General features: G+C 46.0%; 3 protein-coding genes and 2 long non-coding RNA genes across 15 annotated transcripts; 2 read left to right on the forward strand and 3 right to left on the reverse strand.

Annotated features, from left to right (window-relative positions):
* The first annotated feature begins 3,702 nt into the window (after positions 1-3,702).
* PPP2CA (protein phosphatase 2 catalytic subunit alpha) lies at positions 3,703-20,982 on the forward strand. Its single transcript, XM_029997877.2, has 7 exons — positions 3,703-4,064; positions 16,762-16,971; positions 17,485-17,658; positions 17,848-17,937; positions 18,388-18,549; positions 19,337-19,455; positions 20,241-20,982. Exons 1-7 carry the CDS (start codon positions 3,963-3,965, stop codon positions 20,311-20,313), a joined length of 930 nt encoding a protein of 309 aa, XP_029853737.1. The 5' UTR covers positions 3,703-3,962; the 3' UTR covers positions 20,314-20,982.
* A 156-nt stretch (positions 20,983-21,138) lies between these two features.
* On the reverse strand, positions 21,139-31,919 carry LOC115334094. Of its 3 annotated transcripts, XR_005931113.1 has the most exons (5): positions 31,541-31,919; positions 29,870-30,056; positions 27,249-27,341; positions 21,789-22,011; positions 21,139-21,239 (listed from the first exon to the last, which is right to left on the reverse strand). It is a non-coding gene; the product is annotated as an uncharacterized LOC115334094 (long non-coding RNA). The 3 variants fall into 3 exon arrangements; XR_003921034.2 differs by lacking the exon at positions 27,249-27,341; XR_003921035.2 differs by lacking the exons at positions 21,139-21,239; positions 21,789-22,011 and adding an exon at positions 23,324-23,735.
* Positions 31,920-32,119: 200 nt separating this feature from the next.
* Positions 32,120-41,965, forward strand: SKP1 (S-phase kinase associated protein 1). Of its 2 annotated transcripts, none has more exons than XM_029997879.1 (6): positions 32,120-32,228; positions 35,025-35,121; positions 37,621-37,694; positions 38,923-39,066; positions 39,776-39,916; positions 40,687-41,965. In XM_029997879.1, exons 2-6 carry the CDS (start codon positions 35,025-35,027, stop codon positions 40,720-40,722), a joined length of 492 nt encoding a protein of 163 aa, XP_029853739.1. In that variant the 5' UTR covers positions 32,120-32,228; the 3' UTR covers positions 40,723-41,965. The 2 variants fall into 2 exon arrangements, with proteins under 2 accessions (XP_029853739.1, XP_029853738.2); XM_029997878.2 differs by lacking the exon at positions 32,120-32,228 and adding an exon at positions 33,046-33,700.
* A 1,809-nt stretch (positions 41,966-43,774) lies between these two features.
* On the reverse strand, positions 43,775-119,190 carry TCF7 (transcription factor 7). 8 transcript variants are annotated; one of them, XM_041119304.1, is made up of 12 exons: positions 118,586-119,190; positions 118,421-118,487; positions 117,903-118,009; positions 67,798-67,930; positions 64,548-64,638; positions 60,850-60,936; positions 58,747-58,857; positions 58,313-58,475; positions 58,006-58,113; positions 54,007-54,055; positions 51,833-51,905; positions 43,775-47,613 (listed from the first exon to the last, which is right to left on the reverse strand). In XM_041119304.1, the coding sequence occupies exons 1-12, from the start codon at positions 118,787-118,789 to the stop codon at positions 47,310-47,312; spliced, it is 1,497 nt and encodes a 498-aa protein (XP_040975238.1). In that variant the 5' UTR covers positions 118,790-119,190; the 3' UTR covers positions 43,775-47,309. The 8 variants fall into 8 exon arrangements, with proteins under 8 accessions (XP_040975238.1, XP_040975241.1, XP_040975237.1 ...); XM_041119307.1 differs by having other exon boundaries at positions 43,775-47,476; positions 117,903-118,012; positions 118,586-119,189; XM_041119303.1 differs by having other exon boundaries at positions 117,903-118,012; positions 118,586-119,189.
* LOC121232522 lies at positions 52,051-54,000 on the reverse strand. Its single transcript, XR_005931114.1, has 2 exons — positions 53,185-54,000; positions 52,051-53,149 (listed from the first exon to the last, which is right to left on the reverse strand). It is a non-coding gene; the product is annotated as an uncharacterized LOC121232522 (long non-coding RNA).
* Positions 119,191-142,707: the final 23,517 nt, after the last annotated feature.

Genomic DNA, 142,707 nt, shown 5'->3' on the forward strand with positions numbered 1-142,707 from the left:
ATTAACTGATAATTTAGAACTAGTAACGTATTCAGAGAGAGGTAAGTGTGAAGAAAACTAATTTGCGTGTTCCTTACTACACAGTACTTAATCAACACTACATTCACATAGTTGTACGATGCCCAGCAATATAAATCTGCATTGTTTAAACGCTGACTGATATGTCTTATACTACAGTGGAAATGTTGGTGTTACTGCAGTAACAACTGATTATTGTAATTGCTAACACACACATCAATGAGTTTGAGATTCATTTCAGACCGTTAGAGAATTAGTTGGCACTATAGGTGGTTTTGCAAAAAAGCTGAATAACCTACCAACTCAGTGTGTGTAAACATTAAGTGCAGTCAGCTTGAATAGTTAACCTTTTTAAAGAATGCCATACATACAAAAAACACTTGTCTCTGACTCAAGTGCTAGGATTGTGTACAGCAGTATAGACTGCCCTTGACTCATCACGGCAGCCACACCCCGTCGATCTCCTTAGTTACAAACCACACACACAAAAGCCTGGCATATATTCACATACTAAATACGAAGTATTATTACTGCTGTCTCACAATTCACAGTTTAATCTTACTGTATATCTGAAGTACTGACAAACCCCCAACTTATGCAACACAGCAGGTATTCTTTCATTATTTTGATCTCCTTTGAAGGCTCAGATAATTATCTAAGAAAGAGGAGAAAAGCAACCATGATTCTCTAAACTATTGATTATGACTCTCAAGAAGGAGGGAGGAACAAGATCTGACTTCTGATCCACAAATAGACTATTTGAAACAATATGAGGATAAAATACAGAGCTAATGCTTGGGATGGAGATGGAAACCAAAACTTTCCCCTTTTCTGCAAGTGTCCAGATAACTGAATCCTGAATTTCCTGTGCCAAGTCTCTCCTAGTCAATGGCACAGCTTCAGCTGCAAGCAGGGAGTGCTGAATCACCTATCCCTTCCAAAGTGGGGTTTGTTCTGGCAGTTAAGAGCTATGACTGTCTTTTCAAACAAAAAGGGTTCCTTTCTTAGGCAAGCACTTTAACACTACACTCCTGTGAACCAATGGTGGGTTTGGGAACCATCACACTTGCTCTGAAGACAGCAGCGATTTTTATTGCAAACTGTAAGGAGCCCTGTCTAATCCACACTAGCTGTGCTTTCCCCACACCTATCAGATAAAACATCACAGGACTTTGGTTGTAATTTCATAAGCAAATAAGCCAGGTTAAGTTTCCTGCTGCTGAGGAGGTTTTATTTCTCCTCTCTCGCTCCTATCTTTCCTATTCCAGAAACACAAGATGGGTGCAGGCAATGCAGTCCTGCCCCGTTTTGTGCACCAGGATCGGTACCCAGCACACCCTCTTTTTCAGCTGGATCAGCTGTCTGCCACAGAGAGCCCAAGAGTTACAGGTGATAACCAAGGCCCTGCCTTCAGCTGAAGGCTGGACCAGATGATCTCCACAGCTCCCTTCCCACCTGGCCCCTGCTGTGATCCTGACCCTGTGGATCCCTTCCCATGCCAGCTCACACCATTTGTACACCCATACAAAGTACTGGACAATGGTACAGATGCAGCAAAAACCACTTTTTCAAGTAGAGCAGGTTTTTTTGAACGCTCATTTTTTGCTGAACAGAGGGGGAATAATATTGAGAGGGGACTGCTATTGGTGCCATCTTCCTATCAGCCTAATGTGACCATCATCCAAGAGCACAGAACACCTTGTTCTGGATCATAGTTAGACTCTGACAAGGTGCTGAAGCACTTGTTTCTCTTGAGATTGAGGCATATAGTAGCAAAATTGTAGGTTCAGATTTTTCTGAGTGTTGTGGAAAATAAGTAAAAAAATAACACTAATTAGTTATTTTTTTGTAGAGAGGAACATAATTAACCATAAAACCGACACCAGGAGGAGTTCAAAGATGTAATCTACTCGAGTTTTGCCAAGAATTTCACTATCTGTATGGAAAACAGAGCTAAATGTGGTCTTAAAACATCTGACTATGCCAGAAGGTCAAGTTATTAAAGAAAATAAACTTTAGCTTGACAAGTTACACAAAAGATGATGTTATTGCGTCATGTTCTTTGCATTTATTTGTTCAAGATTATTTTGGGAGTATTAAGGAAGATGTGCTACACAGTAAATTCCTGAAACCTATCATTTTTCAACGAACAACACTTTTCCTTCTACAACTTAAGTACAAAACTAAGAACATCTGAAGATGCAAATCTATGTAAAAAGTGCAAAAACATTCTGGAAGAAAAAGGAAACACCTGAGTTAGGTCATTCAAACCAACTAATGTCTACTAGGAGAGTAAGACACCAAGAAACCGAGACTGACCTTTGAAAGCAAACATTCTCTCCCCCTTGCTCACTATGTAATTGTTAACGTGCTTCAATAGCAGGCAAAGAATTTAACAATTTAGACTCTGTACTAGGCAAACCCTGACCAAAACAATTAATGCCTATTAACTAGGAAAAGTCCTTGTTGATGATTTCAACAGGGTACATTTTGTCCAAATTTTGACCCATTTAAGGGAAATAATATTTTTTTTTACTGATCATTTCATGTCTTTTGCAAGTTATTTAAGGGAAATCTTGCATTGACTGATACCTCGATGCAAATTGCAATAAAATACGTAATCCATCACAGATCAGACGCATGTTTCCTTCATTCCTTTTTATTGCACCTTATTTGTCTCCACCTTAGTGACACCTTTTCCCTTAGGTAGAAAACCAAGTGTCAGAGTACACTAAGGTAACTGAGGTCCACCATTAGCTTCCTATATTTTGCTGAAAGCTTACACTGTGCCTCACTTATTCCTTCTCTCTTAAAAGGTCATAATAAACCCAAGACTTCCAAGAACTCTTTCAGTGTAAGTTGTTTTGAAGAAAAGAAATGCAACACAGCCTTTTTAATCCAAGCACTACACAGTGGTACAAGAGAGATAATATTTAACGCTCATGCTGGAGCTGAAGAGATTTCTTTCTAAGTACCTAACGCCAGCAAGTTCTCTCCGCTTCCTTCTTCCCAGAGGGACAGGAATCGTCCTCAGGACTACAGGGAGAAGCACAGACACTGCGAAGCCGGAGGAAGCGATCACAACCTCTCCCAGCCCCCCCCAGCAGACATACGGCAGGCCGGGCGCCCTGTCCAGTCCGTGTCCCCCTGAGGAGCCGCCGCTCGGCACACCGGGGACAGGCCGGCCGCAGCAGCCCCCTCACAGCAGCGCCCATCGCTCCCGCCTCAGGGCTGCGGGCGGGGCTGCGCCGCCCCCCTCAAGCAGAACCCCACCAAGGACAGCACCGGCCCTCAGCGCTCAACGGCACCGCTAGTCGCACGCACCACAGGCCCGGCGGGCTGCCAAGGCGGATGGGACGGGGACCGGGACGCCGCGCCTCACACACCGGGTGGGCGGGAAAGACCCTTCCCGGCGGCACCCCCCCCCCCCCTCCCACGCATGCGCCGACAGTTCCTCACCCGTAGAGCGCAAGCGCCGCCCCCGCCGCTTTGTGCCGCGCGGGGCTGCGCAGGCGCAGACGCGTCTCGACTCCGTCCCGCCGCCGCCGCCGATCGTCCTGCCGGTCGGGCTGGTCCCGGTCGGCCCGGGCTAGCGCGCACGCGCGGTCCCGCCCAGAGGCTGCGCATGCGCTCTTGCCTCTCATGGCCTCTCCCTCCCCCTCCCCGTAGTGGAAGCCGAGGCGGTGACGTCAGGAGCGGCGGCCATTACACGGTCTGGTGCGAGGTGAGCGGGCGGCAGAGCTGCAGCAGCGGAGAGCCCGGCGCCGGCCTCTCCCTCCTCCCCCCTCCCCCGCCCCGTTCCTCCGCCTCTTCTCCCGACTCGTTAGCGCTCCGGGCCGCTTCCGCACCCGCCGCCTGTCTCGTCCTGCCGCCGCTGGGAGCGCGGATCGCAGGGGGCCTCCGGGGGTGGTGCGGCAGCAGCCGGTGAGGAGGGGGAGAGCGGGATGGAGGAGAAGGTCTTCACCAAGGAGCTCGACCAGTGGGTGGAGCAGCTCAACGAGTGCAAGCAGCTCTCCGAGGGGCAGGTGAAGAGCCTCTGCGAGAAGGTGAGGGGCGGCGAGCGGGCGGCGGCGGGGTCGCTCCCCGCCGGTGGGTGAGGGGCTGCGGGGAGGCGGGGGGGGGGGGGGGGGGGGGGGGACAGCGACCGGGTCGCTGCCGGGGCGGGGGGGGGCGGCGGCCGGTGAGGGAGCCCGCGGGGTCGGGGCGGTCGGTCGGCGGGAAGGCGAGCGGCCGGGGAGCCGGGGAAGGCGCTGCCGGGCGGGGGAGGCGCCTCTCCGGCGGGTAGGCGGGGGGGTCCGCGGGCGGGACGCGGGAAGAGGCGTCGGGGCGAGCGGGACGCTTGGCCGGGGCCTCTCGGGCGGCTCCGCGGGGCTGGGCTGGCGCCCGAGCCGCCGGCGGGGGTAGAGGGCCGGGCGATCCGCGGCCCCTCCGCGGGCGGATCCGCGCCCCCTCTCGCTGCGCTGGAACCTGGCTCCGCCTCCCGCCTTTTCATCGCCTCCTAAAATGGCGCCGCTGCCGGGATTCTCGGGAGAGACCCCCCGAACGGGGCCGCCATCCCGGGGGGGGGGGGGGGGGGGCCGGCCGGGCGGCTCTGCACCGGCCCCGGGCCTTCCACGCTGCCCTTTCCCCTTCCTCGGGCCCCGCTTGGCGCGACCGGCCTCGGCTGGGCGTAGCGGGGGGGGAGCCGTGCCCGCGGCCGGGTGGCGGCTGCCGGTCGGTCCGGCCGTCGTGTACGGAGGGTCACGCGTGAAGCGACGCGACGTACTGTCATGATACGGTCAAAATTTTAAAGCAGCCCTAAAAGTGTAAGTTATTACAACGGAAATAAAAGCTTATGGTAATCGGTTGATAATTGCACGGGGTAAAGAGCTGCTGCTTGAAGGTAACAGCTTTGATTTTTTTTTTTTTTTTTTGTGATAAGCACAGACGCATTTATAACTAATTGAAGGGTAGATTAGCTTTGGGACTTTGGTTTCTCTGAATAAGAGTCTGGGTTTTGTGACATTCACAGAACGCGGAGTTGAGATCCCATATAGCTGTTTATTTTTATGGTGGCAGATGGAAAATGTCGAGACGTGGATGTTAGAGTACTGTGTTGATTGAGTATTTATAGTTTAGAAAGCTCTTAAAATCAGCCCAGGATAGATTGCATTTTGGAAAATCAAGGAAAAATTTGTTCTAGTAGCATCCAGCTGCATTTTCCAGTTGGATTCTAATTCTGGGTGTAACTTAATAGCTGAGCAAGTTTTTTTAGTTACTGAAGGTTTTATGTATTCCTACGTTTCTAGACCGAAGGAAGTAATATTTGTGGACTGTTTGGGAACTGGAACTTAAGGAATATGGGAAGCTACTGATGTATTGGGTTCTAAAGAAGCCTGCGTACCTGCCACAAGACGTAATTAGAATATTTTAAATTTGGCATCATGCCTCCAAATACTACACCGTGTTGTTTTGGAAGCACATTGTTTCCAGAGGACTGTCTATGAACTTATTAAAAGAACTTGCAGTGTTTTTGGCCAGACGGGTTCTTGCCCAAGTACAAATTTTAGTTCGCTAGTATGCCAGCAACTTAAAATTGTTACCATTTGATACAGTTTGTGTGTTTTAAATTGTGTTGCAAGCAAGTGGCAATGTCACTGCCTGACTATTTTTCACGTGTGTCTCTAATGACAGCCGTCCAGCTTCTTCCTTGTATTGCTTTGTTGGAGAGGCAAGTATTCCACTTGATGTCATTTATAAACTGATGCTGGTACAGGGTCCTGAATACTGCATAAGCGGGTGTGTTTTGTAGGGTTGTATGGTAATTTGCAGGAGCATGAGGAATATACAAAAAGCGTTCAGTTTACTGGGGGTTTTCAATAGGTGAGGAGTAGGCATACCATTAGAAATTCCTTACAGAAAATACTGTAGTCCCAGTCATCATTGTTGCGCAAGACGACATTTTCATTTTTTCCCAGTGAAGAATGGAAATGAGCTGTATTTCTGGATAAATGCGTAACGCCTGTCACCAAAATAATGGCAGATAAAAGGAAAGGTCACAGAAAGTTGTGTGTCCAACTGGTGTGTTTTGAGATGAGAGACCACAAGAATGTGTGAGAAATCTACTTGAAAATTATCATTTAGCAGCAACCTCATGTTGCCTCAAGTTGGGTGGATATGAGCCAGCTCCAAACCAAAGGTAGTATTTCTCCAGGTAGCGTGATACTCTTGTTTGAGCTGAAATTCCCTATCTCTGACTGGTTTGTGGTCAGCACGTTGCAGAGTACAGCCACACGGCTGTTTATGTTCAGGAGAGATGATTTGTCGCTGATAACTACAGGTGGATTTACTGGGACTTCCTGCTAAGAGTAGTTAAGTTTCTACATGGTTGCTGATGCAAGGAATTGGAAGTAGGCCCCCGAAGTCCGAGTTTTCTATCAAGCTGTGTCTGCTCCCTTGAGTGGGAAGCTGTGTTCGTGAAAGCAGGGTGTTAGTTGAATTCTGTGCCCTCCTGCTGAGGGACAGTATTTGCTTTAACATGTTTCCATGCTTCCAGCACTAACTCTCAGAAACTTTGCTGAGTTGTGCTTCATGTTTTGATTGTCCTAAGTAGTTTTGGGGCTGTAATCACACCCGAAGGTTATTTTTTTTCCATGAATAGCTTAATGTGTTAAGGACAGTGTCAAATATAGCTACAGTTCCAAAGGACAGATAAAGACCCTGCTAGGTGTAAACTGTCATTCTTCACCGCATTCAATTGTAGCTAGGGCTAGTTAAAATAAACAAATAAATAGATAAAAAAATCTTTTTGAGGGCTTTTCCCCCATAACACTATTTGATTGGATGATCTTCCCAACTGGTATTTCTTGATCTGCTGGGACTTCGTGTGTGCAGACTGGTGCCTGTCTAATAAGAATAAGCCTAAGGGCTCTGTTGTATTTCAGTATTGATAGCTAAAGAACATAACAGCTGTTTACAAACATGATAATTAAGTGTGGCCATTGCTGCATCCCAGTTAATTTCTTAGTGTATCTTGTATTGTGCCTGGTTACCTGGGTGATGGTGGTGGTGGTAACTGGGCAGAAATGTCTTCTAAGTCTAGGTATAATTGTAACCATGAATAATACATAAAACTTTCACAGATGATTTGAAAAAATATGAACCTCTGAGTGGCAGTTAAGTTATTCTAGGCTTAATATGTGCTATGAACTTTATGTTACATCAGTTGTGTGACTAATTGTGAGTGCTTTGCTTAAGGATTTGATAAGTGCAAGTTTTGAAGAAGCGGTCAAAACGTACACCATATAGTCACTGTTACGTATCAGCAGTGTTTGTCCTTTTAACACTGTATTGTTTATTGAGTGTTGTCTGTGAACAGAGGAGAAAGGAAGTCCTTTACTGCCAGGTGAGGGTTTTTCCACTGGTTATTTTGAATGAAAGAATGCTGTTTTGGAGGACTGTTCTTTTCCATACTTTGTGAGGATAGAGGGAAATGGTCTTGTCTCCTCACTGTGGTGTATAAATGCCCTTTATCAGAGGAGATGGGGGTGTGGTACGTTGCTCAGGAAGGTGGGATGACAGTCTAAAAATGCGCAAAGGAATCAGTTGAATTTGTGGATAGAGTCTCCATTGGTTATTTCAGAAGGTATCTAGTGCAGGTGGAGGCGGAGGTATCGGTGTCTCTCCCTTGGAAATACTAGTCTGTAATTAAGCAGGTTGGAACTTGGCACCCAGTTTTTAGCAAAAGACGACAATTCGGTCATTGGGTTCTCTACCCGTGTACTTGAATTACTAGTAAAATACCTCTGAATAGACAGTGCTGCTATCCAAAATTTTTTAAACTAAGTGTAGGGCTGATTCTGGTAAAGGCATTCAAGAAACCTTGATTCAAGCCTTGTGTCCTGCAGCTTTTGATCTGTAACAATGATCTTGGTTACATTTGCTTTTTGATTTGTCACCAGTGCTAATTTTCATAGTATAAATATGTTTCTGGGCCATACTGTTCTCTGGTATGTACCTTGTTAATGGTGTATTTTTCTAATTTTTTTTCCTGTTGCAGAACTTCTGCCTTTGTTTAACACCAGATCTTCCAAGTTAGGTTTTGTGAGACTGATTGCAGATGAGAACTAACCAAACATGCATGTACCCACTGCAGCTGTGTGAGCTACTTGAACTTGTTCAGCTTATGTTAAGTGCCTTAGTTCTGGGGGGGCAGTACGTTGCTGATGAAGCTTTCTTTTGGGTCAAAAAACCCCCTGCAGTCAAAGTTCATTTCGTCTAATGCATAGGACTGGCAAGCTTTGTGGATCTCAATCCTGTGTTTTAAGCTATTACTGCCCTGAGATGTCTGCCCCACTTCTTTTTTTGGTCAGAGAGAGGCACACGTTCCCTTCTGCCTCCTCTGCTGTTTGGGAGTTACCTTTCTAGCTGATTATTTTTGTCCAGAAGTGAATTCTTTTAAACTGTCCCTAGCTGCGTTTGCCAGGGCTTTTCCATTAGCTAGCTTTTGCATTCCCATATCTTATCAAGTAACCATCACAGGTAACTATTCTTCAAACAAGGATGATTGTAAAAATGAATGTTCCTGTCTGAACTTGCTGTAAATCGACTGAAAACCTGTCCTGACAGAATTCCCAGCTACTGAGAGTTTCCCTGTGGTGGGCTGTGTATTGGACAAGTTCTGTGTCCCTCCAGCCCTACGCCTGGCAGAAGAACGTGGGTCTGGAAGGCACAGCATTTCTGTTCTTTCTCGCTACTGCATTGGCTTCTGGATTCACTAACAAGAAAACCCTTGAACTACTGCCAATGGCGGGAGGGCTTTCTTCAGTGGTTCCAGGGGCTGCAGGATGCCAGAAGATGGTTTAGGGCTCCTTTGCTGCTGCTTTGTTGAACATACCCATGGATCAAGCCATTGATGGGCATGTATAGTTATGCCTTCCGCCTCTGAAGAGTTACAGGTGTATTGTGGAAAGCTTTTTGTGACATTTTAATAATTGTATTTCATATGATTTTGGAACACTTTCACAAAAAAAGATCCTTTCACTCCCAGTGTTCTGTGGGGGGGTTTTTTGTGATGGTTGGTAATATAAAATGGAAATTGTCTCTTTACACAAAAGGCATTTGAAGTGTCAACCTTGCCAGCTTTCTCACCTAGTCCTGATTATACTTACAACATTTTGATGTGCGTGTGAGAATTTAGTCTTGTGAATTTAGTCTTGTATGTGCCAATTCTTGTAGCATCAGCAGCTTTCTAATTTTTTTCAGTTCTAGGAAATTCTGTAAAATTGAGTTGTGCTGGCAGTTAGGTGTAGGTTTTTTTGTTGTTTTTTTTTTTTTTAATTACAACATTAGTTCTGATCTAATAGGAGTGAAAGATATTTTTGCGTTGCTTTAGAAGTTATTTTGGGCATAGCTTAAGATAACAGAAGCAAGCACTCGTAAGTCAGAGCAAGTTCCTGTTTGAGTTCTACCAGTTCAAGGCTCAGGACATGGATGAGACTGTAGATTGATGTCCTCTTCCAAGTCTACCTGTGGTGAGGCTGTTGCCTCCTCAGATCTGATGACAGTGCTGCTCTGTGATTGCTCCCTAGCCATTTTCAGTTAGTCATCTGGGTTGCCTTAAACAGTGTAATAACCTAACCTGTCTGGCTCTGTCTGGCAGGAGTTAAGGAGGCCTTGTACAAATGGCTGTGCAAAGGGAATCAAAGGAGCGGTGATTGCATTTCCATCCTTGCTTAGGGACCCTTAAACACTACACCTGTATTCAGTAACACAGTTGTTGCCCTCAGTTCCTTTTCTTTAGGTAGTATGTTAAGCTGGAAAAAGTCTGTTCCTGGCTAAAGAATAAATACTGGAGATCAGTTGCTCAGTAGTCATGTCTCCAATATTTTTGCTGGGTGTATTGAAAATACTTCCAATATAGGTGTTGCATGCTTGCTAGTTGGTTTTGAAGTACATTTCTTGAGTTTTGACACGTGTCTACACCATCCTCCAGTTGGTATCCTGACTGTACCTTTAACGTGACCGGGCCTAGCTGTGGTTGGAGTTCGTTGAGCAAAAGAGTTGAAAACCTTTTATTACATGAAGCTGGATTTGTGGATATCAGGCGCAACTAGTTTGGGAGTAGCTTTAGCGTATTTCTTTTTTTAACAATTTGAATGATACAAAATGAATACAGCTTGTTCTAGAGATAGGAGTGAAGGCCACCTCTGTGTTAAGTGGTCAGCTTCCTGCATTACTACTGTTGTGTTTCTTGCAACTCCATGTAGAGAGGAAGACATCTGTGTTTCCTGAGATCTTTGGCCTCCTATATTTTTAAAAAATATTTTTCTAGGCTTTGTTTTTCTTTTAATTCAGTGTGAAAGACACTAAGATCTTTTGTATGAAGCATAAAGATGACACTGAGTTCTTTCAGAGCAGCCCCTTCCTATCCTCGTTTTCCAACTGGTCTTGTCGACTACTGGTACTTAAATAGCAGTTCCCCTTTCCTTCCCCCAAATCTGCCTCTGAGGGAAAGAACACTCCTTTCAGTTACGCTGAGTATGTAAGACTGCTAATGATTTTTTCAAATTGAAGTGTTGAGGGGACTACCAAGGCTGCAAATGGTGTCAGTCATTAGTTTGTAATACAAAGGAATAATAGAGGGTTATTTGGCAAAAATTTACTGCCTGCATGCTTTCTTGTAGACCACCTAGAATTTACAGGAGAAAAAGGAAGGTGGTTGTCTCATACTCTTCCATGCAGTACTGGCATTAGGATTGATCTTTTGATTGGCTAACATCTTGTGTTTAACTGGTCTCTCTTCTAACCAAACAGAAATTGCAAAGGGAGTAAGGGAGCAGTTGTTGCTGAGTTGTGGAGCAGTGAAGACGGGTACTTCGCTGTGTGTTGTGGAATACAAAGCTGATTGGATTTTATGCTTTTTTGGTTAATTGATTGCCTGTTCTTGTTCACTGACAAACAATCATTGATACATAAGCTACTAAACTTTCATTTTGCAAACTTTGAATTAAAATAAATTGAGTTAATTTGTTAGTTCTATTTGCCCTATCCCAAGAAAATTAAGGGCTACAAATGTAGTGACCACATTGTGACACACATGTTCTCAGGAGCTGCACTGTGACTCTTTGACCAGGCATGCCTTGTTTTGTTTTGCTGAGTTCTAAACTTCCAGTATCGCTGGTAGTGAAGGAGGTTAGAAACGGAGGTATAGATGCTAGTCACAAAACCAGAGAGAAAGCAGATAGGTTATCTTCTGTTTCAGTCCTGGGAAAAGAGTATTTTGCTGCTGTGGCTGCTTCTATGTGGATGGAAATCCTAGTTTTACTTACTTTGGAATGCTAAATAGTTAAATGCCAACGGGGAGCTTGGTATTTTAATTTTGTTCCTACTTATACATTCACATTGAACTCCTTAGTGGATTCCGAAGTTCAGCATAAATCAGTTTCCCATTTGTGTCGTATGTAATCTGACTGCTGGCATACCTTCTTCACAGAAGGGTGATATTGGAGGCCTCGTTTCTCTTAGTTTTGTTTAAAATGTCAACAGTGAATGAAAATAGCTTTCTCTCTAAAAATGGTGAGCCCATCTTTTGTCTGAACATGTTCCCTTTCCTCTGCAAGTAAGGGGTAGGGGGAAACCCTTACATTGAAGGAAACAAATGCATTCACTGTGCAGAAGACTTGCTGACTGTAATGGATGACTTTGCTTGGAACTGGAATCTCTTCCAGGCCACGATGTTTGGCCAGCTAAAACCAGTATTCATCCCAATTAGCTGGTCATTGTGCCTTTAGTCACATCCTGTGCATCTTGACGACAGGAAATTATGGGTGTGGTTGAAGTCTTCGATCACATAAAAATATCTTTATGGTAACTACAAATACCTTTTTTTTTTTTCCTTGGTTACAGTGGATGCTTCTCAACACACACTTTACTAGACAACATGGTGGGTTGCAGGTGTGAATTCTGCTCTGCCAAGAATGACACATTACCGTCTGCAACCATGACTTCGGAGCTATGTTGTCTAATTAAAATAATGGTTGTATTTCCTTTACTGAGTTAGCGGTAATCTTTTGATAAGTGCTTTATAGCACAGGTTTGCTGCTATGCAGCAGTTTCAAGCATTGTTCTACAGTTCTACAAAGCCACAGTAATATTTGTTGTGGGTTTTTTGGTTTTTTGGGGGTTTTATTTGTTGTTGGTTTTTTTTTTATGTGCCCCAAAGTTTTTCAGGGTAGATATTTGGTTTGATTTGAGTTGTCAGAGCTACTGGTATAATGTATGGATCTAAGAAGGGGTAGGAGTAATTGAGAAATATCTGGTGTGTTTTGGAAACACAAAGGAATTTGGGCACAGATGAATTCAGAGGATAATTTAGAAATGGACCACTTCAAATGAATTCTGTGAGGCAAAGCTGATGATCTACTCTGCTCATGAGGGAAACTCACTTGTCCTCAGTGTAGAGCAAGTTGAGAAAGAGAATGGATGGATTATAGCCTTTACGGCACTTGATTCTGAGCCTTATTCTGTGGCATATAGGATAAAAATATATGCAGGGAACAGGGGAAATAGGAGATACCTCCACATACATACAACCCCTGCATCTCATTAAATAAAATTGTGAAGATCTGAAAATCATATGGTAGTAGCTTTAATGGTCATACAGTTTTTTAAATTCTTATCCCTGGCTGTTCATTATAAAATGCAGAGTTTACACTTGGATCTTGCATTGTCTTAAAACAATGAAGCTAATCTTTGTATTTTAAGAACAGTGTTTTGCATAGAAGATGTGCTTTGTAAACAAAGGCAACAAAACAGTGATTTACTGTTCATCTGGCCATTCAGAAGATGTGCAGCAGTCCAGGAATGTTTTAATTCTTAGATACTAGGTTGTGTTTTTATGCAGTGCTACTTGCTTTACAATAAAGTGAAAATTTGGTCTTTTCTTCATGTGTGTTTAAACCAATGTTGGTTTTATTCTTGTCTTTTGGGTGTTTCGATTGTACAAGTTGCCTCTTTCCAGCAAAATGGCTGAGTAAGCCAGTATTTCAGATATCAAGTAGGAATGAGTTCCAGGCACTATGACTAAGCTGAAGTGTATTTGATATATGCATATTGTTTGAACTTTGAGATTGCTTTAAGTAAAATACATGACTTTCCACCTCAGCAATTGTTGTTTATGACAGCATTTTACTTAGTTCTTCTTAGGCTCTCCTTGTGCAACTGTGTCTTATAGCTACAGGTTTTTTCTGCATTAGACTTTATTGGTGCTTGGCTGTAAAATTAGCATTTATGATTTTGAAGTAATGGGTTCTTTTCAGTCTTAATCTGTATCCGTTTGCACTTGATTTTGAAATCTGAGCGTGTGTAGTGCTGAAAAAATAGTTAAGCTGATTTGGAAGTAGGGTCTTATAACTGTAATGTAGTAGGCTGTGGTTATCAAGTTTTTGCTTAAGTTAATTCATCTATTTTAAATTGTAGAATACCACCACAAGTTAAACTTTCTCTGGTGTGGGGTACTTAGGAGGATCGAAGACATACAGAGGTTCAGGCCTGCGTTAAGAATTGTTAAGAACTGAAAAAAGACTGAGAAATAAAAGCACTAATAAGTGATCAAGAAAAATCTGTTTCAGAATTGCATAATTGTTTATCCTGGTGATAGGCAATGAAACCTGGATGTTTCAAAATGTTGATGTCAAAATACTGCAAAGTGTTGCAGTATCATCCTTCGTGGCAATAGGTCACTGGGGTTTTGAAATACAAGGAATCAGGTGTATGTCTCTCTTCCCTAGTTCTCCTTCATCAGGTGGTTTGATCAGGGAGTACTTGGTCTTGTACTGAAGGCTGCTGAAAAATGCTCTACTACTTTCTTTCTGGGGGGAAGTGTAGGAGAGCTGCTGGTGGGAAGTCCCTGTTTGTTCGGGGCGGGGGGGGGAGGATGGACAGGGATAGACAGGGAGGGAGTTGTGTGATATGGCTGAGCAAGTAGCGTCATCGTGGATCTCGGGGAAAGGATCAAGAAAGAGGGAGTAGAACCAGATGAGGTTGCACAGGATGGTGTGTGGTCCAGTACAAAGTCAGGGTCACAGATACTTCAGCGATAGCTTACCTTTGTGAAACTTGAACTGTGAAATTGTAATATTACATGTACTGTTGTCTTACCAACTTGTGTTTTTGTTATGCTACAGTATATTAAAACATTTATTGCTTTACCCTTTTATAGGAATTGATTTAATATGGAAATTTGTGGGATGGTTGATGGACCACTTGTTGGTGGCTTGTTTTCCGGGTGTTATTTTTTCCACTTTCAGCTCTGCTGAAGCTCTTTTGTAGAGGCAAGTATGCTGCTTAAGCAGTTCAGTATATGCCACTATTAATGCTATGGGATGTGATAAGACCGTAAATGGACTAAGCAGTTCATAACACAGTATTTCATGAAACTTGTTTCGGAACATGGAAATACCGAAATCCCTGCACCAGCATTCCTCCACTGCAGGATTTAAATAGAGATTGTTGTTTTGAAAGTTGACCTGGAACAGTCTTTTTCCATCAGAGTAGCTGTCTGACTTACCTACGTGTTTGGTTGTATGCATATCTGAGTGATTTAATATTTCAGAAACTGAGGAAGCAGCAACTCTGTTGCTGAGAACTATGCCATTTTAATCTCCGTCAGCATAAACGTTGCATACCTTTGATGAAAAATGAATGCTGCATTCTTTGTGCAATGCTTCCAGTGCGTTAAGAAAATACGGTGGTAGAAAGCATTCTAATTAAAGAGTAGGGTTTTTATATTGAAGTGCTATAAGCATCTAACGTTCTCTGTCAAAAGGAGAATTAAGATGGCTAATGCTTCTGATTGTAATAGCGTAGTAGAAGAGGCTAAGGCTGTTAAAATACCTTAAAAACATCCGGTGAGTGTCACTGCATTAAAATGAACTTAAGTCAGGCTATCTTAAAATAAATCTACACTTTTAGCATCTACCACAAGCCAGCAATGACCTATCTTTAGTACTAGGCACGGCATGAGTGGAAACTGTCATATGAGATTGACTTTTGATGTAAATATGTCTGCAGAGTGATCTAACTCTGTTGCTCATGCTGTAATATCTAAAGTTCTGTGTTGTTCAGGGTTCTTAACCACAATTGCATTTTTGCATTTCTTTCTAGTGTTGAATGAAATGTTGAATTTCATGATTCTCCATCATTATACTACGTGTTGCTGGCACTTTCCTTGTTTGAAGTGGTGACCGTGGTGGTTAGCCTGGACAATGTGCAGGAACAGTGAGACCACTTTTGGGGGGTGGGAGTGGGAGTATCAGTCACTGTCCAGCTAGTGGCTTCATGAATAAGGTGGAAACTTGGACACAGCAGCATGTTTCTTAATAGCTTGGCTCACTTGAATACCCAGCATCTCATATACTGTTTAGATTTTAACTTCAAATGTTTCTTTCCTAACCTTTTAAAATCTAATACTCTTTCAGATCATGATGAATTTTTTCCAGTGTCTGAGAATACTTCTTTGCTTAGCAGAACCCCCCCAAAAATGAGCATGCTGCTTTTGTTGTCAGGTTAGGTTTGAGAAAGTTAAGAAGAGTGACCTTAAAATGAATGTGGTGTTGCTCTTCCATCTGTCTCTTAAACTGGTGTACGCTTCAGAATATTTTGGATTCAGTGTAGCCTGTGGATAGGTAGTATTTGGTGCCATTTCTGCAAGTCTTATAGACACCTTGGGTTATGAAATAGAATATAGTTTTTATATATTCTCTTGTCATTCTTATTATGAGGTAAAAAAGGGAACCTTTTTGAATAGGAACATTGGTGGTTGAAAGGCATGGAAATCTTTGTAGTTAGTTAACTTGTGAACTTGTTACTATTTATATTTCTAATACCCTCTTGATTTAGAAAATTATTGTGGCACGTGTTTGGTGACTGCTCTGAGAACAAACTGTAACAACTGGCAGTGTGATGGTATGATTAAGGAATTCTTGCGTTATTTCAAAATTACCTTTCTGATGCTATATTTAGCTTGTGCTTCTTCATACAAATTGCCTTTGCAACTTTTATGTACACAATTTTGTGGGAAAAATGGTGATGACAAAGTTGTTTCCCTACTTTGGTTTATAAAGACATAACTTGCTGGTTTTGCTGATACCAGTGGATATTAGTTACGTTCTTGCTTCTGCTTCATGTAGGACTCTCTGCCTTTGCATTCAAAGACGTATGTGTAGATGGGTGGCAAACAGTCTTCTGAAGCAAGACATCGGAAGTGTAGAACTCCTTGGGAGCTTTTGCTAGCTGATACAGCTGTGCTCACCTCCCCGAGGGAGAGTCTCGGTTTTGGCCATGTCTGAGTTCAAGCTTTTGGAGGGTTGGAGATAAGACATTGGTGTGATTTTTAGATTTAATTTTCTCAAATACTTATGAACTTCTTCAGTTCCAGCAGTGATGATCATTGTTTTATGTTTCACAGAACCATTTTTGTAGAAAGTCTGAAGTCTTTCTTATGCTGGAAATTAATTCTGAAATACCCTCCTCAAGGAGGGGAAAAAAACACCAAACCAAATTTCTGCTACTAATACAGGGTTGCATAAAGCAAAATCTTATTTTAAGTAAAGATAAACTCTTCTCTCAAGCGCTTCCAGACAAGGAAGGGACAAGAGTTCATAAAGAGAGCAGCTTGTCAAGAGCTGGAAGTGGTAGAGCATATTTTGAATAAAATGACTGTTCATAGACAAATTCACAATTTATGTGTTTTTTGTTTTATAGGCTAAAGAAATTTTGACAAAAGAATCTAATGTACAAGAAGTGCGATGTCCAGTCACAGTCTGTGGAGATGTCCACGGACAATTTCACGACCTCATGGAACTTTTCAGAATTGGAGGCAAATCACCGGACACAAACTATTTGTTTATGGGGGACTATGTTGACAGAGGCTATTATTCAGTTGAAACAGTCACATTGCTTGTAGCTCTTAAGGTAACTTTTCTTCTCAGCTGTACAATTCTGTATAAAACATATGTAATTACTATCCTGACTACACTTAATATCTATTATGATTTGCACTACATTGGTATTATAGGTACAAAAACTGAAATGTCGGCTGTCTTAGTTTTCTGAGATACTTCTGAAATAAAATCAACGTTCAGATGCAAGCCTGAACTTTTTCTAAAATTAGTGCTGTATTTATTTTTTACTTGCCTAAGTAGCAATATTTAAGAATTTGCTTGGAGAGATCAGCTTAATGCACAGGTATAGTGAAGTCCACTAGTAACAATGAATAAAATTTGTAATTAATTTCAAAAGTATTTGGCAGCTGAAGATTTGAGTGAATTAGCCATTCTTTTCTCAAAGGTTATAATTGAATCTTCATCTTAAAGGGCTTGGTTTTCATTGCTTTATTGACATATGACAGGTGGTGAGGGGTGCAAATTCTGTGGTTTGGGAAGACAGGCGTATTTTGATGTCTCTAAAATAAACTGTTATGTTTAGGTCCGTTACCGTGAACGTATCACAATTCTTCGAGGGAACCATGAAAGCAGGCAAATCACACAAGTATATGGTTTCTATGATGAATGTTTAAGAAAATACGGAAATGCAAATGTTTGGAAATACTTTACAGACCTTTTTGATTACCTGCCTCTAACTGCCTTGGTGGATGGCCAGGTATGTTGATATTGACAAGTTAAATGTTACTAGTTGTAAAGGGAGCTATTAACACTGTATTCTATTAGCTCTCAGCTTTAAAGGAATCTCTTGCAGATTTTCTCCTAGTCATTTATACTAAACAATTATAATTGCACTGATATTTAGTGTAAATGAATGAGATAAACTTCATGTATCTAACTCTTCCAGATTTTCTGTCTACATGGTGGTCTCTCTCCATCGATAGATACACTGGATCACATCAGAGCACTTGATCGCTTGCAGGAAGTTCCCCATGAGGTACTGAAAAATAATTCTCAACTTGTGGGATTCATGATTCAGCATATATTGGGTATTTGAGTACACAGGCCGAAAATGAAATTCAGAACAACTGAGCAATATGAAAGTGCCTGTCTTCCTGTTCTAGTTTTTTGAAGGGAAAGTAAGGGGTGTGTTCTTGCCTGAAGAAACAAACATATTTTAGTGTGACTCGAATCTCAACAGGTATGACTTAATGATCTCAGAGGTGAGAACTACTTCTGTGAAAATTCTTCATTCAGGTTAACTTCTTGGTAGTATTTCAAGTGTTAACTGCATGAGCTGTTGTAGTTGGTAGGCATTTTTTTTTAAGTCTTAAAGAGATGCTGCAACAAATTGTGCAGGGATGGTGTGTGTGCAGGCTTTTTGTGGTTTTGTTTGGTTTTGGTTTTTTGCACTTAGGTTCTGAAACATCTTCTACATCTCTTACAGGGTCCAATGTGTGACTTGCTATGGTCAGATCCAGATGATCGTGGTGGCTGGGGAATCTCTCCTCGAGGTGCAGGTTATACATTTGGACAGGATATTTCAGAAACCTTTAACCATGCTAATGGCCTTACGTTGGTTTCAAGAGCTCATCAGTTGGTAATGGAGGTAAGTGGGATAGTCTGTGTGTTTAAAACTTTTGATTGCATAGTTTGGCCATTAATACCATACTCTGTGTGTCAGGGATATGCATATACTGCTGTGACAAGTGATGATCGAGCTGAGAGTCTTCCAGAAACTCTACTTTGACAGTGTTCATGTGCTACTAAAGGAGTTTCTTAATTTGATAGTGGAGTAACCTTTATTTTGGCTTTTTTTCCTGAAAATTTACAGTAACATCCCAGAACAGACTTCAGCAGTAGATGTGGTATTGCATTTCTGTGTAGATAAAACAATTCTTAAACATAAATGCTGAGTCCCTTGATAAGAAAATGCACACAAATGTGTGCCTTGAAAAAAGAGGTATTTTTATTTTTTACCTTGGATGTGTGTTTTTGTTCTTAGTCTCTAGTTATCCCTGGCAGTTACAATTTTTAAATGTGTGTCTGGATTCTGGTTTTGCTGATTACAGCTGAAGATTCAGAATAGATTGTGTACTTCAGAATTGCTGTTTTAATTTTTAACGCTAACGCAATGGAGAACTCTTGCAGATTTTTTTTTAAATATGCTTAGCTCGTGCTTACTAGTAAGAAGCAACATATGAAGGCCAAAATTCCTTTTTACTTTTTTCTCTCAAGAAGACAAAGATATAGCCTTTATCTTATTTTAAATGACACTACAAATGCCACTTTGGGTTTTGTGCATTAAAAATTCAGTTAGTAGTCAGATGGTTATATGGGGTACAACAAATGAACTTGGACGTCATAATTTTTTTTTTTTTTTTTTTCATCCCCAGGGGTACAACTGGTGCCATGATCGGAACGTAGTAACAATTTTCAGTGCTCCAAACTATTGTTACCGTTGTGGCAACCAGGCTGCAATTATGGAACTTGATGATACTCTAAAATACTCCTTGTAAGTATCTTTAAAAATGAGAATTAAATTGCCCATGATTTTAAGATAGTCACTGTAGCAAGATACCACTTAATTATTGTGTTAAGGTATGGGGTTTTTTTTTTCCCCTATACACTCTTGGGAGGTAAAGTGAGTGTGGAATTGTTGGGTTAGTCGCATCATAAGTCTTAGGCTCAAATATCTGTAACAGTCATTGTTGACATCTTGTCTGTCAGATTAAAGTCAGATGACTCCTTTTTGTTTTGTATAACTGGAGTTCATGAAATACTATAGAGGTATGCGATTTGAGAGTAGGAGTACTCTGTCACATCTGAGGTAATGCCCTCGTGTCAGTTGAGGGCAAGAGTCTTTCAGAATCTTTGAATTCTTCAGATGTTAGGATGTTGGCTTTTTTAATGAGGTTTCTAATTAACTACCTCAGCAGCAACTTTACTAGTAAATGAGGCAAAAGCATTGTGTAAACTGCCCCCTTTGACAAATACTGGAGACTTTAACTTTCTAAATATATACTAATGTTTGACCAGTTTGAGTCTTAAAAGCTAAGATTAATTTCTTTCCAGTCCTTCATAGTAATCATAAGAGGGGTGTAAAATATGGGGGTGATAAATACATACTAATAAAAGGAGTGGAAGAAGTTGAACACTTGTTCTGGAAGACTTTAATCAGTTGAAAAAACTTGAAAAGACTTACCTGTGTTAAAGACCACTGCTACTGTAATTCACATATAAAACATACCTGCATGTAAACTGAACTCTTGCAGTTTCATTAATATCTACGCTTTTCAGTTTGCAGTTTGATCCAGCACCACGTAGAGGTGAACCGCATGTTACTCGTCGCACCCCAGACTACTTCCTGTAAAGAGATTTTAGACCTGTACAGTATTGCCATGAACCATATGTTGACCTAAAGAAAATGGGAAGAGCAACAGTAACTCCAAAGTGTCAGAAAATATTTAACATTCAAACTTGTTTTCACATGGACCAAAAGACGTGCCATATTCAAATACAAAGCCTCTTGTCGTCAACAACTGTGACCACTTTAGAATGAACCAGTTCATTGCATGCTGAAGCAACATTGTTGGTCAAGAAACCAGTTTCTGGCATAGCGCTATTTGTAGTTACTTTTGCTTTCTCTGAGAGACTGCAAATAATAAGATGTAGACATTAACACCTCGTGAATACATTTAACTTTCCATTTAGCTATAGCTTTATTCAGCATGACTGTAGATAAGGGTAGCAGCAAACAATCATTGAAGCTTAAAGAACATTTTTAAAATAAGTACCAAGGCCTCATATTTGTTCTGAAACTGTTTGTTTGTTTTATTTTCAGGGAATACTGTTTAATTTAATTGTATTGATTTTTTTTTTGTCTGCACTCGGTTCCCTTTTCCACTCTTTGCCCTACCATATTGTCCCTTGTAATTGTCCAAGGATAGTGAATTACTTTGAACAGAACTGTTTTTTTCTGTAAAACAATGTTACTGCAGGACAGAGCTGCAGTGTTTTTCATAATAAACTTGTGAACTAAGTATGGAAAAATGTCAAATCCTAATTGCATCTCAGGTCAACTGTGGTTTAATAAAGTAACATGTAGCTGGATGGGTTTTATAAACTTGCATAGAAATTTCCACCTTAAATAACTAAAACTGAGGTGATTGGAGTGTGCTGGAAAACTGACCTTTTGAATTCTGTCCCAGGGAGGTGCCTGGTCATGTGTCGTCATGCAGCTGAGAACAGAGCTTGCTTATTACTGACATGTTGCTCTCTTTCCCTCTCGGTGCTCTACTGAAATATTTGAAAGTGGAAGAATATAGGATCACTTAATTGACTGAGCGTGGCTTTTTTTTTCAAGTGTAAATCTAAGTTTGAGTAATTTACAATGTAGGTGCTAATACTTAAAATCATTTTCTGAAAAACTAAGAATAAAACCAGTTTTCTAAATATTAAAGGAAATAACTTGAAATTTAGTACTATGTGTATTGCCCAAGCTTCCATTCTGAAAAATGGTGGTATGTGTTTTATGTTAACTTCTGTTAAAATATTTCCTTTCTACTAATTTGTTTTGGAATTTGAATCCTGATTTGATTATTTTTTTCAAAACAGAAATTTAAATTTTATGCCTTCTTAAGGCTTGTGCTTGAAACTTACTGGGCATATCTTAAAAAGACACACCTGGGTCTTGTTTTAATAGAGGGTTCTTAATTTTCATGTTGTTTAAGAGACTTTAAATTCCTTGGGCACAATGTAGATTCTGTAACACTATAGAGGATTTTTTTTTTTAACACTGCTTGCTTCTAAGGGAAAGTACAGGAATTTTGCAAATGTCCAACTTACCTGGAGGCCTAGTCCTAGGGAGAGGCCTAGTCTTGCTTTTATGCTGGAGGACCGCTTAATTCTCTTAACTTGCAAAGAAGGTGCTGCATTTCACCGAGCATTACTTCATCCCTTTTCTGAAAGGCTTGAGTGGTTGCTTTTTTCTTCACCAAAAATTCAGACTTGTCCTATAGGTTGGGTTCCAAATGGTTTCTGGAGAGCGCTCAGTCTTCTGCAGTTTGATCTGTTACAGGAAGAAGTGCATACTAAAAATAAGTGCATCTGAAGTGTCTTTTTTTTAGTGTATCAGGAACTTTTGCTTTGATCACTATTAAAAAAACAAAATCCTTTGCTGTAGAGAGTAGTTCACTTTAAATTCCTTTCACTTGCCATTCTCTGTAAATGTTTTTGTAGACAGAACTTTGTGTCTTAATTGACACCATTCCTTCAAGAGTAATGACTTTGCCCTATTTTCTGTTTTCCCTGTTACTTTAATTGGTGTGACTCATCTCCTGCTCTGGGGGGGAGCAGTCAGTCCATTTGTTCAGTTTCTGTATACAAATGCAAGCAGTTGTTAGTAAAAAGTCAATGGAAGACGTTAAAAGTCACTCCAGTTTTTGCACTTTTCCCCCATAACTGCACTGTGAGTGCCTGTTTGAAGACTGCATTGAGAATAATCACGTTGTGAACAAAAAATTGTTACTCTGATGGAGATTGGCCACCAGTGGTACTAACCAGCTAAAAGCAGGTTTGGAAGATTAAAGAGGAGAAAGAAAACTTCAAATATGAATAATTACTGTCTGATCTAGTGGTAGCTGATTGATTAGTTCACCTGCGCAAAACTTCCTTCACTTCAGAGTGTGATGATGCTGAGCATAACTCGGATTTGTACTTCTGCTGGAGATCAGTGTTGATGTTTCCTCCTTCACTACACAGACTGGTGAATTCCATGAAACGTGAACTAGGAGTAGCTGGAAATCCCACAGTGTGGTAGTTCAGTATTTGTTTAAGCAGGATAGTTAAACCCAGTGTTCGGTGAGGAGGGCTGACAGTGGGGTTTACCTTGTCAGAAGGCAGTCATGAATGAAACTTGACACTTCTACAAACTGCTCTAAAAACTTCCCCTTTTTTCTTCTGTTTCCTCAGAATTTGGGTAGTCAGTAGAATCTGTTGTTGGACAGATGGGGGAGGGTTTTGAGCTTTCCGTATTATGTTTACTTAAGCCACACTTAATGATGTCCTATCATTTGGCCATTTCTCTGAATTTGTGTATCAGACTGAAGTCAGCACCATTCCTTTGTGGAGGCCTGTCCTTCTGAACTAAGGGGTCATTAAGTCAAAAACAAGAGGCAAAATTGCACTCCTACCCAAGGAAACATTCAGTAACTTTTGGTTTTGAAAGGAAAAATGAGACCGATTTGAAGTGTATAGATTTGCCAGGTTTTTTCCCCTTCACACTCTTTCTACGCCTTCTGCCGGTTCCCGTGTGCTGCTCTCTTCCCTCCTCCCACGGCCCACTCTCCGCCGATGGCCGAGCTGCGCTGGTGTACCTCTTCCGCAGAGCCCTGCAGAACGGGGCTGGCTGCTGCAGCAGCCCCAGCTCTGTTGGTGACTGACAAGGAGTGCTGCGCGTGTAGGTGGATGTTTTCTCCAAGGTAAACCAGCGCATGTGTTCGTCGGCTCGTGCTCGTGTCAGATTGTTTCCAGCTGCTGACATTTGCATACACGTTCGGTATCCCTGCTTCAAATGCTTGGGCAGCATTACCTATTTTAGAACTTCTGATAATAGCCCGGAAGGATACTTGACGCACAGGCAAGTGAAGAGAGACAGAGCTAGTTACCTTGTTCTTCCCCGTGTGTCTGGTTGATAATGGAATAAATTCTGCTTTGGGGAAAAGGGTGGTGAGTGGACATACTGCTGATGAAAGCTTTGACATTTCATCTGCCTGGTTAGTATCAGAAGTCCATCTGGAAATGTTAGTAGAGAAAAGATTTCTGAGAGTTGCTGATACCTGCCAATCCATGCTTCCGCATTTCACTTTTTTATAGTGGTAAATTTAAACACTGAAAGTCATTTTCATAAAGTAATTGTGCGTTAAGAGCCTGAGACAAAGTCTTTGCTCTGGCAATTTATAAATTCAGCCTGAATCTTAAAGGCAAAGGATTTCCTCATGTATAATACAAAACCAAAACTGTTATGCAAGTGCCAGGTTTATTTTGGGCCTTTTTTTCATAGTTTGGTAAACACATTCCTTTGTTTTTCCCCTCTCATCCCTTCATTTCTGCAGCAATACTGGAGCGCAGTTCCTGCTGTCTGAGGAGCTGTGACCTAAGGAGCAGGAGGGGGCTGAAGGATAAAAGTGCTTGTTCATTTGGGAAAAGTGGTCTGTAAGAAGAGCTAAGTGTGATCAAAGCAGAATTTTGAATTTCAAATTAAATGCTGCTCCAAATTCAATTAATTGAAGGTGTGGCTCCGCTCTCACCACTTCCTTATGCACCTGTCACGCACTCATTTATCACTTACTCTAATTGCTTCTTGTTTTGTCTGTATGCTGAGCGCTCATGGAAACTCAAGATCTGTTTTAGGGGTTTTTGCATAGCTTAAAGCAAAGTTTTACCAAGAGAAATGGCTTTTTAGTATTAAGTGGTTTTTGCAACCATATACATGGTTTATATGAGCTTAGATTTTGGAGCAAAATGTTGGCAAGCAATGGTTTTTGAAGTCCTGTAGAATGTGTAGGGTACCTTCTGTGCACTACAGCAATCGCTACGTGGAGTATTGGTTCTCTGCGAGTTCCAGGAGAAAGTTGGAAACAGGTAAAGTGTTAAGTAAAAATTACGCTGGACTGTGTAGAAATCTTTCAGTACTCGTGAATACACTAAAAAAGCCCTGCAGAGTAAGCAGTTCATGAGTCATCATACTGTGGTTTTTTAAGAAGTTATTTCAGTGCTCTAATTCATTTGGCTCTACTCCTTCTGGATGAGAATAAAGGCAAGCTGCTCTATTGAGCAAGGGACCAGAGTTCTTTGGCATATATACAGGAAAAAAAGGCTGAAGCATCACTTTTGGTTTTAAATTAAGCAGTGCTGCATGTTTCAGCCTTTGAAAACCTGTGCTGTGGCTTAAAAGCTTTATTCTTTAAGATGGGTTGAACTACAGCTCCTGATCTCTTAATTGCTCTACAGTGAACAGAACTGCTTTTGGATGAAGATTTAAACTGATTGCTGCTGGTGTATAAAACATTAAGCACTAATAGTACCTAAATACTGTATATACATAATTAGCCAACATATAAAACCAGGTTGGATATAACAGCTTTTAGAATAGGAGGGCACTGAACCACTGGAACAGGTTAACTGGTAAGGCTGCAGAATAGCTAGTCTTGGAAGTTTTCAGGACTGGGCTAGGAAAAGCCACAGCTGAGCTGGCACTGGGGCTAGTGCTGCTTCAGTGGGGAGAGTGAGGTCCCTTCCAGATGACATTTCTGTGTTTAAAACGGCATCTTAACTCGGTTACGGTATGCAAGACTTGGGATTGGTGGTTATCCTGTTAGCTCGTTCATCAAACTGCTGTGAAGCTGTCAAGACTTTGGTTGTGGTTTGCAAAACATCAGCAAAAAAAAAAAAAAAAAAAAGCGGGGGGATGTTCCAATAGCTTCAAACCAGTATTCGTTCATATTTCCTGACCTTGCCAATGGCTGCGTCATGCTACCTTACGCCGCCCTGGGACTGGCGATGGAAGAGGAGCAGCACGATTAGGGGTGAGTATCCTGGATGAAAACTTGCAGGCAGGTGCTTCTGCTGAGAAGACTGTCTGTTTTGCAGATGCTTATATCATTGCATAGGGTTGTATAAATCCAACTAAACCTTTGCTATTCGGTTTTCTTGTTGACTTCTGTATACATCTTCCTCATCAGATTTCCCCCAAACACAACTGGTTTCGTTGGAGGGGTGTGGTTTTGGCTTTTTTTTTAAATTTTCATTAAATATATAAACTGTTTTCTGGATCATGCTTTTGAAAACAAAAGTGCTTAACTGTCAAAGAGGAGTGTACTGTTTAAACTGATAATTGCGTGATCAATTGGGCTGAAAGGCTTTACCCTGGCTCCCAACTGCCTTTATTTTTCTGGCAGTTTGAAAAAACACCCACCACCACCCTGCCTAACCGTAAAACCTGTTGTGAAAGCCCCTTCTTTATCGGAGCCGTCAGTGCGAGAGTGGCCAGTCACTGCTGCTCTCTTCTGCCTCCTTGTTTTCTAAAGAAAAGGGGGGGCCCTGGAGGAGCTTTGTCTGAGAGGATCCTACAGTGCTCATTCCACGCTTGACCCACTTTGCAGGCAGCTTCGCTCCTTTTCCAGCACCACGTTTGTCCTTGGGGAAGAGGAACGCAGCCCGGCACTGCTGAAGCGGGGACCCCTGCCCAGGAGAGGGGGTGCCGTGGCTCCCTGGGAGCCTGTTCTCCTTTCTTCCCCCTCTCAAAGAAAGGCTGGTGATGGGTTCTGCGTTGTGTCTGGTCGTGAGTCTATCTAGCTTTAGCTCAGCCATCTCAAAATGTTACTGGACTGTCCCTTTTTCCTTGCAATCTCTTTAAAAATGGTTTGAATTAGCCTGACTTCTGAAACAAACAGTATTTATTCCGATTGACTTTGAAACCTCAAAGCAACTGTTCTTTACCGTCTGTGGCACCAGAACCGGTCCAGAATCTGCTTTTTGGACTGTGAACAGCTCCAAGTTTGAAGACTGGTGCCACGCAACCCTTTAGAGCCAGCCCAGTTCACTTACTCACACGCTTGGTTATGAAGGATATTCACGATTTTATACCTTGCCACTGAAAGCCGCTCTTTAGGCCGTTTAAAGCCAGTCTAGTCTTTCACTCAGCACGCAGAGTACAGACGAGCGCACCTATTTGGGGATGAGCCTTGCTGACCGCTCCCCGCCGCCTCCCGTCCCTCGGAGCGAGCCCCGGCGCCACCGCGTGGCTGCGTCCCGCGTGTCCCCGCCGGGACCGTGACCAGTGGGCCGTGAGCCGGCGGGACCGTGACCTGCAGGCCGTGACAGGCAGGACCGTGACTGGCATGCTGTGAGCCGTCGGGACCGCGACCGGCAGGACCGTGACCGGCGTGCCATGAGCCGGCAGGACCGTGACCGGCAGGACCGTGACCGGCGTGCCATGAGCCGGCAGGACCGTGACCGGCAGGACCGTGACCGGCAGAACCGTGACCAGCGTGCCATGAGCCGGCAGGACCGTGACCAGTGGGACTGTGACCAGCAGGGCCGTCAACGGGCAAGGCCATGACTAGCAGGACCGCGACCAGAGTGCCATGACGGGCAGGGCAGCGACTGGTGTGCCGTGGCCAGTGGGCCGTGACTGGCATGCTGTGAACTGCCAGCGTCGTGGAGCCATTTGGCTATTGGGAAGGCTCAGGTACACGCTCTCTGTAATTTGGCAGCCTCAACAGGCTGGAGGTGGGCGATTCTCACCCGGCAGCATCTTGTTCAGCGTGAACACAGCCACAGCAACCACAGGACCCAAGCTTGGCTCCTTCTGAGCAGTCCAAATGGCTTCAAAGGATGCTAGGGCACAACTGGTACAAAAATTGGTCTGTTAAGTACGTGGAGGTGAGGTGAGGATGAGGTTAGGAAGTAGATGCCGCATAATGCGCTTGAGGTAGGTGTGTTTCTATTTTTAATCCCCCCCCCCCCCCCCCCCCATCTTTAGTCTTCTAAACTCTCTTGAATCCCTGTAGTTATGTAAGGGAAATATGACTGTTGTTAGAGGAAGAAACAGAAGCTGAAAAACAAAAAAACAGTTGGTGTCTGCTTGACAGGATTTGGGAATTGAGTTTTGTCAGTCTATCGGTGTTAATTGGACTCTCATCCAACCGGTGGGCTCTGCCACCCACCCTCTTGCGTTGCTGGGCTACAGCTTGGATGAAGAGCGACACCTTCTCAAGGATGCTCCTGTAATACGAGTTTTGATGAAGTGGAAATGCAATAATTAGCTTTTTCCAGAGTTGTACTGAGGACACAAATTTTCCTCTTCTGCTGCTGCACTGTTGCAAGATTGCTTTAAACAACAGTGGCACAGGCCTTTGAGCTCAGCAATGTCTTTCTACCATCCATCTCATGTGAATAATTCTGATGTTTTCTGGTTTTACACTGAACCAGTCAGTTCAATTTTTTTTTAACTTGTTGATGCGGCTACTTGTTTTAAAAAATGTTGCTCATATTTTGGATTCCTGAAAAAAACAGGCGGATTTTTGCAGCAAGTCTCATCCTCCCCTGCACGTAGAGGGGATGTTCCTGTTCAGACTGGATGGTCACACCTCATTTTCCAGCAAACCATACCTGTGTCTCTCTGCTAGAACAGCTGTGCTCTCGAGACCCTCGAGTCCAGCCCTTGCTGGCCGCCCATCCCTGCGGTTCAGGGACTCCAGGCTGAGTTTTGTGAAATTTCCCAACTTGTCGATGGAGCAAAGCTGAGCTCTTTCAAGCCTGGTTCTCATTAGGCTTTGGCAATCCCACGTCACGCTTGTGGTATTGAAAAATAATCAGTGTGTTATCTCCATAGTCTCTAAATTGCCACTGGCAGAAAAAAACCAAACAACCCAGTTTCTCTGTAAAAGTGGAGAATGTGAGGTATTTTGAGGGGTGGGGGGCACAGTAAGTTTTGCCTGACAGAAATAGGAAGAGAATCCAAGGTTGTGGAGCAGATGCAGTGCTGTGTCCGGGAGGCTGCTCTCTAATGTTCGGCATGTTCAAATCCCCTTCCCCCTGCGGCTGCGTCGCTGCTCCACTGGCTTCGCCCGCAGCCCAGGGATGCTGCAAGTATGTAGGTCAGAGCTCTTCTGGATCTGGTAAGCGTTAAATCAGGCTTGCGCTGATCTTGGTTGCTCCAATCTTTTCAGGTATTTGCTTTAGTGTTCAGCTTCCCCCTTCCTCCTCTGGGTTCTCAGTGGTAAAAGGCCCTTAATTGTAATTTATCTGTGGCTGATACATGGTGCCGTTATCTTTACCGCTAAGCGTGGCAATCCTTAGGTTTAGGATTATTTGCATTGCAATGATTACCTATGTGCGTAACAATTGAAATTGGGCCACCCATTTTTTGAAAAATCTTGGTCTTTGCCTTGCAGCTTTAGTGAAGTATGGGTCTTTTGTGTTATTAATACTGACTTACTCGCAGGACTTCAGCTATCGACGCTGCAGCAGCTGCTTTTTCACCACAGATAACAGAAAGCATCTGGACTAGCTGGGGAGGTTCATTGTATGATATGTAGGGCACAGTGGGAGGTGGCCGTTGTGTGATTAGAGTCTATCTGTGACAGCCGTCTGCTGCTTTTTTGGGGTGTGGGGTTTTTGTTGTTTTAACTTCCCCAGACTTCTAATTCAACAGCTAAATTCAAAGTCCATCGTGGACTGAATTATCTCCTTTAGAAAGCTGTAGACAGCTGTATCAAGTATAAAGCTCAACAATAGTATCATTTTGAATTAAATTCATACACAGACCATAATTAAACATGGAACTTAGCTTTCTGCATGTTCCTAGATTTTATTAGACTTGTGTAGAGAGCAAACCCCACCCCCCTCCCCCCTCTGCTGAGCCTGATTTGCAGTCTGAGAGCTTGTGCTCACTGATCACAAGCCAGATCAGAAACCTTGGTCTTTGGCAACATCGGGAAAGGGGATTTAGGATTTGCAGATATGTTTTCCACAGACCGCCTTCTGTCATCGTCTGATCCTCTAAACCAAGGAGTTTTAATATAAAATAAAAAAAGCACATGTAAGGAAAATGAAGGCAGTGGTGTTTCTTTTTTAGTGCAGTGAATGTGGTTCTCAGCATTGGAGTATGAGTTGGAGTGACTGAGGAGGAAAGAGGTAAATGTGATGATGGTACAATCAAAAGGTCACATTAGGCATCGTTTGGAGGCTTTGCACATCTACATATGTTTTATATATATATATATATAAAAAATATGATAATTAGGTCCTAATGAATGGTGAACAAACAGCTTATGTGGTTACTAATACCAGGAACTTTGAGAAACCTCTGTTAGCATCAAAGTCTGCTGTGTAAGCATCACCTGACATCTTTGGATGCTCACCCAGCTGTTACGAAGAGTTCGCTGAAGCGCATGTTCCAGAAGCACACAGTGATTCAGGCTGGACAGGAGCGCTGAGGTCCCCTAGACCACGCTCTGAATTTAGAACCATCTTCAAAGTCAGATCAGGTTGCTCAGAGTCATCTTCAAGTGTGTGCTGTAACTAACAAGCTGCTCGGCATCCTAAAGCCTGTGAAACAAGATTCCCAAGTCAGGCAGTTGTCTCCAACAGTCCTCTGGAATTCATACAGAGACCTATTTAAGTGATATGACCTGATGTAGAATAGTCTTACTGTCACCTGAGTTCTAAGAGGTTCTTCCTGGCTGAGAATCTGTATTTGAGTCTTCCATCTCTCCAGAGAGTCAGCCCTAACCAACAGACTATTTAGTATACTAAATACTTCTAATATTTGCAGTCTCACTGCTTATGTCACTCAGGTAGAAAACTAAGGAACTAAAGAAGACTTGATACTTCTGCCGCTATGCTACTGTCCTGCGCTGTGGACTCTGAAATGAGCAAAGCACCCTTCTGAACTGAGAATTTCTCAATCTCAGGAAAATTCTTTATGTTCGAAGGTTATTTTCTAGCGGGTATGACTGTCATTTGTTCAATAAGGTGTGTGGTGCACAGCCTGGGACCCTCTGGGACCCCAAAGAAAGGGAAAGCTGTGACTTACACTGTACTCGTGCTCTGCAGTGCAATGCTGTTGCAGGTACCAGTCTGCTTACAAGTAGCCTGGCTATGCCTGCACTGAATTGCTGTGAAAACATACTTCATTTCTAAAAACATTTTTAATTAAGATTTGAACTAAAGCAAATTGTCATCATCATGGGTTGTCACTGTGTAAATATCTTACCTACTTAAAAGCCACTTTGCCACGGAGAGCTGATGCAAAACCAGGCTCAACAGCATAGCATGGAATGAGTGCTGTGTGTGACGGCACAACACAGCACCCCGGACACCTCGTGGGTCCTTTGGTGGACTCATACCCTGGTCTGCCTTCCTCACTGAGCAAAAACCTTCAGACCTCTTTTTTTCTGAAAACCTAATGCCTGTCACTATCTAGCACATACTCTTGACCTTGCAGGAGATGTTACCTGCCCTGGGGTACAGCACTCAGGTGGGGTGGTTGTGCTAACGCAGCACCACTTGGGCTGCATTTTGGTGGTTCCTAGCTGCTAGTCTGCTCCTCCGGCCTGGTGGCTCCTTGAGCAGCTGGTGTCTGGAGATGCTTTAATGGGGTCTGGCCGTGGGCAGAGCTGTACCTGCCCAAAATTCCTGGTGGGGTCCAGGGTAGGTGTTCAGTGATTGCTAGTTAGACCTAAATCTGTTTCTAGCACCGTGAACTGTCCTGAGCTCTTGCTCATGTATTGCTACTTGAGGAGAGCAACCTGTTGTCCTAACGATTTGAAATTAGGCGGTTTTTCAGTGTAGTTTTTTAGTTAAAATGTTTTCTGCTGCCTGAGTAGCCACCGAAGGCCGTATTTTGCTGTATTTACATGCGAGACGCTACCACAAACAGAAGCAGCCTTACCCAACTCCTCGCTTCAGGTTCCCCCCTTGGGGGGTACCAGCACCCCCCGGGGCCTCGGGCTTTCTCCCCGTGAAACCCCGCTAGAAAGAAAACACCCAACGTGGGCTTTTTGTGACCAGCCTGCGTTACTCTGAATTACCGTTTTTAAAGCACACACGAAGACAGCCGTGCCCGCGGGCCGGTTGTTTCCCGAGGAGGGCACCGGGCCGGCCTCCAGATACCACAAGGCCGCACCTCCACCCTTCGCCACCCCGGGTGCTTTCCACGGGGGGCGGCGGCACCGGGCTGCACCCAACGTCCTTCCCCGGCCCGGGCTCTCCCCGGCCCGGGGTCTCTCCCCCTCTCAGCACCGGGCCCGGGCCGAGGCCGCGGCGGCCCCTCAGGAGCGCGGGGGGGGGTGTGGGGGGTGTGGAGGGGGCCCCGCAGCCGTTGGCCCGCGCGAGGCGCCCCCGCCCATTGTGCTGCTCCCGGGGGCGACCGCGCCGTTGCCTGAAAGACCCGAACGGCCCCTTCTCCGTTCCCTCCCCTCGTTTCGGCTCCGCTTCTCCCCTGCTCACCCCGCGGAGGAGGTGCGGATCCGTTTCTTTTTTTCCCGTCGGCCGCGCTTTGCGCCGTTTGGGAGCCGGGGGCGGCGTGTTTTGTTCAGGCGTTCGCGGCGGGCAGCCCGGCGGTTGCGAGGCAGCGAGAGGCGGGTCCTTCCCCCGCCCTCCTCCCGTTCCCCTCTTTCCCCCCCGCCATATAAAGCCGCCGCCGCAGTTGGGCCCCGACCGCCGCCGCTGCCGCCAGGTCCCGTCAGCGCCGAGCCCGGACGCCTTCTCCTCTTCACGGTAAGGTCTGCGAGCTCGGCGCGAAGCACCCGGTGCGGTTAGGGTGGGGATAGGCGCTTGAAGTAGGCGGTTGGGCCGCGGGGCCCGCTCGCTGAGGGAAGAAGGCCCGGCCCGGCCTGGAGCGGGCGGAGGGCGGCTGTGGCGGCGGAGCTCCCAGGTCTGGGGAGGATCGCTGAGGGGGGGCGGGCCGAGGTCTGAGCCTTTCATGGGTAATGTGGGGCTGCAATGCCCGCCGGCCCCCCTGGGGGGGAGCGGGCGCCGTCTGCGGGGTCTGGTAAATAAAGCAGAGGCGCTTCCCCCCCGCCTCCCGGCCGCACAGCACCTACGGAGCCGGCCCCCCCACCCCCGGCGGCTGTCAGACTGCTCCAGGGCACCCCCGGTATCTCTCGGTAGCGAGGGGAGCTCTGGAGCGGCAGCGCAAGTAGAACGGCTCAGGTGTGACTTTATGAAATAAATGCGGCGTTAGAGCCAGTGACACGGGGAAGGGGGGGGGGGAGGAGCGGGCACCCATCCGGAATGGCTTCAGGAGGCACGGAGTTCTCTGGTAGGGCTGTTTTAGAGGGCCGAGCTCTGCATTTCAGGCTATACATGCAAATTACCGTTGTAATTCTTGTTTGCTTTTTGACTAGTTCCCAAGCTGTTTTGCTGTTGTCGAATAGAGCTTTTAGGACTGGTCTGCTTAGTCACCCGATTGTGTTGCTATCCAAGGCCCGTCTATTTTCAGAGCTGTATTGCAGTTTGCTAAAAATTACTTGTTTTTTCTTCCAGGAGGCTGAGCTCTGTGGTATAAAAATAATGAAATTTGGATGAAATCCTGATCTGTTATCAGTGATAAGGCAGTAGATTAACTTCATTCCACCTGATTCAGACTCCTAACAATAACCTGAAGGTCTTGACAGAAGTGGGCTTGGGTGATACAAGAGTCTGAATGCAAATATTCATGCAGGGGCTGCACTCGTTAAGGCAGCATCCCTGTCTCTTGTGCAGCATTATGTAATCCCAGACACAAGCACAGAAAAGCTGGCATCTGAAGCTGGGTTTGTTCTTGAGTGTTCTCAGACAATCACTGCAAGAACACATGCATTAAATCTCAAATGTATGCCTAGATCACTTTTTTCAGAGCATTGTTCAAACTACCAACTTGGAATTGTTTTAATCCAAATTTTATTTCCATGGATATGTGTGTATATATATATATATATATTTTTTGTATCTTTGGAACAATCTTGACTGTGACCCTCCAGAACACCCATCTTAATTAGAAGTAGCGCTGTCATATAGGGTTACATTACTGTGTAAACATTAACTAGCTACTCACTCTGCCAAATGGAAATTAAAGCAATGAGGACTTCAAGCTGGTGTGAGCTGCTTAATAACGTGCTTTGGCTGGCCTCCATTGGACTGGGTTTGTTGCAGTACTGTCAGGCTCAGCCATACTGATGAGCTACAGGAGGCATTTGGAAAGGGATAATGTAAGTTTGCTGAAAGTGGTCCAGCTAATTCAATTTTGGTAGTTCAAGTACTAGTGTAAGGAGCTGAAGTACTACTGTAAGGAGCTAGCATGTGTAGCTCTTGGCTTTGGTGGGGGGACAAAATTTCAAAACGAAATGAAATTAATTTGAAATTCTTTGTTCCTAGGGCTTCTTTTTACAGTGCCTTGCAGGCTATATTTACAAATACATGCTTTAGAGATCTTTAAGCGGGTAACTTGAGGGGGAGAAAAAATGAAACTATTGCAATGGTCTGCTGCTAACAAATATTTTGAGTGGTAAAGGAACACATCCTACTAGTTTGTTGAGAACTGATTTATAACATTTATGTGGCCAGGCAGTTATGTTTATCATGTCCTTCAAGTCAGTCGGTTCAAGTGCAGTGATACCCAAACAGACTTCATGTGTAGTTTCAGGCAGAATTTGTAACCTACTAGCTGCTGTATCAAGTGCATTACTTCTGAGTTTGAGTTGTTAAATGTCTGGAAAGATGCATTCTTCTAAAGTTTGATTATTTCTCTGCTAGTGACATCTTTGAAGTCTGCTGCTTCTCTTTATTGTTGGTCTTATCACAGTTTGTTTGAAAAACTTTGTTAAAATGCATAGTCATCTTAGTCTTTCCTAATGTTAACAAAGTGCTGATCTAACTTCCTACTTTGTAAGAGTAGTATTGAGTGCTGAAAGTCTTCCTTTTAGTAGTATATTGCTTTTTAATTTCTTCAGAGAACCAAATGTTTTTCTGAAGGAAAGCCTTTGATCCTGAGTAACCTGGTCTGTCTGACTCTATTTGGAGCAAGGGAGGCTGGACTAGACATGGTCTAGAGGGGTTTCTTCCAACCTCAATTTTGTGATTCTGTTCCAGAGGCTATTGTTTGAAAACTAACTTGAGATCTGACTTCATTTGAGTAGTCAAAGCAAGTAGCAATTGTTTGGATTGTGAAGACAAGTAGTGTTTTGGAAGTGTTGTTGAAAGTTATTTCGAGAGACAGCTAGCTCTAGTGTTGCACTGTAAAAACTATAAGCACTACTGACTAATATATTTTGTGTATTTTTATGCTTTTAAATTAAGAAAAAAGTTATCTTCTCTTAAGTTGGTGTTAGGCTTCTATCAGTCCTTAAGCATGAGGATTAATGAATTTAGGCCTGTTTCAAGCAGTGAATAATCTGAGTGTGCTTTAGGTGGCACTGGGCTATCTGCTGTTGGTAAGAAACAATATAAATAGTAAAGGTAGTGTACATCTCTGAGTCAGCTAAACTTGTAACATCTACTGAATATTGTGTGGAAATAACTGTCCTTCTTTTGTAGATGCCTTCAATTAAACTGCAGAGTTCAGATGGAGAAATCTTTGAAGTTGATGTTGAAATTGCAAAACAGTCTGTAACTATAAAGACTATGCTGGAAGGTAAGAGTATGAAGCCTTGAGAATCACTAGCTGGTGCAGAGATAGCAGTGTGTTCAAGGAATACTCTCCTTGAACAGGAATTGTGACCGAAGGAGGCAAACCAGTACTGTGCTGAAAAAGGATTCCCAGGCCTGTGAAGCAGCTTGCTGTCCTGTGTCAGAACAGCTGGAACAATTGCTGCTGTAGCTGAAACTGTGTTTTGGGTGGATGTGCTCTTGCAAAAAGCTTAAAGTTCAGTCCTCTTGTTAAGAGTGCTTACAGGGAGGCTAGTAAAATACGAACACCCTACTGCCTTGCCTACGGTCTACTTCATTTTTGTAAAAGTTAAGCAAACAGAACATCTAATAATATTAAAACCTAAGTCTATTTAATCATACAAACCAATCTTACAATGTAAATATCTTTCAAGTGGGGTGCAAGATCATAAACCAATGAAATGAAGAAAGAGCTGAAGTGAAACCTATATTGTGAGCTTATGGATGCAGTTAAATTATTTGGGATAAACACTTAGTTCTGATCTCCTGCTGACATAAATTTGAAACAAAAGAACTTGTGGCGGGGGAGGGGAAATCTGCCAGATGGCTAGGATACAGAGCAAACTGTGTCTAATCCCTCTAGTGCAAATCCTCATTGTTTACTGGTGTTTTTTTCCAGTTTTTGGGTGTATTCATGAATTCAGTTAGGAAAAAAAATCTTTCTGTAGATGCAGTTAAAATTATGTTCTTGGGTATAAATCTTTGGTTGTGACACCTTATATGTAAGAACAATAAAAATAGGGTTGAAATACTCCAAGCATTGAACACTTTCATTCTGTTAATAAGATGCTGTTGAACATGACTAGCAACATGAGCAGGACACATAGCAATTGGTTGAATACATTAGGGAGAACAGTTCTCAGTTTTCTCATGCAGAAGCTGTGTCACTGCCTGTGTTTAGTGACAGTCAGGTGTTGATGAAAAGGAAGTTACACATGGTAAGTGTTGTAAGCTAGGCACCATAAACTAGCCTCTTCCTAATCTGGGTGAAAACCAGTCTCCTAGTACAGATGAAATACACTTGCAGTACAGCTGATTAAGCATTGGTTAATAAACAATGTTTTGTGTGTTGGGTGCTGCAGCCGAAAGGGGAAGAGCTGGAAGGCGGGGTTCTGTCGAGTATCATGGGACCACCAATGAAGTATCAATTTTCTGATAAGATGAAATTGCTGTTTTGGAGGTGGTGGGGACAAGTTGAGCAGAGTTGACTAAATGTGAGATACTGCTTGAATTATTTCCCCATGCCAACAATTTTGGACTTGTCACTTCTTACACTAGTGTCTGCCACCGTGTTGAGAGTATACTTTTGAAGTTTACATTAATTGGTGACACATGCTGTACCCTTTAATGTCAGTATTTTAGTTTCTGAATCTATGAAGTTAGTTATTCCAAACAAAAAGTAGTACTAATTAATACCCCACTAATAATAATAGTAGTTGACTTGCCTAAATACAGAAGTACGTGCTATTTTAATTGTGCACAAATTTGATCAGTGGTGATGGTGTGACAGTCATCTGTTCTTAAAAATTGTGTTCCTTGGTGATGTAGAATTGGTTCATCTGTGTATATAATGAGTGAAGGTCTGTGTAGTTGCTCAGTTACGTAACTAATTACAAGATGTTAATCTTTGACAGCTAGGGTGTCATCCAACTGTTAGCATTTGTGTAGTAAAAAAAGCATATTCTCTAATCAAAGATGGCTAATGTGGTATTTGTTCTGTGTATCCAGTCCAAATCGTAATTACATTTTTCTCTCAATTTTTACTTTGATTCCTTAATCATATCAAGGGGACAAAATGACAAACTTTATCCAAATCTGTCTTGAGCATGCTGACAAGCTTTTAAAACAAGGAGTATCAGAAGCATGCTTTATAAATTGTTTTTTATTGAAGGATTTGTGCTGCTGTCTTAGCGTGTGAACTTCTTCAGCTGGTAAGAATCAGTACAAGTCCCTTCAGAGCCCTGGCATCTCTATGGCTGCAGTATTTACTGCTCCTATAGAGGACAAAACATTCTCTACTTACCACAGTAGAATTGAACCCTTATTAAATAATAAATTGAACAGGAGAGCTCAGCTGCAACACTTTGGTTTAACTTGTGGATTGAACTGTTGAAAGTGGTAAAAAACAACATATTTGTCTGATTCTTCAACATACCCTATTCTGAGAACATTGAACTAGCAAGTTCTGCTTAACTGACAGTTTGTTGATGCTCTTATTTGATGAGATAGCCTTATTAGCTACTTAGCCTAAACTTGGTATAACCTAGTATGTATAATGCAGCTGTGGCTCCACAAAGCCTCATTGAAGCTTTCTAAAAGCTTCTGACTTCACCAGTTAGAGATCCTTTGCTACCAATCTGTTCAGCCTCGGTGTTAAAATAGTGGAGAATTGGTGAAGCGGCACTGTTCAGAGAAGAGTAAATGGTGTTGCTTGCCAATTGCTTAGTCATCTTTCCATTTTTAGATTTGGGAATGGATGATGAAGGTGATGATGACCCAGTCCCTCTTCCAAATGTTAATGCAGCTATCTTAAAAAAGGTAAGATGCTGAAAGTGCTAGTGTTGTATGGCAGTAACAAAATGTGAAATGCATGTTGGAGTTGGGTGTTATGAACTATTGTATTAAAGGTACTTTTCATGTGCTAGCTACAAGCTTAACCAATTTGAGGTCCATGAACACAGGCATCTAGGGTATCTTGAGAACTGGGGTGAGGCTGGCAGGCAGATAATGGCAGAAGACCTGCAGGGGTGACCTGGAACAGCAGCTGGAGGCCAGACAGGCTTCCTAAGGTGTTGAAGTGGTGCTGGACATCTGTGCACACTAGTATTTCATGGTATTAAAGCACTGATTTTAATTGGATTCTATGAACTGAGGTGGCTGTTTGAGATCCAAGTGTTAGGAGAAAGGATTAAGGGACGGGCAGTGGTGAGACTAACTGGCAGTAGCCATGCCTGTGTAGCAGTTACAGTGCGTGAGAGACACTGTGTGCACTTGGTATTAAATTCAGTAATAGACCATGATTGCGTTTTGGTCAAGTGAGAAAAGCAAAAAAGTATGTTGCTGTCTTCTAAGATGCTTTTTGCTCTGCAGTAGAAAGTGTTGTGCCAAAATAAGCACTGGACTGTTTTGGGGTAAATACAGGGTTAGGAATTATTTCCTAGTGAACATACACATAAATAACTTCAAACTTGTGAAGTTTCTTGGGTTGGCAAAATGGAACAGGACTTTACTTGCAGTAGATCCCTGCTCCTTTTAATTGTCTGGGTGATGAGATTGCATGTTCTCAAGCTAGGTAGTTTTTTTTAAAAAGCAAAATTTTGCCAGGTGAACTTTGTACTGGGGTGAACATGTCCTGCTGGTAGCTGTTACCACTCTACACTCTTCCCCTACATAGTATTTTGCTTAATAGAAATTATGTTTCTGCAAACAGATTAAACACCGCAAAATGAGGTTTAGGTTTTCTTTGTACAGTCTTATGTGTGTTAGCACAGGGTTGAATAACTTTATAACAGCAGCAGCTGGCTTTTCAGATGGTAAGTAATTAACTAGTGACTGCCTCACATGGGATTCTTGAAGGCTGTTGTACTCCGGGATTGGGGATCAATTGTTCTAAAATGAAAATATGGGGTATTGGAGCATGTTCATACAGGATTCTAATATTAATCTAGAGTAAAAGGTTTATTTCTTCTAAAATGAAGTTAAGTTATAGTTGGGGCCTAATGGGAGAACCATTTGGATAAAACTTTAATATCAAAACCATAATTAGGTGATTCAGTGGTGCACCCATCACAAGGATGATCCACCTCCTCCTGAGGATGATGAGAACAAAGAAAAAAGAACAGATGACATCCCTGTGTGGGATCAAGAATTTCTGAAAGTAGACCAAGGAACGCTTTTTGAACTTATCCTGGTAAGTATGTTCAAGAAGTGTAAAGGCTATGCCTGTGAAGTGTGGTCTGTTAGTACACTTTACAAATAAAGTCTTTTATGCTTCTTGAATAACTTCTTCATTGGTGGGGAGAGGGGTGTGGGAAGGGCAAGTAGTTCTGGCAAATACTGGCTGAAATTGTTGAGGATGTTAGAATGCTTGTTAACCTAATGCTAGGCATTAATCTATACTTGCTTATTTATCAATTAATATACTTTTCTTAATATGGAGTCCTATAGCTGTCTTTATTCTTGTGGCTCTTGAGTCTTAGTTGAGGGCTTATTACTAGAAATGGAGTTCTGAGATCTGGATAGAAATTAATATCTAGCTTTGACTTTTAAAATTTGTACCTCGTATGGTACTGTGAGCCAACATTACTTGTCTTAGCTAGTTAACAGTACTTCAACGCTGAAGATCTTGGATGTTTGGAGGCTTCTGAAAGCTGTTTGTAAAAGGAGGTGCCAGGCGGGGGGGGGGCTGTCTTTCATGGTACAAATGACTTTCCCTTCTGTTTGGTAAGCAAGTTTTAGGTACTGGTGCTTCAAGGCTGTAGCTAGAAGCTTCTCAAAGTGCAGATGATCTGTTTGCAGTTACAGTATTCTACAATTTCAGCGTAAGCGTAACTTTGGGAGTACATCTATAGAGGCGCAATATTGATATGGAGTCTTTAAATTTGGAAACTCTTCTACAGGCTGCAAATTACTTGGACATCAAAGGTTTGCTTGATGTCACATGCAAGACAGTTGCAAACATGATCAAGGGGAAAACTCCAGAAGAAATTCGCAAGACATTCAATATTAAGAATGACTTCACTGAGGAGGAAGAAGCACAGGTACTTGATCTGGGTTTAATTATAATTTAGCTGGTTTTTGTGCTGAATGACTGTGTGGTGCTTCATAATTTAATGTGTGATGCAACTGACTTGTTAACAATAAATGTAAACTAATGCATCGACTCCTCATAATTGGGTTGCTACCAGTGCAAGACCTTTCAGTGCTTGCAGCCCATTACCTGAAAAAGTCAAAACAAATCATACTGACTTCCTAGCTCAAATGTGTGTCTGGTAGGAAAGCATGTAGGATTGTTTGTGGTAGCCTTAGTTTGCTGTTTTGGAGCTGGAGTAAGAATGCCGATGTGTTGTTGCATGTGGCTAGAAAGGTAAGATACTTGGATTCCCTGTCTTTATTGAACTCATCGGTCTTAGAACTTGAAGAACAAACCAACTGCAAAATGCAGAGTTGGGAAAGATCAGAGCAAGATGCCTTGTTTAAATATGAAGGCAGTGAATTGTACACTTTAGTCTGTCCTCAGTGCTACGTCATGAAAGGAGCGATTTAGTTTTAAGCTAGTCCATTTGCTTTACTTGGTGGAAAAAATTGCAGCTTTGATCAAATCTAGGGATGAGAAATAAATTTCTAGGCATATATTGATAAATTGGTCAGTTTGGAAGACTGACTTTCTAATTACAAACCCTGCATGAAAAGTTAAAGCTGCTTCCAAGTTTATGCCTTCCTGCAGTAAGTAATCCTGAATGCTTATGGGAATTACAGCTAACTTTTAGAAGTTCCCTGCAACATATTAATAGTTAAAATGTTCTTTCAGGTACGTAAAGAGAACCAGTGGTGTGAAGAGAAGTGAAGTATTGTGCCTGACACTCGAACACTGTAAGGATTGTTCCAAATACTAGTTGCACTGCTCTGTTCATAATTGTTAATATTAGACAAATGCAGCAGCAAATGAAGTTGTGTTAGCAGGATATTGTTCCCTTTGCATGTGTAGTGTTTTTTTGAGTACAAATTTAAATCTTCTGAGTTTTTACTAGTGTAATTGGATGTCTTTTTACTTTACTCTGCAATGAATAAAACTGAACCAAGTGTGGATTCTGTACGGGAAGTAGCACTTAAGGTTATCATTTTCATTACATTTCTAAGCTGTTCAAGACCAGTTACAGTGCTAAGGATTGACTCCATTGTAAATAAAACCACCTATGACTTCTTCATCCAGAAGAACAAAACACTTGTATTTACAGGGTATTGATAGCTTCAGAAAGAAAAACAAACCAGAATGTGTCTTGGGGAACTAGGTAAAATAAAAGAAGTTACTGGATTTCTTCCAAAAACATTGTGGGGAAAATTAGTGTTACTTAAAGCTATATAACTTTCAAGATGGTTCTTGTCCTGCATTTAAAAAAAAAAAAAAATTGACCACTTTCTTGTCCTGTTAGTCTTGCCTTATAGACTAGTGAAAGATGTGATTTAGAACTAAGCAAGCTCCTGACAGTTAAATTTGAATACTTCAACCATGTCTTGAAGACCTGCCTCTAGCTGGTAGCAGATGAAAAGTGTGTTGCTTTATGCACAGGATGGGTGTGTTTTTTATACATGTTACTTAAAAATGGAATCCAGGTTTGACCAAAAAAATGACTGACATTACCAAAGTTAATATTATTGACCTGTGCATGCCATTAGTGGCTGGTTTTTAGGCAATTTTAAACAACCCTTGTGATGTAGCTCTTTAAAACATGGTTTCATGTGTCCACAGGAAATCTTATGCCTCTGTATGTGATACGTCAGCTTGTAGAGACTTAATTATTGCATACAAAGCTAATGCAATATCAGGCTTAACTTCTTTGGACAAAGCCACTTGCAACTAGTTAAACAGTAACTGGTTTTCTGATTTTTTTTTTTTTTTTTTTTTTTTACAGTTCCCTTATAGGGAGTAGGGGATGGTTGTGTGGTAGATCTTTGAGGTGTGCTCTTAGCTTGTATTGCATTCCATTCTCTGTATAAACCTTAGAGTAGAATGAACCTTAATAAACATACTTATCTCACTTTAAATATCAGTGTTTCACTTCTGAATTAATAAAGGGCTTTTAAACTTTTGTTTGCAAATGGTTCTAGTTATTTGAAACTAGACAACCTTACTGTCACTTATTACTGAGTGTACAAATAATAGCACTGAGGCAGTGGTTAATTGAAATAAACCAGATGTAAGTATTTTGTTAAATGACTAATGCAAGCCACTAGTCAGACCCAGTGGGCAACTTCTCAAATTAAGTCGGAGGTTAAATAGCAAGCAACCCAGTGATGCTGTGAAAAGGCTCAGGCTTCACCAAATAATTCTTGATGGCTTACCAGCTTTTTAGGTAATCTTGCTTTAATGTAGCCATTAATGAAAGCATTCATAACTTGCTCTAAAGCAGCATTCAGACACATGCTTTGGATGCAGCTGCTGCTTGCATCTGCTTATTCATGAGGGTGCTGAGCCTGCCTTTGTGCTGGTGTGTATATTATATGGGCACATTGTAGATATTATATTGTCAGTGGGCATAAAATACCCTGGTGCTAGACTTGGACATTGTGAAGCCTTTCCAGCATCCTGTATTGCAAATAATACACTTCAGTTTAAAATTGCTACTAGAAAGTCTTTTGATGACAATTCTTTCTGTGGCTATAGTTGTAGTTTAATATTCAGCTTATCCTGGATTCTTGGAAGAAATAAATCCATCTGTGTGTGAAGTTAGTGTTCCAGAACATACTAGTTTCATCCTTGGAGTGCTGCGTTGCTGACGTAGAAGCCTAGACTGTAATTGTGTTCAATGGCAGAAGCCTATATAAATTCCTGTAGGTGCTTGTCATCGGACTAGGATCCGTGGTTGTTAGCAGCTGCTGCCTCCTGTGGTGCCTCACTGTGCTGTAGGATGAGGAAGAGCCAAAGACACATAGTTTGTCTTCCTCATTACCTTGCTGCTTTGTTTGCCATACCTGCATAAAACACACCTGTGACCTTGTGGTAAGACTTGCTCATTATTGGAACAGCTTGCCTAAAATGTAACCCTTGGTGGTCAAATGCTGTATTGGTGGAGCTTCAGCAGAAGCTCCAGGGTTGTGCCAGCTGGCTATTGATCCTGATGTGAGTGTGGAGGTACAGCATAGCAGTGTGCAGAAGAAAGGGCTGGTCTGGGTGCTCAAAGCATAGCTTTGACAGATTTTAATATTCTTGGTAGTCCTGGTAGTTAGGGTTCCATACAACTTATTTTCTCTAATTGAAATTCCCCTGTAGTACTGTCTCAGACTTTATTTTGCCTGACTTGTATGTCAGTATGAGAAAACAGCTTTTTTTTCTTTTTTTTTTTTTTTTTTTTTAGATCCCTGGAGGTACACCATCTCAGATGATTATCCACTCTAGTAATATTAGTGCTAGGCTATAGAGAATGACGCTCTTTACGCAGGTACTGAGACAGCTTGGTGTACCGTGCGGCTGCTGCATGGATTCTTCTCTCTAGCTGAACCTGATAGTTGCCTACTGCTGTCATAGACACCAGCTGTGTACTTTGAGATTCCTGAAAGGGGTAGAGACTGTCTGGTTTCCCACTGTTAAATTTTATGTTACTGTTTAACTTGTATGATGCTGCCTTAAACTTTTTTTTTTTTAAAGTGATGGCATGATCAGGATAGCTCTTCTTGGCTAAAGTGATTAAGTGTGGGGGTTGGGAGAGGGAAGGCAAGGTATTGGTAGGGATTGTAGAAGAAGGTATTTTTTCTTAGTCTTGGTTCACTATTTTGGTCTTGCCCATTGAAGACTAGTAGCAATTATTCTAAAAACCATTCATACATACAAATGCTGAAGGGAAAAAAAAAAAAGGCAGGAATCCTCTTGAATTCGAAGAAATAGTTAGTTGAGAGTTTGATAGGATTATAACTTCCAGTGGCCTATTTTGAATAGCCAGTCTGGCAATTACTTTATTTATAAAGCTATAAACATATTTTGAACATAAAAGCCAAAAAATACAAACTCAATGAAGTAAAAAAATTACAACAAATGGTGGATAGTCATTGGACAAATGAAAGTACAGCTGCAAAACATTTATCCCTGCTACATACATACAGTGGTTTTACTTGGTTTAATGAAGTGGTACTTCCATGACTTCTACATTCAAACTGATTTCAGGAATTCAAATATGTATTTCAGAAAGAGCTGAAATTGCTGTAAAAGAACTAAAAAAAATTCTCGTTGCGATAAAAACTTATGGGCAAAGTTTTCCTTCTGTTAAAAAAAGAGTATTAACACAAAATAGTGACGCTTCATGTAGCATTTCTAAAGACACTTTTTTGGTATTAATAGAAGTAACTTTGTTTTGGCATTGGTTATCAGCCATGGGGCACATAAAAGTTGGTCATGCTCACTGTTTTGTCTTGGAAATGGGCAGCTTCAAGTTCTTATCTTGTGTGTTTTGGGGAAGAAAAAAAGAAGATTAAATTTCCTCAGTTACACCAGTATAAACTGACCATGTTAGAGGACGCCAAGCAGATATTTTGAGTTTACACTGTGGTAGCTGAAGCACAGGGTAAGGTCTGGCTATAAACCTGTACGTATAGAGCAGAGCACAGGGTCAGAACAACGCTGTGTCAGAAAATGTAACTGCTCCAGCTCTCTGGCTGTGGAAATGCTTCTGTGCCGTGAATGCATGAGGAAAGGCTCCCGCAGAGGGGGGCAGTAGGTTTCACTAAGGACATTTTGCAGGAATCGGATGGAATAAAAACAATGAGCGGAGGCTGTAATACAGGTGGGCCTTTTGCTGGTCAGTGTGCCCTGAACCAAGGCAGGCATCCACAACACCACGGAGGGGCCAACGTAGCCTTGAAATAAATGGGTGAAAGTCCCGGTGAATTCTGAAATGAATGACGGCTGGTCTGTGTACGCTAGTACTAGTTGGTCCTTGGTCAGGTTACGCAGTTTAATACTGTTCAGGACTTTCCCCTAAATTTCCTCGGGTGTTTATTTAGACACATCTGCTTTTTCTTTTATACCTTTGTTTTGCTGCTAAGTTACATGTTTCATCCAACCACAAAATACCGATCAGGTATTAAGTTATGCCAGCTTTACACCCAGTGTTGAGTTAGTTACACTAGGCCGCTGTGGCTGATTGGTCACCTGTGGTGTTTACAGTAGCTGATACTTCTACAGCACCTTACATCAGAGGGTCTCAGAGTGACAAAAGGTGAGCTGAGACAGAGCTCTTTTTTTTTAAGCAATTTTTTTTTTTTTTTTTTTAATCAAGTGATAAAAAAGAGAGTATGTCAGATCTGGGAAGAGTCTGCTGAGTTCCTCTGTTCAGCACTGGAGCATGTTGTTGTCTAAGCTTGCTAAAATAATTTAAAAACGAGCAGATTGCATATCGATCTAGTGCTATATAATTAACCCTCTGAGTGCAGTAAGTACATGACTAAGTGTACAGTTGGCAGTCGGTTCAGGTAATGCTACTTCTCGAAGGGTTAAAATGATTCTTTCAAACTTTAAAATGACTCTTTTCAAACTTGTCAGGTTTGTGCACGTAGCTTTCATTCAGTGCTTCTGAAGTTACATTTACACAGGAGAGGAATAAACTAATAGGTTTAGATCTTCTAAACTAAAACTGGAATTAAAAAATCTACACTACTATAAGCAAAAGTACCTAAATAAAGGGAATAAATCCAAAGCTGCTCTACAGACTAATCAGGTTTGTTTTTTTTTTTTTTTAATTTTCAATCTTTGAGGCATAAACTTGTTTAAAAAGTTTAGTCCAATGTAAAAAATTAGGGTTTGTGTTTTTGCATTAAGAAAAAAAATATAAAAATATTTTGTACATTATAAAGGTCATCTTAAATTTCTTGCAGTTCTACAATAATATTACTACATAATTTGTATTCAGTACTCTAAAACCTATTCTGTAAAGTAGAAAAAAATAGACCCCCCTCTCCCGCTCTGTGGTGTTATTTTTCTCTTCAGCAATCTAGAATGTATTTCTTTCAAGCAGGAAAAAATCAGCACTGGACTAGATGGTGGTCTCTGTGAGAAGTCTGTAAACCTGAAGTAAACCCAGAACTTGGATTAATTTAGGATTTACGTCGGTTCAGGGAGATCACAATCTGTCCGCAGGTTTTTTTTGTTTATGAAGCTCAAAATGTAAATAAAATACCAGAAACTGGTAAACGTTTTCAAGCTGGAGAGAATACATTAACATTTGGCATCATCACGGGGCTGGAGGGAGGATCTTCTAGAAAAAAGCTAGAATAAGTTTTTTTTGAAAAGTTGCACACCAAATCATGAAAAAAAGGGTTCTGATCTTGCCGAGGGTGCGTACAGACGGACGCCTGGAGCGAAGAGCCGGCTCGTGGGCCGTTCTGCTGCCGGGGAGGAAGGGGGGAGCCGAGCGTGGTGGCAGAGCTCCCACCTCTCCTCCAGCCCCTCCGCTCCGCAGAAGGCGGCTCGTTGGGTCAGCCTGCCCGCCCGCCGCGTAGCTGCAGAGTTAGGTCAAGGCCGTAGTAGCAAAAACTGATTTTTGAGGCTTTGCCCAGCCTATCTGGTGAGATTTCTGGCCGTCCGCGTCTGCGGCGGACGATTCCTAACAGCGAGGGAGACCCTGTACCTGACTGACGCAGCGAGCAATCGACCGTCAGACCCTCCAGCGGCCGGTCCGAGCTCCTTTCGCTGTCCGGTCAGTGCTCCCTTTTCCTCTGCCGTGCTGTACGCTCGCGGAGTGGGACATGTCTGCAGAGAGACCTGTTACCTGTAAACAGTATCTTCCTGTTCTCAAACAAGAAGTTTAAAAAATTCACCTCGTTGGTTTAAGTATTTCCTTTCTCTATTATCTGGTCAGATCAGAAAGCTAGCGTCGCTACATTTAATTTTCAGACATAAGGGCTTTTAAAAAATGCTCCTATTCCAGCTTTTCCAGCTCCATGGTGTAACAGCTACGAGAGATCTGTGAGTGAGTGACTACACTTTAAAGCAGCTCAGAAGGCAGGGAGATGAAGCCAGTGTTAAGATTGATAGCACCTACCATCTACTGCAGCAAGCTGGGGACTTTGTCTCTGCTTTCTGCCATACTTGAAGATAATGCAGTAAAAAAAAAAAATAAAGAAAACCCCCGAACAAACAAAAAAAGCAGCACAGGGCAGGGACAAAAGGCTTGTTTACTCATCAGCACTTTAAATTTTGGCAAGTACTTATTTTTTACCTTTTTTTTGAAATCACTTTTCTATCTTTAACACCCCCCCCCCCAAAAAAAAAAAACCAAATGAGTTTTCCAGCATCCTTAAGTCATCCCGTCGCCTAACTTTGCACGTTTTTACAGTGAGATGGGGAATTTGGACGGGCCTCTGGTCCTTCTCAATGGGCGGCGAAAGCAGGCGGGAGAAAGCGAAGCGCCCAGCGTCCCGGCCAACGCGGCTGGGCGCGCGGGACTATGTCCCCGTGGAGGCCAGGCTGTACGCTGGGGACTCTGTGGGCGCGGAAGGGCACCTGGTGGCGGTCAGTCTGGAGGAGCAGGTGGCGGTTTGGAGGTGAGCGGAGACGGGGAAGGGCTCGGGCTGTTCGCTGTGTGCGGAGTCAGCGGGGGCTGCAAGCTTGTCTGAAGGAAAAGCAGAGGAGATGCATTGGAGTGCGTCCAGAGGAGAGGGAGGGGAGTCTATAGCACTTCCATCGGAAGAAACTGGGCTGGCACAGCGTCCTTCTCCTTGTAAGTACCGAATGCACTTCTTTTTCCTCCTAAGAACAGTGAAGAGAGTTATCTGTGAATAAAGGGCGAGTTCACGGTCACACACCAGACGTAAACCAGCGCTCGGCGCAAACCGGGGCGCGCAGCCAGCTGGGGATTCGCGGCCCTCCACCCCCCCTTCCCCGTTCACCGCGACCCCCGGCCGGGCCCTGCCTTCTCCCCCTTCTCCCCGGCCGGGGTCGGGGTCGGGGTCGGGCGGCGACCCCGGTGGCTGCGGCCCCGCTGCTCTGCGCGGGTGCGCTGCGGCCGCTAGGCGGCGCCATAACAGCGGCCCCGCGGCGCGGCCGCCGGGGCGGGGGGAGAGGCGGGAGCTGGGGGGGGAGCTGCGCGGCCGCGCACAACCGGCGCCGCGGGTGGCGGGTTCGCGTCCCGCGGCCGCCCGGTAGCTGGACACCGGTAGTGGTGCTGCTGAAAAAACGCGCTGCTCTGTCAGCGGAATTCAAATGGAAAGGCTTCGCTCACGAAATGAGGAGAGGAGGTCATAAAAACAAGAATAAAAATAAAAAAAACAGTAATGAAAATAATAACAAAAATCAATGCAATAATAAAAATGAAAATAGTGGTAAAAATCAGTAATAAAAATCAAAATAAGGAGGTCATTTCTCACCAGCCACGCTTCTCTGCTTCTAGGAGGCTGAGTGGGGTGAACGTGCTCTCACCGAGTTCAAGACTAGGACATTCCCCCGCCCCGATGCATAAGCCCGCACCCATCTCCTGCCGAGCACACACAGAGCACACGGGACACGCGTGTGCGCGTGGTGTTACGGGGCAGGTTGGCCGACGTGCCACGGCACGAGGCCACGGTGCCGGCAGGTGCCCAGCAGACGGCTGTGCCCGCTCGGACAGGGAGCGGGGCACACGGCATGGCTGTGGTCAGGAGTGCCAGGTCACGCGCTGTCAGGACACTGCCCTCCACACCGTTTTTGGCTTCTCTGCTCAGGCAATGCAAGTCAACCCAAACTCTTAAGAGCCCATTTCCTAGCACCTTCCTAGACTTGTGCACAGTATCATCTACTTAGCTCTTCTTGCTGCAGCAAAAGCCTCTGACCTCAGCCACCTCTGCATCTCAAATTACTTCACATTCATTCCCACCTCTGACGATGACTCAGTGACACAGCTGAATTGAAAGTGCTCAACAGAGGTTCAGGAAGAAAGTGGCCTGGGACCAGCTGGAGGAAGACATGGTCCGAGGCTGCCTGAGGTCCTGCTTTGGATGTTAGACTAGTCCTGAGCCCTTCAGAAGACCTGCTGGTCTTTGGAGGGTAGATCATCTTTTAAACTGCTATCTAAACTAAGGGAAAAACAGCTCTGACACTTCAGCCTGTGGCTTTTTTGGGCAGGAAATGTTTGCCGTGATCTCTCCCTTAGGAAGCAGAGGGCCAAGTACAAAATGCAACGGGGACAGATGCTGGAGAGAAAGATTAGGCAGAAGGAGGACCTGAATGGACCTGCAACTGTGAGACTCAATTCCACGCTTCCTTTCTGTGGAGCGTGACAAATAGAGCTCATCAGCTGGGGAAAGATTTACTCACAGAAAGGGGTTTTTACAGAAAAGTACCCCCATCGGCAGCAACTCTCCTCCCTAGCCTCTCTCTTCTACCAAGAAGCCCACTGGGACCGAAGACAGCAGCGCCTGGGGAGCAGGGTCCAGCCTCCCTTCATCCCCTGGAGAAGATACTCAGGTTCCCCACTTGTTCGTATGTTATGAGTTGGGGGGCCTCAAAAATACAAGTCTTACATTATCCTTGCTGTAACCGGATTTGGGCACGATTTCTCCACATCCCTTCACAATTCTGCTGTTTAGTATCAAACCCAGGAATATTTAGCCTGAGTTCCAGTTGTCATCTCATACACCCAGATTATTTTAACCACTCCTGGTTATCGAGAGTTAGTCCCTCGCACTGTCTCACACTGTCTTTACATACTCTGTGTTGAGCTGGTTTTCCTTCTCTTCGTGTGACAGATCCCTCATGTCACCTGCTATGGATCCTTGAGCATCTCAGTATAGTTTTAAACAAAAGAGCTCTCAAGATGTCACCTTAATAGTAGCGAGGAAACAATTCCTCTGCTGGAGACAGTATTAATGATTTTACAGCTAAAACAGCTAAAAAGAACATCTTCCTCCCGCCCGGCTCCCTGCCTCGGCTGTCTCATTTGAGGAAAACAGATCAAATGGAGAACTTGCTAATGCGGGCACACACCTTTCTTTGATCTTACTAATGAAAAACTAGACAGTGTTAGAATATGTATTAACTAGTCCAGTATTAAACACGACTTTGCACTGGATGTGAACAAGAGAAGTGCTATTACTGCTGTCAGTGTCATCGTTAGCCGCGGTGACCCAATTAATGCGATATGAAACACGACAGCCCCGCTGAACTGAGTATTTAACTCGGAGGTTATTTTACACGGGCTGTAATTTCCGAGAGCAGACAAGCCCAAGGAGAAGCTGTTTCCCACAGACATCTCTGCAGTAGCTGCAGGATGGAGAGTTTCAATGACCTGTTTAAGAGGATACAAATCTATCCATCGATTCACTGCTTTGACTTAAAGTAACAGGGGAAAAAAAAAAAAAAAAAAAGCAGATCTGATACTACAGATTGCTGATAACGAACCAGTTAGTGAGCCCACGGCTGACCTGGCTATTACACAGCTAAAGGGATTTATCCCTCTCCCTTTAGGAACTACAGCACCCTGGAGCGGTTTGCCCAGGGTGAGGGAGAGGAGGGTGAAAGCTTGGGCAGAACACCCAGTTTTAACCAGTTAACCTCTCCTGTGGAGTGGAAATCCTCCGGGGGAAGTTGCTCTCCGCAGGTGACCAGAGCACATACGACAGGAGCCCTTGAGCCGCCAGGAGCCCTTGAGCCGCCAGGAGCACGTTAGTACGGGGAATTGCAGAACAGCTGTGACTAACCAGGATTGGAGAGGCAAAGGTTAAAAAATAAAAGCATGCCAAGGTCTCCGAGCACTTCAGCAGCCTGTGTTAATCGGGAAGCAGTGCAGAGGAGAAGCTGAATTAAGAGAGTTCAAACGAAGGCAGAGTGAAGTTGGAGGAGCTGCCCGCAGAGCTGCAGCCATGCCCTGCGCCGCGGTACGGGGCTCTCAGCTCGGTGGCATTGCTGCGTGAGTGATAGGGGGTCACGAAAATCCCTCTCTGGACATCCAAGGTAAAGTATTAACGAGACATTAAGGGAGCTCTGTCCAGATTCTTAATCAGCTAAAAAACACCACTTGATGACATTATCCAGCGTGTAACGGCCGAGCAGGGAGGTCTGCTGTTGCGCTGCACCCCGAGGTGCAGGATGCGGCCGCGGGGAGCGGAGCCCACGTTGGGCTCAGCCACAGGGACCTGAGCTCGGGGTGCCAGCAAGGTCAGTGGCCAAGCACCGTCAGGACTCTGCAGGGCTGTGCTTTGGGTAGACTAAGTGATTTTAGTCACTTTAAGCTGCAGTAAGCACATTAAGCAATACTTTACTTCCAGCTTTTGCTAGAGTCCTCAACGCACTGGTATAAAAGCGTGCTATGAACCGTAGACCTCTGTCCAGGCTGGAGCCTCTCTGTGCTTCAGTGCCCGGGTCCAGAAGCCCCCCAAGGAGCTTTTTTCTGCCTGGCTGCATTTGCAGACCCCCTGAGCCAGGCAGCACTCAGTTCACACACTAAGCTTTACTATCGCCTGACCGTGTCCACTCTCCACAAGCCCGAGGCACAGGGCGCATGCAAACTGTCTGGCTGCTTGAGGCTGTCCCACCCCAGCCACGGCGGGTACTGCAAAATTTCAGGGTCAAGAAGCGCTGGATCTTGAAATACATGGTTAGCCCTAGTATAAATAGGAAAAAGAAACCCATTAACTAGTCACTGCTGGCCCTAGGGTGCTATTTATGCAATAGGAAATCTCCAACAGGGGAAAAGAGCCCCACGTGAGGGTCACAGAGGTCTCCACCCTGGAAATAAGCTTTTAAGACCAGGGAAGTCCATCAGCTGAGGAACACGTACAGCATTACACCCAAATTGCCCTGGAGGGGTAAGAAACCCAGGGCGCAGCCTGACCCTTGCAGCTCGGACGACAACTCCTGACGATGCCCGGAGAAAACCCCGTCCCCGCCTGGCTGGAGCAGCCCCCGCCGGCGCTGGGACGGCTGCGGGAGGACGCACGGAGCCGAACCCGCTCGCCCAGGAGCACCCCAGCAGCGAGGAGATGCCGATACACACCTGCACGGGCCGCACCAGTCCGTTTGTTGGTTGAGGCCAAAGCGAGCTCTGCATTTCTTAGGAGAGGCAGGATCTGAACACAGAAGCATGCGTGGCGGAGAATGGGCAAGGCAGAGGCACAAAGAGGAGGAGGAGCAGGAGGAAGAAAAGAGGCAACATCATTTTAGCCACTTTAACACACGACTAACAGACTACAATCCAATTTTTTTGTCTGCAACGGAACGGTGCTGGCACCACCTCTCCTGGAAAAAAGTGATCGTTAGGCAAATATCAGTGATCACTGCTGGCAGCTGGAGAAGAAGGAGGTTTGGGAAACGGCCTCAGCTCTGGCAAATATGGGCAATTACGGGGAAATTCACGGCTCTCAGAATTTCTTAAGTTTGCAAAAGCTGCCAAATCCCAGAGGCGCTGCCTGCCTCCTGTGTCTGCATCCTTACCTGCTCCCTGCCTTTCCAGCAGCAACTAAACGGGGCTGCCAGCGAGCTCAGACTGCGCACGGAAAAGAAGAGGAGGAAAAGTTGCAGAAGCAGGCTGAAAGCAGAGTTAGCACCAAGGAGACCCAGGCCCAGGTTATTCTACTCTGCCCCCCGCCATTCCCCTTCCAGTTTTAATGGAAAAGCTATTCTCCATGGCCTTCCCTAAAATGTTGCAGTTTTACTGTACAATTATGGGACTCATGAAGGTGAAGCCCTGTTTGCTTTCAGGCACGTCGTGTTTTTTCTCTAGTGCTGTAAATGGGATTTGAACAGCACATTTCAGTGCTGGATTCACACTCCCTCTTTCAGCCACCACCAGTGTCTCCTGTTGTGTACGACCAGCAGCTGGTTTTCAATCCATAACAGGTGAAATTATCATTTTTCTATCACACAGACAAGACATATATATGGATATATAAATACATATATATACACTACATATAAGCCTAAAAGCTTATATTCCCCTTATCAGTCTAGACACTGAATGAGATCAACAGTGTTAACTAAACTGAAGGTATTACTGAGGCACAGTCATGGAATTGCTTTTTATGGACAATTCGAAGAGGTCCTCCGATAGCGATTCATTAAATTAATGAGATTATCTGAACTTTATGAATTAACATAGGCTGTGGGACTCTAGTCGCATGGAAGTGTAACCCACAGCAATAACACCAGAGCTGGACTCCAATGTCCTAACCAACAACTGCCCAGATGCAGCCAGCTGTGCACCTTGGGGTCCCCAGCTCAGGTGTGGCAGGTCTTTGTGTGGGTGCGCAAGGCCAGGAGAGCAACAGGCTGACCTGGCACCCTCCCTAGGGAGCATTTCTGGAGGGAGAGAGAACTACTGTTCTGCTTAGAAAGCCAACAGCCTATCACCTGGCTGACTTAATTTCATCCAAAAGTAAATAAAAGCAATGAGCAGTAATGAACTGCTAAGCTGGAGGGTGGGAAAAGCTCTTTGTAAGTCTATAGGCAATCACAGATTGGACGTACTGGAAAAAACAGGTTGTCTAACTTCATGTATACACGATGCCGTAGTGGGCCAGGACAGTCTCTCCATGTTTTATAATGAGTATTTAGCGGTACAAATATTATTTATTCCTGATATGGCAGCAACGCTTCAGAAACCAGCACAGGAATAGCCTTGGATGATAGGAACGTGTGTGTCACCAGCTGAAATCTGTCAAAAGGGCCTCTTCTAATCAACAGCGTGGTGCAGGGAGGCAACTGGTACATACTTTTTAGTTTGACTTTCCTTGAACTCTAGGTTACTTTGAAATAAAAACCAAATCTGGGGTAGTCCCATTGGTGATGTTCAATCCTGTCACTGCATTTAGTCCCACAAGCAATACTGATGCATTTGAGAGGAGTTTTCTTTAATTAATGGTATCTGTAGGGCTGATGGGGACATTCACCCTGGATGTTTTGAACAGATTAAGTTTAGTGATAGTTTATATGAAGTTACGCACTTGCCAAAATCTAATCTTTTCAGTTTTCACACAGTACCCATGTTCTAATTCAAACATGTCTATGAAAAAGTCACAGAAATGTTTTACCACGTCTTAAAAAAAAAATAAATGTGTAATTCTTTAGTTAAGCTCAGGAGAATGAAAGAAAACATGATAAAACACGACAACTACTTCAGATCATCCCTCTGAGCAGAAACAAAGGGACAGCCACCGAGCCGCACGCATTTACCTGAGTTGGAATCTTGCTGCTTTTCCCGTGTTCGTCTCTTCTTTTTCCCCTAGGAAATCAAAGGAAAGGCCGTTAGTCCGTGTTCCCGGGAGACCGAGGGTGCTGCGCAGGGTTTTTGGGGCTGGATCAGGTCGGCGGGGAAGGCTGCTGCTGCCCAGGCGAGCGGCCAGGTCCTCAGCTGTAACAGCCGCGGTGCCGCCGGCTCTGCCCATTCCAGGGAGAGATGAAACGAGAATCACTGCAAGGGGACTTGCTCAGGTTTATCTACGTGGGCATTCCTTTCCTTTCCCCAACAGCCCAGTCCAATGCTCCTGAGAAGTAACCTGGGAGGAACTCTCAAAGCAACCACCCAGATTTATGTTTGCACACAGGCTGATGGCCGCATTTTACACAAATTTGCTCTGGGCGTGTACCTTTTCTCAGGAATAACCCCTCCTTTCCAGTATCCCCGGATCCAGCACCACTGGCGTTTTGACTCATCCCAAAACTACTCTGCACGAGATCCGTGCGTACATAGAAACAGCAACAGAAACTCAGAAGAGACAGCAGCCGCATCCCTGCTACCACCCCCCGCATCTGCTAGTTCTTCTTCCCACCACACTGCTCCCCTGCTCTGTTTCATGAGTCCACAACCGTGCTACAAACACAGCTGAGACCCTGACTTACACTGCAATCTGCACAAGAGAAAACATTAGTGGATGCAAAACAGCTATAATAAACCCTGTGCCTCTGCCTGCGCTGCTCAGCACCTCTGCCAACTCCTGCCAGTACTCCTCAGCCCACCCTGATGCATTTCACCTGGGAATCCCACCCATTATCACTTTAATTAATTAATTAATAGATAATTTAATTAATAGATTTAACTAGATTAATAGAATTAAACAAGTTTCACCCCATGCAGTGGAGGCAGTATGATCAACAGCTGATCCTCCCGGTGTATTCTTATTCCTCCTCCCTCTTCATGTTTCTAAAAAGCACGTAGCCCATTTTAGCACCTTCCCTATTTCCAATATGTACTTTAATGTGGTGCCTTATACCCAAACACAAATTGCTCTATAATGGGTTATCGGGAGGAGAATCCCTGATTTCAAACAGGAAAGTAAGTTTTAGGAAATCCCCAGAAATGTATTTTTAAATAATAATTATCTCTCTATTTCAGTGCTTTCACAGCTCTGGACCCATCTCGCATTCTGTTTTCTTCCCTCACTAACAAGAAAATCCGATTTTATCCCCAACCTGCCTCCGTGACTCACAATACACAACAACTCCCCTCATCTCCTAATGAGCTTATTAATGAGGGCACAGCGGCACAGTGGAGCAAATCTGGCCTGTGTGGGGCAGGCATCTCACAGGGCTGCCTTTGACCCATGACTTTTTATATGACTTCTTGTGGTTTGAGTGAAGGTGGAAAGCTCCAAGCTGCGGTAAGCTTTTTCTTCGGTGTGGCAGCAACTGTATTTCCTGCTCGATATCCGCATCACGTGTCGCAGAAGTGACCTACATTCCTCCTCCTCCTCAAGCTCCGGAGAGAAAAGCATCTCTTCCAACAGCACAAGACCTGAAACAGCTGCTTGCCGGTGCTGGGAAAGCCAACATGCGCCTTTGGAGCCCACCAGCCGCTCCACCTTCTGGAGCAAGGAACCAGCCCTTGTCAAGATGAAGGATGCTACGGGATTGAGATTTCCAGGGAGGATGCGCTTGGTCTTGGAGGAAGATGATGCCTTGCTCTCAGCGATGCTGCTGCCCTCCAGATGTTGATGCCCTCCAGATGTGGGCCCACCGATGCTGCCGCGGTCCGGAGCCGTCCTTAGAGAAACCGGGTTTCTCTATGGACGGCTCCGGACCGCGGCAGCATCCACCACTGATCCTGGAAAGCTGCATATGGATGCTGAGCTCCTGGTCTGTGCTTGCAAGGATATCTGTGCTGCTGCAGGGAAATGTGGGCTGGGGGCTTCCCGTAACCTCTGCTTTTTCTGCATCATCTCTGCCCTCTGGTTTTTCTGGGTTTTTGGTCTGTTTAAGGGTGTTTTCTCGCCCTCGGTAGAGTTTGGGCTTTCTGGAAGGAGGGCTCGAGTGAGGGTGGGCTGGATGGGTGCTTGCTGTGCGGCTTCCAGGGGAAAGAAAGCGGCTGTGAGGGCAATAACGGAGCCTTAGATCAAAGGGCAGAGCCCTCAAGTGGATGGATGGACATCTGAAGACTTGCGTGTGCTTTGCTTCAGGTCTCTAATGAGCTCGTTAGGCATGTAAGATCAAAACAGTAGAGAAAGCCACTAGAAAAGACCCAGAGTGTATCCCGCGCTTCTGGGGCACTGCTACACCTATGCAGCCTCATTTAACACGGTGCTGCTGAAGTGATTAATATAGCTAAGAGGAAATGAATTTTTTTTTAAGAGTAAACTTTAAATGTTCCATAGAGTAGCCCAGAGGCTTCCCAAGTGCTGGCCCTACCACCACAAGCTGCGAAGCAGCTTTGTCCCTCTGGCCAGCCCAGGAGCTGCTGCCGCTTCTCCCCAGGGAGCTGGGGGGGGCTCCAGGAGCCCCAGCCGTGCCAGCGTGGCTGGTCTACTGCAGCTTCCTCCAGAAAGAGCCACTATTTTAGATGTAGAGTCAAGTCAGCTCTCTAAAAAACCAAAGCACAGGTTTTTCTCTGCTCATGCCTCCGGGATCGGTTTGGCATCAATTGCTGCAGCAGCGTACCTCAATACAGCCAAAACCAGGGAAGATCAAGGCTGGAGCTTCCCTTCTCTCCCTTGTACACAGGGAAAGCTCTTCTGGCTGTGGGAATGCATGATCCCAACCCTCAGCATGTTTCAGGGCCCTCTGCACTAGTTAACTTTTATTGCTGAGAACCACTGCTATTTGCTGCATGGCTCAGCTGCTCCACTCAGCAGCCACTGCCTGGTTTGGAGGATTTTTTTTTTTCCTTTTTTCAATCTGGAAAGGGTTTTTTTTTTTTCCATAACAGCAACCTTGTTTGGGAAACAGGCTCGCCAAAGAGCTGGGTTGAGCTCACGAGCTCGCAGAGTGAGCAGTGCTATTGTCTGCATTTGCTCAAATCGCTCAAATTGCATTTGAATACTTCGAACGTGGTGTGCTTGATTTGATCATGGTCCTCTAATAATGATTGGTCCAGCTGGGATCGACGTCCCTGAAGGACAGACAGAAACTCCATGACTGTCATCCTGCGAGCGCCGCTTACGTGCCCTGCAATACATGGGGCTGCTGCTTGGGATGCAACCCCATGGAGAGTCCTAAACTGGACCTGAACAGCCTGCGAGACTGAGGTTTGCACTACAACTCATACAAAGCAGCTTACACTTTCCTATCTTGACTTTTAAAAAATTATTTCCCATTATTATTATGGCTCGGGCGGATGCCCTGCACTAGCTTTAAACCCACAGACCAGAGTCAGCAGCCTGCAATTTGGCAAGTCCCCCCAAACCTGCAGCATGTGCCCGGGCTCAGCATCACATGCCCAGAGCTACAGAGCCTGCGGTACCCAGTCCCATGATTTAAAGCTGATAAAGGAAGCGCTACCGCAAAGCGAACGGAGCTGAGCAGGCTGCGGGTGCCCGTTCAGCCCCCCTGGCCATCCCACCCCGAGATTTTCCTCCCGCATCTCTGGCCCATGCTCTGGTCCCACTGGGCTGATGTCTCAGCTGCTGCCCAAGATGCACAAAGCAGCGGGTTTCCAAAAACTGTATTTCCGAAGATCATCTCCATAATTTAAAAGTTCCTCTTCCTTTCTACTTGTATTTACTTGGACAATAAGCGAACAAATGGTTGTGGTAGCTGGGGAGCTATAACATTCATGCTATAGATAGGCAGCGAGCCAAGAGGCTGTTCAAAATACTCCTAAAATGTGAATTTCTATAGCTATCGTGCCATCAGGAACAGCATTACCAGGTGGGATGTTTGCCAAACACCAGTTGTCAGCCCCCCCCAGATCGTTTCTGGCCGTGCCATGGGGAGGGGGTCCGAGCCGCAGCAGCCACTCACATAGTTGTCTCTGGCAGACCAGCCGGGGTAGAGCTGCATGTGGAGCTGCCGTTCCTTGCGAGCCAGTTCATAGTACTTGGCCTGCTCCTCCCGGGACAGTGCGTGCCACTGCAAGGAGAAGCGCGGCGGTGAGACGTGGCCCCGCTGTCCCCTCCCAGCCCATCCCACCACGGCCACCCCGACCCCGCACATTTAAGGGATAAAAGCACCTGGGTTTGAAAGCACATGCTTGTTAGGTGCTTAGGAGCAGCTGCAAGGACAGGGATGCTGCACCGGGACGATGGTGCTGAGCCCCAGGTACTCTTACCCTCCTTCCCAAGATCTGGTTGATAGCGGCGCTCTCTTTCAGGGTGCATTCGGCAATGACTTTCGCCCGCATTTCTTTCATATACAACATGAAAGCGTTCAGGGGCTTCTTGATAGTGGGCTTCTTGGCTTCCTTCTCTCTCTTTGGTTCTGGTTGAGGTTTCCTTGGTGGGAGCAAAGGAGGAGCTGTCAGCATCGGAGCCACCCTCCAGCCTGGCTGCCTGGTGGCACCAAGCTCAGCAGAAGACCCGACACCAAACCCAACCGACGGCACGAGCGAGATCTGCACCTCGGATGCACGCCGTTGCCTGACGCAGGCAGAGCTCAGTGTTCATCCGTCATCCCCCCCGCCCACGCAAGCATTAATAGTGGTAAGTGAAATGGGCATTAAGGCACTGACGCTCTTGAGGAGCCCTGCCCGCGCTTCCAACTCACATGTTTCGGTCATAGTGCTCCATCTCTTGCTTGCCGGAGTGGGGCACGATGGCGGGGTGCGGGATGCCGGTGGTGTGCATGCCGGAGCCCAGCATCAGCGGGTGAGTGAACCTGCAACAGAGAGCGGATGAGCCGTGCCGGGAAGGCTGCGCCGGGGATGCTCGGGATGCTCGGAGCGGCGTGTCTGACGAGACGGCACTGATGTGGCAGAAGCAGACGGTAAGCGGAGGACACGGAAAGCAAACCCGTGGGCGCTGCCAGGCTGGCGCGGGGCAGGCGGTGCCCACCACCCCTGCGTCAGCCCTGCCACGCCGGCAGCGGGCACGGCCGGCTGAGCCGCGGGCACGTGGGTGGAAAGGGTCCGGGTGCCACTAAGGGCAAACCAGCCTGCAGCGGGAGCCAGCCCGACCGAGATGGAGGGCACTTTCAACCAGCGGTTTCAGCTACTCGGATCTCTGTTGTTGCGGTATCTTATTAGCACTGCAGAAAGGAACAACAAACTCGAGCCAGGGTTTGGACGGGAGAGATTAGGACCACCCTGTACCTTTCCTTTAACAGAAATAGCATAAGTCTGAACATGAACCAAACTGCAACTCTAGGAGGTGCACCTTGCCTAAGCAATGCTCTCCACCAACACGGGACTGAGATCACGAGAGGTCTCGCTAGCTTTCAGGCTTCATTAGCTCTCTCTCGAGTTTTAGAGGGTAAAGCCAGCGCAGTCAGCTTTGCCAAGCCTGCCACTTTATGACTGCAGCTTGAGATGGCAGAATTGCCCATGGGAGATGAACAGTTCATTAGATATGCTGGCACGAAAAGAAAAGCTGTTTAATTTAATCCACCAGCACAGTCTGATCCTTATCTGACCAGGTGTACTTTCTCGGCTGCAGCAGCGCTGCAAAGTCTGCCCCAAAATCCTGCGAGCAGGAGCTCCTGTGCCGGGCTTGGGGAGGCTGCCGAGCCTCCGCGGGGAACCGTTAGCTCCTCTCTCGCCTTCGCCTTTGCGGCCGGGCAAAGCAATGCCTCGGCGAGCAAGGAGGGCTGGCAGCGCTCCCTCGCCTCTGCTGCAGGGCTAAGGCTTTGCACGGATGGAGGGCTGCACGGATGGAGGGCTGCACGGATTGAGGTTTTTGCATGGCCGAGGGCTTGCGTGGGTAAGGGTTTGCATGGTTTTCCTATGGGAAACCTCCGCTAATGGCTCTTCAGGACAACACGAAGCAGAAGCGAAAGCTGGTGCGTGAGCACACGCGGCGTGCACAGGCATCCCTGCAGCGTTGCCACGGGGGCTTTGCCCACCAGCGTGCCCGGAGGGGCTGCGCTCTGTGATTTCCATCCACAGGGGATGTATTTTGCTCACCGGGACATCACTGGGATCTGGGTATATTTACAGAGAGCAAAATTTGGTCCTGGGTGACCATAAACTTGCATTATGGGTGGTCCAGGGTTGTGCTACGTGGCTCAACCCGCTTGATATTTAAGGCAGGTCGTGCCGCAGGGCCAGGTCCTCGCGGGGAGAAGCAGGGCAGCGACGTGGCCGGCTCCTGCCGACCCCTTCCCGTGTGCAGGGTCCGGCCCGCGGCCATGCCAGCCCCGCGCTGCCCGATGACGGGATGGGGGAGGCAGAAGCTACGCTTACGTCTCAGAGAACCAACTTGTGCCGATGGGAGGACAGCAAATCGCTGCCCGCTGCCTGTCCTGCTTTTAAAGCTGAGACCAAGTAAAATGGATTGGTCTCTGCAGAGCAAAACTCAGCGGTGGCGGCGGCAGGGATATATTCAGGATTAGGGTTAGAGACAAGAAGCAAAATCCTGAGCGATGGATTTAACCCCGTCTTCCCAATGCTGAGCTGAAGGCAGGGGTTTCTGGCTTTGTTTTGACTTCCGCTGATTAAAACCCAATCGTTGGGCATCGTCCTGGGATGCTTGATACTTCCCTGAGCCTTTGGACCAGACGCTGCCTAAAAGCGCCTTCTCTTCCCACGGCTGCCCCGGGGAAGGTGTGTGGCCGTCCCCGGGTGGCTGCGGTCTGCTGCAAGCTCCTACCGCACAAACTGCAAGCTGCGAGACCAGCCGAGCTGCTGCCCTGTCTCACACAGCTCATACTCACCTGGAGAAAGAAGCCCCAGCAGAAAGCGCTGACGAATACGGCTGTCTAAATCCACATGACGGGAGCGGATAGACAGACTGGCTCTGCCTGGGATCGGGAAGAAAGAGTCTATAAAGTATCCACAGCTACGTGGTATGTCCTAAAGATATCCTTTGCTAAGAGGACTCAGACCACCGATGACCCAGGAGCTCTGCCTGGTGGGATGCTCGGGGTGTCCCCTGGGCTCAAGGGGCAGTGCGGGACTTGGACTTTATTTTGGGAGAAGCTGGGCCTCCCTGCAAAGGTTGGATCCAACTCTGACCCCCCCTCCGTCTCCGGTGTTGAGCAACACCGCAGCTTTGAGTTTATCCTGTTAAAAACGCAAAATGCGGAGGTGTGCTGAAAAACGAGGAGACGTTGCCATTGCACAGAAGAAGTTGCTTAAAAGAGCATAATTTGACCAAAAAAACCAAAGCCTGGTCAGAGTCTCTGTCTGTGCGGTGCACAAGAGGCTGCATGGTTGCAGGCTGCACTGGGAGGATGCCCAAGCACGGGAACCTCTCGGTGTCTGGAGAGAAAGCACCTACTCTGCCCTTGTACATGCTTCAGAAATGCTCTGATTTCCCCAGTGCATTGTTTTAAGGATGCCCGTCATTTTTAAACAACCAAAAAGCTCGGTTCTACATTTCTTTTGAAAGTTGTTTCATACTGGGGACTAGGCATGTACCAGACCTGGAGCTGGAAATTATTTTTGAGATAGTAAAATAACTATGCAGGAAGTTCCTCATTGTTCCCAGCAAGGGAAACCCCCCCCGTTTTCATATGGAGATAGCTCAAAAATACCTTGGCTTGTTCTGCAAACCCACCAAAAGATGATCCCAGCCTAAAACTGCACATAGAAACTGAGATGCCCAAGGAGGGCATGATGGGGTGCTTAAACCCATGCCGATGCTCGTGCCCAGCACCAGCTATTTTCAGCTCTAATAAGTGGAAAAAAAAAAAAAAAAAAAAGCCCATTATCATTAAGTGTGGTGCCCTGTGAAGGACTGAGCTCCTGGATGCCGGGGATTTTTCAGGGCTAAAGACAGTTTCTGCCCTGAAGAGGAATAACGACAGCGCTGTGGCAGTCAGGCCCTTGAGCCGTGCTGGGGAGGAAGGAGGTTTCTGTTTCTGCCGCTCAGGGAGCTGCTGTGTCTCGGCTTGACCGAAATCTGCAGGATCTCTGTAGGAAAGGCAGCCGAGGCGGCGGGGCTCTGTTTACACCCTGCCAGGCAGAAGCCCTCTCCCACCCCTTAGATGTCAGCCGGTGTAAACACACCAACAAACAGCCAAGTGCTACCGCACATCGGGAAACCGAAACAACCTTTGAAGTTGAAGGCGGCTGCCCCAGGGCCGAGAAAACACTCGGAGCTAATCCAGAAGCGACATGCGTTACTGCAGAGGCTGAGATATTGGGATAGAAAAGGAGCCGGGCGCTCGCAGCTTCATTCAAAGTGATTCTGACGTGCAAATTAATGCAATTGCAAAATCAGTCCCTGATTGTTGGGAATGCATGATTACAGCCTGTATCACCCGGTGATGGGAGGGCGGCTTGGAAAAAAGGCATGGGACGGCCGTGGAGCAGGTGAGCGACACGGTTTGCAGGCTCCCGGCTGATGTTTGCTGCCAGGCTCCCGTGAGCAAAACTCACTCGACTGGACTCTTGGAGGCTTTTATCCGACTGTCATCCCAGCTAATTACAACGAGAGTGATTGCAGCTCCTCCTCCCGAAGTGCTCGGTGAGAACAAAGTCCGTTTCTGCCCAGCTCCTGCCTGCCGGCTCGCAAAGCCGCTTCCCGCGCGTGGCCGTGCCGGCTCGGCAGCCGGCTCGGCGGCATCGGCGCAAGCATCCCTGGCACGACCATTCCCGGCACGCGGTCCCTGCTGCCCGCTGCCTCCTGCACCGGGGCCGATGCTGCCAGGAACCTGCCGGGCTTCGGTGCTTCTGCACCCACCCGCACCGACGTGCTGAGCCTCGGCTGAGGACTGGGCACTTCGGGAGCGGTTTTGGGACTCTTCCCGTAAATTTTGGGCGGGCAAAAGGATGAGCAAAGGCTCTATTACAGACACACGCGCTTCGAGGTGCTGCTCTCCGCTCCGTCGGCCCGTTTGTTGCTTTACCGTATCTGCTCTATTAGTCACTAATGAACGCGTCTGACGAGGTTGCTTGAGGATGCCAAACCCCGCAGATGCTGGAGCAGCTCTCAGCAATGCAAACTCCCTCTGCTACCAACCGACCGACAAACCGTCTGTGCAAACCAGACTTCTTTCCCTCCGCACACCCAGGGCTGCCCTTAACAGCATCCCACCCCAAGAGTGGACCTTGCATTTGGCAAATAGGCTCCTTTCTCACCCCCAACTCTCTCTTTCATGTTATAGCACAGTCACCCCAGTACTTGTTTTTCCTGAGGATGAATCACATCATATGAGGAGTTAAATCATCGCCCAAGAGTAGCAGATTTAGCATAGAAGGCAAAATGTAATCTCTTTGAAGCCAAACTCGGTATCAAAGGCCTCAGCCTCTGTTTCCTTGTGGTTAAGTATCTGGAACTTGAAATTCATAAACAAAACAAAACAAAAAGCTAACATTTTACTTTGTGTTTTAATATGCTTCACCTCTCCCATTTTGCAATATATTCTTGTACCTGGCGGTCTCTGCCGGGCTTTGCTGGGGTTTTATCAGCCGGCACCAGGGAGGATCTGGCTGCCTGCCCCCGCCACCACCCTCCCCGCACTCTCTGCCCGTCCCGGCCGCCCCAACCCGCTGCCTGCAGCCATCAGCCTCCCCGCAAGCCTCTGCAAGGTCCCTGCATCACCCACGGGGCTTAAAAATTAATCTGAAGAGTGACGATGCCCACACGGCACCACCCGCCAGACCTGCTCCCTCGGTGTGCTTACAATCACAGTGACAAAAGCCAGTGGCAATGACCACGGAGCACATACCGTTGTATTTTTAGCTTGTGTCCCTGGGGCAGGTTTCCCAACGGGCTCTGCTTTGTGGGATGCTGCTCAGCGCTGGCCCGTGCAGGAGGGACATTTTGGGAGTGCTCCAGCTCACGGTCCCTCCTTCCCCGTCCCCCCTGGGGCTGTGGGTGCCACCGAGCCGGCTGTGCCGTAGCCAGGCTGTGGGTACCGGGGTTGTTTGCCGGGCAAGGTCTCTACCACAGTGTATTTTTTCCCTGTGTGTGAGACCCCGAGAAGCACCGTGGCCTGGTGGATGGAGCATCCCATTAGATTACGCCATGCTGGCGGCACACTCGGGCAAAGCACTTTTTGTGCCAAAAACCCCAGCAAGGGAGAAAATTACCTCCTACTCAAAAAGAAAGGCTTTTCTTGTGATTAGGAGAGGCGGGTAGGAAGCTCTCCCTCGCTTTCCTAATCCGCATAGGCAGCTAGATGTAAGGCAGGAGACTGTTTTGAATGGGGCAGGTTGTAACCCCGCTCCAAGAATGCCCCAGCCGGGACAAAGCCTTCAGCCTCTCCGCAGATCTGCTCCCCATCTCTAAAACAGAGCTAAATCCTCCTCCCCATCCCACAGCACACAGGAGGGATGAAGCCAGGACGAAAGCACCATGGAGGTTATGGAGAACGGCTGCACGCGGTTTGTTCAATAAACCGTCCCCCCGTACAGAGCGGCTGGTGGGCTGGGGGCTGCGCGGGGCTGAGCCCTCCACACTCACCATCCCATCGACGGCGTGATCTGTCCGACTCCACCGGGAGGGAGGGGGTAGAAACCGGGGATGTCTGAGGTCTGGGAAGGACGGTGCACTCCTGGGAGAAGGGAGAAGGAGATGAGTTAGACCCAGCGCCGCGCTCCCCGGCTGACCCGGACCGCTCCCGACCCCCTGGCTGCTCCATCTACGGGCACTTGTGGGCAGCAGGGAATGTATGTGAAATAGCTGTCTGCATGTGGCAGGATATTATTATTATTGCCCTTTTTATTGCTCTGGTTCTCTCTCTGGGGATGTGGTGGGTCGTCCACATTGCTGCAGAATCACAATCACTCCTCTAACGGGGTGGGGAAGGCAGCTTGCTCCTGCACAAGCATCATCCCTGCTCTGTGCTACCCTGAGGCCAAGCAGCAACTTGCTTTGGTAAGGATTTGATGGACTCTGGGAATCCCTCTGCCCTTCCCAGAGAGCCTGTTCAGATACACAATTGATGGTCAAAGCCTTTCCTACACGCCCTTCTCATCAGTCATCCCCAGGACCCCCCATGAGCGGCCAGCGGGGATGCTCCAGCAGGAATCACTGCTATCTCGATTTTAAACAATTTGAGTCCCCGTTCAAAGCAATTGTTTCGCGGGCTCCCTGGGTGCCAAGGAACGGCAGAGGTGGGTATGGTGCCAGCTGGGAATTCACCCTTTGCACGGGGAATCCCTGCGTGCTCTTCAAAGCTGCTGGCACGAGCGGAATGGCCAGAGGAGACAGCCACAGCATCTATCCATTTTCTATCTGGACTTGGAAACAGCCCGCGGAGCCTGGGGCTCTGGGTGGGACTTAGACAACCACAGCACTGCTGGCAAAAGCAGCCTCTAGCTGACCCCCGGCATGGAAAACTGGAGGGGAGCTGGGGCTGAGCTCTGCCGCAGCATCGTGTGATGCTGACTGCTAACGAGCCTCAGACAAAAAATCGTGTACAGAGATTGTCCAGCAGCTGTCCTGGGCAATAAATACATTGAATAAACTGGTGATTAGGTGCAAGCAGTTTGCAAACTCAGAAGTTTGGATTATTCTTCTAAGTGTTATTAATGATAAAATATTAATTAGGAATGACACCAACAGATTCCAAGCATCTTATTACAAGTTAGCTAAAATAAATATATAACTGAACTGAAAGGAATATATAACTTAGTATGAGAATTTACCTACAGCTGTGCTCAAATGGGATGCAGCAGCCTGCTGAAGGTCAAACAAAACCAGCATCTGCGTTAGGCAGCTGCCAGGATTTCCTGAGATTCGGACCTCCAACAATACGAGTTGCATAAGCCAGAGCACCAGTTATTCTTGCTGGCCCAGTGGTTGGGGCACCAGCCACTGACTCAGAAGATCCTGCTTGTACTTCCTTGTCTGCGTGTCCTTGGGCTACTGTGAAATACTTTAAAGAGATGCTGTGAGAATGAGTGCGACGGTGACTCTCAAGCGCTTACGCTAGGTGATAATGGGAGATATTTCAGTGATGAAAATAGAGATGGGACACATCCAGAATGAACAGGGAAGGAAAACCTTGCCCCAGCAGCATAGGGATGGGGGATGCAAAGCTGATCACAGCTGCACCACGGAGGCAGGTCCCAGCTGAAGACAACGGTCTGAACCTCTCCATAAATAGGACCTGGGGGGTCTCTGGGATGGACAGACTCCCCCTGCCTCCGATGTAAACGTACAGGTTAATTGGGAAAAGGGAGACTGGAAAGTGCCTGCACTGAGGGTGCAGGTGGGTGTGCAGCCAGAGGACAGCTTCCCAGAATTGCTGACCCACTGTAGAGATGAATGCTTAGGGACTACTCCAGTGCTAATCGTAGCCTCCATGGAAGGATATAACCAGCTCATCCCTTGGGTGAGCTGCTCCTGTACTGCTTAAGGCTTTCCAGGCTAACAGCGAGTCCCTGGAGGCAGCTCATGGCAAGGGGCTTTTGTGCTCTGCAAAGCATCTGCAAAGGCAGCGTGAAGGAAGGTGTGTTGGGTCGCCGTCCCAGGAGACTTAGAAATCTGCACGCTTCCTCTCGAGATTCGGAAATCTGCCATTAGCTGAGCTTTTAATAGGTTTATTTTGTTAACTCTTCATATTTTTCTGCTGAGTTTATTATGCTCTGATGGCTGACAAGCCATGTGCTGGCTGGAAGAAAACCAGGATGTGCCTGGGAGTCTCTTACACCGGACCTAAATCCTGCCCATCAGCATCCCTGATGAGTCCAGAATGTGGCCTCTGGGTTCAGACCAGGGATAATTCAGCACATCCTCCAGCCAAGTGCATCCTCAATATCCCATCATTTTAGCAATGATGTTAATTCGGTGAAGCCAATGTCTCCGGGACAGTTTGGATTACTCTTGGGTGGAGGCCTTTGCCCAAATCAAACAGCTGGTTTTGTGCCTCCGTTTTTGCACCGGTTTCTGGGCTCTGATGGACCCTGAATCCCTTCCTGAATGTAGTTTGACACAAAATTGTGAATTTCCTTGCTTTCACATGAAATCAAGACTGGGTTTGTGCAAAAGCCTGGGTAATCTGAAGAGATGTTGAAAGATTCTGTTGCACTAATGTAACATTGAGAAAAGTTTGATTTTATACTCAGCTTGCCAGTAACCCATGAAGAATGATGGGCTGGGGTGAATTCCTGTGCACAGACCTGAATTTTACGGTTCAGGGTTTAACCTCTACCTACTGTACTTTCCTCTGTAGCCTCACGAGCTAACTGACGTGTCCTGGACTCACACAGGAACCCAAAGAGCCAAACCGTGTGACAACCACATAACATGTGGCTATGGACACACACATATAACAATCCAGTTAGCTATCAGACACCGATCCTATTTAGTCAAAATATTTCCTGTTTCAAGCATTTATTTTCTCAAAATGACAACCTGACAACAGTCTGGGTATGAGTCAAAGGAAAGATTACTTTCCATTTTCTGGTTGACTCTTACGCATCATCTCGCAGGCTCTGGTCTGGTCTCAAGCTACAGGACAGCTTGCACAGAGAATTGAGCACACTTGATCAGCAGGGTTGGCACTTTTGATATCAAACTCCTCTTGACCAGGATTACAAAGCATTGCCAATAAGCTAAATAAACTCCTACTGCTAAGCGATGCCCCAGTTGACCAAAGCTCTTGACTTTTGCCATTGATTTGAGACCAGGAAGGTGACAGCCCTGATCTCAGTGGTCTCCAGCACTGTCCCCCTCCCACCACGCAGATCCCCAGCGGTGCCATTACCTTGTTTCTGGTTGATGTCAGCGGGCAAGTGGGGCGAGTGGGAGCCGTGGCTGAAATGGTCGTTGCTGTAAGGGATGAGCGGGGTGAGCGGGTGGACTCCGTGGGACGGCTGCACGACGGGAACTTTGTTGGACTGCAAGACACAAGGAGGGCGAGGGCTCAGAAGGTGTCGGGCTCCGTGAGCAACGAGGGCCGGTGCCCTTTGCAGTCCCGTCATTGCAAGATAAGCTGGGAGTTACTAAAAGTCCCCAGTGCCTCTCAAGGGCAAGGCAGAAAATGCCCTTGCCTACTTAAACACTACAGCAATCTGCAAGAAAAATCCAAAAACCAAGCAGCAACAACAGCTGGAGACAATTGCATGGGTAGGTGGAAAACAGCCCAAATCAACATGAAGTTTTCAAAATTCAGAAGAACTTTTTTCATTCATTTCCAGTATCTTTTATTCCAGGATGAATGCTACAAGCATGTTACCCAATGCATTGCTCTTGTTTTCTGCCTTGTGCTACCACAGGGTCTAAATCTGGACTTTCACATCCTGCACATTCACTCTGAAAGCCACGCTTGGGCTTTCCTAACCGGGGCTCTCAAGCAGGGAGAGCCATGCTGAGGGCAATGCCTTTGAAAACATGACATGGTCACCAGCGAGCCCTCGGGCTGAAATCCCCCTCGGTCCCAGCGCCAGTGCTCGGAGAAGGACCAGAGGGAGCTGAGGCAGCACTGGGGATGCAACAAACACAGGAAAATTTAAAAAAGAAAAATCCAATCTCCTCTTGCAGCTACTCCTGGTTATGCACGGCGAGGCCATCGGAGCCCAACATCTTTGTAAAAGGCGCTTTTTTGTGAACGCAACTGGGAGTACTTCTGCGTGTTGGAGCAGAGAGAGGGGAACCTGTTCAAAAGAGCTGTAAGGAAAACACACACACACACGCACACGCACACGCTGCCGTCTACCGCCAGCCTCCTCGCCTCGAGCGTCTCAAGCTGCTCCCTACATGCCCGGTTTCGCCCATGGTTGCCTTTAAACCCAAAATGACTTCGCCTTGGTGGTGGAATGTTAGGATTTGTCCCAGATAAATCCAGAAAGAGAAAAAGGACTGACAGCACCCCAAAATGGGGAGAAAATGAGAACAGACCAGGTAAGACAGCTCTCCAGGGGCTAGGAGCCAGGTATTGCTAGCCAGACCTCTTGTGTCCCACCAGGACATCTACAGATGATTTGCTCCGTGACTTCTGACAAGTCATTTGTGATCTCTGGACTTGATTCACTGGTGCCTTTCACTTTGGTAATGATTTTGCTCAGGCAGAGCGAGCACGGAACGCCAGTCAGCTTTGGTGGAGGTGGTGCAGCCGGAGCCGATGGCTCTGGAGGAGCTGTCCTGGACCTCTCCCTGCCACTCCGAGCTGCTTGCACAGCAGCCCGAGAGCCCTGGGCAAGTCCTGTGCTTTGCATCGGTGCTCCGAGGAGGAAACCCATGGAGCGGAAAGGAAAACAGACCGATGGAGATGCCGCTTTACATCTGCCTTTCCCACAAAGGTTTGCTCATGCAAATAAAACCCAAGAGGCATGCAGGTTTGCATTTAAGAATGAATGAAAACCCTAATTCCCGATGCTTACCAGGTGTAGATTTACTGCGTACAGTGGGATACTGGGAATGTAACCCCCCTCCCCAGCACAAACTGGTGCGGTACAGGTGTTCCTGTCCTGCAGCAGGGCCATGGGCTATGTGGTTTTCCCATTGAGAGCAGGGCTGGCTCCTGCTTAGTTAAACACATGTTTGGAGCTCTGAGCTTTTACTGTTCTTGCCCATGAAATGAGATAAGAATAGGTTTTCAGTGATATTTCTAAAATTAGCTATGGTTTAGTTTATTTAAGAGGCAGAAAGCCTATATTAGGGATAGGCAGTTCTACGCGTACATTTTAACATGACACTGGAGCAGAACGAACTCGATGCTGAGCTGTTTTAAAAACCTCAACTCAAGCACTTCTGCTGTTCAAAGTGGGGCAGATCTCTCCTTCCCATTTGCACTGTGCTTGATCCAAAGCACAGCACCATCCACCAGCCAGCCTCGCTGCCTGACGACTGTTAACAGCTTTTGAAGCAATGACGGAAGACACAGACCACTACAAAGGCAGTTGAACAGTCCTGATGCTGATCCACAGGATACCTCAACAGTGAAAAGCACAGAGCACGTGTGGTTACAGCAAAGGCAGAGTCTGTCCTTCTTCCCCATCAAAGCAGAACATGGTAGCTTGGTGGTACAATAGGTTGCAGCTCAGTTACTCAGATTTTCCATCAGTTCAGATGGGAAACAAGATGTTGCACCAGTAAGAGGAGCTGGCCTTCCCCGTGTCCATTCTACCTTTGCACTTCCTTCGCTCAAAAACTTTTCTCCTACTCTTTAAAGTCATAAAAAGCTGGTGGGGAAGGGTGCCCAGAAAGGAGGTAAGACAAAAATTTCTCCAAGAGGCTATTCAGCCCCCTCCCGCTTCCTCCATTAGGGAGTTTTTGGTACAGGAACCTGTCTCCCAGATTGAACCAACCAAAGGAAGAAGGAAACATCGCAAAAAGATCTGGAGAAACAGAGAAGACCCCCTCAGTGTTGATCCCCAGTTTAAACACGGCAGCTGCTAATGGTCGCGGCCCATGGCCGTGTCTGCAGCTCCTGGTCTTCACCAGATGTGCTGTGGCTGCCGCACGCGTCTTCGCTGCGAAATCATACCTCGTTTATAGAAACTTACATGCCAGAGAAATGGTATCAATTCCTCTTTTTTACAAGGTCTAGATTTAGTTCCTGCAAATCAGCTGCAGAGCATGAACTTTGAGGAGGCTTCTCAAAGCCAGAACTTATCAGCTGACAGTGTCTTACGCCATAAAATTAACCTGAAGTAAATGTTTTCTGCCGAGCGGACTGATTTAACACGAGGGCAGTTGGTTTGGTCTGCTCTCAGCAGGTCCCCTGGGAGGATGCGAGGTGGTGCTGGTCGGGACATCATGGGGATGTGCTGCGGTTTGGTGAAGGATCTTATCGCGTCTCCTCCCGAAAGCCGTGTTTCAATACAGCTCAGAGCAGCGGTGACGGAGCTGCTGCCTACCCACCCACCCAAAATAACACAGCTCATGCCCAGCATCATGACCTCAACCCCGAGTCACCCCAAGTCACCTCCCATCCTTCGGCAGCCGCGGGGGGACACGAAAGGGCTCTGAGGACAGCTTTGCCTCACCTCTGCCAGCACAGCCCTTTGAGGGCAGGTCGGGGAATGAGCTGTGCAGCCACGACCTCGCTACAGAAATGAAGAGGCGCGTTTACAGCAACACCAGAATGGTATTTCCAGAGGGGACGGAGCAGCAGAATGGGTTTTGCAAGCCCGGAGGGCCTTTTCCCCTCTCAAATTTGCTAAATCGCAACTCTCCTGAGTGCCCACCTCCCCGGCCAGCGGTGCCCACCCCGGTGCCCGTGTGCCCCGTGCCAGCAGCCGGTGCCGCTCGGCGCTGGGGCGAGCACCGACGCTGCAGTGCATCACCCTACCAGCACTAATCGGCCCCCACCAACCTTGCTGAAAATAATTAAAAAGCCTGACTGTGAGGGAAGAAGCTCCCGCTTTGAAGCCAAAAAGTGACTTTAATAACTAGAGGTAATTGGATGAGCAAAGAGAAAACACGGTCACATTAATTATTAAGAAAGACTAATTGTTGGCAAGGCAAAATTAGAAGACCTCACCGTTCACGCACGGGTGTCTGATTGCGATAGAAGCTCGAGGCTATCTAGAAAACTCTCCTTTCGCTGAGCACACACAGACCCAGCAGGTCTTTCACACGAGGATCACCCTCGCGATCAGAGCTGCAGTGTTATTTGGCTCCGAAGTGCCTGGCCAGGAGCAGCATCCTTCGCCTTTGCTCCCATCCCACAGTACACGTGCCCAGCAAGGGCTGCAGCGTGCTCCGGCCACGGGCAGCCGCGGGATTATACAAGCTGCCGGGAAGGTGCTGGTTGATCAGAACTATAAATTAGGGTTTTTTAAACAAAATGTGGGTTTTTCATTAGAAAATGGTGACAGATTGTAATCAAACATTTTCTGGAAAGCACCTCGTATTAGCAAGTATTTTGACTCATTTTTTAAAGACTGATCTATTTAGTCGTGACATGCTAAAAATGAGTAGTTTTAATTTGCTGGCTTGACAAAGGATTTTTCTTTTAAACTTTAAAGCTAATCTTAGCAAAATGTAGCACGGAAGGTCAAAAGTCAAACTTTGAGTGAAATGATCAAACCAAAAAATTTCCATGGCTGGCAAAACTCTTTGGGTTTTTAGCTCTGTGAAAACATTAGAAAAAATTGTAAAGAATTTTTTCTGCTTGGATCAGTTTAGGAAAAGAAACAAATAAAAAAAAGAAGTGAATGTTTTGCAACCTGTGAAAACTATTCTTTCCTGCAATTGAAAGCAGCTATTAAAAGCAGCAGTGGTCACACCAAGCTGCCTGGGTGGCTGGTGGGGATCCCAGCATCCCACCCATGCTGGGCTCCACTGCTGCTTCTATGGATGGGAATTTTTTTCATTAATTTTCTGGTAGAAGGCAATTCATAACTAAAATAACATAGCTTAATTCTACTGCCCCTTCCAACACTTGGTGCCCAATTTAGTGAAAAATGTTTTGTTAAGTTTCATGATGGCTGCACCAAGCACCCAGGATCAGTCCTCGCACAGGGCGGTCGGAGCTGTGTACCCGACCTGCACCATGGCGAGTTGTTTAATACATTAAAGGAGAAGAGTAAACCTGCCTGCCACAATTCAGGTTACGCCAACCGAATACAGGAGCTCATCTTACAAGGCTGATCTTGATCTGCCCTGTTGCACACAGGCACAAAGCAGCCTTCCCAGGAATAACTCCTTTTCAGTTTTGATGACTATATATCAAGAGTTTTTATGTTTTCCCCAGATTTTGAACAAAAACAACCTAAGTGAAAAGCTGGCTTTTTCATACATTGGTTTTTAAGGCAAGGTCACATAGATGACGCTGTTCTGTAGGAAAGAAATTTATATTTTACAGATTTCCCATATGTTTGAAATAATAGAACGAATTTAAGAATTTGCTCGCACTTTATAAAAGTCAGCCCGAAGCCCCCAGGAGATGTACCGCGCCATCAGCCAGTTCTGAACGTGCAGTATCACCTTCCTGCAAAAACAGGACATCATTCACAGCATCACCCGGCTCCCCACTCTGAGTGGGAAAAACTCCACTCAAGTTTCTTCCACAGGATTTCTGGACATCTTAATCCTGCTATGCCACTTCTGCATGTTTTTTTTTTTTACAAGATGTTTTAACATCTACTCTGAAATGAAAGACTCTGCGTTTGCAGATGAGCCAGCTGGGGCTTCATCGCGGGAAAGCAGCTGTAGCATTTGGGCTCCAGCTGAGAACAACTTCTGCAGAGTCAGCATGAGAGAAGTGGGGGGCTCCCAGCCGATGGGGACCCCAAACACATAGGGGATCTCACAGGCATAGGGGACCCCACAGGCGTAGGGAACTTTATGCACATAAAGGACCTGAAACACACGGGAAGCTGCGGGCATTGTGGGTCCCATAAACGCAGGGGATCCCACGCGCATAGGGGATGCCCTCTGCGTAGGGGATCCCACGCACATATGGGGTGCCCCCCACACAGGGTATCCCATGCACAAAAGGGACCCCGTGCACACGGGGACCCTGCAGGCCAGGGAAAACGGACAGACTGTCAGGACCGTGCACAGCACCGGTGTGCCTGGGGTCCAGCACCTTTGGGGATGTGCCTGCAAGGGGAGATGCGCTCCCTGTGAAGGATAACAAGGTGCTGCCTGCCCCTTGCACAAACCTCAGCTTCCAGCCACCGAACACGCACCCCGCTGATCACAGCCAAAATCCCTCTGAGCAGCCTAAAAGCAAGCAAAGCAGGGACGAGCCTGCTGGAAAGCCCTGCACCGTGGGAGCCACCATCCATCCCTGCAGCCCCTCTCCATGGATGCAGAGGAGTTTACAGGGAGAAGAAAACCCCAAAACCCCTTTTTGATGCCTGGAGCCAGGTGCCCCCCATCACCCCGGGGCCGTGCTGGCCCTGGCAGCAGGCTCCTGGGCATGGGGAGGCTGGAAGCATCCTGGAGGGTGCAGGATGCGTCCCCCCGTGGCACGGCTGCACGAAGCGCCCTGGCGCACAAGCCGGCAGCCGGGGAGAGCGCTGTGGTTTCCAGCCTCGCCGGGGAACCGAGCCGCGGTGAGGCGAAATTAGTCACATCACTTTCAAATTTTCCCACATCGCCGGCCCCAAAAATAGTGAAACGAAAAAGTCGTGGGCTAGCCTGGCAGCGGCCGGCGTGGGGCGAGGGGCCTGGCCGAGGGACGGCAGCTCGGGCTGGCGGTTGTGCCGTGCCGGTGGCCGTCACCGTCGAGGCAGAGGGGGGGTTCGGCAGCCTGAGAGCCCCATGCCGCCGGCCGTGCCGTGCGTCTGGCTGCTGGGAGCAGCCCCCGGGGTCGGTACCGGCGCAGAGCAGGCAGACGGATGGGGCGAGCTCCGAGCACGTCTGGGTGCTCCTCTGCCCCGCTCCGGGGTTTTGAAAGCCCTGGGTGAAGGCACACGTGCTGCAGACTGCAGTCCGGCCCCAAGTTGCCCCAAATGCGTTCGCTTCGACGTCACTTCTCAGAGAGGGCGAGATGAGTCGATACACCAGCTATGAAAAACAAAACCTACAAAGTTTTGCTGTTGCTGATTCAATGAGGAATTAATTCCTTTTCACTGCAAAATTAGTCATCGTGCTACAAAAAGAAAGGTATAAGGTCAGGCTGCACTGAGCATGCACCGCTCCTGGGGAAGGTACCCGTTACCGGCGGGACTGTGCCTTTTGCTCTTTATCCAACAATCAATCCGAATTAGTAAATTATTAGGGATGTTATTGGGTACGTCCCGCAGCATCGGATATGCTTCTCGGAGGGCTTGCACAGCAACGCTGTCATTCGGGGCACTCGGGGACCCGGAGCCCGTGACTCAAACCCAGCTCTGCACAGTTTCAGGGGACCTCCGAGTTCTGATAAAATCTCCCAGCTCCGGGCCCCAGACCATGTCAGCAGACACCTTCACCCCTCGTTTCCCTGTGGTGTTGCACCAGGAGACGCTGCGATAAAAGATCACCCCAAATACCCACTGCAGACCGTTTTCGGCGCTGACTGCAAGCGCCGGGGCTGGAGCCCTCGGCAGCCCGCGGGCGAAGGCAGCGTCGACTCATTTCTCGTCTCGGCATGCTTTTTTTCTCTTTTCTCACTTTTGCTGCAGTCGCGTTGCCCCAGCCCGCTGCCGCAGCAGAAAGGAAACAGGGAAAGTTAAAGCCACCCACGCTCAGGCACTGCCCTCGCCCAGCCATGCACCCCTCCAGCAAAGACAAATTTTAGCAGCAGCAGCAGCAGCATCTCCCCGGCCCCTGCCCAGGCCTGGGCCACCCAGCACGGCTGCAGCACAGAGGGCTGGAGCTGGCCCTTACCCTCAGCACCACCAAAGGTTCCTCCAGGGACCAGAAGACCACGTCTCCCATGACCAGAAGAGCCCCGCTGCCCTGTGCACCCCATCTCTGGCTGGCACAGAAGTGCTTACAGGCAGCAGTCAAACAAAAGGGAAAGTAATAATATGCAGCTATTAGTTCTTGCATTAATTCTGCATATGAATTGCAGCAAGGAGCTGGTCGGTTGAAGATGTACATCGCCCATACAGGCAAATACTGCCCTTGCTCAGGTTTTTATCCAAATACTGTCCTTGCTCAGGTTTTTATCCAAATATTGTCTTTGCTCAGGTTTTTAGCCGTGCACTCTACGTTTTGTGGTTGATGAAGCATTTATTCCCTCAACTCTTCCCTTTCCCTCTGATTTCTTTCAGCTTCTTTAAAACCCAGCTCTGCTTCGAAAACACTAATAAGGCACCGGCGCAGCCCTGCTGTTTTTTGCACATCGAAGGGGATGCGCTCGCCTTAGCGGCAAAGCTCGGCTCCTGTGATGCTGACTCTCCCCTGTGACTCGGATGTGCATCACAGCGGGCTTAGGGGACTTGGCTTGGGTACCAGGGGACAAGTTCCCTGGCATTTAACACCTTCCGTGCCCCAGCACTCAGAGAGGTGGCCAAGCTCCAGACACGATGGGGAAAAATACAGGGAAAGAACTTCAAAACCTTTTAAAAGTTCTCAGTGACCTTCTGTGCTGCTGCTGGTTTCTGTTTTTAAGCAATGATGGTTATTATTTTTAAGTTAAACTCTGCAGGGGAAATAGCTGAGCTTTTCACCGTTTACGGGCACAGGAAGAGCCGTTTCACTTCTCAAGTATTTATCTTCTAAGAGAAAGATGTAGGTGGTTCTTCATTAAAAAAAAAAAAAAGGCATGGAAAAATAAAGAACAAAAGTCCCTCCCAGAGGCTGCTCTCTTATGGTGACAGGGGGCAAGCGCGGAGGCAAGTACACCCCATACCAGAGAGGAGAAATCCCCTGAAAAAGGAACTTTTGGCATCACCACCCCATGTTTACAATCACATTCAGCAGAAGAGCCACCTCACTCCAGAAGCCTCCTCAACTGTGCAGAAAGTCCCCTTGCTCAGCACTTGCCTTGCTCGGGAAATGCTGCTGCCATCATGCTAAAAGCAGCTTCACAGTGCTGCATCTGCTCAGGAGGGGACAGAAACACCCCCCGGTCCCCATGTGCCGGCTGCCACAAAGGGCAACAGCGACATTTGGCTTCGTGGAAACAAATGCTGGGGCAATATAACCCAGGGGCTGTACTCCAACACCAAACCCCAGCTATTTTCTCCCAAGTGCCAGGGCAATATAACGGCGGGGCTACATCACACCCCCAGCTAGCTCCCCTGTTCTGCAACATCCATCCCTGGTTATTGCCTCTCTCGTGTTCTGGGCTATGGAGAAAAAATCCCCAAGATCTCTGTCCCCTTCATGCTACGTGGTTCTGCGAATTTGAATCAAAAGCTGCAAACCCTGGAGTTACCGGTAACTCTTGAGGCTTCAAATGAGAAGTCACTTAGTTGACCCGCGGAGGCTGATAATATCTGACCTCCTTTATTTTGCTCCGCTTCTCAAAGGCGAGCGGTCGGTCTGATACCCAGAATTAATCAGGAAAATGTCCAAGAGGGCAAGGGAAGAAAGCAAAATAAAAGCATGACACACAGCCGAAGCATGCCCTTCGGTAAGGCTCAAGACACCGTTTCTAAAAGGACCAAAGACATCACCCTCTGTGTACCCCGCTCGCAGGCAGCACAGGACCGGCCCAATCTCTGGGTGCAAAGCTTGGTGAAACGCAGAGGGTTTTCCCTGTGATAGCTGCGTCATGGTCTCAGACACCAGCGGCTTGGGGGATTTTCACCTGTTTTGAGAAACCATTTGCAAAGCCTAGCCCTAGCTGGGTCCTGGATCTGAACTGAGGTGGCTTTGACGCCGGGTTGTCACATCCCTCCCTGCCCGGGACGTGCTGCAGCAGCAGCAGATGGAGAATCCCGTGAGATTTCTGGGTGCATCTGCCAGTGAATCAGCCCAACAACAACCCTCCAGGTGTCAGTGCCGCACAGTTTTCTGGAGGCAAATGTTTGCTTACACGTCCCCTGGGCAGCAGGAGAGGGCTCCTGGCTGCTCAGCTGGGCTTCTTCATTCCATTTAAAACAAAAACAAAACCAGCCCATGTACTTCAAAGAGCGCAGAGGAGTTAACAAAACACACAACACAAAAAAACTCTGATGTGATTTAAGGCGTTTCGGTTCTCCGAACATCAGAGGGGGCGAAACCTGCCCCTTCGCAACGCAGTGGTGCCGGGGCGCACGGCCACCGTGGGTGATGCCGTCCTGCTGGTGTCACCGCTGTCACCCCAGGACCTGGACAGGAGACCCGTCGCATGAGTTTTGTCCCTGTCTTTAGGCTTGGGATGGGACGGCTGCCAGACCCTCCTGGCAGGCAGCATATTTCCTGTTTTATTCTATTCTATTCTATTCTATTCTATTCTATTCTATTCTATTCTATTCTATGCTGTGCTATGCTGTGCTATTCTACTCTACTCTACTCTTTTCAACCTGCTAGTCTCAAAGCTCATCTTCAGGGGGGATCTCACCATGCGAGAACGTCACTGATTGAAAAAAAAAGACAGCAAATCAAAAGTGTCTCACCTCGTCTGAAAGTAAATCCCCGACTTGGTGACTGCGCTGTGAAAAAATAATAGTAGTAACAGTAATAATAATAACAATAATAATGATATCATAATGCTGCTGACTTGTTCAGAGAAAGCTTTCTCCCGTCGCGTACGACCGCTGAGGCCACGCACCCGCACAGCATCAGACGACACCAAGAGAAGATCTTTTAACATGTCGGAGGCGGCCATGCCCAAGCACATGCCACTGGCTAATTAACAGATAAGACGAAACAACCGGGGATGATAATTTGTAATAGTTATCGTCATTCTTGGGTACGCATTTCCCTGCTAGGGTGAAATCCTTTGATATTTATACGGATGTCAAGCGCATTTCCAACAGGGATGGCCACGAATGAATGAACCGCGGCTGCTCCGAGTCTTCTCCAGGGTCTCTCCCAGACCTTCCCACAGCATCGCTGCCGGGCAGGAGCGCTGCCGGGACAGTATGGGGATGGCCAGCTGTGGCTCGGGATGTCACTCCCACCCTAGGATTAATTTTGCCAACCAGCTGTGAAGCCCAAGGGGCGAGGGCTGCGGCGAGGGGCATCCCTCCCCACCGGGATCCCCAAAACCCATCGGTGACCCCCGGGCAGGAGAGGGGAGAGGCTGCCCGCTGCCCAGCCCGGAGCTGCCCCCGCGTTATCCTAATCTGCGCTCACACTTTATTTCCCAGTTTCCATGATAAACAGCTCTCTGGAGGATGCGGAGGGAAGATAATCCCCTCTGGAGCCGAAGGGATGCTTTATTGACACCCTGCAGCTGTAAGGCGATAGCAGCTTTCCTTGTTGCTCACTTTCAAGGGTGACATGTTTACAAAGAATGCTACAGCCGCTAATCCTGGATGATACCCTGTGTCTGCCTGGGAGAAATCCTAATTTTCTTGATAGGAGGAATTAGTTCCTTTAATGCTTAATACCCCTTTTTTCCTCTGAAAGCAAGCAAGTGTTATTGTGCAGAGCGGAATAAACATTTTAATTAAAATGTGGAATTTATCTTCCAGTCGAATTCGTACGAACCCCCAATGATACGTCAAACTCCGCTTTCCCATTTTTGAATCTTTCTCTGATCTCTTAATGCGAATGGCTGAATTAAAACCTGGGCTTGGTGGATTTGCATATAATTAGAGAGCAAGGGAAATTAATAGGGAATTGAATGGTTTTCTCCTCTGCCCATCTGATGTTTTTACCAGATTAAAAAGAGTTGATTTTTTTTAATGACTGTAGAAATGTATTAAATATTATTTAACCTTTTTTTTGTTGGGGGGAGGGAAGCAGACAGACTAAAGAAACAAACTTATACATATGATAATGAACGTCTCCTATCGTGGGAAGCAAATATCATTGTAATTAGGATTAGAAAGGAATCCTAATTAATCTCGTCCTGCCACTTGACTTCTAGAAGTTCCTTAAATGTTACCTCCAATGAGATGTAAAACAAGGAGCAGTTTAAAGGCTTGCCAGCTAATCCCTGCATACGGCAGCGAGGAGCTGCCATGGCCATGGCCATCAGTGGCACGGGGCAAAGTCTCCCCGAGCCTCCCGGCCGAGAGCCGCCGGATTTAGGACTGAGTGGGTTGATCCCAGCACGTGAGCTGGATTCAGACTGAAGGGGAACGCTCAGCTCTGCCGCCTAAATTTCCTAATTCACCACGACAAACTAGGTAATGAGATAGCAAACCAAGAGAGAAGGGATGCACCAAGTACCACAGCAATCCCTGACTCCATACAGGCATCTTTTCAGATCTTTTACCATGGGTCTTTTTCAGTATTGTCTAAATAGTCTATTTAGCAATACTTACTGGGCTCATTTTTAGAATAGGACTCAAGGTAAGGGATGGGAATAAATGAGGTAACTCTAGCGCTGTGCCATCCCCACCCCATGCCTCGATTTCATCTTCTACACTCGTGATGATAAAGATTACCTACTGTGCTGGTATTAAGTCATCCATATTTTAACTTGGCTCTTGTCATGTGTCATCAGATCCTGTTTTTCAGGTATTGAGATTCATAGATATAATTGCATAAGATTTTACTACAGGAGTGGATGGTCATGAGATTATTTTCATCTTTGGGTCTCAGCATGGAAAGCAGTTTTGAGAGAGCTGGTTTCTAAAGTTCAGACCCTGTCTGAAAGTCTCATTTTCTAAATACAGCTAAATACAGTGCAAGGAGGTGCCTTGGACTAGTAATGAAACACAGCAAACTTTATGCTTTATGCTAAGTAATAAATAATAAATGAATCCTGCTATAGCTAGGTTGCCTTCTCAGCATATTTCTTCCAAGAGCTCCAGTAAGTTTTTGGCTACGGCTTTATGAGAGTGACTGTGAATAACAGCCTGGGAATAACATGGTTAGTACAGACATGAAAAATTTTCACTTCGAAACCAGAGACCACACAAAATGTGCCTGGTCTTAGATTTCATTCTAACCCAGGCTGATCAAAAGTTCACAAGGCAGGACTGATCAAAGGCTTCATGTCAAAAAAATGAGAAAGTCACAATTTCATATGGTTTTGATGAGAAATATAATCGATGAAACTTTGCTCTTTCAACCTGGTTTTGCTCTGAGTTTGGGGTTCATCTGAATACAAGAAGCAATGGGCGCAAACCCGCAAGGGCTGAAATCTTAGTACTGTTTTAATGATCTAGTTCTTACTATGGGAGCTCGCCACCTGTTCCAGGACTGCATGGGGTCAGGAATTTTAAGTGACATTATTTATTTTTGTGAGAAAAACCAAGCCATGGAAACCACAACTCTTTGTAGGGTGCATCTTCACCCAAGTTTTGTTGGGAGAAGGTTAGGTCCAGGACAGAGTTTTAAGCCACCTCCTGGTCGATGCACTCGGCTTCCCGGGAGGCAGAGGACCCAGATACAAGCCATGCTCATCCTGAATCTTTCTTTTTATTTTCATGCTCCGATCAGATTGCAACAGCAATCTCCTACTGGACCGTGCTGCTGTTCATGAACCATGCTGGCTGGTTTGTGCAAAGAGGGTCCCGACCACGGGTGGCCCGACCCCGACTGGGGAGAGCAGCCCGAGCGCAGTGGCTGCAGGCGCGTGTCTGTTCCCATCACCACAAATTTGAGATATCACCATTTGATGCAGGTGGTGAAGGGGAAAAATGTTAAAATACCAACTTTCCTGGCTGAGGTCAGACTTGTTTTCCAAAACAGCTCGCCCTGGGAGCTCACCCTGCCCCGCGGTCAACCACGACACGGGACTCCATGAAAAAGGTTTTCCAGAAATGTTAAACAAAGCAGAACTGAGCAAACAGAAGGGTGTGTATTCAGCCGGTCCCACGCTAGGCAGGGATCAGGGCTGCCGAAGCGCAAGCGGGCAGCGGCGTCCCAGCGCATCCCCGCACGTCGCTGGTGCGCAGGTCTCCGCAAGGTCTGCCTCTGCCCACGCTGGACCTGCCGCACCGTGAGACCCCAGCGATTCCACCGCCCGGGATGCGGGTGCCACCAGAAGTGTCCCCACGGCAGGTGACTGTTCTCCTTTAGGCAGCTCATTTTGGGGGATTTGCTGGGAAGTGGAGGGTGGTTTCTTAGCTCCTCCTGGGGGGCCACCTTGGGAGAGCGTGGGGGGCTTCAGCCGTCTTTGACGTGAGAAAAACCTTGGGGTTTCCATGGAGGCGTTTGCTGAACTCGCTGATTTGGGTCCTATTCTGTGCCTGCTGTTGCCATGAAATACAAACTGATTCACTACAACTGCCCCAGCTTTTACACCCATTTAGATGAAAAGAAGAAGAAAAAGAATTCAGTAAGGAAGAACAGATGATAATCCAGGGTACCATCAGTGTATCAAGCTTCTGGCACAGATTTTTTCCTAACCAGATAATTAACTAATTTAACCCACTACCAGGGATCAGCTATTAACTGTAGGTCATTTTGTAACACAGACTCTTTTTTTTAACTTATTTGCAATGCCCTCTGATCTGTTACAATAATTGACAGCTCTATTTGCTGAATGATGAAACTGAGGTTACACAGAACATCAATTACACTAAGAAAAAAAATATATCTACCACACCTGTATGCATACAACCTCCACGTGCCTACAGAGCAATTTTTTAGCTTAGGTATTATTTAGGGCCTGAGCTGGAAGTCCGTGTGTCCCACATCTGCCTTCTGAAAGTCCAGGAATGAAAAACTTCTCTTGCTATCAGGACAATGATCCACACGTAAAAAAATCCCTGCTTCAGAACATTACTACACAATCAAATCCTATACTAGTATTTCATCTTTTAAAGTAAAAGTGCTCTTCATAACCAGCGGATTGTACATTTGCTGAAAAATCCAGTTAAAACACTATTTCCATTGGGTTAGGATTTACATTTTTCCCTGCAAAGTTTGCAATTAAAAATTAAACCCATCTATCTTATGTCCATCATCTAAGCTCCTTAGAATGCAAAAGGTAAAAACCATATAGATTATAAAGGATTATGCTTTTTTACACCTCTCTCGGTTTTATCTGAGGTGCTACATGGAGAAAGCAATTTCTTCTTAAAACACATGCTTAATATAATATCTTCCCTTCAATTTTTTGGCTGGCGCTCTCCGCTATTGCAAGACATAAAGCAGCCTAGGACTTTCTAAAGAAATAAATCCCCAAATGCAGCCAAGACGCAGTCGATGGGATTTAGAAGGAAACTCTATCTCAGAACTGGCGAGTCCCTACGTCCCCCGTTGAAGTGTTTGGGGGTGACCCTCCCAAGGGCAGAATAACGTGCCCGTATGCTCAGGTTGCTGCTGCCCAGCCTGCACCCGCATCTCCTGCACCGGCCCCTGCAAGGACATGCCACACCACATCTCCAAACCGCTTTTAGCAGAAGTCTAACAACTATTAGATACAGAATAAGATTTTTAGGTGTACAGGCTCCTTCCCTAATTCAATCCATGCCAAAGTCAATGAAAGTTTTTCCACTGATTTATCTCACCTAAGGCCAAAGACATGCCGTTATCTCCAGTGCTGGCAGGCGCTCATTCAGGTTTTGAGAGACTGTGAAAGTGGGAAACGCTATACCTCACCAGCCTGGGAGATTTCAGGTGTTTTATCCACTGCATTTTGTTTTTGTAGATGTGCACAAACAACACCAGGTGCTTTCAGCTCGTCAGGCGCGCCGACTCTGCAACACCGCGCGCGGTAGGAGCATCGCGTGTAGAGAAGAAAATCACTCTCAAACTGTGAGTTTAACAACAGCAGGAAATTTTAGTCTGTTGAGCTCTGCAGCGTTTAGCACCTCTGCTTCGACTCGGATTTACTCATTTCAGAAACCCGCTTCATTTCCCGGCCACGCTCCTCGGTACGAGGAGGCACCTGCCCGCGCTGGCTCTGCAGCTGCAGGTGCTCCCTGCAACGTTCCCGGCTCCGGCTCCGCAGCAGAACCGCCCCGATCCCGGTTCCCAGCCCCACCACATGAAAGGCGCTGGGTTTCGGAGGGGCTGTGCGCTGAGCAAAGGTGACAGTGCTACATCACCGGTTATCTCCGGGTTCCTGCGAGAGCCTCGCTAGTCACCCCAAGCTTCCCACAAGACAAATACTTGTTTGCTGTGTTACGGGGAGACCGGTGACACGGCCCGTAAAATGTTGCCTTTAGTCGATCTCTCTTATCTTCACATCTATCTGTCGTGGCGCGACTGTTTCATATTCGTACGGGGCTATATTCAGACCAAGAGTTTAACAGCAATTGCATTTCTTAACTGTAAAGTGGTTTTTTAAGGGCAGAGACCTGTTATCTCCTGCATCTGAACAAGATCGAGCTCAGCAGACTCACTTCTGGTTGTGATCTTCACCACGCAAACAGTAAATATCGCTTATAACAGGAGATTTTATATAAAATATTTCTATACATTTTATGCAGTAGTGTAATAATAACTACCAGTTACCAACCAAGCTCTTACATTCAGCTTGGTGGCGTTTGTCTGTCCGCCAACCCCAGAGAGAGAAGAGGAGTGGAGAAATTACTGAGGAACAGAGGCTAATGAGCATTTTTCCTTATTTTGTCTTTATGACAGCAAATTTCGCCACTGATTTCAAGAGGAGCATCACCTGGCACTCTATAGCCATTAGAATAAGAATTTATGAGGATTAGAAATGGGTTAGAAAGAACATAAATACATGCAGATACACACACGTCAAGGCAAACACATGCACAAACACACACGTCAAGGCTCTCCTGCGCACGCTGTCCTCCATCCCAGCAGGAGCTGCAGCACGTTTCCAGGGCGCAGGCAGCGGTTTTGTGCAGAGGTCTTACACCCTGCGGTCCACGCGCCGCAAAAGACACGACGCCGGCACGGAGACGCTCAGCCGAACTGTTTGGTGGGCTCGTTTCCACTGGTCTGCAGTCTCGCAGTCCGACTGCGTGCCGGGGACCGCGCTTTCCCTGCTAACAGAAAACATGCAGCCGGTGCAACCGCGATCCGCTCCCCTTAGCCATCCCAGAGCTGCTGCACACAGTTTATCTGTAGGGTGCCTGCACCAAGGAAGCATGAAATTATTCTGAACCGGTGAGAAAATGGCAATAAATCACCTGGCGCTTACGGACAAGGCATGGTGACCCCCCGGCAGCACGACTCCAGTACAACGCTAACCCCGACCCCGTACCAGGGGGTGACACAAAGACAAGGTCTCGATGTCCCGTTTCCAGCAGCACGCCCACCCAGCAGCACGGCACGGGAAAGGATGGCACATTGTCACCCAGGCAGTTTTTGGGTGGAGGGGCTGGGCACAGCCCGCAGATTTGGCCAGGCTCCGGGGATGGTGCAGCTACAGGGGGATTTGGCCTCGATGAGACCAAACGGCTGCTGAGGCTTCACCGACATCGACGCAGCTGTAACACAGGGATGTCCAGAAACAACCAGGTCCTGGAGACCCAAGGAGAAAACAAAGGAGGGAAGGCAAGTACCGGCACCGAGTCGCTCCTCTTATCAACACCCCGGCTCCCGGCGCAGCCCGTGGCTCGGTGTGCTGCCGGTCCCGAGACCCCCGCTCGCCTCGGAGGGGCCAGCGTGGCAGGGAACACCGGAGCATCGGGCACAGAGCGCGATCCGGGAACATCCCACGAGCTCCCGGTGGGGAGGAAGGAAAAGGTGCCCTGCATCCCCAAACAGGCTGCTGGGCACCAGCACGCTCACCCCATCAGTCCCCGAGCACTACGCCCAAAGTTACTGAGAAGCGGAGGGGGAGCACCCCGCCAGCCCTCGTTAATCCTCCGGCTTGTTAGGTTATGAGGACCTAACTATCCCCATAAAACCCAATCCATTTGCGTGTTCCTTTTTAAGAAAAGTGTTAATATTTTAAATTACTATAATTTGTGCTTGGGACTAATAAATCATAATTATTCAGCAGAAAACAAATTGTAGCACGGAATTTAATTCCTCATATCTACTCTATCTACTATAAACTAGCTACCAGTGATCTAAGAACGAGCTACCTGGCAATCAGAGATTATGATTTATTTTTTTATTTTCATTTTCCATTGGGTATTATCTGAATACCTGCAGTGCCTCTGTTCTCACCCAACGCGCCCTAAGCTGCGCTGGCTGCAATGACATCTGCTGGTGGTTACAAACCTTCTCAGCTGGCCCAGGTATTTTTATTTACCATAGTAAAAGAAGCAGCTATGTGCTCCTGCATTTTTGGTTTTGTTTGTTTGGCTTTTTTTTTTCCCCAGCTCAGTGCAGAGCTGCGGAACAGTATTTATATGAAAAAGAATAATTATGCTACATCAGAACAAGCTCAAGAGGTAAAACTCACTGACCCACCCCAGCAGTCCACGGAGCACAACGCCGCTCTGAAACTTCTCGGTGGTTTCTCTAAAAAGCCCATGTGCCACGCTTAAAAAAGGAAGGGGCGGGTTTCACCGTAATGCAAGAGTCAGTGTAATTATAAGTTACAGGATCATGGCAAAATCCAGAGCAAAGAAAGGCATTTCCAGTGGCAGATCTCCAGCAGTTTCAAGGAAAGATAACCTCAGTTCTGTCCTTGGTTGGCAAAGACGCACGTTGGACACAACGGCAAAGGACCACACGGACTTGAGTTTTGTAGGAGTCCTGAGCCCACAGACTAGAAAGCTTTTTCCTTTTTCTTGCTCCGGGGGTCTGCTAACGTGCATCCCCTATCTCCCAGTGAGGCTGCAGCAACCTCCCCGCCGCTGTGCTGGGTATTGCTTCCCAACGTGCCGGAGCACCCAAGGAGCCGGGAGCTGCTCCCGACGAGGGAAGGCTGTGCCGTGCCGGGCGGACCTGGATGGTGGTACGTGTGCTGCCGGGGCAGCGGGACAGTGACAGCTTCCCTGCGGTGCCATGCTGCGTATCGGGTGCCCAAGCATCTTTAAAAAAAATGTCCTCGTTTGGGTCTCACTAGAAGCTAATTATCTTTATGCTAATGGCTGAGCCTGAATCCTGGTTCCCTCTGCACCAGGATTTCTGCGACCAAACCCGAGATGCGCAGGGAATGCGGAGGAGGAGACACACCACCAAAGCCAATGCATTTCAAAATTTAAAGGCACGCTGCAGATGCCAATACGTAAAGGAATTTGTCATAAGCAATCCTTCAAATAGGCCAGCAGTCACGGAGGGTGGTGTTTGATGGCGTCTTTTTGCTGAGACCGAATTCCTTATGCTTCTGCACCACAGACTTGAATGCTGATTGCAACAGCCCTGCCCTGACCAGGGTAAGAAAGACAGCTGGCACCCAGGCAGGACACGTAAGGAAGTATTTGGGAGTTTTTGCTAGAAGGCACATTACTAGAAGAAAAACACTGTAATATAATTTTAAAAATTTCTACACAAAGTTAGTCCCCAGAGTAGAAAGAAGGGAACATAGCCTGATACCACAGCTACTCTACATAAGGGAAACACTTCTCATCACTTGCTACATGTGATGGGACCTCTCTCTTCCGTGATATTGTGATCAATTAAGAGTAATTTAAATTCTGGAGATAGTCACTAAATGATTTTAATGGGAGGGGGCTGCAGGCAGATTTCTTGCAGGGAGAAACTTCTAAGTCCAGCAGCCATCCCACACCACAACGTGACCCAGCCATGGTCTGTGGACTTCCAGGCGATGCAAGAAGTGAGATGGTGGGTGAGATCAGGGCAGGATGGAGACTGAGGGACACAAAAGGGTTGTTAAATTTTGCATGGCACTGAAGACTACCAGTCTCTGAGCTTGGGAGCTTTGAAGAGCCCGATTTGTAAAATCGAAAGAAATGAAAATAAAATAATTAAATAACTCAGATGGCAGCCAACAGACTGCTCTGCTAGCATTTTCCCACCTCGGGCAGGAGCTCTGATTAATGCTAATTAGCTTATCTTCACATTAGATCCTGATGATTCATCACTTACTACCCCAGGAATTATGACGCACTGGGGAGAGATATATTTGTAGATTCCATGGGTGTATGCCATGTCTGGAACACTTAAATGATTTTGGCATGAAAAGGGACCAACCACAAGCCCAGCTAATCAAACCAGCATTTCTCAACCTACACCTTCCAGTAGTTATAAAAAAGATTCAGAGCAAAGACAAGACTATGGCACTGAAGACAAATTTATCTGCCTCATCAGTGGTGTACAATCTTTGCAGAACAAAGGGCTTTATAGGCAACCTGCCAGGAGCCTGTGGCTGCTCCTCGTTTGCATACAAATTTAAAAAGAATTTTAATAAGTGTTAAATGCACATGATTATTTCTTATTTATAGCTGAAAGTAGGTGTATGCAGCACTTTATAAAACACAGAGAAAAGAAAAAGTACCTTTGGAAGTCTGAATGGAAATCAATGGAAAAACCTGTGACTGCTTCTCTCAACCAACTTCTGGGTGCGCGGCTTTACTCTCCCGTGGCCACGGGCACGGTGGGGACGGGTTTGAGCAGGAGCCTCCTCCTTTCATATGGGAGGCATCGAATCAGAAAGGATGCGCCCACAGATGTGCGTGCCTCCCAGGAGAGGCGTGCAGACGGCCGGCCTCCCCGTGCCGCCGGGTGACTGTCACTCAACGCAGGTTTGGAAACGAGCAGTGTGTCCTCAGGCAGCTTTGAGGGGGTGGTCTGCGACACGGGGCATGCAGTTTGGGGTGGACTTTGGCCTCAAGTTTTTCTGCATTCAGTTGCGAGCAAGCATGCAAGCAGCCTGGAGCTTCTCTCCTTCTGATAGTTTTTGAACTGTTGATTACATAAATCCCAAACCTTCTTTTTATATGTAAAACAGCAGTAGCTGTCATACTCCTTCCAACTGAAATATTCTATTCTATTCTATTCTGTTCTGTTCTGTTCTATTCTATTCTATTCTATTCTATTCCTATTTCTTGAGCATTTGTCACCTAGCTGCAAGGAAGGGAAGGTCATTCCATCGCACTTATTGCACCATCAGGACCTGCCACCTGCCTGCATTTGTTATAAGCAGGATAAGAAAAAAAAAAAAAAAAGCTGAATTTTCCTGTGGGGGTTGAAGTTTCAGCTATCTTTCAAAAGCGACGTGGAGTCATGAAAGAGAAGAGATCAAAGACTTAGTTGCAAACTTTAGAGCTATTATTGGATACAGTACCTTCTCAGTCAAGGCATCTTTACCTCTTCTGGAATTCAGAAGAATCTCCTCAGAAATAGATCCCTGTGCCACTGCTGAGCTGCAGGCCATCAAAGCACCTTATTTACAGGAGGTTAATTAAGGAAACTGTTCTAACAGAGTCATCTCACAGTGACGACATCAGGTACTCTTCCTTGAAGCCTGTTTTTTCCAAGGAAGACTTTTGTCAAGACTGTGCACCTACAGTACCAATTTTTATTTTATCCATGTGACAGCAGACAGGGAAATCTGGGACAGGACGCTCCCCGACCCACTCGCTTGGGAAAGCCGCACCGGTGACCAGAGGCACGCCGCACCGTCAGCACTCTCCCATTTTTTCCTAGCTCATGGCTCCTGTGAAACATGAGCCTAAAGTAAACCCTAAACTTAATTTGGAGAATGATGTTAACCCCAGACTCAACCCCAGTCCCATCTCATGGGACTCTAGGTCTTAGTGTAGTTTCTACCAAAAAAAAGCATTCTAGCAGCTCCACCTGGATCCCGTTTTAAGGCAGGTTGAGTATAGCTTGCATCTTTATGGCTCAGGTGAGAGTTTTGGTTAGGGTTAGTATTTGACAAGGGGAAAGCGATGGCATTGAGGCACTGATGGCATTAGTATTATAATCCAGGCCAGGACGAACAGATGAAGTCAGGTCATGAGAATGTTCAGTGGAGGCGGATGAGCAAAGTAAGGGGAGAGGACACAGAGTGCTTTGAGACCATTTTCTTCTGGGACTGGTGATGGCTGCATGAGTTTGGGAAGGTCCAGAATTACAGTTTTGTCAGAAGAAACTGATGGGCTAGGATAATAAGGGGATTTGGGAGAGACAGCAGCAAAATCGAAAGCTCGTGTTGAGTGAGTCTGTGAGTCCTTTGAAATCTGGGGTCACCAGCAGTCACTGGAGCAGTGAAAGGGCTGAGGTTGAGGTCAGGGTTAGAGTTTGAGTCCAGCAGGTTATATGGTGGACTCTGAATGTGCCGCCACGTCTGGAGCCATTATATTTAGTTTGGGAACTGGGAGACGTTCCTAGGGCTGGGCTGACATTGAGTGTAGGATTAGGGCTTGAACCAGGAGAAACCACTGAGATTGCACTACAGAGGAGGTCACTAAAGCAATCTGAGAAATGCTGAGTGCCCCTGGGCCACACTTCCAACCATGGCCAGCAAGGCACTGATGACCAAGGCTCAAGGGAGTAGGGAAAACAACAACTAAATAGTGCATCATGGTAATTCAGAAGCAGCTACACTGTCCCATGGCTTTTCTCAGCCAAATCTTAATCCTAAAATTTTCCCCTCCTATCCAGTGTCTCCTAGCAGCCCTAACCCCCATGCAGGTCAGCGCTCTGTCCTGGTCCCCAGGCTCACTTCCAGCTGTAGCTTGTGCTCATTTAGTTCACAGGTCTCTACCAGCCCAAAGCTTAACCCTAACACATACCTTATCCTAACTCAAAACCAGATTTCTTTTTTTTTGCTAAACTGTACATTCAAGCCAAATCCTCCCAAAATTGTTGCCATGTGAAAAATGATCATGTCTTGCTTCTCCCAATTGCGGCTGATGTTCTGTATTCAACCCACTGTGGGTCTTTGCGCCAATGAAGAATACAAGGAGTAAATGAGAATGAGAAACTACACATGAAATCTGTTTCCTCCAGGCCAGGTTGACTGACCTGTGAAACCCACACATGTTGTGTTACAGACTGTAAACCTTCCGGACTGCAGAAGGAATCAAAAGTAAAAGCAATTATGAATGTGGAAGGCAATTCTCTCACCCACCCCATTAATGCATAATGATAAATACATCCAAGCATCCTTTGCGTAGAGTCTATACTGGGAGATTCTTTTTTTTCCCACTCCCAAAGTGGAAACTTTCCATTTCAGATGATGCATTGTAGATCTGGTCAACCATACTTCTCCCCCTGACTTTTTGAGTAACAAATAATACCACGACTGAGACTCGCATCCTGCCCTTCCTTTCACAGGCACAAGTCGCTGGAAGACAGGCAGCAGCTGGAATTGTGCTGCTAAGGGACAAGACACGAAAGGACTCCTCACCCTCCTTGTATTTTTGGGCTTTACTCCCCGAATCTTGATTCTCAGTGTGTTTGGAGGCAGAGTAGAGCCAGCCTAGATGAATCCTGTGCACCAGTCACTCTTCCCAGCTCTCTTAGCTCCTGCAGAAGGGCCATACCCTGCCTTTTCCCTGCCACCTCCAAGTTGGGAAGATACTGTCATCCACGTGGGATGCTGAAGTCTATAGGTCTTCTATGCGCAAAAGCAAGGAAGATTTTTATGCCTTATTTCTGGGAAAGCACTTATGAATTAAAGACTTACAAAGGCTTGAACTTCCTTACGAAGATGCATAGAGGCTAAGTGTCTGTTCAGGTTTGTACAGAATACGGCTAAGGTAACCTCCGTGAGTGTCGACTCCTTCCCACCACCGCAGTGAGCTCCTGCCGTGCAAAACCTTCCCTCCACGGCTGGGGGAGGTCGGAGCTCCGCTCACCCACCGCTCCGAGGTGGCCACAGGTCGCTGCTCACTACCAACCTAACCGCTCTGCAAACAAAAACGGTACGAGGAAATCACCCTACAGCAGCGTGTGTGCGTGTGTGTGTTTATCTGTATTTGTCTGTGCGCACGCCGAGGAACTTAATTTTAGTTTCGTATCTGAAATTCTTCACTGCTCGAGCTACACGGGTCTCCTCTGCCTTCAGTCTGTGTGTAGCAAAGTTCAGGTGAAAAACACCATGTCTGTATTTTCCATGGTAAACCACAAGGGGTTTAAATTCACATCACTGTATTTGCAAACAAGCAACTTCTGCATGCACAGAATCCTGTTTCATTTGAAACCCTCACCCCCAAAGTGTCTTACGTTAGAGCGCATTCAGAAAAAAAGAAAGTTAAATTCTCGACCACAAGCAAAAAACCTCACACTGGCCCCACTGTATCCTGTGTACCATTAGCGAAATAGGAGCCTGTGTTTTGATTTCCATGCCATGTTGTCTTTCTGGTCTGGCTAGGGTTGGTCTAGACTGTATTCTGAACAGAAGGAGAAGCTAATCCTTCACCTCCCTCCCCCTGTGCATCTCTGTGATACGGGATGAGCCCAAGCGTTCTCAGGCACAGGAGCAGGAATAATCACCCTCCAGGACCACACATTAATTTGTTCTGCTCTGTTCCTAAATTCAGTCTCTCTGCTTCAGTTATTGCTCTTGTTTTCCACCCAACCCACAGCATGAGATTTTTGCAGGCTGGGTATGTCAGGCTCTAGGGCCCAGATCCTAATTCCCCATCTCTGCTCCTGGCTTCCCATGCTATGGGAGCCTTTTCTTTGCTCTATACATTGGCTGAAGAATGGGAAGCAAAACCAGGGCTCTAAAAACACTTTTTACCACCCAGACACTTCATTATATTGCTCCCTTTTTAGCAGGTGCTTTAAACAGAAACATTCAACTGAGGGAAAAGAAGATTAATCCATTTGTGAATGACCAGATACTCTCATTGGCACTGGCTGCTAGTCTTTTCTTCAGAAAGATGCACCACTGAATCTGGCTTGCCTACATTCTTTGTAGGTAATGTAATCCTCATTTAAAAGAGAGTTTGTGGCTATCCAACGTCACTTGTTACCTCCCTTCCACAAATAGTAGTGGAAGGCAGAAGATGCAGAAATTAGACTTTATCCTTGGCTCGTACTCTACGACATGGTAGAGGCTTAGTTTACCATGACAGAAGCGAACTAAAAAATGGAGACAAATGAGCTGAATTCCTTGTCCCAGCTCCTGTAGTATCAGCACTGCGGCAGCTCCAGGCAGCGATGCCCAGGGTTCGGGGACAGGATGAATTTGGGATACACCCGGCCCTCGCCACGGCTCCAAGAACCTCCCTGCGTGCTCCCTGTGAGTAATGAGCATTATACCCTGCCGACTCATCCATTACTCACGAGTAAATCCATGCGTGGTGGCTTGGAAATGAAACATAAAAAGAGATTTTTATATAAATATCTATCTAAAGGTGTTGCTGAGACTATTAGCTAGGCTGAAAAGGAAAGTACTGTGCAAGGCCACGTTAGCACACATTTGCCGGGAGGGCACGGGAGTTCTTCCCGGCATTTCCAAGGAGTGGCCCACTGCTTGCTTATGGATCATTTCCAGGCATTTCCACTCCTACCTGTGATTACAGCAGCTCAAGCTTCTCCCCTCCCTCTCTCCGGGCATGTTTTTGGGCGACCCATCAGTAGCTTGATTCTCCACAGTTGGTGGTGGCCCCAGCACTGGAGGAAGACCCTTCACCCGTGCTCTCTCCATCAGAGAGCAGAGCTGAGTCCCCCTCCTTTCCAGCTGATTTTACCCATCCTCTTTGCAAGGGAAAATCGAAATCTTTACAAACTTGTTGTTTAAGGGAGCAGGAGAGCACAGACCAATATCCAGCAGCTCTCAGCATGCTCTGCTCATCATTTAAGAAGCAGAGTTTTAAAAAATACATCAGAGTAGCAACATTTTGCTTCCTCTTCTGTTCTCTCCTGATCCAATGCTCACGGAATGTGTTATGTCTTAACCAAAAGCACCAACGGGCAGAGCGATGCGGCCCGATGAATCACCCTAAATAGCACACTACGTCCCACAACCGAAGTGACGAACCCGACAGCCATTTCTGCTGCGTATGGAAGTTGGGACATTCCACACATATGAAACAGAGAGATTGAAACAGTTGATATAAACCCATCCTTTCCATAAAGCTGATCAAGAATACACTATGCCACGACGCAGAGCATCGGACAGTGCTGCGGAAACAGCAGAACGCCAGCGCATCATCCGAGGATGCTGCTGTCCTTAGGCACCGTCCTCACGCGCTTCCCTGGGAGTTTGATACCCAGGACACTGGTGTCACTGGACTCATTCCCCGTTTTGAAAGCACCGCTGTGCTGCTGCACCTCCTCCCTTCGTGTGTGATTTACCTGCCGTCACCGCGCCAGCAACGGGAAAATGGGAAAGGACAGGGTGGCCCAGGGATGCACGCGGGGAGCGAGGGCTCAGCGCCCGGCAGCACAGGGATGCAGGAGAAGGATGCGCTGGAGACACAGTCCTCTGCCCCAGGAAGATGCAAATAAGTACCCCCTCTGCCACCCTGACCTGTATCTTTCCCTAAGGGGGGAATTACTCCAAGGACTGGGGAAATCCCACAGCATCACTAGATTTTCTGGGAAGGCTGGAGGACAAAAAAGGCACCTGCCTCCATTTGAGTCTCTAAAATCTTGGAGGCCTCTCTGCCAGCGGCACATCAATGAAATAACATGGAGTGGTTTGTGGCATTGGGATAATTTTATGTAGAGGTATTTTGAAAAAGCAGGATCACCACCACCTGGCAATATTGTGAGTCAAACGTACATCTGAAATCCTCTTCAACTGCAGGAGAGGTGCTCTTAACAAAGAAGTGGAGTGGTTAAAAGGAGATACACTTACAGTTGCTTTCCAAAAGAAAGTAGTTAACTCTTTTTTCTTAATTCAGGTGGAGGAGCATCAGTAAATGGCTCCAAAAAATACCCATATTGGGTTCCATGGTTGTCAGCTTGTGATTTCATGATGCAATTCCAAGACTGAAATTAAATGGCTGTTTTTTTAATGTTAGTCATGCAACCTTCCTCTGGGATCTGAATGTCAAGCTGGGTCAAGCTCTCTCCTTCCTCTACATTGTCACCAATTCTAAGGAATATATAGGTCAAATTCTACGCAGACACTCCTGTAAAGCTATTATTTCAAATTATATGTCAATTATGTATGTTGAATTTAGCAACTCTTCCTTTTAAATGCAAGCTTGCTTGAGGACTTTAAAACTCTTGGTATCTGCAGTAAAGTATTTTGCCTTAGAGTTGTTGCCCTGAATCCAGACAGGACCAGGAGTGAATGAAAGTCGTCTTCTTCAAGGAGCTGTGTGGTGGCCTCTGAAATCAATTTCTGATGGTCACAAAACATCAGAAAATCTCAGCACCACAATTACTCCTAACACTGAGAGGGAGGCAGAGAACTGAATGGACAGAAAAAGTAATGATGTTTGCAACCTAAACGAAGAGATGTTAATCTAGAGCTTTCTACCTCTTTAGCAAGAACAACGCAGAAAAATTGTACAGCAAAGAAAACTATGTTCACATGTAACTCAGGTGGAGCTGGGGAGGCTGGATTAGAATTAGGATCTAAAGAAAACATTAAAGAATCATATTCCTTGTTTTGCATAGGGCAGTACCCATGAAAAAACACCTAAAGCACAGAAATAAGCATAATTCATTTTCTTTCACCTAATCTGGTCATCTGCAAAAAGACCTGGATAGCTTTATACACATGGCAAACCAAAAATGTAAGAATCCAAGCACAGCCAATGATTAGAACAATTAAATGAAGAAATTCAAGCAGAATGAGATGAAGATGAAAGAGAATTTCTGAATGACGCCGTTTTGCAGGCCTTCACAGCATCACGTACTGGTTGGCTCCAACAGCAGGATGCGAGATTTTACCACTTCTGTATTTTTCCTTCATAAACTAGAGATTATACATTTGTGGGTTAATTAACTAGAACTAATACTCTCTTATTGTTGAAGAACAATACTGACAAAATGACAGAAATCCGTGATTGATTAAGCAAAAAAAAAAAAAAAAAATTGAAATGCGGACAGAGTCAAACCAGGGGGCAAAGGCACCCCCAACTTTCCAAAGCACAATTTCCTTTAGTTTGATGATCTAACTGCCCTACAGTTAGAACACAGCAGATTGCACGCTCCTGATGAATCTGGACAACACAAGCCCTGCCAGCTCCCAGACCACATGAATCATGTCTTAGGATTTTCAGACTCAAAACATGCAGGAAAAATGACCCGTTTTGATACCATGAAGGTCCTAAAACGTCTTTGGGACTGGGATTTAGCTCTGTCTGTGGATGAAGTCCCCTCCCAAGTGCCAGTTTGCAATGTCTGGAAGAGCCTTGGCCCGTTGCAGCAACGAGGTGCACCAGGGTTATCACCTGGGAACGTTTCGGACATGTAATGATAAAAAAACAACAATGGCACTCAGGGCAGGTTTCTTCCATGTCTGTCAGAGGTGGAGGTGTTGGGTGTGCGAGCAAGTGGAGAATTCACGAGCTAATTTAGCAAAGAAAAGGAAGTTTGACAGGCTTTGAGGTAAAGTCAGTTAAAGTAATGGTATAGTACTGAGGTAAAATAACCGAAGATACAAACCCCACATCATCCTAATCTCTGTTTAATCAATTGCATTGAAAGAGGCTGAGAAAAAAGTGTATACTTCATTCTGTCAAAAATAGACATTTTTTGAGTCTAGATTGCTAGCAACACATCATTTGAAATGTTGCATCCTACAGGGAGCTGACCTGCTGGAATATCCTTCAGTTTATCATAAATCTTAAAATTTTATGAATACCGAGGTGTGCTGAAGAAAGGCATATGAGCGGTTGCTATTGAAATTCAACAGGACTTATGCAGCAGAGACCTCTGAGTACCCAGTCGACAAAGCTTTTATGTATCAAAACAAAAAAATTTACAAACTAGAAGTCCTTGATCTTGCATGTATAAATCCAACACTTGCAAATACAAATATATACAAATAATTTTACGTAGAAATTGTTAGGCTGGTTTCGACAAGACGATCCATATATGTGAAATCATTTACCTACGTGAGCATCTGCAGGTCCAATTCTTACGCACAGCAAAGACTTTGGGAACACTGCCCATGGAAGAGGCAGTAACCATCAATTTAGCAACACAAGGCATTTATGGCCATAAATCTTTAGTGTCCATACAAATCAGACAAGACCTGAGTTTTTAATATCTAATATATAGGTTGTGCTGCTTGGACATTGGTACCCTCTCTGTGGGACCCTTACCCACTGATGGTGAAGCTGCACCAGTTCAAACCTCTCTTGTAGACAGGTTGTGCGGTGTAAGCCACGACTTGTAACACAAGCTTATCCCAGATAGCCCGTATTCATTATTTAAGAGAATTACAGAACTGAAAAGGGATTAAAGCAATAAAATATGGAGACATTAAACAACCGCCTTCAGAATTTTATCTAAAAACCTACACTATTTTTAAAGAATGATACCCTTTGTGATGAGCATGTTAACCGTGGTATGGAAAGGAGTGAAGAATTACATCTCTGAACTGTATTAGAGAATTACACTCCCCGCCACAGAAATCTGTAGGCTAGAAGAAAACACCATAAAAAGATGACCTTAGATCCTCTGGGAGTCTTGCACATGGGCACATCCTACCTGGAAGTAAGTTTCATAGGAATCTGAGGACATGGCTCTTTTCGGGAATAATTAATAAGCAACAAGAATAGCCAAAAAGTAGGAAGAGTTGCTGGAGAGAAAGAGCAAAAGTGGATCACACAAACCAGGCGAAAACATGGACCCCTGGGATAACGAAAGCATTGGGGCTTTCCCAACTGCTGACAGCACGCAGACCATGCCCGTGCCAATTCACACCAGCTGAACATCCAGCCCTAGCTACAAAGGTAGGTATCCAAGGATGTCATATTCCACCTCTGAAGCTAAAGAAAACAGATTACCCACCACCAAAGAGATCATTTTTGCCACTAACGTGTTTTGCAAGTGTAAGATACAGCACTCCCAGCTTCTGCCTTTACTTGTCATTTTGTGCGCATAGCAGCAGATCCAATTCTTTCCTGATGAGATAAAGCACTTCTGCGCAGCGCTTGTACTAAAGGCAGATTGTAAATGCAGGGTTATGATTTATTTATGTACATTAGAAACTAGCTAATTTGCACTAGTGACTAGATACCCTATTGGAGGTTTTCATATTTTATGAATCAGCAAGCAACCTAATGAACAAACAATTAAGGAGTGAACAAAGAAATGTACTTTGTTTGTTACTTTTAGTGAGCTCAAATAATACATTATATTAGGGAATACATTTGGTTCAAGTGATGCAGTCTAGACAGTAACCCACACCATGTGCTAAGACATTTTAGAAAAGAAGTGAAATGTCTGCGCGGGGTGCGATAATGAGAAGCCGGCGAGCGAGGCAGGGCTGCCGAGCGCTTGCGTGTGAACCAAACGCCGATGGGCGAGAGCAACAGGCAGGCAGGGAATTTCTGTCTGATGGGATGAGCAGACGACCGAGAAAGAGGAACGCTGCCTTGGAAAGTCTGGGTTTATACCCTTAAATACAGCTGCGGGTCGACAAACACGCAGCTGTTATTTGCACGGAGAAAATCAAGATACTTAGAGGAGGTAGCAATTAAAGCAATTCGTGCAGGGTGTCGTCGCGCTGCCCCGGTAAGCGCGGATGCTGCCGTTGGCTGACGATGCGCCGGAGGCGGGAGGGCTGCGACTCTCAGCTCCCAGAAAAGAGGTGAAGGGAGGTGCTCCGGCAGCGCGTACCCCCCCTGCTTTCGGACCAGCCTGGTCCTCTCCACCCCCGGCAGAAAGCGTCCGCGCCCCCCCCGCGCGCCCCGCCGCGAAGGCACCTCGCCTTCCGCTGCCATGCTACGGGCACGCAGGCTTCGCGCGAGATGCGGCTCTGGGGCGGCTGGCGATGGGGCAGCCCGGCCACCACGACCCTGTCGCCGAAAAAACGGGGTCACGGCCGCACGCCGGTGGCTCTGCTCCGCTGCCAGCTCCCGTGCCCGAAATATCCCATCCGGCAAACAAGCCCGGCAGCTCCAGTAGCTACCGGCAGCTAGAGCTCGCTGGTTCTTTTTAGGCCAGCTGCAAAGCTGGTAAACACTTGGACTCGTCTGACAAAACACTCGAGCAGGAGGAAATGGGGTGTGTGCAGAAATACTCCATTACATATTGTAATGGCAGACATTAATTCAATGTTAATAACACTTTGCACTTTTCAATCACATATTCTAAAACCCTTTAGATAGGTGGGGAAGCATTTGGCTGATGATTACTGGGCAGAGCCCAAAGGTGTATTCTTCCCTTAGGCGCGAGGAGATGAAGTGACTTGTCAGAGTGGCAGAGCTGGGAAGAGAATCTACATCTACCCATTTGCAGACCTACATTCCCATCTAGTTGCCAGAAAGAGGAGTTAATTTAAATATTACCGTTTGCTGACCTACTTACAACGCTACCATCAAAACTTGGAAGCTGTGATCAAGTATATTCTCCTCTATACTTGGGCTTTTTTAGGATAACACTATCTTTGAAGTACGCCTTTCAGTTGCATTAAACAGATGGATCATTATTACTTGCTCCACTTTCTTAACGAGTCCCTGTTTGCTGCGATTCAGCCGCTGCAGACTTTGGATAGACTCTAGCTCAGCCTCGCAACCCTGAAAAACACCTTCCCGGCGCAGCGATTGCTCGCTGTTATTATCACCCTATGGCTATCGTCACACCTTGCCCAGGGAGCCGGCGGGATGTAAAGACGCAGCGCCTGCACAGAAAGAGCAGAAAGTTTACGACCGTGCCTGTACCTGCTCCTGTTTGTCGTCTTCCCCCCCCGTTTTCTTTCTAAACAACCTTCTCCTTCCTCAGCCAGCCCATTTTCAGCACTTAGTGGGCTACTTTGACACCCTCTGTTGTCAGCCTTCCTCCCCTTCACCAAAACCCCAAACCCTTTCCTGCTTGCAGAGAGAACTACAGGCACAACCGAATGTCAACAACCACAGCATGCAATGTGAAAGACGAATTCAAAATACATGCTGTCTCCTTCCCGGCGGCCAGCATCACCCATCACGGCCCTCCTCCTGCGGTATCTCGGGTCCCGATCCTCGCCAGCCCGCTGGGCGCTCCGGTGCCAGGCAGGGCAAAACCTCACCGGAGGTTTCAGCCGCTGCACTAGATTAAAAAGCTGATAGTGAAAATTTGAAGCAAGAGGAGAGAGGAAACGGTCAGCGTTGTGCCCGGTTTCGAGGGCTGACCAGTGCTTCCAAAGTAGGTCACATCGTGCGGAGGGGAAATCACTGTCGTCCAACCCCGCGATCGCTGAGCTGTCCCAAAGTGCCTCCCCGGGTACGGCCACCCCGACCACGCTCCGCTCGTCCCACGCGCTGCCTGGAAAGCCGACCCGCAGAGCCACCTACAAGCGTACAGCCGTGGAAGGGCGAAATCCTCATTTTAATCCCCCGGGGCGATTCCACCCCGGCAGAAACGCCATCCCCAAAACTCCGAGTTTCTCTCCCGGCGCTTGCCTGGGTCGCCAGGAGCCGTTAGACGTCCTCAGCCTCGCCATAACCTCACTCTATACAAACTGTTTACAGACATTTTATCGAGGTGCACCAGGTGTGGATGCGGTTACCAACTTTGAGACTGTTTACCTCATCCTCCTTTCTGCATCACGTTGTCACAGACTGTATATAAAAATCAGATAACAATGGTACTTCGGTCACAGCCAGCTCAGTCTCTGCACACTCTACTCACACATGCGCTGGAGGACGCGGTGCATGTACAATCCTCGCAGCAAACCACACATGAGCTGGTGCAATCAAGTATCTATCTGCCTTATCTCATTTTTGCTGAAGTAAATTACACTGAATTTTTTTTTTTTTTTACCCTTTTCAAAGCCAATACACAAATGACAGGATGTTGTTGAAGGAAAATATGAGCTTTCATAAGCTATTATTATTAGCACATGCGCACCTCTCTGCTGCTTTGATCTTACTGTAGGTTCGTGTTTATTCCTCCTGACTCTGTACTGGCTGAACTCAAACCCGATGTCTGCCCCGATAGAGATCACGAACAATTAAAGTTGGATTTGTTAGCCACAACATCGTGGAGCCAGAGCTATGGGATAATTGCAAGGGTGACATTCGGCCGAATACACTATATATAGTTTTCCCAAAGTCTTTCGGCCGTGACGAGGTGTTTGCTGTAAAACGGAAGGGTGGTAATGTGTACCGAATAAGTGCTCTTTGATATTTCGCATGTAAGTAAGAGCACGTTCAGGTTTTGTTTGCAGCGGAACTGTGCTTCTTTCATTGTTTTCCGAGCAGAACCCCCCCCCCCCCCAATGTTCAAAAAAACCATTACAGGCTGCCTTAAAAATGGTGCCAAGGATTCACAGCCATCTCTGCTGATTTCAGTGACCAAAATAAGTTTACATATATTACTATATATGTTTTTTTAACACTTCTGCTGGCAGCGCAGTCAACCCTGCTGCAGAAAAGTAATTCCCATGGAGCTTCTGCTTCGGTCATCAGGGGCACCGTTTGCTGAGCTCCAATCAATTACACATCCACAACCTCACTGAAGGCAGGGGAGTTGTACAGTAATACGCAGGGCATGACTTGGTGGAGATGCACAGAAAGAAAAAACTAACTTGGCTCTTAGTCCCTGGACTAAACGGGCAAGGCCAGCATTCAGAAACAAGCAAGCGGCTTTTCAGTGAGAAAATATGACTCTATTATAAATTAAGTCCTGGAGACTCCAGTACCTGGCAGGGTTCATTTGTGCTTGGTGCTGTACACGCTTATAGGACCAGAGCCCTTCAGCTTTAAAGCCAGCTGAAAACAGCCCCTTTTACCAAGGTAAATGGAGGGAATGAGTTACAGAGAATAACGTTAAGAGGAATGGGATAGGTGATTCTATCAACCGGCTTCGTGCACAATCAATTTTAGACAGCCTGCGTTCAAAGCCCGGGCACGCTCTAACACACCAACAGGCCATGAAAGACAGCACGCGGGGATGCAACGCTGCAGCGGTGGGAGACCCGTGTCTGGCGGGGGGACTCGTCTGTCTGTCTGTCTGTCTGTCCTTCCCTGCATCTGCTGCTGCTACGGCCCGTGTGCCCCAGCTCCCCCTCCTTTGTCCCCAGGGGGCAAATGCACACGCATTAAAAATACCCCTGCAAAATGGGGATGGGGGGTATTTTTAAAACCCTGCTCAGCTCATTGAACTTCGCCGCTCCAGCCACGCTGGTGGCACGTGAAGGCTCAGGCTCATGCAGAGCGATGCCACCGAAGTCTCAGTGAATGCCGCCAGGTTTGGAGGTGACACACAAGGTGGCAGGCGGCTTACAGTGTTGGCACAGGTCCGCTGCAAAACCAGATGCTATTTGTATTGAAGGGTGATGGGAGGCTGTGCGACGGCAGCATCAGGAGGCTGGGAAGAGCTATGTGAAAAATGCATCAGGCAAAAAAAGTACACCAGGAGAAAAAAGATATTCTTGATGATGTTTTTGTGAAAATTCTGACCTGGTGAAAAACATTACCTATTCAATGTTGAAAACAAAATAGAAGTCAACAGAGCATGGGCAGTCTTTGAAAAATACCAAAGACGAGAAGTTTGCAGAACTCTGAGAATTCCCCGTCAGCCCTAACGACTGTGGAAAGGGAATTGGGAACAGCAGCAATCACAGGAGACAGCGGCTGCCAGCACTGCTGAGTGATATTTACATCAATGTCCTGCCAACAATACCATTACTGGATTATCAGGGCAGATTAAGCCTTTAGCCAATTACCCCGACTGGTAAATTGTAGATTGTCTAGACTTTTTCATGTTCAACAATATGCATGAAGTTTCTCTTTATCGCTACAGCATCACACGATGCTCTTGTGGGATGTAATCCTGCGCTTCCCCAGGAGGTTCAGGTGAGCCATGCCTGCAGCTCTGGGTTGACTTAGTGTGGCCCTGTGCACAGACAGATTTATTTCAGACAGGATTCTCATAAATTCAGAACGACTTCCAAATTTCTTGACTAGGAGATCAAAGAGGCGAGCATTTGCTTCATGCCATCTGTGGAGCTGCTCAACAGGGCAACGCAGTCTGGGGAGGGGGGAGGAGAAGGGAAAAAAGAAAGTCTTGGAGATTATGCCCTCAAAAACAAGCTCAAATGCCACCCTCACATTAAAAAGCACTGGTTGGCAGTAACAATTAATTTCTTAACTGAAACCCGCCCAACTGTGTCCAAGTGTTTTAATTTGCCTATTGCTACAATATGCAAGGGAGCTGGCAGTAATGGATTTGCAATTAAAACTAAAACTGGCAAAGAAATCGCAAAGCTGGCAAAAGAGCTAATCTGCAAGCCATGATCACAAGATTACAAAGTGTTTATGCACATGCTAATTACCGGAGTACATCGCTGAGAATGACTTGTAGGAGAGAACACTGGGTTTGCGTGATCTAAATCCCTGGATCCGCACAGCCAGCCCAGCCGGCATCCTGCCTACTTCCCACAGCTCCCGCAAGCTGGGGAATTCGGTGGGATCGCCGCGGTCCCTGCGTGGAAGCAGGGAGAGGGACAAGGGACAGGCAGGCTGGGTGCCCCCAGTGCCACCCCGCATCGCAGCTGGGAAGGACGGCAATTGCTTCTCAAGCAGGTCAAGGCCAGTGGTCACTGGGAGCCACGTCCTCAACCGGAATATGGACCCATCGGTGCGAAATGAAAATCACCCTGAATAAACTAGCACCCAGTTATTCACCCTATTTGCTCTCATCCTGCTATCTCTTGGCTCTAAAAATAGTTATTCCAGCAGGTCCCTGGAGATCAGCGGGTTGCACAGCACATGGCCCTGCACTGCAACCACCGAGGACAAACACGCACCTACTGCCACAAGCACGAAACCTTTACAAATTACCTGCAAAGGACAGGATGCGAAGGGAAAAGGACTTAAAAGTGACCAAAGATCCATGCAAATAGCTTAAAACAGAAAGAGACAGTGGTCAGGGGCACCATGAAGAGCAATTTTGAACCACAGGAGAGAATTTCAAGGAGAAAACAGAGTGGAAGAGTAGTCCCAGAATAAAAGGCTGCTGGGAAAACTGAGATTCTTTAATATATAGGATTAAGGATTGCCAGTATCCTCAGGGAGGAAATGCAAATGGGGTTCAGACCATTTTTTCCATAAAAATTAGGAAGGAGAAGGAATAGACTTTGAAGTTCAACATGTTAGTAAATGAAAGCAACAGCAAAGGAGACACAAAGAGAAAGCAAGCCCTGGACGCCTAGAATTATGTCTTAAACACTTGGTACTGAAAGACAGAACCTGAGGTGATGAGGAGACTTCCCTTCATGCCACGCACAGATCCCAGAAAATCTCTAGATTAGAAACTGCCTGAGAAAAAAGTATTGCACAACAAAGGTAGGATGGAGTACAGCATTCAAATGGGATTCTTCGTGCCTTATTCAGCCAGCCCAGGATGATGAGGCTGTGAGGAGCACATCAGTGAAGACCTGCATATGCCAGGCTGCTCTTGGATGCGTAGAACAGCGAAAGGATTTCTGGACAGTGCTCTTTGCTCTACGAAATGGTGGCTGGAGTTGGCGTGGCAGGAGGTAACAGCTAATGGACGTCTACGGAGATGTCAGAAATCCAACGGGCATTTCCACAGTGATTTGCAGGCTCAGCTGCATTGATGGGGGCTGATCATTCCCGACACACTCATGAAAGCCGGACAGTTAGTCCAGGCTGCACAGAGGTGGTGAAGAACCAGAAGGACATTGTAAGGATGCACAGCAGTAGTCACTGCTGGGTCTGGCAGAGGTATGGATGGTCTCTGTGGTGACTTCTTGGAGGTATCAACGGCCTTGCTCAGTTCTGGTAGCTGGCTGAGATGGGCAATTTGTATTTGGCTGATGGTCATTCCAACCTGTGTACTTGGGTAAGGCAATTACAGACTGAGTTCAACCCATCCTTACTGCTGGCTGTGGAATGCCATGTGTCAGGAAATGGCACCCGACCATCACCAATGCAGATAAGCGCTACAGAGTTAATTAGCACTATGGAAAGGGTGGTTCAAGGAAGAATTGCTTCAAAACTTGGCTTGGAGATTAATTTATCCATCCCTACCTGTAACGCACTGTCAAGCAGTTAATGGTACGTTCAGCTACTGGGGTAACTGAGTGAAGTTCAGGAGGAGATGATACACCATGATAAAGAGGAGATGATATAATGTTGGGTCCTTCAGACTAAGAACTCTACAGCTGTTCCTTGCTCCAAGTGAGATGTGTAGACTGTAAGAGTTTAAAGAATATAACACAGCCACAAAGTCTTTTGTTAGTTTTTTTTTGTTAAATACATTCGGGAGAAATTTTTCTTTACATCCAGAGATTCGGTTGGCTTCTCTGTACTTGTTACCCAGCATCTAAGCCACGCTCCGCTGCTGGGGTCTGCCATTCTGCCTTTCGCAAGGAAAGCCCCAGATACAACTGTTGCCTATTTAAAGTCATCTACAAACCAGTTTAATAAAAGCTGACTGCATCTGCTTCCATGTTATTAGTTCTGCCCCAAAACTCTGTTCCTGGCAACACAATGTTCCACGCTAATGAGCCAAATCTTCCCCTCCCATGGCAGTACTCCTAAACCTCCACACCATTCAGTTCACAAAGTTACCACCCTGTTTTTCCCTCGGGGGAGGGAAGGATTGCAGCTGCAGAGGGGGTTCTTCAAATAATATGAAGGCCAAAGATCTGTGGGAAAATCTGCTCTCAGACAAATAGCACTTGGGGGCATCTGCAGAGAGAACCAGCCCCTCTTTACTTCTGTCTGGGTCCCACGTCCTTCTGGCAGCGGAGTTTTTTATGAACCAGGCTGCCATTAATCCCCTGCCAGTTCCTACACCCTACCATCCTCTGTGGGTAGACAGCACAGAGTGGGAGATAATGCTGCAGGGAAGTGGTATTTACTTCAGCTGGATTTTGTGGCTTCATGGGAGAGTTTCTACTCAGGGCAGTTATTTCTCACCCGCTCCTGCTGCAAGAAGGAGAGATTTGGTGTAGACTAGGACAACTTTTCTCAGCCCCTTTTCCAGTGAATCTTCACCCATTCTTGCCACTTTTCTCCTTGCAGCACCGAGCGCGAGATAAACAGCGAGTCGAGGTTATCTCTCTGTAGTGATGCTGCTCAGATTAAAGAGAAATCAGATAACTCTCATTACCTAACTGAAACTCGCTGCTAGACTTTTATAGAGAAACGATAACGTCTGAGAGCTGGAGGACTCTGCTGCCCTGGCAGACACCCTGCGGCACCCGGGCTGAGCTGGGGGGGCTGCACCCTGGCTCTCCTGCCTGGTTGCTCCCGTGCCCGGGATGCGGAGATGCCCCGGATGCGGAGATGCCCGGGATGCAAGACGGAGCCCCAGACACCATGAACACGTGTGGTTTTGGCCTCCGCACGCTCACACCTGGAGCCTCCAGTAAGGAAAATTTAGGCTTAGAAGTTGACACGGGCACGATTGATGGCTTTAATATTTTACAAATGGATGCGCTAGCAAAACGGCCGTCTCTACGCCATCGTGCTGAGCTTCCTCCTGTTTCTGAAAGTTGGACTGAACTCATCTGTCCGCCTCCTCTAATGCTGTTATAAACCTTTCTGCACCACATGCGACAGCAGCATCTCCCTGGAAAAGATTTCATTCGCTTCTGACTTTGCCTCAAGCCATTAACTGACAAACTGGCAGCTAACTACTGTTAACAAATGATTTCCTAGAGATTACTGTTTAAGTAAAAAAGGTTCCAAGATAAATAGACTCATTCTTCATGACAAGGAATTTGAATTATGCATCCAGGGGTTTGGTACGTGTGTCCAAAAACTATGCTGTGCAATCCTGGAGGTTGTTCTCATCAGCATATTACAAGCGGGTGAAAAAGGAATGACATTGTGTCCTCGGTTTAATAGTGCAGATTTGTGCAGCAAGTGTATTTGAGACAACGTGTTGGACCATCCAATCATCGTTCCTATACAACTAATGCCACTCTATGAAATTACTGTTTCGGCTGAAAAAGTGATTTGTTTTTAAAGCAAGAAAAGACGCCAATCGCCTTGAAGGAGTTGTGGTTTTAGGGCCACCTGCAACTTGCTAAAAGATTATGAAATTGCAATTTGTTTAATATCTTGAAGTAAATGGTCTAATAAGCAGCACAGCTTACTTTTTTTGGCTAGTCCTTCTCTGATCGTTTCTGAAACATCCCCTCTCGCAGCAGCCTGTGTTGGATTTTACGGGGTTTTTTTCAGTATGGACGTGGCCTTCCCTACAGTGCTCTCCAAACGTAGCTTACACATGAAACGATAAAGCTTCAAAATGCTCCTGGGGGAAACTGAGTCACGGAAAAACAAGCTCCTGGGGGACTGGGAGCAGAAGCTGGGATAAAACCGCGCTTCCTCCACCGCAGCCCTGCACGGCAGTTACAAGACTATCCGGTTCCTCTGCTATAAAACTTGGTAACATGCCTCACTTCTTACCTGATTTTGAGAACATCCTGTGTTAACACATAAACAACTGGTGCTACTAATGTCTGTTTATTTGGCTATTTACATGCGTCTGACACGGCACCTGGTGCTCTCCGGTAAGAGGATCGCTCGGCTCCGTATCAAACAAACTCCCAGGGCGCAGGCAGGAGAGAGGCAGCTCCCACCCACGGCAAACAGCAACGCACCCGCCCGGGAGTCAGCCATCTACCGCTGCGCTGTTTTTAGAAGAAAATTTGGATGAAGAGTGATGCTTTTGGATATGGGAGCTGATCTTTCAGGGATTCACTGCAGCCTGCCTCATCCCTCAGCAGGCATTTATATGCTGATCCACATACTAGATCAGTACAAATAGTATATTATAATTTTAAAATATTTTATTTTGCAAAGTTTAAATATATGCATGTATTTATATGCTACTTCCAGTACATGCCAATAACCAAGCAACTGGCACTGACATATTAGGTAATTTTCTGTCCTCTTGAGTGAAGAAATTAAATTTTCTCTACAACAACTCTTGTATTCAAGTGCTGCCAGAAGTCCCAGCCAGCACGCGTTTAGTGTTTTTACCTGAATTCTGCTTCTAGCAGGAAAAGCAGAGTTCACCAGAATAGTAAAAAACTTACATTGCCAGATATAACCTGGTTTCAGCCATCAAATTAATTATGGAAAACACAAAAGGGCTTAGGCACGATGTTAACTTCAAGCCAGAAGCATTAAAAACTTTTTAGCTTTTTCTGAACACCAGTATCTATTGCATTACACGGAACACGTTATGTCAACATGAGCCAAAACGTCTTTGCACTTAGTTGGAAATACATCCTTAAATCACTGCCAACTGCGTGTAGAAATGAATGCATTTACTCTATAAGGTTTAAATAAAATTATTGCCTTATCAAGGTGTTCCCATGTCCCCAGTCCAGCTATTTTAGGGAGCTAAATCAGCAACAGCAAACACATTTCTGTGATGTCATTTTACAGTACTTGATTCTTCGAAGTTGCTAACAGCCTGCAAGAATTCAACTCATTGATCAAAAAACTTGAGAGCATGTTTCCATTGGAAAAGGACTCCAGACCTGGACAAGGGACAAGAGCTGCCCTTGAGTTAAAACAACACGGGGAAATGACTGTAAGTCTCACAGTGAATCACTGAGTTGCATTACTTGAAGAGTTTGTGTCCTGCCCCATCACAACCACAGCTACATCTGATTTGAATGAAACTTCAGACTTAATGATTTTCATGCCAGCTATTTAAGGAGCAATGTAATTTTCTTCAACACTCTATTATTTCATTCGCTACCTCCAAAGGTTTGCTCCAATTCCAAAAGCAAACTTATTTTGAGGAAATAGACTGTTTCCAACTGGCTTTAGAGGGGCCACACGCTTAAAACCCTGGACCGGCTTAAACCGCAGCCTTCAGACATCCTCATGTTTGAGGGTGTACATCTCCAGCATCCCCATCTCTACTTACAAAAATGCAAACAAGAGATCAGCACCGAAGATTCAAACGTTTTGCAGAAAGCTATCCCTATAGTAATGATTTCAAACAAATAACAAGCTAAAACTGAAACACAACAGTGATAAAATATAATCTGACGAGCTCTTCAAAAAGATCTCGAGTGATATCAATTGGCAGGACTCTGTTGTCTATCCCAGAGCTATGGCAGTTTATCCCAGCCAGGGCTTTGCTGCAAACACACCAAAGCCAGGAGGCTGCATCCTTTCATATTTCAAAACAAAAGCCAAGTTCTGATTGCTGGGACGAGGAAGAAATTTTTTGTTGTGGATACATTACTGTGTAATTACTGCAGATTTCATTTACTTTCTTTTGAATACTACAACAGATACAAAGGCTGGGTAGATGTGGCAGCTCCTCGTATTATCATCTAGTGCTCTAGGTCTACATTTTGACAGTTAGCCCTCCAAAATATCAGGGATGTGTGTGTCTATGGAAGGAAAAAGAAAATATTTCCATTGATAGGAGACAGGGAAATACAACCGATACTGTCAACCACCGTCAAACTGATAGCAAGGAAAGAGTTTCATGTAAAATTAAAAAAAAAAAAAAAAAAAAAAATCATTTATCCATTTTCTCAATAAAAGCAGGGTTAGAAACATGGGGATAAGATCAGAGAGGAACACCGCTGGGTAAGGGACTATTCATGGGACCAGAACGCGGAAAATTCCATAAAGCACAAATGTTGCTAAGAATATTCGAAAGTCAAAGCTTTCTGTGGGTGTGCATGCATAGAGATGTCAACACAACTATTTCATGATCACCGAAATTGCTACTAGCCTGCATCCTCTCTGAATGGCTATTTTTAGGACCCAGCCTTTCATGTGGTATAATGATGTGGATTTTACAAGAGCATTTATAATGTGTTTCATATGGTGTACAGTCCTGGAGAAATTGCTTTGTATCAGAGAAAGTTAAACAAAAAGGTTTGGGTGGGTTTTTTAAAAAACTTTATTTCTTATTTTATATTATTGCTTCTGTTTTGGATTTAGGGTTCATGCGCATATTTTAATTTATCCTGTGTGACAGCACTGCCTGTCCCAAAGGGACGCTCAGCACAGCACGATGTGATCCCGCAAAACGTCACCTGGATTTCTGAACCCGCGCATCCCTTTGGGCGGTCGGATTTCAAAGCTGGCAATGCCACGCGCTGTAAGTTATAGCAGGAAGCCAAAGCTCAAAGGCCAGATTTCGACCTCGGGTATGCTGGTGTCAGGGGTTGCGCACTGTCTCCCGCATTAGAATCGGCTTTTCTTCTTTTAGGGCAAAGTCATACAAAGCGAGGTTTGTAGAAGACGACAACTCCTCCTCGCTATCTCCACTCCCGCGCCAGTAATTCCAGGGCAGCGGCACATAACGAGAACCAATTCATCAGCCTCTCCATGCTAAGAACAACACATTTTCATGTGGTAGATCTTAAGATGGTTTATTTCCTAAACATGAAAGCAATCTCTGCAGTGCCATCTCCTCAGTATTAGAATAAAAATTCCACATTTCTGATCCTTTCTGAGCATTTTGCTGGGAAGAATATCTCCCCAACACTTCTTCCACAAGTGTGTTTGTAATTGCATCCCCCTCGTGCTGAGTCAAGCATACTTTACGATCTTGGGCTTTCACATTTTGCTTTTGTCTAAGTCCCATCAGAGGAGAACCTCTGTTTACGCTCGTGTATGCTATTCCTCAGAGCAAACCACAGGAGAAAACAAATTTAACATATAGCATACAAGTTCAATCACTAAAAAAAAAGCCCTTTTTTGGTCAGTCCATGATTACTGCGTAGCTCTTCAAGGCAGACATATACTTTGTATATTATAGCTCCAGATTCTCAATAGAACAAAGAAGATACTGTTGAGATGTTTTTTTGCCTATCATTTAATCAAATGTAAAGTTGTTATAACCGGAGGGGAAAAGTGCTCTAGATTCTAGTATCCAGCTTTACTTTGGTTTCAAAAACTTACCACAGCATTGTTGAGTTTATTGTTTTGTTTAACAAAATACTAATTTTGGGACCCCGTGAAACACAATGAAGCAGATTCTTTTCATTGCAGCTGAGCTGCATTTAGCACAGAAGCGGCGGACGGGAGAGGAGCGGTGGTTTAAAGCCACTTTGGTGACCTCTTGCCCAGCACCTCCAGCCAGCAGGATGCTCTGGATGGGTACCACTAAGTCTACCAGGTTTTGGTAACCCTCCTCATCCTCATTATTGACCAACTGTCCCACATTCTCTGTGAAACCACTTCACAGAGGCGGTGGTGGTGGAACAGTCCTTCGTAACTTCGGGAATGGTCATAAACTATAAAGACTCAAAGGCAAAAATCAGTGAAAGCGCCACAGGACAGAGCAGCGATAAGTTGCTCCCGTAAGGAGGTGAAGGTGAGAGCTCTTTGTCCAAGACCATTGGGAGGTGACCAAGAAAAAGATCCTGCTGTAATCAAGACTCAGAGGCGCATGGTGTTGCAATCACTTCCTTTAAGACACGAAGTAGGTGGGTTCGTGAGCCAGCAGCATGTGCTGAACTGGCAGTCCCAAGGCAAGAATGAAGACCTCAGTTGACATTCGCAGAGCGTTTGTACGGACTTTGCAGGTTCCCAGGACATCTCATCATTCACGCCATGAAACACTCGCCCTGCCTGGGGGCTGGAGGGAGCCGTGCCCTCCCGGACAGACCGCTGGACAAGCCAGCAGACAGAACAGGCGTTCGGTCTTTACTGATTCAGCTGGATTAAAACTGGAAACTAGGAAACGAACAGCTCTGTATCCTGTTACCAACCCCCTGAGTCACCCGTCCTCCTGCCGAACCTTTGTTTCATCCTCCAGACACAGAGACTAATGAGCAAGTATCATGTTATAGCCTATTTTTTAAAGAGAGATTTGGAAGAATAGCACATGAAAGAGCCTGTGGGGGGGACTCACATGTCCCAGCTTGGCACCAGCCTGGGATTTGGTCAGGCTGAGAAGTTTTCCTGCTGCAGTGGCTCTGCAAAGAGTTCAGGAAGCAACTTGCACGTATTCTCCTATTTCTGTGCCCTCCACCCACCATTGGTAAATGATGAGGTAAGAGCATGTATACATCAGGCTGAGAGAGATGCTGACATAAGCCATCTCCTGGCACCAAGAGCAGTGAGCTGGAGCGGCAAAGGCATGGGAAACCAAGGAAATGAGCAGCAAACGAAAGGAGAGGCGTTACATGATGGCTGCAGACAGCCCAAAGCCTCGGAGGGGTGGGATGGAGAGAAGCTCCCGCGGTGACAACGCCCTCTCCAAGAGGACAGTGTGGGGGATGTCTGGCACCCAGTCCTTCATCAAATCAATGCAACAGACGGGAGAAGACAATCCTTGAGGATTTCTTGAGGAATCTGTGACTCACACATGGTGCCGATTTTAGTAACTGAATGGCAGCACGTGCTCGACTGTTGTTCACCCAAACCTGCCCTGTCCAGCACAGCCTCCCCATGAGCATACACGATGCTCACAGACGCAGGGGTCCTTCCTTCACCTTCTCTACGGTGAATTAGCGAGGGGGCTCAAAGGCCAACCTGTATGAAACGAAGACTAAAATTCGGTCTTGCTGAATCACTCATGGCCAAAGGGCAGACCAAGAACTGCAGGTGTCAAATTAATGGCAAGCTCTAGATGTTTCCTCTAAACTGTTGATGTTTCTCAGCACTTGACTGTGCTCTACCAATAACCATCATGCCATGTACACACAGACACACAGAGTCCAGACCAGACTGCAGTCTCAGGTGTGCAGCTCACACCACCCGTATCCTGAAAACCTGCTTCACTTGCAGATCACACTACAGATAGAGAGGGATTCAGCCTGTGATTAGGATCTGGCCCTTCACAGATGATCTATGAGAGCAGTCAAGAGAGTCATCCCTACAGAGTCGGCAATGTCTGTTTAGTCACAGGAACACACGCGTGGTTACTTGAACGGGTACCTCGGAACAGCAAATGCCAGCACACCCGACTGTACGGATTTGTCAGAGTTTCCACCCCAACGCAGGAATTTAATGGTGCCTGTAGACTTACGGCAGGAGACAGACCGCAAGCTGCGAGGCGACACGTGAGCACGTTGCAGAGCTCCTTGCTGCCCTCCCGCCGCTCCCCCCTTCTCTCCGTTAAAGCTTTGGGTACCAGACCAGCTCTGTTCTTTCATCTTGGACATGCCGTGCACCGCTAGCACCCAAATCACTTTGTTCTTCACAGTTAAAGTTTCAAAAATATTAATCATTAACACGGATGAGCTTTGGGAGCTTGGGTTGATGTTAGGTCTTTGCTTTTCTCTCCAAATTCTCAACCGGTTGAGCTAGTAACATTTCACAAACGGCAACAGTTGGAAGCTTGCAGAAACGGTGCCTTTACCATACATATCTCATAGCAACTCCCCACTGACAAAGCATCCTGTGCCTGGGAAGCCAGTTCCAGGGTAGCCTGCGAAGGAATCCCAGTGGGAGAGCAGATATTGTTGAACTGTCTGAATCACGTGCACGCTTATTCACATGCACGGATTTACATAAAACTTGCTTTTGTTTCCCTGTGACATTTTTCTTTCCCATTTTTTCATTCCAAACAATTTTAAAAATAAGGTTATATTAGACCACACACAGACAGTGCTGTATCATGTCACTGCTTCTTAAGCAGAACTCTCTAATTTATTTCAAAGGGAAGTTCTGCTTCAAAATTGAGGGTGTGATATGAACTCAGAAATTAACACAAGAATTTTCCTTGGGGGGGAACCAAGGCTGAATCAGACATGCAATAAATGACCTCGGAAGCCCTGCACCTTGGTACATCCACCTATCCAACATTATGCTTTAATATAAAAAATTATTTTCACCATTATCCTATTTCAAGCTAGGTAGAAGAGCTGAAAGAAGTGGATTCGCTCTGGTCAGGAGGGAACAAATTACTCATCTGTCTGTCTGCCAGGACGTCCATCAGCAGCCACCGCTCTCCTAATGCTTTCTGCCAGGAATATAACAATTTAGGGGGACAGCGTACCGTCCCAGCGAGGTCCCGTAGCGCAAGCCCTGCAGCCAGGGAACCTGGCTGGGACGCTGCTGGCAATGTTGCCCTCCGACAGCAGCCGGCACTGCTGGGAACGCGCGGAACCGCTGTTTGCTTGCAGCTGCCCTCCCTCCACGCACAACATCTGGAGAGGGACGCAGCAGCCCTCTCTCAGCGACGAATCGCCATCACGTAGTGACTCCGGGGAGTTTTGCTGCTGGTTTCAACAGGATCAGAGCTCGACACAGGAAAAAGCAATACTGAACTATTGCCACGACAGTGCAAGCTAGGACAGAAAGACCTCTACAGAGAAGCAGCTGAGCTGCAGATTTCCTTCCGCCAACTGCTGCGGGGGCAACAGCCTCCTCCCGCAAAAGGATGGAGCAGCCTTGGGGGAAGGGGGCTGCAGCAGAAGTAGCCGTGTCCCAGGGCTCAGCTGCTGCTGCTCGAGCTTCTGTCCGGCGAAGGGCAGCAGGAGACTTTCAGCTCCATGCTTTTTGACCTCGTGTTAAGACATTTGGGACTTGTGGCCCCAGGCCAGCAGTAACTGCACTTTCATCTTGCCCTGCCCAAGGGGACGTTTCAAACCCACTGAAGAGCAACCGAGCTCAAGGAGCCCGGCGGACCACAGGGAGAGGCTCTGCACATGGGCATGACATCCTAGGGCTGCCATCGCATTTGGGGACTTGAAACGTGCAGAGCTCGGGAAGGTACCAGCACCCTTCTGCTCCTATGTGAGCTCTGGCTAGACAACTTCGTAATTAAGAAAACGAGGTAGTGTCTGTTTTCCAAAGAACTAGAGGCTCTTGGACCTCTGTTCCTCACACAGACAGAAAGTCCAGTGCCTCAGCTTTATATATAGAACATTTTCGTTCTGCCTTCACACACCTCACACGCTCACTACACGCAACAGAGGTGCGCAGAAGGTGTGAAGAGCTCCCGCGGGAGCTCTCCCACCGACTGGAGTGGGGAGAGCTTGTGCCCTACATACGGGACAACGTGGCTCATTCCCCTATTTTATAAACCTATTTACAAAAGGAACTTATAAGTGCTCCTTCCACCATTTAACTACCACATGGTACAAGATATAACAATGTTCAGAAAACCCCCTCGGGTCTAAACTCAATTATACAACTGTAGCAAGAAAAATATTTTAATCTGATCAAAGTGTTAACATGTTTGACCATGTCTGACCTCTAATGTTTGTAACCACCTAAAAGGCTGATGTTCTTACTAAGGATGTACCTTAATTTGATTTAAAGTCATTTGTACTATTTAAAAAAGGATATAGTTTTATGATTTTACATTTCATTTAGAAAAACAGTTCCTCAACTTGTTAATATTATTTGGAAGTTTCTTGCAGATTTTTAACCGGGATATCCTATACATTTCACTCTGGGAAAAGCTGGCCTTTGCCAGAGTCGGGAGAGTCAAAGCGGAGTTATGAACCACCACGCATGCGACACCTGAGAGCCGGGTGAGAAACGGTTCTCCTGGGGCCTTGCAAAATTTCAAGATTTCAGATGCATGGCTCTTAACACACTCGACCGAGAGCGTGCCCCCCACAGCCCGGCCAGCCGACGGGGGGTTCACATCACACTCCCAAAACAGGGGACCCCCGGGCTCAGCCTGCTGCCTTGTCCCCAGCTCCAGGGGCACCTTCACTCACCTGCACGCCCCAGCCACCCCTCAGTCCTCCCTCCTCTCTTGGATAGCTCTACTGCCAGTCCAGGCTACTCCTGCACACCCAAACCAGCATCGCTCCAGCTGAACGACCCTAAAACGGCGTTTGCCACCCGCAGCAAAGGTGGGCCACTGAGCTGAACGCCCAGGACCTGCCCGCTGCAGGCTCTGGCCGCATCCTGCTGCTCACTGGGGACATCGGCTGGGCTTGGCGTTGCCGCTCGTGTCAGGTACCCGAACGCGTTCGGTGCATCGCTCCCGAGCGACATCAGAGCACGTAAATAACACGAGTGGGTGCGTTTTGGTAAAAAAGGAGACAATTTTGGCTGGGGAGATGCGGGGAGCCTAGCAGGATGCTGGGGTGAGCTGCGGCGCAACAGTTAGCGGGCTACAACCACCCTGAGGGAAACAAAGCAAAAGTGATGCTGCTGAGAAAATAAGAAAGAAAAAAGGAAAGCAGCACATTGCTAATGCCGGTAGCGACACACCCACCCAGGCAGGCGCTCCGGGCTGGCTCCAGCACCGCTTGCAGCACCCTGCCGGGGTTCGGAGGGAGCCCACAGAAAAAAAAAAATGTGGTTTTACGGTGCGTCGCAGGGCGGGGGTTCAACCCGCAGCCTCGGTGCCGGCCGCCCTTCGTCTTTCAGAGAGCTGTATTATATTTTTCAATCAGGTAAATGTAAAGCCCTGACAGTTTGCCAAAGTACTCCTGGGTTAATTTTTTTAATCTTTATTTTTTGAAGATTCTGAAATTAATCCTAACTGCAAACAACCATTTCCAGGAAGTCTCATTAACCAAAACACAGTCTCCACTATCAAGTGTACGCATGACTGTGATACGTAATCCCATTCACTCACACAACACTCCTCCCCGACTCTACTTGTGCTAAAGTGTTAATTAAATACATTTTTATGGATGGTTAAGTATCTGCAATCTTCGGTTACAGATTTGACCTCCTCAATTATTGGAAGCAGCCACCAGATTATAGCCCACACTTTATATAATACACAGAGTAGCAATAAATCTGTACGAGAGCAATACATAATTTACTATGATAACCTTTGCACAGTCAATATAAACACAAGACAAAATTGCTCAGAAGGATGTATTGGAATAGCTGTTGTACCAAGTCAAAAAACCAAGTCAAGGAAGAAATCTTCCTGTCTCTGTTAGGTAACCGATTTTTAGCTGAAAACATCAAATCAGCTTTTTAAGTCACACAACATAAACCACCGCAGGATCCGAACAGGCCTAAGTAAAGCTGTCTGCTGAGGCAGTGGGTGATTTCTGTGGCTCTCAAGGGGACGGGATCTTTCCTCCTCTGCTACTCAGTTTTCCCCCCTTCGAGTTCTGCACTGTCTATTTACTCCTGTCTGTTGCTCCAACAGCAACCTCTTGGGATTTTACTACATTATCAAGGGGAAAGGCGATTCACAAAACACAATCTACTTTTTAGCTTAATTGCTGATAAATAGGCTATTGTACTTTGTTGCCCATCTAGTAAGGGTGTAAGATTAAAGCAAATATTCTACTACAGCAAATAGCTGCTGGGCTAACGTAACTCTGAATTTACCCAGATTCTATACCAGGGAGCAAAGTAAATGCATTTCAATAAGACAAGTTTAATATAATTGTTTAAAATTTATCAAGGAGAGAGCAGCTTAGTATTTTAGAGGGGTGAGGATGACACCTGGTACCTGGAAGAAGGAACACGAGAAGCAACAGAAGAAATGCTTATTTGGATTACAACAATGTATATTGGCCCTGCCTTGCAAACGCATCTTTTCTTGCTGTAAACTGCAGGAAGACTTCAAAATTTAAGGATGGCTCCTCAATATCTGCACACCGACAGCAAAATTATGACAGTCTGCAGCTGGGGAAGTCAGCTCCCCCAGGAAGGGCTGTGCTGCGGTACGGGCAGGCTCACGGAGGGACCTGTCTCCTTCTGCCGCCCAGGCCAGCAGGGTCGGGCGGGAGGACATGGCAGTGATTCCAGAGAACAGTATTTCACCACATTTTGAGTTTCATATGCCACAATCCATCCATTTTTCGTAACGCCAGCTTAATGCCCTACCCCTCTAGTGAACAAATGACTGAAGTTAAGGAGGCCACTATATATTCTTCTGAACCTTATCCCTTTACAGGTTAAAAACTAAACCTGAAGTAAACCCAATGATGTTCTGTTCTCATTTACTGACTGTAAATGCAGAATAACATCTGAAATGAACGTAGCAATGCCGGCTCCCCAGAAGCAACATGAGCACTGACTATCTGCTGCAATGTCGTGACATTATTTTCTGAAGTTGTGATAGAGATGGTGATGGGAAAAGACAGCTTTTGTAGAGAAGCCTTTAGTTAATAATTCAGATAGCAAAACTTATAAACATTAGAATATACAGAATTACTAAAGCGGATTCGACCCGAGAGGGAAAACTTTACAGGCAGAAGACAGGAATAGTCCTCCGGCAGCATTAAGCCTTCTCCTAAACACCTCTATTGCCATTTTAGGAGCACGAGATCCATCATCCACAACAGAGCCCTAACCAAAGACAGGCCAAAACCTGGCCATTTTACAAGCGGATACGTCGAACTGAAGTTAAGCTGCGGGACGTAGCCCTGAACACAAACACCAGAAGCTGCTCACCTCCACAGCCTGTGACCCAGAAAAACAAACGGGCATTCTTACATTAGATATTAGGATTGTTTGCTGGAAAAGTAAAGGCGAACCTAGAGGATGGGGAGATTGGAAAAGAAGCTCCTCCGGCAAACTCGGAGCTAAGCAGGCGCTTGCTGCCGAGCATCTTTGCCCCTTCCCACTCCTTCTCCTTTCGGCTTGGACAGAGCAGTGCCCAGGCACTTTAGAAACTGGGCTGCAATTTGTCAGGAAAAAAAAAACAAACCACGTGTAGGTTCCTGCACAATAACTGCAACATAACTGCAAGAGGCCACGAAACTTCTCCATAAGGAGAGGATGAACTCACCAGAGGTGACATAGATCCATTTGGCAGATAAGGGTCTGAGAGCATTAGGAAAGGGTAGCCAGAATACGCAGATCCTTTATACATCCCTGGGTCCTGATGCTTCATACCTGCTAAAATTAAAAGTTCCCCATCAAGATTCTCCTTACGCCAGATGATTCCTCTGCCTGTCAGGGCCCCCCCCGAAGAAGCGACAGCGCATTTGGGGAGTCTTTTTGCCCTGTAACCCCTCGGAGAGGGCGTTGGGGGGGTGCCAGGGTCCCCCGGGGGTGCGGGGTCCCACGGGGGGGTGCGCTGGGATGCCTCGTTGCTGAGAGGAGCAGCTTTCCCCCGGGGGGGGCAGGGGGACTGTGGCGGCCAGGCCGGTATCCCTCACTCCTGGAAGATGGTGGGCTTGGGGACCAGGGGCTTCACCCACCCCGGAGGGCGGCGAGCGCTCGGGGGGGACACCGGGGATTTGGGGGGGGGGACACACACGACACAGGGAGAGAGAGAGAGAGGCGGGGGTCGCTGTGACTAACCATCATCCATGTGGTCCGGGAGCTTCTCCTGATAAACCCTCTGCGGATCCTGCACACGCCTGATGGCCTGCACGGGGAGGAGAGAGACAGAGAGAGGCAGAGCAGGGGCTGGCGGGGCGGGGGGCGAGGGGCCGGGGCGGGGGCGGCGGGGGCGGCCCGGCTCACCTCAGGGTCGGCGGCGGCGGCGGCGGCGGCCGGGCTGCCGCTGCCCTCCGACTCGTTCACCAGCGAGGACTTGAGGTCGGCCAGGTCGCGCTCCGTGAAGGCGTTCTCGGGGATCTTCTCCTCCTGCTCACCCTCGTCCTTGAAGGCCAGCATCTCGTCCGTGGCCCCCAGGTCGTCCCCGCCGCCGCTGCCCAGCTGCGGCATTTTCCTCCCGCCGCTCCCTCCCGAGCCGCGCAGCAACTTTCCCGGCGAGTATTGTTCTCCGCCGCCCGGATCAAGCCCTTCGCAATTTTTTTTTTTTTTTTTTCCTCTCCCTCAAATTTTTTTTTTTTTCCTCTCAAAAAAAAAAAATTTGCTCCCGCTTGAAATTTTTCTTGTTAAAGTTTTTTTTTTTTTCTGTTTTCCCTTTCCTTTTTAACTTTTCAACTTTTTTTTCCCTTTAATTTCGCTCCCCCCTTTCCAAACTCCCTTTAAATCCTTTCTTTAAAAAAAGAAAAAAAAAAATTACAATTGTTTTTCCTTCTTAAATCTTTTCCTTACCCCCCCCCTCCCTCCCTCCCCCGGCGGCTCACGGGGGGCTCGGCAGGCTGCGGGCGGGCAAACGTCGCGGGATGCCGGGCTCGACAGCCGCCCCCCCCCCCCCCCCCCCCGCCGCCGCCGCCCCCCCCCAGCCCTCCCCCCCCCTTCTTTTTCTCCGAGCCCCGGAAAGTTTCCCTGGGAGCAGCGGGCGCCGGCGGCAGCCAAAGGCACGGAGCGCCCGGTGCCTGTGTGCGAGCGCGGCGGCGCGGCGGCCAAGGGCTGCCGACATCAAAGCGGCCGCCGGGTGATTGGCAGCTCCGGGGAGGGGCCGGGGGGCGGGCACACACACACACGCGCACACACACACACACAGATGCACACTCGCGGAGGGACTGCCTTAAAGGGACCGCCAGCCCCCTTCGGGGGGGGGGGGTGTGTGTCCCCAGCACTATAGCGGGGTGACACCCCCACACGCCCGCCCGGCCCGGCCCGGGGAGGAGGGACCCCCTCGGTCCCCGCAGTCGCCGGCCCGGCCCGGCTGAGGGGGTTTGGGGGTGCGGGGCGGCCCGACGGTGGGCAGCGCTGGGGGTTCGGTGCAGCCCCCCCCCCGGTTGTGTGAGCACATCTGTAGGCGCACGCACAATCTCTGCTCGCACATCTGTACGCTCGGCTGCGCGCGCACGCGTGCCCGCGCCTCGCACCTGCCCGCCCGCGGCCGCGGGCGCGGGTGCTGCTTTGCACGCGCGCAGCTGCACGCGCAGCATCTTCCCGCGCGCGTCCGCGCGTGGCTCTGCGCGCACGCGGCTGCGCGTGCACAGTGGGGACGCGCGGCCCCCGCACGCGTCTCTGCAGGTGTCTGCGTGTGCGTCTACGCACGCATCTGTACGCGCACACCGGCAGGCGCAGCTGCGCGCCCGGCACACGCGAGCACTCGCGCACCTACACGCGCACCGGTGGGATCCGCACGCGTCCCCGAACACACCAGCACAAGTGAGCACGCAGCTGCACGCAGCTGCAAACGCACGCGCGTGCGTGCACACATCTGCACACACAAACACTTCTGTACACGCACGTCTGTACACACGAACACTTCTGTACACACACAACTGTACACAAAACCACTTCTGTACACATGAACTCACCTGTATACACGAACACTTCTGTACACGCACATCTGTACGCACAAACACTTCTGTACGCACAAACACTTCTGTACACTCACATCTGTACACACGAGCACTTCTGTACGCACAAACACATCTGTACACAAACACTTCTGTACACACGAACACATCTGTACACACAAACACTTCTGTACACTCACATCTGTACACATGAACACTTCTGTACGCACAAACACATCTGTACACAAACACTTCTGTACACACGAACACATCTGTACACACAAACACTTCTGTACACTCACATCTGTACACATGAACACTTCTGTACGCACAAACACATCTGTACACAAACACTTCTGTACACATGAACACACCTGTATACACAAACACTTCTGTACACGCACATCTGTACGCACGATCACATCTGTATGCACAAACACATCTGTACACACAAACGCTTCTGTACACACGAACACATCTGTACACATGAACACATCTGTACACGCGAACACATCTGTACGCTCACATTTGCCCACGGATCTACAGGCACAGATCGGCAGACACACAGCTAAACCCAGAGGACCAAAGTCTGCACGTGGAACTGCAGACACACATCAGCACGTATATGGGTGCACACACAGACACGCGTGAACACATACATGCGTGCGCACACAGAGACAGGTCAGGCCGTGTACGCGTGCACGCACAGACGCACATCAAAGTAGACGTGTGCGCACACAGGCACACACCGGCACGTGTACGTGCGCACGCGGGCACGCACCAGCACACGCGTGTGCGTACACACACGCGTGCGCACGCGACAGTCGCGGCCTCGCGGCCGTGGGCGCACGGGCACGCGTGGGTGCCGATGGCCACGCAGCGCTTGGCCGCGCTCCGCGATGGCCGCAGCGTCCGGCCCCCCACCATCGCTCCCTCATCCCCGGCCCCTTCGGAGGCACAGACGTGACGTCGGATCGCAGAAAATTATTAGTTTTCCTGACTGGCCCCGAGGGTCAGGAAACATGAAATTACCATCTTCGCAGCCAATTTCGAAGACACTAGACACTTCTGTGTCGGCGTCGGAGTTTTTTTTAAGCAGTTCCCATGGAAAAGGAAACTCCCCATCTCTTCTGATCACATACGACAGGTCCTGTGCATGTCTCCGGTAGCTTAAAACAACACGCCGATATTTATTTTCCTTAATTAAGATTGCATAAGATAGCCCTGGGTCCTGGAGACTTTTCTACAGACTGTAATGACGCCATGTAAATTGTTTTTTATGACCCAATATACTACATATTGTCACATTCAGCCCTTGAATAGGAAGCTAAAAATCTCAGTCCCTATTTTTCGTGTTAATTAGGGTATTATTACTTGGGATATAATCTCATTACTTTTTGGGGAGGAGAAGAACTAGTTGGAGCCACTTTGAAAAGTACTGAATATATTTAAATGAAGCAAAATCTGTCTTTCTGCTAATTGCTGATTTTGCATGACACAGAATTATTGTTCTGATTTAGGGGGCACAGTTTACGCTGGGCTGAAGGAGATGGGAGAGGGAAAGGATGCTGTTTGCTTTTTTCCTGCTCAGCTCTCCCATCCAAACGAATGAGCCGGCTACCCCATAGGAAACCCCGCCTGCAAATTTCCATTCTTTTAAACATCACAAAAATAAAATAAGCTGCAGCCACTTTGAGTAATAATCATTTGAATGAAATATTTGCTACTTTAAGATTTTTTTTTTTCTTTCAGATGATCCTCTTGTTTTGCATGTGAAAAAAATCGTCTGAGATTTACAGCCCTCCCAAATGGAGATAAAGCCTTGGCAATGAGTTGGAAACCTGTTGTAATCTGTGATCCAGGAAACAAAGAGCCTCATTAATGCAGAGACTTTGGTGAGCCTTTGATGTTAGCTAGCATAGCATTCACTCTCAGTTCCATTTGCATTTAAACATTCATAAAAACATCATCTCTGCTTCCTTTGCCTTAAGCAATTTAGGAGTAAAGTATAGCTTCTATTTAAAGAAACCCACTGTGGTGAGGCTTAGAATACAAATATCACATAATCTTCAAGCAGAGCAAATATTTTATCCTACATTTCTGGTGGGCACATTTAATAATATTATATTTAAGACCCAAAATAAAAGATCCATCTTATTTTCATTAACCTTACACCACATATTTGAGTGAAAAGAGAGAAGGGGCCCTGTTAATTCTAAATATACTACATACCAATTTGTGGCAGTAAGAGAATCCAGAGGATTTTACATTATTCACAAGAGTTGAATTTTTGAAAACTGGATGCCTACAGCAAGGTGCCTGTCTGTATTTATGCACACAACACTGAAAATTTTGAACAAAGTTAGGTTTTTTATATATATGTAGTTTTTTGAACTGCAGAATCTTCATCCTGGTTTTAGAATGGAGTAAAAAAAGATTTTTTACTTTTTTAATTCTTTTTTTTTTAAATTTTATTTTTAACAAACAGAAGTATAAAAGGAAAATACTAAAAAATCAGAATAAGCCTAACATGTGGAGATTTTCTTCCAAGAGAAGGCACTGTTGCTTCCAGACGGCATCCTGAGGGAACGGCAGCATGTGCGGAATTTGGGGAATCACTTAGAAAACAAAGGCCTATCTATCTTATTGTTTTCAAAAGTATTATTTGCAAGCACACCTATGAGAAGTGGAACAGTACTAAAAATATTGGAGTCGGCTTGACTTCATGTTTGGAAATATTCAACTCCGGTCGTCCACGTTCGCTGTACCATTAAAAATAACAGAGCGAGTTGAAATTGATCCCGTGTCACATCGGGAGCTCTTTATGTTTTCACTCTTAGAGCAAATATAAGGAAATCTTTATGTTTGGTGCTGTGAGTCAGTTCATCCAGACTGATGTTATAAGCATTATAAGCAAGTTTCCTATATGATGAATACCCAAAATTAAAAACTGAAATGGAAAACACTTAAAAACAACTTTACCTTGGATAAAATATTTCTGGAGCTCGATCAAAGTAAAACAAAAAGCCTGGCTTACTTGTCAGATCATATCTGCACTGAACTTCAAGGTTTGATTTGTATTATTTACATGGAAAAGGTCCCAAGAAACCAATTTGGCACTAACTATCTTCATTACGTTTTTTCGCTTGTATGGGTGATTAAATCAATCTAGGGTTCCTATTTTAATTTTTTTTGAAAGGTGCAGCCATCTGTGAGTTGAGGAACTTTTCTGATGTCATCTTTGTGCTTCAGACATACTTTTTTTTCCCCTCCTCTTTTTTTTTTTTAATACGAAGACTTTTAAAGGAGCATGTTTGTTTCACTCTTAGTTTCTAACTGTCCTCCAGTAGCTGTTTAGAATTAAAGGTGTATAATAACTTTTTAGAACATTTTAACTCTAACACCTGCAGATAACAGTAAACCAGATTAAATTATAACCAAGTCTGTCTGTCAGTCTGTCTGTTCCTCATCCTGCATTTAACAACATGTTCTCTGAATGCTGTGTGTGAAACTCAGCACATGTATTTTTGTACCACGCTATACACAGTGGCATTACGTGGCTTCACCATACACATTATATTGTGAAGCCTCTCCTTGAAAGTCAATGTAAACGTTGCCACTAACTCCTCTTGGGCTAGGGTTTCACCTTCTGGTCTTTACAAGGGGCTTCAGAGTGAAGCACTTGGATTTATTTAATTTAGTTTATTTGTTTTTCTCAATTTTTTGTTCATTTAATAGAATCAGTTTGGAGTTGCTCCCCTTTTACTCTCTTTAGACACGTTTTATCCTCTCATACAAGTTCATGTAAGGTGGGTAAGGGACACATCTATCCCTGGCAGGTTGAACATCCTACATCTGCCTTTCTATTTCATTGTATTTGCAGCAAATATGCTTCCCTGATATGCATACACAGATCAAAGTATGCTTTAATTTAAAAACAGATTTATTTCAGCATGTTTTTTTGTAGCAAATTAATAAATTCTCTACTAACAGAGGAACCTTCTAAATATTTACTATTCTTTTGGAGAAAAACATTTGCACGATCGTCCCATAAGGATGGCTTGATTGATAGATTGGCAGTGCAAATGTTTCAGATGAGGCGGATGAGAACTCCTGTGCGGGGTTCCAGCTGGGAGCAGGAGCTCCTGGAGGATGGGCTGGTACCAGCTGAACTAATCCTGGCAAGTGACCAGAGTAAATCAGGCCACTGAAAGCTCTGTTTTGCCCAAAGGGGTTTACACTGGTGTAATTACCTCAGCATAGTCATAGCAGGAACATTTCCTTAGTCTAGACAAGCTCTAATAGGTAAAATAGATCTATCGTTTGCAACTGAAACATCTCGGCCCAGCTAAGGCAAGGGCAAAGCCTCGCGTTCTTCTTTCCACTTTGCCTTTCCTTTGCTCCCGTGTGCCCGAGTACAGCAGGATTTTGTGTTGGATTGGAGCATCCTCCAGTTTTGTTGGTCTGCGACGGAATAAAGGGTCAAGCAGTCGCTCAGCCATTTCCCTACTTGATTCACTCTGCCCATCTTAATCTTGCATGATTTTAAGTGTTTATTTGACTTCATGCATTGATCTAAATGTACTTAAAGGATTCACTGGCAGCTGCCGAAAGATTGCTTTTAAAATAACAACAGAAAATTGACTCCCTGACATTACAATATTTAGGTTGCTTTCGAATGTCTACATGCTTTTCTGGAAATGTTTCCAGCTGCTAGGACTGGAGACTCCTTTTTTCCCCCTTGGGAGGCAAGTAGCGAAGGCACTGCAGTCTGCCGACTGGGGCCAGCATCCTGCTTTCTCCAGGAAAGGAGGATAATCTCTCTCAAAAGACTTCATCACATGTCAAAAGCCATAGTGTGAAATCCATTTTGGAGACTGTGATCTTTGGATAACTCCCTGCATGTACAGCACAACGTGGCACAAGCCGTTGTCAAATCTCCCAGCGCAGTTTTTGGCTTTTCCTTTGTTTAGAAGATACCCTCTGTTTCGATTTTGTCAGATTGTAAGACCGTCTCTTCAGACAATTTTCACTTAACAAGTCTTTTCTTTGTTCCTGATACAACTAACACTTCAGATTATTAGAGGACTTTAAAAAGACTCATCTATTTTTCACTCTGTGTGTTTTGTTCACCTCTTGCTGTTGGAACTGGACCAAGCAACTGGCATCGTGTTTAATATTTCTTATTACTTTCACTGTCAGGTTCTCAGGCGCTTGCCCAATGCTGAAAGATCTGAATTTCAAACAGGAAGGAGCATGTTTATTTGTTTACAAAAACACTTTTCCAGGGCTGTATCCTGTGGTCATACAATCATCCGAGTAGTCCCTGCTTCGATGAGTCATACCTCTAAATTAAAAGGACCCATGAAGACGGATTTGCAGAATCACACTCATTGCTTCCACAACCGTTTTTCCATAAACCATAGGGAAAAGTATGTTGATTTTCGGGTCCATAAAACCTTATTTTTACCAAACCAAAGTAGTGGGTTCCTTTTTACTCTGACAGTGCCCTTTACATTTTAACAAAATCCTTACAAGCCAATAGAAGTAGCCCCTTGCTGTACATTTGGTACAATTCACATGAAGTACACTTTGTCCTGGGATTCCTGTTTGTACATTGGATGGAACAAAGTACAGGAGAAATCCAAATATTGTTCTTTTAGCTCAGGCTCTGCTCAGACATGCTATCCAGGCTGCAGCTGAGCCTGGTTAAGAGGTTGTTATCCAGAGCCAGCTTCCAACTGCTTCTTCCCTTCTTGCACATCTCCCACCAAAGGTGACTGTGCTCCATCATGTGGGGCAGCGTAATTTCACATGTAGGCACTCCCCAACCTGCTTCTGTCTGAATGAGCCCGTTTCTAAAAGACAGCCCCTATTGTTAAAAGGGCACTAACAAGAATAATTAAAAAAAAAAACTGGGTTAGGTAGATCTGAATGAGGATCATTGCTGACAATGGGGCTGGACGATGGTAATGAGCTGCTGAACTGAGTGGCAGACAGTGAAATTGGTTTTAGTTGTCATGACCTGGGACATCTGAATGCAGAACTGCTGTCTCTGGATGCTCAAGAGGGCAGTGAAAGGAACGAGACCCAAACTAGAGGCTGCTTCGCTGAGAGGTACCTGTGGGGACTCGTGCTGCTGGGGAAGAGTGAAAAGAGTTTAGGATTATTATGACAACCTGGCTGCAGCTCTTTCTGTGATCCCCACATTAGCACATCAAACTCCTGCAGAGCAGAGCTGGAGGCTTTGGCAGTCTCCTGCCTTACACGAACATGCGTTTGAGTCCCACGGCAGGAAGCCCTCCCTCAGTCTCTGCAGTCTGATCACCTCCTTCCCAGTGCCTGGGCTATGCAGAAAGAAAGGGGGAAAGAAATGGAAACAGCTGGTAGGAAGCGAGACTAAAAGAAAATTGTCAGGATAATGGTGGTGGGATAGGGTGGCCAGGTCAGCAGGCAAAGGAAAATAATTTCAATGTCTAAAAGCCACCCATATCTTGTGGGGCATATTGATCACTTCTGATACATTACTGCCAGCACCACTGCAGACCCATGGCAAAAGGTGTCTTTCTCTGCACTTATTAGGGTTTTTTTTCTGTATTGTTTTTAGTTTATGACTGTTGCCTGCTGTAAGGAAGAAGAAAAATAATTGAAGAGATGAAGGCAAAAATGAAGCAGGGAAAAGAACCTGGGACTCGGGGGAGAATGCTGAATTCATAAATGAATGTTCACACCAAAATTATTGAAAGGAAAAGGAGGAACAAACCGAACATATTTATGAATCTGAATTCAGCAAGGCAGAGCTTTCTGTTAATGAATGCAGAACACTTTATTTACTACTTGGAATATATTTTTATTTATTTTGCAGATGCTATTTCTTTCAGATCTTTACTGATGACTTTCTCACTGAGACACACTGACAACAAGCCAGGGTGAGCTTGTCAGCATCATACTTCTCTGTACTTCAGACTGAAAAATGAAAGAAAAGTGAGGAAAGGTAAAAGCGGAAGGGAGGCTTGTATTCCTGCATCATTTATGCCACCCCCTTTATCCTCACCATTTCCCTCTTGCCAACAGTTTCATCACTTCCCCTAGTTCAAATGGATGTGGGGGACCTTGTGCAAAGTACAGCATGGTTGCTTCTACCTACTTCTCTCCGCTTCTGAAGTGCTTACAAAGAAACCAGATTAAAGCGGCATTAAAAGCTGTGCTACAAATCCTACCATATTAAGCAAGACAATTCTTATAGCTGTTTGGGGCTAGCTGAACAGAAGGGGTGCCTTTGAGTTGAACTACATGTTTCAACAGTATGTTGTTCTGAAAAGTGTTGTATATGTGCCGACATCCGCTGTTGGCATGTGTACAGACTGAAGCTTGCCAGCTCCTCCTAATCTGGAAAGAGGAGACATGCAGTGTTAAATACATGTGTCATCACTAGTCATTCCCCCCCCCCCCTCCCAGTTTTATCATTTGGTTGTGCAATATATTTGAACCAAGTCAGCCCATTCAGTTTAGATGAACTTAGGCCAAATAACTGTACTGGAGCTGACTTCAGAGGCTTGAGAGTTGTTGCTGGAGTAGCTCTTCCATAAGTAAATGTGAACACTCTGTTATGCTCCTCATTTTACTCCTTAGACAAAGGCCTGTTGGTACGGTTGCAGTCGGAGGGAGGGAGGGAGAGGCCCTAAGAAAACAAACAAACTATGCAGCTCATTGCATCATATGACTTCTGACTCCCATCATGTTAAATCTTATAGGCAAAACAGGGCCAGGCCTAAGCAGGGCTTACAAAGGGGACTCCAAGGAAACCCATGCTGCCAGGGATGGTTTTGGTGACTCAGTGGGTGACATGGGTTCTTCTGAGTCAGGACTGAACCAGTGTTCTTGCATGACGTTAGCACACCCGAGCTTAGGATGTTTCTTAGACTGGAAGCCTGACTACTCATGCCAGTAAGGGTCCTGGGAGGCTTTTGCATTCATACAGATGGTGATCCCGGTCTCCCACTCAAAGTCCAGCTGTACTAATTGTGTTTTCCCTCAGTAACTGCTTTGTATGGTGTCAATCATTGCCCCCTTTAAGGCTGTGACCACGGTCTATGCCACAGCCCCGAAGTATGACTGTAGCCGGTTGTGATGCACCTTTAACTGGTTAGTTGGAAGCCAACACCTGGGCAACTACAGTGTCAGCTGCTCAGTATTTAGGCAGGGATCTCAGGGCTCCCTCTTTTCCCCTGACGATGGCTACAGCACTAGCAGTACGTGAGCTTGCTCCTCTAAAACGAGCTTGTGTATGTCCACAGGGGCTGTAGGCACACCTTTGGGTTTCTGGGCTGACTTGCACGGTCTTTGGTGGCTCTGCACTGTACCACCAGCACTTCACTGATCCCGGGGTGTGCTCAGGAGTTACCCGCAGCTCTCTTCTGTTTTTCTGAAGTGGCTTTGGTGCTCCTTATCTTGTCCTACAAGTGGGCTGAGAACAGAAGCCCTGAATACAGTCAGGAGTCCAGGGTATATCTTGGTGGATCATGGTCCAGACTTTAGCTCTTGAGACCCTCAGTTTTGGACTGACGTGTGTGGGAGTTTGTGGCCTTAATTCTGTGGTGAATCTGTTAGTTGTCTGCTCGTGATGTGTATGGATCCAGGAATGATGCAGTAGTAGCAGACGACGCGTTTCTGAAGGCTATGGAGATGTGGAAGGTGTGCAGTTGCAATAGGCGGCTTGGTAACAGACAAAGAGATGTTGTGAAAAGTTTTGGTGACTAGAGAAGAAAGCACAGAAGCAGCGACTTTAGAAAGACAAGAAGAAAAAGTACGTAAAAATGTGATCACCCGTTTTAATGGCTAAACTTGAATTATGTTATGAGATGCTTTCATCTTAGCATAGGTTAGCATTCCCCAGCTTTTTATATTTGTATATAAATATTTTTCTTGAAGTAAAGTCAGCCTAATTGGAAGTAAGAGCTATTCTATGTCGTTTATTTTAATACTCTAATATATTTCCCCTAGTTAATCATTGCTATTTCTAAATATAAATTTCCTTTCCTTTTCTTTCAAGTCACTTAAAATGAAAGGGCCTGCCTTACTCTTTGACCTTCTCTAACAAGCAGACCCTTGAAATGCAGCATTTCCAGAAAGCAAGCTGTAGGAACAACAGATGGATTTAGTAAATTACAGCCTGCAGATGAATTGTATGAGGAGTCAGTTTGGGATGGAGGCTTAAAATACACTGAAATTTTTCTATGCTGTAGCTTGTTTCTTGCTGTCAAACACTGCCTGGTAAATGTGTAGCTTGTGTGATGTTGGCTTTCTGTACTGATTGATTTGTAGAAGCCGTTCCATCCCAAATTACCAGCTATTTGGGTCTCAGCCTGCAATCCTACTCAGCCAGGAGACTCTGTCCTCTAGGTACGTTTCAGTATTTTGCATTTCTTTTATTTGCTAAAGCTATTCTGACAGACTACTTACACTGATCAGCAGATTCTAAAACCTGTTTGTGGTTTCCCAGGGATTTCATAGACAAATTAGCGCCTGTGTATTTGCAGGACAGGTGACTCCTAAATGATAAAAATGTAGTTTATAGTCAAAGTGCCTTTCTTGTAACAATAATCTTGAGCTCGGTATTTGCTTATCTTCCAATGTGCTAATCCTTTTCAGGATTAACAATTCATTTTTCAAAAGCGTGGTCTTGGTTCTGCAGACCTCGCTGTCATAACTAAATCTTACTGAGTTCATGAGGTGTAATCGTGTGCAAGGACTGCAGGAATGGACGTTCACCTCAGTAGGTTTCCTCGATGTGATTTAGCTAGCGCTCTGAGGTTTGAAGCTCCATAATGTATTTGATAGAGAGTAGCAGCAGTAAGTTGTCATTGTGATCAAACACAAAGCTGCTGTGGGGAAGAATAAATTATTTGCATGGGTGTGATGAACGCTTAAAGGGAATTTGAGAAGTTGCATGTTGAGCACTGGGAAAATTTCTGAAAATGATCCACGTTGTTCTTCATGGTATCAGAAACTTAATGTTGAAAAGAGATCATCGCTGGCTCTGGTTATTGCACAGTATTATTAAAGGTCTTTTGAAATGAATATATTTAAGATAGCATGGCAATCAAGACAAGATCAGGTAGGCTCAGGATTTTTTACATCAATAAGGATTTATTTCTAATCTTATAAGATGGTCAACACATTTTACAACAGTTTCCTATGCTGTGTCTGAGTTTACAGACCTTGAAGTCACTCGCATGTAAATCAGTTGTGTGACAGGCTTCAGTGAAACTCTGCATCAGGGTTTTGCATGGAACCAGCGTTGTTCAGCATGGGACTCGCGGGTATCGCGTCTGCTTTAGCTAAAATATGATTCCCTTTTGTAAGGAAAAGATGTGTATGCTAATAATGTGTATGGTAATAACAACAATCTTGTTAACACTTGGGAAACTTGTGCAAAGTATTCTCAGTGCTGCTTTCTGCTTGCCCTCTGAATGCGGGCTGCAGTATCGGCAGCTGCAGTTCATTACTGCCCACTGCCCTGGTCCCCAGATCGTAGCGACTGGGGACCTCTCAGCATGCAGCTTGGCTCCCATCCCCAGGCGTGCCCTGGCTTCCTTACAAAGGAAACTAGTGCATGTGGGGGACGGCTGTGCATGCAGATCTCCTCCTGAAATAGAGACGGTGTGGGGCGAGGGTGTGTACCCAGGGCCAAGGATTGCAGGGTGTATTGTAGGGAGCATCTGCCCGGCAACATAGATACTGCCTCTAGGGAACCTTCCTTTAGAAGAGTGTCTGGCATTGTAAATGCTCTGCTTGCAGAGCAGGTCTCAGTGCTACAGTACTTAATGTGCTGGTAGCATCCAGTGGCCAGGCTACAAATGCCATGCTTACACTTGGTAATGGTGTTACAAGACTCTGCAAGATTATCCCATACCTCACAGATCCAAGCAGGACTGCTTCTATGAGAAACAATGACACAATGCAATCTTTAACAATTAACCCCAGTAAAACAGCAACCGTAGCCTGTACCTATGAATTTTTTCCAAGGCAGACACTGTGAGTGAAAATACAATCTCTCTTTTTTTTTTTCTTCTTCTTTTCAAAAGGTCCATCCCACAACAGTTATCTGCACAGTAGATTTCACTGCATTCCTAGGGCTACTCATGTGTAAAAGGGCTGCAGCAATGCACAGTAACCAGAATAGTTTTTCCATGACATGATTTGTTAACTGCTCTAAGGTTTGCAGCTCCATAATATGAGTTGTTGATGCAGAATATCAGTGAGTTGTCACAGTGATCAAACAAAGTCCTTTTCTTAAGCCACTCACAGCAAGGCTACATAACGGTTTAAGATCTGAAATGTCCAGCTGAAACTCTACAGAGAACTGCTTAGGGAAGCAGAATGTAATTACCCATGTTGGAGTCTGGCCAGGTTTCCAAGGTTAACACCTTTCATCTCGACATCAAATCTCTAATGACCACATGTGGTAAAGACATTTGTTCAACATCTCGTTTGGGAATATAGCATATCCAGAGTTACTGTACCTCTACTGTCATGCTGGAGTATTGGTTCAGTATTGGTCTAAAGGAAAATTGCTCTCCAAATTGCCAGCAATACTTCATGGACAACCACACATTTCCTCTGGAGACTCCTATTGGAGTATAACCAGGACCTACTGGTTTGATTTTAGTTTCCTCCAGATGATCTGATCCTCTGTCCTTCTTACAAGCTAATAGCAAACACTACAATTACCCTTATGTCCAGGTTGCCAAATAAAATAATTAGAGAAGTAGGCATTGTGATTTTGGAAAGATACATTAGAAAATGAAGGGGAGTGATGACAGCATGTTCACGTAGTGCCAATTAAAACACTGCTGAGGAGATTCAATGCTACTTCCTGGAGATCTAGGCAGACAAAAGAGATTCACAGGGATTCAGTCAGACGGATCACAGAAAGGCTCCTTACTGCTTCTGAGCATATGGCATACAGAAATACAGCTAGGGGAATAACCTATAGAGTGACTTTCCTGAGCAGTATGTACCATTTAGAAAATCTGAAGTATCTTTAAGAAAGGTATTTGTTGTGATATGTGAGATGGTCTAGCTGAAGCAAAGAATCATTAGTTGCATTTACCTATTAATTAGTCCTGTTCAGTCTCTAACAAAGACTTCTCTTTATGACCATTAAGCACATTAAACTTTCCACTCTATTAATCTCTGTTTAACTGTAACTTTTACTTAAAAAAAAAAAAAATATATAAAAATCTAGGTTATGAGGGTTTGAGGCACGTTGAATAAAGGCACAAAAAGACTGTGTGCACGGGGGCAGAGGAGATCATGAATATCTCATAGTATACTGAATACAAACTGTATCCAGGCTGTAATTCTTAATGGATGTGGAGAAATACCTCTTCCTCAGCAGCAGTTTTAATTGCTGTATGAACAGCTAGATCCCAGTTTTCTCTCTTATAATGAACTATATGATCCTCTTCACATGCCAAGGTGGTGCATAAGGCTTCAGTCTAAGTCTTGGGGTTTTTCTGTTGATTGCATAGCCATGATGTGAAGGTCTAGCCCAGCACTTTACACCCACTGCTCTTTAGGTACTTTGCAGTGAATGTATGTAAGTACTTTCATTTTGCATATTGGAAAAATTAAGCTTAGATGTTGCTTGTACGAAGTTAGTCACAAACTAAGTTTTTTAGCCTCTCTTCCAATACTGATACGGGACCACACCACTATAAAGCAAGGGGAAGTTGGGTTTGTCCATTTCTAATAGCACAGCATCTCCTGAGCTCAATGTGAACCTTCCTGGGTTCTCTACAATATATTTTTGTTCATATGAAGTAGCATTTGGAGTGCAATAAAATTCTAACTGGTGAACTGAAGCAAGACAGAGCTAAACTTGAGTGAAATTCTGCCCTTTAAAAGGCCATTTTGTTTTCAGATTATTGACATGTATCTGTTTCTTATCAGTCCAACTTGTAATCTGCTAAACAAGTCAGTCCCATTTCTGCCTGGCACCTGTCACATTCAAACACCTATCTGTTATAAAGAGCTCAAAAGCTTACAGGTGTTAATGTCACTAGCTATACAATTTTGCTATGCCTCTGTTTAACTGTTTCTCTGGACTCGGTCTGCGGTAGCGTCTCTCCTTAGTGGGTGCAAAACAGCAGGAGTTCGGTGGTTTCTTGTGTGGAGTGTAACCATGCACTGTGGCAGTTTTCTTAGGAAGAAGTGTTGTAAGCCAAGACAGACAAGAGGTTTGTAAAAGCTTTGGCTGTTTTCCCTTGAGGTGTGTACATCCCGTTTAGTCAAAGAGAAGCTACAGGATCACTAGCAGCAGCTGTAACCACTGCATGTCTCCCCTCTTGGTGTGCTGCACCGTTGTAGAAGAGGAGCGAGAAGACCTCCATGTTCTGTGCAGGTCTTGCTGGGGATGCCAGTAACTGTTTAGTCTTGATGGTGTATTTTGTAGCAAGGTACCATATCCTTTAGGAAAATATGAGCACAATGACTCCCAAATACTAAATACAGAGGTGAAAAGAATGGAGACTGGAGCATCCAGGGCAATATAGGTGATAGATCGCATACACAGCTGACCATCTAGAGACTACATCAAGATCATCTTGTCTATTATAATAGAAGTATCTGCTATGAAACAGTTTTTCTTCCTCGTGGTTAAACAAATACATGCCTGTATCCAGACAACATTTGGGACGTGGTCCCTTTCAACCTCCACCAGAATCTGGTCATGCGCTTTGCTTCCCATCTTCCTGTCAGTGGCACTTCAGCATTTCAAAATGGCTGGGTTGGTACATTTATGGCCTTTTTTTTTTTTTTTTTTTTTCAGAAGTAGTAATAAAAAGAAGCACATGCTCTTCTTCAACTGGTGGTGTTGCTGTAGCTGAGTACGATCTCATGAGCATGCTTTTGATGCCACGAATAGCTGCGAGGCAAACCTGGAACCACTACTTTAATTCCCCAGGAAAGGAGAAAAGTCTTTTAACCCTTTTTGTTTTAAGGTATTGGAAAGCACAAAGTTTCCACCCGATTCTCATTCCTGATGCTGAAAGCCTCTCGGCAATGGGGAGGCAGTCGGTACGCCAAGACCCGTGCTGGCTCCAAGCCAGGGCTGTCGTGTTTCCCTGTACTCCTCGCTCTGCCGACCCCACTCTCGCCCGTCTTCTCAGGCACCGAGTGTTTGGGGCATAAAATGTCTGTTTGCCCTTTGCAGTCAGTGTTTGTGTCCTAATGGATTAGGAGACTCCTGACAGGGCCTGGGGCAAACCTCGTGCTGGCTGTGGCCGTGCTGTGGCGGCAGCCCTCTGCCATCTCCAGGCGGGTCTTGTGGTGGGGCTTGAGTACCCGGCGGTGCCAGGCAATGGCGTCTGCGGTTAACCTGCCTCGGACAGGCTGCCCGCAGCCGCGCAGGCTCCAGCTGGCGCTCCGCCACCTCGCGGGGCCGTGTGTGGGGCTGAGCCCGGCGAAATGGCCGCCCTTCCCCTCCAGGCCAGTGCCTGCCACCCCCTGAGCGGGAAGACAAAATGGCTGACGGCCAGGCGGGAGGAAGACTGAGAATATATATACCGGCCTGCATTCGTGGTGACCCTGTTTCTCCAAACCTGAGAAGGTTAAATGCAGAAAAGCGAGGTGTTTCTTGCTGGTTTTGGCGCTGACTGACGTGCGGGGCTGGCAGGACTGTCAGCGCTCACTGAGAAGCCGGTGCTTGCCGAGGAGCCATCTGTCCCTGTGGGGCTGGCAGAAGAGGAGGCCTGGGGACAGTCGTGCCCCTCCATCCTGCTGTGGGATGAGCCGTGCCGGCCTTTCCCCCTCCTCCTGCCCCTGTGGTGCTTGTGTTGGCCTCCTTCCACATCCAGCCGCGTCCGGCAGGCTGTCGAATTTCGGCGGAGGGCTGCGTGGCCGGCAGCAGCCGGCGCGGGGAGGCCGTGCCTCAGCAGGCGCTGCGCCTCGCTGCCCGCCGGCCTGTGCCCGGTCCCGCGCTGCTCCTACGCTCCACGTTTGATCCCGAGTCCTGGAGAATCTATGAAGTCCTTGCTCCTGCAGTCCCAAGGCTTGGCGTGCAATCTGTCTTGTTAAAAAACCAAACTGCTAAAAATTCTAGTTTTCGTGACTCCATAGAAAAGCTTGGAAAAAAGGGCCCTGACGTCTCAACCAGAAAGGAAGAGACAGCCTGAACATCTTTATCATTTTGGTTTTTTTTTTTTAAACTCATGATTTTTTTTTTTTTAATAAAATCTCTCTTTTTTTTTTTCCTTTCTTTCTGCGTGCAGTCTGACTAATGACTTTTGTAAACTTGTGTTGGCAGAACTAACAACAGCTTAAATAAAATGACTAATTGTTTTCATTCATCAGCTATTCATTGCAAGAGCAATTATAGTTTCAGCGTTCTGCCCCCAAATGAGGGCCGGATCCTGCAGTCATGTATTATTTATATTACCTGTCTCCCTATTTACATTCTCTAGCACATAGATGGCTCCAATCAGTGTCCAGGCCCCTTCTTGTAAAATCTGGTTGCTTCAGATTCGGGTCAGAATTTGGGCAACGCAGCATACCTGTTGGTCCTCTTGATTTCAAGCAAGAAATAAGTTACAATCTACTCTTGTAGCTTGATTTGTTCATGTGGTGGTAGGTGGCTATTAAAACGTTAAGATGCTCTCACTTGCCTTTTTCTGTTAAGCTGAAATTCAGCACTGAAGGCTAGTTGCCATACTATCACCAAAGTATCAGGTTCATTTTGTGAAGAATAATAAATATTTCCAGCTTGTTAGTAACTTTTTTATTTTCCCCACATATAAGATTTAAGAAAAAAAATCCCCATAGAAAACCTCAGGTTTCCTTGGCGAAGCACAGCCAGTCTGTGAAAGAACCAGAAACAGTTCGATTTGAAATGGTTAAATAAAAGACTAATCTTTCACCTGCCTGTTTGACATGAGTCGTAGGAGAGACTGAGTAAGCTGCTCTGGGAATGGAGCTCGTGTTCCCTGGTGCCCCGGGTAGGGATGAAGGATGAGTCTCCAAAGGTCTCATCGTCTGGGATTTTGTCGTAGTTGTGTGGTTAGAAATCGTACCAGGATGGAACAGCTCAGCAGGGATTCAAGTCCTCTCTCCTCCAAAGGTCCACTTGTGGTCGCGTACACTGTATGCCTGGAGCACAGGGAGTGTTCAACCCGCGCAAGCAGTGGGAGAAATGTGTAGGAACGGAGTCATGTTGCTATAGGCACCTCCATCCGTGAATCTTTATTGCTTTTCATGCCACTTCACTGCAACATGGAACAGGCACAGAAATTGTCTACTTTGGCTCTATCTTAGAGCTGAAATTGAGCCAAAAGCCTAAGTAAAGACAGCTTTACTGGGTTCTGTTGAATTCTGGACTTGGATTGAAAGTTTGTAATGTTGCCTTGTCTTTCTAGTGGGCAGAAGTAAAACTGAGGCTTTGAAAATCATTAAATGGGGAATTTCTCACCTAATCCGAATTTCATAGCTTGATCCTATTTCTGCTACCGCAAACTACATTTGTGTGTATGATACCCTGAAAGGTACAGTATTCATTCCTAAACCCCTTATCTTCTTCTTGTCCACAAAGCAGCTGTAGTTGATAGCAAGTAATTCGGGGGTGGGGTGGGGGAATCAAAGTGAAAATGGTAATCTCTACTTTGTACTTGGCAGATCTCAAAACACTTCACGAAGTGAAGGTGCCTAATTTTAAATCCTTCAGCCACCCAATGTGCTAGTTAAAAGGAGGGAGGAGAAGCATTTGTTTCTAACTGAGTTATTAAATGTAGGATTTGTGTCTTATAAAGTGGCAGTGTTTCTTTTCAAGGCTGATTAGGAATGGTGAATAGATTTGGGTCCTACAGCCCTTGAAATGAATGCAAAACTCGCTCCACTTCAATGGGAGATGGATAGAGAAAGTTGTTCCTGTTCCAGTATCTTCCCCTGTGAGTGTCTTGAGTAGTGTCATCTTGAATTGCATGAATATTGTACCTAGGTTTTGAATATTCTGGAAGTAATCCTTAATGCTAATGGGTAGCAAAGTGATACAAGAAATACGAATCTCCTAAGAATTTAATTTTAAACACTGCATCTGACAGCAATGCAATTCTATTACAACATCAAAACTACTTTGCATATATATATATTTCTCTTTTTCAAGGCTCTCAATATGATTTATGAGCAGCAATTAACTAAACCTTTTAACACCATGTGACAGAGGTGTTGCTGGGGCCATTTATGAACTAGGCAAGCTGAGGCACAGAGGTGTCAAATGTAGCTTGGCAGCGATGGTATTGCAAAATGAAGACCAGAACCCAAGAATCCTGAATCATAGCCCCGATTCTAAGAGCTGTCCATTTATTGTTATAAGAGAAGATCATTAAAATCCACTGGGCTTGTCTGGCAGACTTTACAAACCTATACATGCTTTTAAATGCAGAGGGGTTATCTTTATTAAATGATGAATGTAGGAGGGTTTTAACATAATGCTGAAGAAACACGTCTAAACCATGATGGAATGAGAATCAATATAGGTCATTAAAAAAAAAAAAATCCTGCTGAAATATTTTTTCCTGTCATTCAGCAATGTTTATGTTCTGTGCTCCCTTTATGCTGCTCTACCTATGTAACATAAAAGCCTTTTAAAAATGTAAATGGCAGATTGCTTATAGGATACTGTACCTTAGTGCTTGCAGACCAGGGGTTTCCTTCCACCTCTGGTCAGCAGGAATGAGACTCTGTTTGTATCTGTCTTCAGTGTAAGGGGTAGGTGTGGGCTCTGTGTGTTTTATGCTCACAAGATAGTCAGGTTTTGCAAATCCATGTTGGAAAACTGGCCTCAGTGCTCTTGTTGGAAACCTCATAGAATGGTATAACACTCCTGACTGGGGAAAAGCTGCTCCAGGGTTGTGATTTTTAACCCCAGCCAGCAACTAAGCACCATGCAGCTGCTCACTCGCTCCCCCTGCACCCAGTGGGATGGGGGAGAGAATCAGAAGGAAAAAGGTAAAACTTGTGGGTTGAGATAAGAACAGTTTAATAGAACAGAAAGGAGGAAACTAATAATGATAGTAATAGCAATAATAAAATGACAATAATAATAAGAAAAGGATTGGAATATACAAAACAAGTGATGCACAGTGCAATTGCTCACCACTCGCCAACTGATGCCCAGTTAGTTTCTGAGCAGCGATCCACCTCTCCTGGCCAACTCCCCCCAGTTTATATACTGGCATGACGTCCCATGGTATGGAATACCCCTTTGGCCAGTTTGGGTCAGCTGCCCTGGCTGTGTCCCCTCCCAACTCCTTGTGCCCCTCCAGCCTTCTCGCTGGCTGGGCAAGAGAAGCTGAAAAATCCTTGACTCATTATAAACACTGCTGAGCAACAACTGAAACCATCAGTGTGTTATCAACATTCTTCTCATACTGAATCCAAGACATAACACTATACCAGCTACTAGAAAGAAAATTAACTCTATCCCAGCCAAAACCAGGACATCCAGTCAAGGTAAAATTAGCTAAGACCTTGTGGTGTCCCTCAGATACCATGTTCACCCTCAAATGCACTGCTACTGCTGCAGCTGTAATGGTACTGGGGCTGAGCTAGACTTAGGTATGAATGTCTGCTTGCAGTCATGGTCCCACAGCACTGACAGAAGAGGTGATAATGCTGTAATCAGGATACAGCTGGGTGTTTTAGAAAAAAAAATATGGGTGTTTGAACTTCTATTTTACAGCACTGTGTACAAAAGAAGAAGAAATTTATAATGCATCTTGTAGTTTCTTACCTGCAAGCACATTCACATTAGTAATATGGTAAGAATTCCAGAAGATCTGCCTTGCTAATTGTGGAATGATAGAAACATGCGAAAACTTGATAAATACAGCACAGGGACTTGCCACGTGTTTAAAACTTGGAAAGGGAAATGCTTTATTCACATCTGAAACTAACAGCTATGTAGTAGTGGAAATAGTACTTTTTTGTTATTGTACAGAGATTTCTGCTGCATGGCAGATGATTTAATCGGGGAATTTTTTTTTTTTAACAAAAAGGGAAAAGTAGAATAAAGATGTGGGTAATTAAATATAGGAGATCCTATTTCTGGTTTTAGTGTAAATACATTTATTATTTGTAAACCTGACTCATTTGTAAAGACACACACAAAAAAATGGGCACACATTCAGTATTGTCCAAGTCCTTGTATGAGTGTGAGCAGTACTTCATAAGCTGGTAACAAAATGTTCCCCAGTAATGGTCTGGGCTACCAGTACAGTTATTGCTGTCACTGATATACATCTTCTGAATGTTTATTTTCACATGCAGCTATATTAAACTCTGGGCAGTATTTTACCCTTTGCAGATAAGTACTTAAAAGAGAATCAGGTAAGCAGGTAATATCACTGAAAATAGCCTCAAAGACATAAAACCTATTCTCAAAATCAAAACCAAAGGCAAAACAAGTAGCCTTTTAGGACCCCGTAATCCAACACAAACTTTGCAACCGTAAGACTGGATGGTTTGACGATCCTAATGGTGCTCTGGGCACCTGATTCAACTCAAAATCCTGCAAAATTGTAAGGCAATCCCTGCCTATTGTTTGTTTGGTGTGTTGTTTTGTGTTTTTTTTTCCTCTGGCTGAAGGCGCAAAGCAAAATAGGTCTGTGGTCCTGTTCCCATTACAGCCTGTGAGAGTTTGCTTACACTGAAGTCACTAACAAAACCCTCAATAGCTTTAATGGGGGCAAGAACAGGCTCACCGTGATTTAGTCTAAACTGTTCAGCTCAAGGCAGAAAGACGGGGGCTCTTTGAAAATGACAACTTGTGGGTTTTGGAGAGGTCATTAACATATTTGTCATGGGGGAAAGAGGGTAAATAAGGAACTTGAAAAGAAAGACAGATATTAATTACGCTTCAGACAACATTGTTGTGTGCTGATGACATACTGTAGCTCTGCAGACAACTATAATTTGCAAGTGAACCCAACGAGTATGAGACTTTACAACAAGCTGAGCAATTAGTTCTTCCTGAGTTGCAAGAGTGACATCATGTGTGCAAAACATGCCTTCGCCTTCAGCTAACAACACATACTCATTTATTCTTCCTGTAGGGTCACTGTTTGCTGTGAAGGCCATTAAATCATACCTCTGATGGATGTGCTAACTTTCAGATTCTAGTGAGTAAGGGTCCCTGAAGTGCAGATAAAGAAACATGTCCAAAGCACCTGCTATCAACAAAAGCAACTCCAATATCTGATTTTATGCCCTATAGCTGGCCTACAAAATTCTTGCATTCTTCCAAATACCTTAAGTTATTTTTCCAGGGTCTTGAAAACTTGTCCCTGTTGAACGGATCTGACCTGATAAATGTGGGGTTTTTTTGGGGGGGTGTCTGGAATTTGTCAAGACATCATTGACAAAGGTTGAGGGGTTGCTTCTGTGAGCTCTTTATATAGAGTTCTGAAAAAACCAAGGATTTTATTAACTAGGAAATGTAATAGAAATTAAATATTTGAACAGTGATGTTAATATGTATCTGGATATAAATTTCCAGTAGTGTGTGTGTGTGTGTGTGGTTTCATAGGTTGGATCGCTTAATGTTTTGCACTGCATGAGTTTATCAAAGAGACTATGAGGATCCATCTGATACTCAAGGAGGAATAAATTATGGCATTGATCTATAGCGACAATTACATTTATTCTTTAATCAGATACGTAGTCCCACTGGAGCCACATACTACTTACCTGCAGTAAATCAAGCTCCTGCTTAAGTGCTTTGTAGAATCAAGAGCCAAAAAAAACCTCATGAAGATTTTCAGCTCTTTTGTCTGTTAGAAGTATGGTGCAAATTGTTATGTAGTTTTTGATATTTTTGCTGGATTAATGAAAAAGAAAAATGGGATGTGAAGAAGCTTGACTTTAGAGATATATTTCAATGTTTGAAAAGCTGCTTTATCTTTTGAAGAAAACTGTTACTACAAACACAAAATGAGCATTTCACCACTACATTTTTTTCTAAAAATAGCAGTGGGCACGAAGATTTGGCAGAGCAGATGCAGAATGGGGCCACAACTAGCACGGCACAGAGAGCTTGAGGAGTCTTGCATCAAATGGGAGCAAGTTTCTCTTACTGCGGTGAGGTGCCAGATGGCTGTACACATATCCTCGTTGCCTTTCGCCAGTCCTGATAGCATTTGATGCTCAGTGTTTGTTGCTCTCAGTGCATCTCTATCTGTCCCAAGTTTGGTGTCTCCCAGTGAAGTAGATGGGAAACCTCCTCTTTTTGGCAGCAGCCCAGCCAGACCTGTAATACTCCTGTGCTGCCCTTTGTTCTGCAGATCTGTGAAAGTCCAGGGCAGTGACTTCAGTATAGCAGGATATTTGGATCTGATCACCCACCCCAGGCTTTCAGTAAATAATCTATCTGGTTCTTTTGTTTGTTTCTAGCTCATATGTTTACATAGTCCCCAGAAGCTCCTAAAATTAGAACCTGAGGAAAATAGAAACCTGTTCTCCAAAGCTAGCAGGATGTCTTACTAGGAGCTGTTATTGCTATTATTAGGAATATTAATAATCTTATGTTAACCAAAGGCAGGAATTAATCTCTTGCTGGACTGTGCTTGGGATGTGTGACATGCCTTTATGTCCTTACAAAACTGTGGCAAAAACCATCTGAGAGAAATGGTAATGCTGACGATGGCTGTTACGTAGAAAGGTATCCAGCAGGGAGCTGCACAGCCTTTTAGTCCCTGCTGACACTGAAGTGTCTTGGTATTTCTTCTGTTTGTGACAACTCATCCCAGCATAGAGACACGGATCGTGTAAAGCATTCAATTTACAGTTTTCTGCAGTAAAGTTCCTGTTCTGATTGCAGCAGTGAAGGAAGAGATGTCTAGAGTATGACGGTAAAAGTGCCAAGCGGAGCCCAAAGGGAGGAAAAAAAATTCTGAATTCTGTGGAAAAAGTCTGAACCCTGTTCCTCAGCTTCAACTGCAGGGACTTCCCTCTTAACTGAAACCTGAGGATCCCTTCATATAAGCCTATTCAGTTAAATTCTTTATCTGTAGCTGCCAGCATGGCCACAGATGTGATAGGGGAAACCATTGGTTTTGGTGGTGTGGTCAAAAGAAGAGTAAAGCATGCTTGCATGAACTGTCTTTTTGACTAATAAGCTCTGCACAGCCTGAAGAAGTGAACCTCCCACAGAGCCAGAATCTGCCTGCTTCGTGGACCATTCTGGTTGAATTATTCCTCTGGCAATGCACCCCCTGAGCTAAAGTTTAATAATGTAAAGCTGGTGACAGGCTGGTTTAGGTTTTAAGTGCATGTTTTTGATTAATTCGCTACATTTCAAGGGCAAAAATGTGTAAACTTGGTCTTTACTGAATACTACACCACTTTCCATGTGGTGTTGACCTACCAAAATTGTACACCTTTTTTGCCTACCTGACATGTTTCTCCACGTATGGGAGAGACAGAGCT

Source organism: Aquila chrysaetos, chromosome 22, assembly GCF_900496995.4.
Source record: "Aquila chrysaetos chrysaetos chromosome 22, bAquChr1.4, whole genome shotgun sequence".
Classification (NCBI taxonomy): Eukaryota; Metazoa; Chordata; class Aves; order Accipitriformes; family Accipitridae; genus Aquila; species Aquila chrysaetos.

Coding starts and splice junctions, on each gene's coding strand:
- PPP2CA (XM_029997877.2), top strand. CDS start 3,963: ATGGAGGAGAAGGTCTTCACCAAGGAGCTCGACCAGTGGGTGGAGCAG. Junction 4,065..16,761: donor TGAAGAGCCTCTGCGAGAAG/GTGAGGGGCGGC, acceptor TTTGTTTTATAG/GCTAAAGAAATTTTGACAAA. Junction 19,456..20,240: donor GATACTCTAAAATACTCCTT/GTAAGTATCTTT, acceptor TACGCTTTTCAG/TTTGCAGTTTGATCCAGCAC.
- SKP1 (XM_029997878.2), top strand. CDS start 33,668: ATGAGCTACAGGAGGCATTTGGAAAGGGATAAT. Junction 33,701..35,024: donor GGCATTTGGAAAGGGATAAT/GTAAGTTTGCTG, acceptor CTTCTTTTGTAG/ATGCCTTCAATTAAACTGCA. Junction 37,695..38,922: donor ATGCAGCTATCTTAAAAAAG/GTAAGATGCTGA, acceptor AACCATAATTAG/GTGATTCAGTGGTGCACCCA.
- TCF7 (XM_041119303.1), bottom strand. CDS start 118,789: ATGCCGCAGCTGGGCAGCGGCGGCGGGGACGACCTGGGGGCCACGGAC. Junction 64,639..67,797: donor TGACATCAACCAGAAACAAG/GTAATGGCACCG, acceptor CCCTTCTCCCAG/GAGTGCACCGTCCTTCCCAG. Junction 58,476..58,746: donor GAGCACTATGACCGAAACAT/GTGAGTTGGAAG, acceptor GCTCCCACCAAG/GAAACCTCAACCAGAACCAA.